The 139,484-nt window shown below is 37.4% G+C and overlaps 2 protein-coding genes across 3 annotated transcripts; one reads left to right on the forward strand and one right to left on the reverse strand.

Annotated features, from left to right (window-relative positions):
- Positions 1 to 428: 428 nt before the first annotated feature.
- LOC149806208 (cleavage and polyadenylation specificity factor subunit 4-like) lies at positions 429 to 37,434 on the reverse strand. The gene is made up of 7 exons (XM_089951148.1): positions 37,270 to 37,434; positions 30,637 to 30,840; positions 25,134 to 25,229; positions 13,798 to 13,891; positions 12,121 to 12,280; positions 4,095 to 4,181; positions 429 to 1,269 (listed from the first exon to the last, which is right to left on the reverse strand). The coding sequence occupies exons 1-7, from the start codon at positions 37,370 to 37,372 to the stop codon at positions 1,192 to 1,194; spliced, it is 822 nt and encodes a 273-aa protein (XP_089807274.1). The 5' UTR covers positions 37,373 to 37,434; the 3' UTR covers positions 429 to 1,191.
- Positions 37,435 to 43,627: 6,193 nt separating this feature from the next.
- Positions 43,628 to 97,662, forward strand: LOC149806209 (tRNA-dihydrouridine(16/17) synthase [NAD(P)(+)]-like). Of its 2 annotated transcripts, none has more exons than XM_089951149.1 (12): positions 43,628 to 43,686; positions 47,197 to 47,427; positions 49,379 to 49,538; positions 55,594 to 55,706; positions 59,176 to 59,258; positions 67,138 to 67,241; positions 70,227 to 70,371; positions 72,731 to 72,827; positions 74,693 to 74,787; positions 78,946 to 79,144; positions 87,159 to 87,234; positions 93,421 to 97,662. In XM_089951149.1, the coding sequence occupies exons 1-12, from the start codon at positions 43,672 to 43,674 to the stop codon at positions 93,639 to 93,641; spliced, it is 1,539 nt and encodes a 512-aa protein (XP_089807275.1). In that variant the 5' UTR covers positions 43,628 to 43,671; the 3' UTR covers positions 93,642 to 97,662. The 2 variants fall into 2 exon arrangements, with proteins under 2 accessions (XP_089807275.1, XP_089807276.1); XM_089951150.1 differs by lacking the exon at positions 43,628 to 43,686 and adding an exon at positions 44,939 to 45,010.
- The last annotated feature ends 41,822 nt before the right edge of the window (positions 97,663 to 139,484 follow it).

Genomic DNA, 139,484 nt, shown 5'->3' on the forward strand with positions numbered 1-139,484 from the left:
CTAGGCCACCTGAACCGTCAGCATTATAGGTAATAGTCTGACCAATCTGTCAATGCAAATATTACTGCTAATGATCGGACCAATCTGTCAATACAAGCCTATAGCTCTATTAGTCTGAAAATCTGTCAATGTAAGCATTATACCTAATGGTCTGATCATGCCTGGATGTTATACAACAAACCTGTGATAAAAGTCACTTGTTGCTGAAAGGATTATGAAAAACAAACAAACAAACAAAAAAACACACACACACACACACGTTTCATATACTGTTTGCTGACCTTCTCAGCAGAGCACTGGATTTGCAATCAAAAGGCAGCAGCTAAGGCAACATGGGTTGGCTCTCTCAGTATGTTATTCAAATGATATGTTGAAAGTACCATCAAAGACCAAACAAAAGAAAGGAAGAAAAACAATAAAAAGGAATATAATTTTAAGGGAGTTTTATTTTGTATAACATTATATCCACATGATGTTATCTGTAATCCTTTCAAAGTACAATATTTGCTTCTACTTCACTGTAACAATACATAACAATGTACTAGCATTTTATAATGAGAACTTCTTTAATCTTTTAACTGTAAAAAAGAAGTTCCACATTTTTTAAATAAATATTACATTTTTATCTGGTTACTGTCAGAAAATCACAATTCAGTTAAACTGCCAGTACATTTTTGTATTTATCAATAATTTGTTTTCATAGTAAATGAGGTAAAAAATAATGGATGACCCTGACAAAAATATATCATATCTCTTTAGTGATCAATTTCAAGTATTTTATTTAAAAACAGTTCTAAGTCAAATCATACATAAAACAATTCCTATAACATGTTATTACTGCCCTGCTATAATGTTGGGAGTTGTAAACTACTAACATCATGCCCAATCTTTTTCAACTTACTTAACTCCCTTTTATATTCCAACAAATAATGTTCCAACTCTTTCCCTGATGTTAGCATGTACAGCATACATTAAAATAAAACTATTTCTCATGAAAATCAATCTCTCTTCTTCAGATTTTGCGCAAGATCTGTTCCAATATCAACCAGTACAGTATACATTTGAATTCAACTACACACCATCAGAATCAGCCTCTCTCTTTTTCTCTCTCCCAACTGTACAGCATTTTATTTACACTAATTTCACATTTGATTCAAATACAGGACACACAATGTAAAAGTATAAGACATATCAGGTTGGATAGGGCACCTGAAGAAAGGCTAAATGACCTTTAGTGCACTTGTTGGCATAGTGACCCTTTTCCCCGCACTGGAAAAGAAAGAAAAGAATTTCGTAGAACCTAAATCAAGTGAGCACAAAATTAATGGCAAAAGTAATCACAGCTACTTCATTGGCTTGCCACAGCAAATCCCACACTTTTTATTACATACCTCAACCCTCTTTCTTGACCCAGGGATCAGAACCTTCTAATCCATAACATGTAATATGTCATCATGCTATAAATAATGTTTAAAATTTGACCAACAAATATTAAATAATGTCACTGTAACAGTACTTTGTATGTTTCACCTATGACTCCATCAGATGGACCCCAGCGGAGGGTTCCAAAAACCTTACTGCTTTCACAATTTGTTATGACATGGCAATCTATTTACCCAGTGTTGTGGATTTCCACCCAACAATTTAGGAGGAAAGCAGTGTGTGCGTGTGTGTGTGATTTGGATTTTTTTTTTAGCTTTAACAATTTTTCAGTTATATCACTACAATGTCTGCAGTGCGGCAGTTTATAGCGATGTTTAGCACTGGGGCATCATGCCACAGACATGTAGCATGATGTCCCACCCAGTCACATTATACTGACACCAGGCCAACCAGTCCTAACACTAAAATCTTAATGCTGAGCACCAAGTGAGGCAGCTGTTGGTACCATTTTATTAGTCTTTGGAATGACTCGGCCGGGGATTGAAACTACGACCTCCTGCATCCAAGGCGCATGCTAAAACAGAGCTACAGACAGACAGATGGAGGGTATCACATTAATTCCCCCTGTTAAAAAGTGAAGACAACATAATTCATAGTCTCTGATACCATAATGATGATGTAGTGACCACAAAATTTACTGTATCTTCAAAACAAATCTAGTGATGGTTAAGGGCAGGATTGGTGGTGTAAGAGGAGAATTAAACAACCTGTAACATTTCTCTCTAACTGTGGAGATCAACAGGCCTTTAAATCGGCACCTGATTGGTACCGTCATGATAGACAAGCTAACATTATACCTGTATGTCTAACAAGGTAGTCTGAAAATCATGTCTTGAAGCATTAAGATTTAATCTTATTCTACAAACAAAAAGGCTTTTTACTGATACATACATCTGGAAAGCATCCAATGACTACACTTCTAAAGACTTAAAATGATGTGAATATATGATGAAAATGGACTCAGACTTGGAACTAGTTTTTAAAAGGAACCTAAATTGTTTCCAAACAGAAACCTTAATACTGAAACCAAGCATGTACTGATGTCCTTCAAATATTGCAAATATGTGCAGAAACATGTAACCATATGCATTTTTAAAAACATCTGATATTATTTAAGGACTATTTATTTAAACAGAAGTCATACAAGTAAATCCTGAATAAAGTAAGAAAAAACTATGGTGTAATCTGTTGCAATTTTGATACATTACACGTTTTTGTTTCCCAAACAAACAAAAGCAAACATGTGCTCATTTATGTTCCTAGTCAAATCCAAAAGATCTCTAGTCTCTTTGTGCAAATGAAAAGGGACATCTAATCTGTGTATCTTCAACAATTATAAAAGGATCTGACCTACAAAAGTTGTGTTAATCAGTACACCAATAAAAAAGTGTTTCATCATGTAAATTTAGGATTTAGCCATACTTTGATGAACAGTGATAATGAAATAGATAAACACATGTGGGGAAATATCCAGTTGATTGAATTTACTACGGGACATCCTGCAATTTTTATATAAGGGAGGTCACTGTGTTTTCAAATTTGCTGCAACAATAACAATTCCACAAGTGTTCAAACATAATCAGTATTGAGCCCAGTCCACTAGGCATGCAGGTGCTTGATGCCTGTCATTGTAATTTCAATACATTAAAGTCACTTCTGTATGTACCCTCTCCATGAATGAGATAACTGTTATGCATTCTACTCCTGCATTTGTGACATTGTTTGCACTTTAAGTGAAAAAATAGGGGTCAGATATGCAAAGTTAATGCCCCAAAATACACACAAGAAATGTCATTTTATGTCATGTGGATCTAAGACAGGATTTTTCTCTAAAAAGGGCAGGGTGTACCCAGGTGAGAGCTACTTTAGGAGGGCAGGATGTAGTTGCCTCTTCAAACAAGCTACTGACAAACGATTTAGTATGCAATTAACTATGGCTAAGTTTGGTATGCAATTAACTATTGCCAAGTTTATAAATTTGAACATATTGTTTTTCAATGTGAAGATTCATCAATACTGATTTATAAGAAAATGAATTTTTTTGTTGAAAATCCCTATTTTTCCAATGTAGGATCAGACATAGAATCTACAAGACTATATACTGATTATAGCATCTGAGTTCATAAGTGTGATGTGCTTCAAGTGTGATTAATAAAGTTTAACACTAAATATTGTGAGAAAATTGTACTTCCAACCTCTAATCAACTGATTGTTTGCAGATCAACTGGAATAAATATACCCTTATTCAAATCTATATTGAAGCCTTTTCCTTTTTTCTCGGGCAGTTGAATGGAATTTTTTTATAGAAATGTTATCTATACAATTCTGTCCAAAAGATAGATCTAGTTTACCAAAACATCTTTCACTATTGTTAATAGTTCTGTATTTATTTAATATTTGATCAAAAGGCAGAGAGTTAATACATTCAACATTAAGTTTTTGTTATGGCCAATCACAAAGAGCAAAGAAAAAACTTTGCATTCTTGTACCACAATTTAACTTGACTGGCAAGAGAGTGTAAACTTCTTGGTTCAAGAATTTAATTATTGACTGGCCACATATATTAGAATTCAATGACAACTTCATTTTACATAGTAAATTTCTAAACTTCTCATTAACAGTGTCTTTGTGACCTTATAGTGCACACTCACCTTAAAACATGTGACAGATTCTAGTGGTCTTCTTCCATCTGGTCCTACATGCATTTCAACTGGAACTGATTGCAATTGTGTCTGAAACTAATGAAATATGAATATAATTATTGGATTTAGACTTGATATTTACTTTCATTGTAATAAAATATAAATAAAAATTTTAGACAGGAAAAGGAACAGGGCAGACAGACAGACAGGCCTTATAAACACCAAAAGAAAGATAGTGAGATAAACCGATCAGTCAAATCAAATATGGTTTCAAGATGTCAGGGGATAGGCTTCATGTTCTCATAACTTCAATTACACCCTTACCATACAATGCCATTGATATAATGGAATTACTACTACATAATAATAATACAATCCAACACAGTATATTCAAATATACCAGATGCAGGCAAGGAAAAATGTAAATAAACAAGAAGAACATGTAGGTATGAGATCAATCATCTATAACATTTTACCAATAACCAAATGCAGGAGATTTAACCAAACAATTGGTGTTAGTTCAATGCTTTCTGTAAACTCCAACTGAATTCTGTAGAATTTGAAAATAATCATTGCTAATATACTTTCTCTCTTTCTTTTTCTCTTAAGAATACGTTGTTACTTAAAGGCCTTGATGCCAGGATGCCTACCATGGAAAGGAGTCAAATTCTGTTCCATGGTTCTTGAGAAATCTTTTAAAGGATTTTCTACAAATCTGCAGTAACAGAAGCCAACCTCAATGCCCTATCAAGTACCTCCAAAAGCCCTGTTACCAGGATCCTAAATGTCATACTGGGACAAATTCTGTTGAGGGATTTACCACAATAAGTCATTTTGAGGACAAGTCAGCTTATTGTGTGGCCCTGAAGAATCTGGGGTGCATCATCCATCATTCATTACCTGTCAACAGTGCTATCTTAAACTTATTCTCAAAAGACCAATTTGGAATAAACTTTATAGAATGTTTCTAAGGAGATGATCAACCAAAATTATTTTGCTTCAATTGCAACAAGGGGCATCGAGTGGCTAAGTGGTCTAAAGCGCTCTCCGTTACGGATCACTGCCATATCGCCTCTGTCTGCATGGGTTCGAGTCTCGGATTCAGCCAATGTAGGTATGTGAGAAAGCTTGCCAGAAGCTTCTTGTGGGTCGGTGGTTCTTTCTGGAGTTTTCCTGGGTTTTTCCTCCACCATTAATACTGGCTGCCATGTATAGCCTATCGTGTGCTGAAAAATGGCGTTAAACCCTACAACAACATCAATTGCAACAAAGTAAAAAACATATTTTGACTTCTCCTGATTCACTCAGCCAAATCTTTGATCAAATTGTTTGGAATGTTTCTTAGGATATGCTCTATTGAAATGGGTCAGCATATCTCACCTAGCAACAATGTGTCTTCCTTGGCAACCAAGTGGCAACCTATTTCTCACTTGTTCTCCACAATGGCAGAGCCAATTTTTTTCAAACTACGAAAGAGTGTTCATATGAAATGCTTTTTCAAAAATTGTGGCCATATGGAAAACCTATTTTTAACTTCTCCAGAATGCTGGAGCCAATCCTGATCAAATTTTGTAGAAATGACTCTAATTCATGCTCTATCAAAGATTTATTCTGCGTGGCTCCCCTAGCAATGTTAAGACATCCTTAGCAACTGGGTGGAAAACCTATTTTTATCTTCTGCTCCAGATTGACAAAGCCAATTTCAATCAAACTTGGTAGGAATGTTTGTCAGTACATGTTCTATCAAGATTGTGTTTGAGGCTCCTCCCCTAGCAATGGTGTAGCTTACATTGCAACCATATGGAAAACCTGTTTCCAACTACTACTCCAGGAAATTTGCATCAATCATGATCAAACTGGGGTGGTCTTTAAATATGCACAACTTTGTTAGAATTTTGATCTAGACCCTGGGGTTGGGACTTAGGGGTAGTAATAGTCTGGCATACAATTTTTAATAACTCCTAAGCTTCAGTTTTGTGTGTGTGAGAATTAGAATGCTTGATGGCTGGCCCAAGTGATAACTCATGTCAGATCATTTTTGGAATGAGATTCCCCTAATTCAAGGTCCATGTTGTATGTCAGGACTCCATGTTACACAGGTGTGGCCACTGGGTAATAACTTCAAAGCTATTTATATCTCCACCTTATAACTATAAACTATACTCTTACTGGGCATAAAAAGACAAGATCAGATATGAAACCAGCTTTGGCCTTGGGATCTATCCTTAACCCTCTTTCTCTACACAACTGGGGACTTGGTCCTAGGTTGTAACTTGTAAACTATTATTATACCCACTTAATGGACATGAAAAGGCAAATGCAACAGAGCATACAGTAAAACCTGTCATGAGCGACCTCTGCTATGAGCGACCACCTGTCATTTCCGACCACAATCGTAATGCACAGATCGATTTTACTATATAAACGCTCTGTTATGAACGACCACCTGCTGAACGCGACCAGCGACCGCGATTTCTTGGCAAAATATGCATTTTGACACTGCTATGAACAACCGCATCACCAAAAAAACAAAACGGATTCACACCACTGACCTTAACTTAATCCTTTGTAAACACTAGAGCTCGGGATAAATGTAGTATGCAAACAAAGTGCACATTAAACAACACTATAGTTGAACAACCATATATCGAGACAAACACCTCTAACCATCATTTAATCCTTTGTAACAAAGACTGCATAAATAGTAAAGATTGCTCTAATAAAGTATATAAAAAGAATTTGTCTTGCTACAGTACCAGTTTTGTGAAATTTACAACTCCAGCGTACGGTGTCATTTGTAAACTGCAGTAAACCAGACTAAAGTACATATCACTAACTGCCATTGTAGTGCCGAAGTCATGTGAATAGCCAGTAAGAGTAACATCAAAGGGAGTAATGATGGATATACGCAGTCAATTTAGAGGTTTGTATTTTTTCTTTATCTTTATGAAAACTCACAAAACGCCGGTAGTCCTTATGTCCCAGTGAGAAATCGTTTGAAAGGGTTTCAGTGTAGGTTTGAGTACATCGTTTGTCTTTCCAGTTAATCCATAATGCCTGGAGGGTGAATGAGCTCATTGTCTTTAATACTAGTAAGTGAGAATCATTTCCGGATTTTTTAAAAATTATTTTTTATTTCTTTTGTTAGTGTTTCACCAAGCCACCATCTGTTTACCTGGGTGCAGATGGTTGCAACCTTTGTTTATCGAGCTATAACACTGTTGATTTAAACTTCGTCTCAGAATAAATGTATTGTTTCTTGATGAGTTAATTATGCCTTTTGGTTTCATTCATTGGTACATAATATATATTTATTCCACATTTCCCCAAAACCTGATCAAAACTGATAATCTTTATAACATCAACACTAATAACAAATGGCAGAACCTCCGCTGAAAAAAAGAAAAATTTTAACACTGGAAGAAAGGATTAATGTCACTGAAAGAAATGAAAAAGGGGAGACCGCTCGCAAAATAGCAGTCAGCTTAAGCGTCGGTAAAACGCAAGTTCAAAATGTAATCAAAGGCAAGGAGTCCATTAGAAATGAATGGCAGAAAGGTGCACAAGCACAGAGGAAATGTGCCACGGCACGACGGACAGTTTACGGATATTAGAACAAGCGAGTATGGGAGTGGTTTTGTGTTGCAAGGAGTAAAAACATACCAGTAAGTGGAAAGTTGATTCAGGAAAAGGCAATAATTGAGATACATGTTCAGACCAAACAGCTGAGTAAAACATGTCAACAAAGAAGTATAATGGATTTCTTAAAAAACAAGTGAATAAGTGTATAGAATAAGATATATACATATCTAACTGTTCATTTTTTGTTCATATTAATGTGATGTTGAAATATAAATTTTATTCTCATTGTTTGATAGATGTATATCTTTATTATATAAGGATATATTGAGAGGAATGCATGCAATATTTAACAAGATTTATGAATAAAGGATATGATACATGTACAGTGAGTATGGGTATTATTTATTTTTCAACAATGCTAACTACTGAACCTGAAAACCAGTCCATTTTCACACACCTCTTATAAGAGACCACCTGTCTTGAGAGACCGCTTTTGGTTGGCAGAAGGGGCGGTCTCTCATAACAGGTTTTACTGTATAAGGTAACACTGTCTAAATAGAGATTTTGTGCTTTCTGATCATCTTCTGTACCAGTTTAATGAATTTATATGCCTGTAATAATTGCTTCAATATACGATTCCTGTAGAAACTTGACACATGAAGTTTAAAGGAGTGTATGCAATGCATGTATTGCCCTATTACGAGAAAACTGTTACTCTGCTACTCAGATATAAGGCTGATTGTTAGTGATGGGAAACAAGTTTATTTCATCTTTCATCCTGTAAAAATACAGATATCTGTTTCTTGCAAAACAAAGTCTAATAAGCTTCGTGATGTTAATTGTGTCACACACATCTGTTTTCAGCATTGTAAATCCTGGCATCACTTCACTCTCTTTTCCCTATTTTCCCACCACCAGAACTGAAGTGAATGCCCAAGCATCTAAATCAGAGTACTTTTTACACAATTATTTTAAAAAAGAAAATTGGTGTCTGAATATTTGTTTGTTTACCTGGTGAATAGCAACATTAAACCTGACTCAGCAGTTAAACTTGCTGACCATAGGCAATCCTTGCGGTCAGTAAAAGAAAAGGAAAATTAGTAATAACACCCACTCTACTTTAATGTCAACACAAAGTGACTAACTGGCATGGTTAAAAGCCTGACCCCATGCCAATTCCATGCAAATTTTCTTATATCACTGACACGCTCAGCCACATATAACTTATATCAATATAAAGCAGATATTTCCAAACTTTTTCCCCATGAAGATATAAGTGCTTTATGAACCATTTAACAGCCAACTTTGTGTGAAGTTTCTCAATAGCTTTATATCTTGTCTACTCGGATTCAGGTTTGAGAGTACAGTGGTCCCCCTCTTATATGGCCACCCTTCTGCACTGTGAAAGTGACCGTACAAGACATGTGGTCTTTCCAGAGGGGACTATATTTGTGACAAATAAATGTATGCAGTAAGAAAACTACCAATAACTTCAAAAGCATTTAAAAGTAGCACTAATTATTAAAAACTTTTTCTTGCTTAAAGAAATGACTTATTTCAAGTTGATACACATTAATAGCTTTTATTCTTAAGCATGAAATGCAAATATGGTAATGTTCACATGTGCAAGGCAAAACCATTCAAAAACGGCATTCAAATCTTGGTACAAACATTGATTGCCATTTAAAATAATTCTCTTTCCACCGACTCCATTTTCCCACTGCTGCAGAATATTCTCCTTATCTGTCATGATGTTGTATATTTCAGTATTCCCAACATAAAACTTTTCAGCACTCTCCCCAGTGTCGTCAAGTTGAATAACTTTTACTTTTTCTTCTAAAGCATTAATTCTCCATTTATGTGATGATATGCTAAAGTTTTGTAATGATTTATTACTATGTTGCTAATTGTTCAGTTCTGCAAGTTAATTATGCGGATGAAATGTTTGTACAGTTGATGAAATGCCTCGTTTATAAAGGAATCGATACATGTACTCTCACATGATTTTCCGGTATGTGTCTAGTACCCTGTTTTGTTCAAGGTTAATTTCTCTGTCTTAATCCACAAAATCTATATCTAGCCTATGCTGACTATGTTATGATCCAGACAATTATGTCTGATTGTAATCAACAAAGAAAAAATTCAACTTCTGTGTGAAGCCCAAAACTCTATCACAACATTTTTTACCCCATTTCCTGTAAATGTCAGCATTAATGATATAGTATTAACCTTAGAGGAACATGTACTTTAGTCAAAATTTCTTTCAGTAATGAAAACTTGACATCAGGAAACAGACATCAGTACAGATAATTGGATTACTCACCATAGTATATGATTCAAATACTGGTTCTGAACAAATATTAAAATGTGGTTGCTTATGAGGGATACTTTTTACATTTTTTAACTAATATGCTGCCCACTGGTTGCATTAGAGGGATGGACTTTCTTGAGGGGTTCTACTGAACACAAATTCGTCAGTACCAAGGGATTCTGGCTTTAAAAAGTGGGTAGCCACTGGTCAGGGGGGTCAATAATGAGGGGGACCAGTGTCTACACTTTGGTATGTCATTCAGTAAACTATACTTTTAATTCTGATTCATGATTATTGTTTACCTGGGACAGGAATAGACTTTTATCACACCTTACAAGTAATCAGAATTGTAAGTGGCCTATTCACAAGAAAATAACCCTTTCAGTCAAGTAACTTAATTGGGAAATTTTGCACTACTGGTTTGGGCTTTGTTTTGTTTTATGACACAACAATTCAAGTAGTTTATTAGTGCTTAGAGCGACACATCCCAGTAGACATCCCAGGCTTATCTAACTGGCATGCTAACAGCTTAGCCACTGTGGCTCTAATCCCTATTTGATTACAAACTTACATTCATGTAATATCTGTATAAACTGAACTTATCACACGTTAAACTTAAGAAATAGCTGTGTTGTCAACTGAGGGCATAAAATGTCTTCAATGTTTAAGTTACACTGAAAGTCTATTTATTTGATTTTCATAGTAAAAACTTAATTCCTATACAATTTATTTTTACATAATCCCACATTTTGCTCAACAAGTAATTACAAGTTAATGCCATTTCTTTCACCAATTTTCCATTGTTTGTGCTTTAGGAACATTTTGGTCAAACTATGTTTGAAGAACAACAGACAAAAATAGCACCTACATTCATTTGATAATAGGTCTGAATAAAAAAAACTTATCCAAGACCCCTAAAATGTTATTTACTTATTGCTACGATTTTAGGTCTTACAATATGTGACAGAAGGAAAGTAAATCCAAGAATTTAAGTAAAGTCAACAAGCAATTTATTTCCCATACAATACAAAAAGAAAATTCAAAAGACACAATATTGTGAGTTAATTTCCAAATAAACCTAAATGTCCAATCACAAGTCCAAAAGTACAGAATGTTCAAGATGAATTCTAACAGTATTGAATGTCCTGATGTAACACAATGATGCAATCCAGAATGTCTTTGAATTCACAAAAATCCAAAGTAATCAACTAATTAAGAGTCAATGATCACTTTAGTAATTCAAAAAAAAAATGTTTTAAATAATTTTTCTGTATCTGATCTTAACAACACAACTGTAAACTCTGATCACTAATGGATTCCCACAGAATGATCAAAAACAAGAAAGAGTAATTTTTTAACATCAAATCCCTATTCATATGCATTTTCACTCAACCTGTATCTTAGCAGGATGTTAAGCAATCCACCAGAAAACCCAGTCTAATTGTAAATAAGACTGGCCTTGAACTCAAATGCTACTTAAACATTCTGTTAACAACTTACAATCATGGACAAAAGTTACATACACAATTAAATATACATAACATTATATTTAGATCTTGAGATGACAGATTTACAACATGTTCTGTATGCAGCTCGGGGGCTGCAGATGGGTGGGATGGGGGTCTAATTGTCAGTGAATACCTCGGTAGACCAGATCAAAAGAACAAAAAAAGATAATTTGATTGCGTTAATAACACTGAAGAATATTTAAATTCTATCTGAACATAAGCCACGAATATAGGAAAATCTGATACTCATTTCAGTTCTACCCTCTAATTTGTATTATTCTGGTGTGGAAAGAAGTCACTTCATCCATAATTTAAGTCCAACATGGATCATGAACATGTGCAACCAATATCTGTTCCAGGGCCCAGCTTTACCCTCCGGCTCAACAGATGTTGTGGTGGTGGGAGTGGGTGAAGTGACTGTTTAAACTTGGAAGCACAGACATGCTTTACAAACACAGAACTCTAGTTTCTACAATTACTTGGCAGTCTCATAAAGGAGATATCCCGTCATATGGACAACAAGTATCACACAGTACTACTCTATTGTAGGCAAAATGGGCTCTAACTGGGGGTGAGGTGGGTAGCCTCCCTTTGGAGAAGGGGGGTCACAGACGAGGACCAGAATCTTTCCTACCTGGTGGTGATTGTTAATCTCAGGCCTATTGGTTTTGTTTTCTGAGAGGAGTTTATGGCAGGATGCAGCCTTGTGTCCCGACTCTCCACAATGATGACATACTATGGAGGCCTTCTTGGCCTGTAATGCTGGGTCCATGACTGGGAGATCAAAGGAAGGACTGAAAAGTATAATGCAGATACTTGTTTTAATACAGAGAGATAACAAAAATTATAGCCTGAAAATGTACAAAGGATGTCACATACCAACAGCTGTTTTGCATGTCAGTCTTGGAGATTTACTAATAATAGCAGATCTGATGGCAGTGATACAAAACTAATGCTGGTGTTCAACTTTTCATTCACAAATCAATTTACAAATTTCTTATCAATGAAAGTCAAAAATGACATTTGAAGCATATCATTACAAACAATAATTAACCCAAAAATGCAATGCCTTATCTGACGGGTTAGTGAAAATAAGCAGTCAGGAAATTCCTAGTCACCGGAACATGAACAATTTATTGGTGCATGTCCAACCTCACCCAATCTCACCTAAGTCAGAGATTAAATCTATAATTTGATTATACAGCAATTGTGGCCAAAATTAGCAAAATTTTACCCAAATCAGTGAAATGTAGGTTAACCAAATTTTTCTTTACCCTAATTTCAATCATGTAGGTTACAAGGTGTTTCCTAGATCACATTTTTTAAACTTTATGTATCAGAGGAATATGTCCAGATACAGATTTACATTAAACAACACAATTATGACTAGTTTTCAATACTGGATAATTGAAAAAGGCTTTTTTGTTTAATTATCATGTTAATATATATATAGTACTTGTTCTGTTTATGATAGGTATGAGACTGGGAATATACATAGGGAAAGAATATTAGGACATTTTTCATGTTAAAAATTTTTTGCAATCCGGAAATAATAAAACAATTGCACTTACAAAAAAACAAATGAAATTACATGACAATTCCACTAATATGAGCAAAATTTGAGGCAAATTGGAAATAAACAGACATACCATGGTCATAGTCCAGGGGAAATAACTCAAATTAAAAACAACCAGTTATATTGTTTTTTGATCAAGAAGTTAAACAAAATTTAGTCCTACAATGTAATATGTCCACCTGATACTGACGTTGTTTGTTGACCCAAACAATATAAATATCATGGTGGATATCATAAAATTAAAAATTAAAAATTAAATTAAATTAAATTTGTTTTATTTAAATATCAAATTATGGACAAGACTACGACTCTTTAAATTACCCTCTGAACTAAAATCCTTTAAAAAAAATTGACAACCAACAGTTAAAAAGATCATGATTTCGTTTCTCCCACAGAAGAATGCTGGAAAGGAACCATCATGGCACATAACTGTGGGTCTTCAAGAAAATTAGGAATCTTTAAAGACTTGAAAGTCTCTTCTACTTTTATATGTTAAAACTAAATTTGTACATGTGAAAATGATTTCAGATTTAAATGTGATTTTTATCTTTGACATTTGGTAGTATAAAGGGTACTTTGTCAGTTCAACTGTTATAATATGTATAGAGGCATTAGTAAATACACAACCAACGGTAATATCTACTGGTTGAAATCAGCATCACAAGTCTAACAGTCATTTTTCTTGGTAGAGATAAATGCAGTTCATTTAGACCAATTGGAAACATTAATACTTACTGCATATATTGGCAGTTTGGTCCATCTAAACAAAAGCCATTTAGATAATTGATGCAGAGAGTCCTTCTCACGTGTCTATTCTTGCAATTTGGACCTATGTGGAAAATAATGAAAAAAACAGAAAAACTGAAAAAAATGTAAATGAGAGAGGAAACGTTACACAAATTTATAAGGAAGCCTCACTTGAAATATGTCATCTTTTGACAAAAGTCAATATACCAAGTTATCACACTTTCTGTTACCTTTGTTTCATCACACATCCATTTATTCTTACATGGCTGATCTAGCGTTCAATGCAGATGTTCAGTCTGTGCTTCCATATAACAAACCTAAAACTTCTGTATTGCACACCCAGCCTTGGAACCACTTTTACAACTTGAATTATTCAATAATAAAATATTAGGAATGAATTATTTTAACATTTTAAGTTATACATGTTTGAAATTCTAAGATGTGCAGTCATACTGGGCTTCTTTGTAGCTGAGAATAATGGGAAAGTACTGTAATAGTGACAATCAGTTTATGGGCATTTCATAGTATCTACTGCATAGAAATTTGAGTTAGTTGAGGTTGACAACAATATTTTAGACAGAATGTTTTACAGTGAATTCTCAGACGAAGCTGGTGTGCAAAGTGACAACAAAATGAGACAGACAGACAGACGGTACTTTACTGCTGAAACCTTGCATTGGAAGTTTAAAAAATCAAAAGTAAGAAAGACTCTGGGAGTCATATCAAGATTCAAGACATGGTTTAGAGAAAACTATACCCCATGTCTAATGAGACACTTAAACAGGTGCCTACCTGGTTACTTTAATGATGGTTTGTACTATGAACCAGATAATGTTAATAGTTACAACACAGCTACAAACAGCTGTTCATTTATAGCAGATTAAAGCATTACTATTATGCTCCAAATTAGTTACTTAATTGTGTTCTTGTTTTGAGAAGTTGCCTTTTTTAAATTGGAGAGCAGCAGATGTTGTTGCTCTGCTCATGGTATAAAATGGCCAGCTTCTTAGAACAAGTTTTCAATATGCAACAAATGTATCTAGCCTAATATAACTTAAGGCTGCATTAAACATATTATGTTTCTTACTTACAGGTGCTAATGGAATCAAATTGCAGAATGATTATATGGCACCATCAGTTTCCTATTGGATTTTGTTGAAAAGGATAGGAATGTTTGCAGCACATTTACCAGACGGACACAAGTCATTAAACTAGAATACTAAACATTATTTAAAACTACATTCTATTTTCACATAAAAAAAACATGAATATGTTGCAAAAGGACATCATTATGTTCAGCAGAACAAAGTAGTCAAAAAAGTGATTAGCATTCCACACTAGACCATGTGATTCCAAGGATACTTAGCAGATGTATCCCAGACCATGTGATTCCAAGGATACTTAGCAGATGTATCCCAGATCATGTGATTCCAAGGATACTTAGCAGATGTATCCCAGACCATGTGATTCCAAGGATACTTAGCAGATGTATCCCAGACCATGTGATTCCAAGGATACTTAGCAGATGTATCCCAGACCATGTGATTCCAAGGATACTTAGCAGATGTATCCCAGACCATGTGATTCCAAGGATACTTAGCAGATGTATCCCAGACCATGTGATTCCAAGGATACTTAGCAGATGTATACCCAGACCATGTGATTCCAAGGATACTTAGCAGATGTATCCCAGACCATGTGCTGCATCACAGCATTAGATTTTTGCATTAACCATTACCAGTGTCAACTACTCAAAACACAAAATGTGTGTGTCAACGAATCACAGCACAAAATGTGTGTATCAACCATTACAGTGTCAAACAACGAAAGAACCAATCGTGTGTATCAACCATTACCAGTGCTAACAATCCAAACAGTTCAAAGTAAAAAAGTTTTCCAACTGTGGAAGAAGTATTTGTTGCAATGAAAATGGGGAGCTGTCTGGTCTCTTTTCAGATTTTAAATAATGCACATAAACTGAAGAATCTGAATACTTATAGGGTCCATGGTAGGGGGCGATTCAGGTGAAATAGTCATTTTAGATTCTGTAATTTACCTAAACAGGCCCCAAAAGTAAAGTTCACTTTGCACAGATTTCATGGAATTACCATGGGCTGACCAAATCCCATAGCCTGGCATCCTGGACTAATCATTTTCAAGATCAGACAAGTAAAACTGTCCAAAGCACTAGTCTGGAACAAGTGTTTAATTCCTACTTTAAAACAAGTCAGGCCAGCACTAATTTGCATACTTTAATCACTTCTGTGCCTTTATTCAGTCATTCTAGGCCTCCAGGCATTCTGAATGATTGAATCTTACATATATTTATTTATTCATTAAAATCCTATGCATAAAACCTTACACTGTCCATTGACAGTCTTGCTGATGCAAGTATGAATGTTACTATGGATGCTTCCATATTAGAGAAAAAAAAAGTGTGTTTAAGATATCTGACAATAAAAACCCTTTGAAGAAATATGTACTATATTTCTTTTGGTTTTCTTTTTCTATAGACTAAAATGCATACATCTCATCAAATCTAGGCAAGAGAGTGAAATTTTAGGTCAAGTGAAAATGTAGGTGGGACAAGTGAATTTTCTGAAACCACTTGTCTGGACAAGTGGGAGCAAAAGTATTTGATGGCCCTGTTAAAAAAAAATTCTCCTATCCCTTTTGTTTCAATACAGTACATTAATAACCAAAGTGAAAATTCAACTTTGCATCGGTTTTCCTTCTAAAATGAATATGGAAAGATGGAAAATGAAGCATTATGGTCAGTAGTCAAACAAAGATATTACATTGCAATCTATGAAATTCCATCAAAAGATTCACTCATGGTCCTTTGAAAAAGAAGGGAAACATGAAACTTTTGTAGCCAATTCTGAAGGAAGGCAAATTTGTAAGTAAGTTATGTTTCTCTGAGAATACTTGCCCAATAACATTACTTTGGAGTATTATCCTGCCACCTTGTAAATCCAGCCCTACTAAAAGACAACAAACTTTCTATATTAATACACAAAGGGCAATAACTCTTGCCCATTATCTCCCTTTGGTAATGCCAGGTGTCACTAGTTTTTAGCTGAGCAAGATAATAACATGCATGATTGCATGACTGGGTGGTTGGGAGGGGTTTAAGAAATGTCATTGGGTAAGTATTCTCAAAGAAACACAATTTAGTTAAAAATTTGCTTTTTCCTTTAAATACGTTCCCCAAATCACATTACATTAGAAAAAAAAGTAATAGGATGGGATGATGAGCTTTCAACCTCAATCTTGTTTTCCTTTGAGGGAAGAATAGCTGAATTCCCCATGCAAACAATAATGATGGTCTCCTGATTACACAAACAACACAGCCTGGGCTCACTTGACCTGTGACCCTAAGATATAGTTAAGAAGGTGATTATCTTCTTGCCTAATAAATTTCACCAGTGAATCCAGCATAGCTAACAGCAGGCTGTGTTGATTGAGCCAGTTGGGTCTGGTGGCCATCTGTGCTGCCACCATTGACCTACCAGATTCAATGTTGCCTTTGCTATGCCAAATCTCTGGTATGGAGCCTCAACAAGGTTGACGGTGCTTGCCATCCAACAGCTTCGATTATTTCTCGAGTCAGAACATTGCATTCAAATGACAGGCTTGCTGAGATTGCTTGAAACTTCTGAGCAGTAATCTACATGAAGTGACTCTGATATGGTACACAAAGTGTATAACCCACATCAGCCATGAAAGGGCTTGAAGCATAATATCCTGTGTTCCAGCTCACACCAGAAGGAAGAGGCATTGGCATATGCCACGACTTGTCTCGGTGTGTTTCAAATAAGTGCTTGACAGCACGAACAGGATCTCGCATAGCTGCTATTCTCAGCCTGACTATGGAAGAGAGTGAGTGACAACTCTTTGATTACCAACAGACTATTTTGGCTATGAAGCCCTGTTGTGTCAAGAGAGCCACCGAACCCTCTGATCTGAACTAAAGATAGTTTGGGTCAGCATAAATAGCTCTCTTACCCTGCATGCAGAAGCTAAAGCTATCAGGATACATGAACTGTATGATAGTGACTTTAGTGAAGTGTAGGCTTGAGATTCAAATAGATTCAAATTGAGCCATGTTAAATCCCAAGATTGGTTCCAATAGGAGACAAAATGAGGAATATTGGTTGTTTCAGACCAATAATGTCTAAAAGATCTGATATGTCTATATCCTGCCCAAAAACATGTCTGCCATGATGCCAGAATGAGTCCAATATCACGGAAATGTAGCCTTTGGTAGAGATTGGATCCAACTGTTTCTCCTCAAAGTGCCAGAGAAAAAGTCAACCAGTTGCGGGACTGAGGCATGCAGAGGGACAATGTTGTTAGTATGGAACCAGTCCCAGTCACTTTCCCTCATATGCATTCAGAGTGGGAGGTCTTCTTGCTCTCGAGATTCTCTCCACAAGTGAAGGTTTGAATTGTCTTGCATGGCTGAACTGGTAAGAGCCAAGCATGTAGAAGAAGAGGACAGTCAGGGCAGGTAAGGAGTAGTGGATAATGGAGAACATTCGGGTTGGCTGGAATCTTCCTGGGCATATCAATTGCTGGAATAAGTAGATCAGTGATCCAGGATTTGTCCCACGTGAGAGGGGCTATCAGAATCATCTTGCCATTCTTACCGTTAACTTCTGGAATTTTTTTCGGACTCAGCACAGTGGGAGAGGAAGCAAAAATACACCCACAACCCCTCCCACATGACTGACAGTGCATCCATGGCAAACGTTTTTTGGATCTGCAGAGATGAAGGTGGGTAGCTTGTGATTCCAACTTGTTGCCAAGATGTTGATCATCAGTAGCCCCCAAAGTGCACAGATCCAAGTGAAGACTGATTGATAAAGAGACCATTCCATATAAAGGACTTGACCACTTCTGGATTGAGTCTCGGCCAAGACACTGAAACTACCAGGAAAGTGTCCAATTTGTATGTTGATATGGAGATTGTTGCACCAATGTAGAAACTGTAAAATCAGAACATGCAGGTTGGGTGATTTGGTGCATCCCTGTTTGAGGAGATAGTTCACCACCACTGAGTTGTCGGACCCCTAATGAGGACCATTTTTGCCTCAGAGTCAGTCTTTTCAGAAGGCATTGATGACAGCCTTCATTTCAAGGATGTTGATATGAAGAGGCCATTCCCCTCTCCGCCACATGTTGCTGATGGTAATAAGGTCACTGGCATTGGTACCTACTGTTATTTCCGCTTGGGGCTTCTCCAGTGGTATTACCATGGTCAGGCAACCTGTGTTACCCCACTGATACTGGAATGATCCAATCTCTGGCATGATTATGACTGCTTTATCAATGGGACTTGACAACGGGTACCACTTTGTAAGAACTCTCTTGCTGAAATCCAGGTCCTGTTGGAAAAAGACAAAATGATTCTGATAATGCAAAAACAAGTAAGCCCCACCAGATTCCAGTTGGTTAAGAACTCCATACTCAGACGGACAAAGTTCTGGGATGTACTGAAGTCTGACTTTCCCAGTTCAAATAAGTCCTAGATGATCAAGAAGAGAAAGAAGATCGTTCCTGCCTTGGAGTAAGATAGAGCTTACAATGTGTTGCTGTAGGTTGTCCAGGTATGCTGCCATAGTTGTAGATGACATTGACTGGAACAGGGCACCGGTGCAATCCATAATTTGAGTAAAAACACAGGGGCTGATGTCAAGGCCAAAGGGAAGAACAATGAACTGATAAACTGTGTCATAGTAAGCAAATAATTGGAGAAAATGTTCTTGACATGGAGTGGATAAGGATGTGAAAAATATGTATCGGTCAGATCAAGGCTGATGGCATACTTGTCCCATCCAATCGAGAGGTGCATTCTGTATGGTTGTTTTCTAGTGATCGATGTTGGTGCATATGTGACTGAGTAGATCCCCTGCCATGAGGCTGCTTAACATCACTTTATGCTGATAAGGACTGAGTGGCTCCAAATGCCTGTGTGGGTTAATTGGTGAGGTAGAGGGACATTTTCTGAGCTGCCTGCCTCCAAACGTCCTCTATTCTTCCTCCAAGGCAGAGATAACCCAAACAGGGTCGTCTGGAAAAGGAGGGTGTGACAAGGTTGACATGACACACATGCAACACGTTATGTCAAGAGTAGACTGGCCAAACCCATCAAAGTATTGGCCATGGTATGGTGCGCAGCCCTGGTCACTGACCCTAGCAACCCTAGCAGTCGCCTCCCAAACATGGCTATTGCCTGGTGTCTGCAATAACATCCAGAACCAGCTCTGATGGGCATGGAACAGACTTGTCCGCCCTATTAAACAAACAAGCATACATATGAACAGCTACTATATTCTTGTCAAGTGTCAGGAGATCAGATCTGAAGGCATCTGTCACCATAAGGCTGTTTATTCCTCCTCCTCAAGATCTTCCAATTCTTTGGGGCGACAGAAAGCGTGGAGGAGATTCTGAAATAGCCAGCATCCTAAAAATGTCCTTAAAAGTTAAACTTCAATCTGTTCCATGGCTGGATCTGAGTAACATGTGAAGGATGGTAGATTTGAATAACTAGGTGTACTTGCAGTGCTAGACAAGACATATCAGGTGGTATAACAGCTCAATTCCATCTCTATGAAAACATCAGTAGCTGTCCCTGTGGACAAGCAGTATACATAAGTAAGTTTGGCACTGCCAGCTGGTTTGCCCAGTGAATGGTTGGCCTGGTAGCTGGAAGTACAGAAGATGGACTAACTATCACTGGTACCGGCCGCTACAAAGGCCTGGCTGGACTGATATATTCCTCACTGAAATCTCCATTATAGAATGGGCATGTTGCCAACGGTACAGTCGGATGGATGGATCTGTCACTAAGATACCCTTAAGTCATAACTGGCTGGACCGATTCAATGAAAAGGTCCCCATGTTGGAACAGTTGGTGGTGGTGCAGTCTTCATATGCATTAGATCCAAAGGATCCAGTGTGAACAGAGCGTGGTCGGCCTGGATGCTGGCAGTATATAAGACGGTCTGGCAATCACCAGTACCGGCTGCATCAAAGGCCCTGCTGTACAGAGAGAAGGATGATTGCTCTGAATGTGCATTTCATGCGCAAACATTCTCCTGAAATGACACAAGAAAAAACAAAGCACAGATTAGCAAATTAGTATCTGACTAACTAGCTACTAGCATAAACTGGCAAGTCAGTATATGACTAATTAGCTAAAACAGAAGCCCAGACTTCCATTGATTATGTATTATAGACAATGCATATCATAAATGGTGTATACATAATATAAACAAAACAAGAGTCATGGTAGACTTCCATGCTCTGAAGTTGCATATTATTCATTTAAACCGACATTCTGCTCAAACAACACAAAAACACAAATTAAAGCAGAAACTAGTAATATACTGAAATTACTAAGCCGACAAAACATGTAACTGATAGAGCAGTGAAAGTGTCATATCAGAAACCTAAGGCCCTCTTATGAACTTATGCAAAATGCTTAGTTAATAATTAAACCATAATTTTATCACTCAGCATGAAATACAAATAAACTAAACATAGATGTCAAACAGCACTTCAGAATTTTGCTAATGGATGGAGTAAGTGAACAAAGTTGAAGGTTAGCTAAAACATAATGACCTTGTATAAGGTCAACAAAATCACTCAAAAATTGGCAGAAATTGTAAAATAATACATACAACATGCAGCAGATTGAACAATTCACACAATAAATCAAAAAAAGAATGTTGGATGGGTCCATAGGAACACAAAAACAGCTAGATTGTCCGAGGATGAATTGTATGATGTGTGGCATGTACAACAGTGAAGCTAACAATTGGAGACACATGGCGGTGACAAGAGGAGGTATTGGCCAAGAGTTATTGCCCTTTGTGAATGGACTTGGACAAGGGGAAGACAATTTTTCATCTTTTAGTAGGGCTCGATTCGTGAGGTAGCATGCTAATATTCCTAATATAATGTGATTGGGGAATGTATTCAAAGGAGAAATTAGGATTCACTGGGCATATCCAGGTCCATTAATAATAAAACGAATTATCTTATCCACTGTTTGACCATACAGACATATGCAAATTGGACTTTTGCTATAATAGCTCTTGCAGATTTTCAACTGTAACCTATTTTTGCTGATGAGGTCAAGTGAAATAAGTATATACAGGTTTTGTAAACGAAGTCTATATTCAGGTTTCATATCTGTCTTTGGGAATCTATGATCAGAGTTTGTAACTGTGTTCAAATATAATCTGAAAGGACTCATTTATTCATTTATTTAAATTATTACTGAAATTACAAAGTGCTCATAGCCTTTTTGGACTAAAACACTACTTTGGGATTATCATGAATTCATTCAAAGATATTCTGGATTATATCACTGTAATATATTAAGACTATTGGTACATCAGCAAATTTATGGTTGCTGTAATTCATCTTGAACATTCTATACTTTAGGACCTTTTTTAATATAACATTTAGGATTATTTGAGATTTAATTTACAATATTTTATGTTCCTCTTAAATTTCTGCTTTGTATTCTAGGGAAACAAATATTAGTTGTTGATTTTACAAAACTTGTTGGTTTTGCTTCTTTCTGTTACTTAGTGAAAGACCATTTAGTGGTAACAGATGAATGCAAATTAAGTCAGACTCACATAGTTTTTATATGGTTGACTTTAATGAAGCATCTATATGCAAGTTTTCATGAGTGTAGGTGAAATAGGATTCAAGATTTTGCTGGTGTAATGAACAACTTAAAAAAGAGAAGTCATCAAGGCCTCCAACATACATCACAGTGACCTGGTTTTTGTATAGCCAAGTTACTCTGAGTTGTATCCACATAACCATTTTCCTAAGTGTATGTGAAATTGTAACTGGGATACACCTCTCCCTTGATAACTCACACACAATGGGGTCCAAAAACAATGACTGCAGTTCTAGCGAGGAACCTCTTAAAATTTACAATGAGGATGCTTTCCCACCTGGACAATGACAATGAGAAGTGAGGACTGGGAAGGGGGACGTTAAATGGTGTATTACTTGTTTTACATATAATGGACTGAAATATCAACTGAAATATCATCAAATATTGTAATTTACTGTTTACTATGAATTTCTAAGTATGGAAAACTTTACAACGTATATGAAAGTTGCTAATTTCATGATGCTGAATCAGATTTCCAGGCACTAATCACCATTTTCAACAATAAAAAGGGCAATATATCAAATTTCATTTACTGATTTTTATTGCGATTTTCTTCACATTTAACAAATAGGAACCAATTTTGGAGGCATTTTTAATGTTAAAATAAAGAGGGATCCATGCCTGATCAAGCATTATAAGCAGGTTTGCAAGTTATCTGGGCATGACTTACTGAGGGAGAGGTGTATTGTGAGTATAATGAATTAACAAATGTACAAATGAAGAAACGCACTAACAAATGAGCACACTGCTATATCCCCTCCCAACACTGCTACTGAGGGAATAAATTATACAAAAACTTATTCAGAAAGTCCAACCCCAACTCATTTGCATCTCTGAATAATAATTTCTGTGGGTGGGGGTGGGTAGGTACAGAGCTGCCAACCCTCCAGACTTGCAATTAGTAAAAAGAGGGATAAATATTAGTGAATTTTTAACACAATTAGTGAAAATTTATACCATGACACTAGCTTCATCCATTTTGATGGTCAGTACTGCTTATATGAATACCCCAAAATAAACTAAAACACATTATTTGTACTGATTACATGTACAAGTTTATTTGCAGCAAAATATACTGATATACAAAATCTTGACACTATTTGTCAAGATACGATACTGTAGCAGACTTGAACTACCTCAATCAGGCTATGGTAGATTTGTTTTCAAAACTGTTTAGGCTTCTTGCCTGCTGGTTAATGTTGGTGACTAAAATTGTAGCAAATGTTCAGCACCTAAGGAGGCACTAATGCTTGTCTTATTTTTCCTCATAACAGTAAATAGTCTTTCATTGTCAGTCTTGCTGATCTCCAACTGAGAAAGGCAGGTTATATATATTCAACAAGACAACTCAAAAATATGCATTCGTAGCCTGAAGGTCTTGAGTAGTTACCTTATACTCCAGAGCTGGGGGTGCTCTTAATTTTCCCAATATCTATTTGATTTTTTCTGGCAGTGCGCTTTTCACATTGTTCTGCCATATGCCCACAAAGGCTCGTATCAATGCTTACAATTTATCTGTCACACATGTACTATACAATAATATTATTATATAGTACATGTATGACATGTAAACTGTAAGCAATTCTAAAATATGTGGCACACTACTGTGCAAAAAACATAATCTATACTTCATTTTTGTGGAATACAGATCTTTTTCCTTGGAGGTGAAAACATTTGAACTGTAAAGTAGCTTAATTATGAAATGGAATTAATCCAAAGAAATGTTGAACGGTTAACAGTTAATACTGTGAACACATGGACAGAGCAAAAACATGTGACATTTAAAACAAAAAATCAATGGGCCCCAGTTTTCTTCACATGCATTTGTAAAACTTCTGTTCTGAATATAGATTTTATACTTTACAATGCTTGCTACAGGGCAAACTGTAACAAATGGATTAAGTTCTGCTAACATCATGACTAGCAATACAGGGCCATTATTGACATCAGTGACCACTGCTGCTATTTTGACTAGCACTTAACAGGATAAAAGTTATTTTATTCCTGATTTAAGTGATTGAGAATTGGGGAATTTGTGATTTTTTTCCATGTGGCATGACTTCATGAATCACTATCTCAAGCTGTGAAATTCATGCCAAAATCGTGAGGGTTGGCAGGTCTGTAGGTACTAAGCTTCAATGTTACAAAAAATGACATTTTGTCCATCCTTTATTTCCTGACTATGCCTCTGATGGAGAAGGTTGTATTGTTTTGTTGTTGGTGTTGTTGTTGTTGTGGGGTTTAATGCCATTTTTCAGCACACAATAGGCTATACATGGCGGCCAGTATTAATGGTGGAGGAAGAACCTGGGAAAACCCTGGAAAGAACCACTGACCCATGAGAAGCTACTGGCAAGCTTTCTCACATACCAACATTGACCAAATCCAAGACTCGAACCCACACAGACAGAGGTGAGATGGCAGTGATCCGTAACAGACAGCGCTTTAGACCACTCGGCCACTTGGGGCCCCCTGTATTGTTTTCACTAGTGGAAACTTATCTTAAAAGTTTTATTTTATAACAATAATAAAATCATAAAAATGTTACCCAACAAATAAAGTGATTTTGCAATAAGATATTCTTTATAATGCATCAAATGCTATGACTGCTCCTCACCATGTCTGCAGAAGCCCCTGTCATACCATGGACAATCCTTGATTTTCTTGTCTGGGTCTATGTGCAGAAAGGGACATTCTTTGTTGCTACACTGACCTGGATAAAGTAAACTGAAATTATATGACTGAAATAACAGAGATAACAAATTTTTTTTTTAATTTGTTGACTCTAATCAGATCATTTATATGTCTTTTGAATCAAATTATTTTCATGGGTATAAATTTGTGTAATGTGGGGAAAAAACTACACTTTCAATGGCACCTAAATTCATGGACAAATCTCTGAACAGGTGTCCTATTAATTGTCTTTATACTTGTTATTTTTTTCTTCTTTAAAGGAAAATATTAAACATAAAATGTGTCCTGAACAAACTGTGGATATCTGCAATATCTGGTGGATATCCACTCAATCTAATGGTACTTTCTCATAGCTTTCATTGCATTCATGCAGTGACTTGACAGACACAAGAAACAGATGGGACTAAACCCTGACCATAGCAGGTGTCAATTTCATACGTTCACCTGTACAAACAAAAGTAGTAATATTTCTTTTGGTATTTAGCAGTGGCATATGTATAGATTAAAATGCATTATATAGAAAAAATTCCATATTTTAAATTTCATGGATATCCACTGAATCCCTGTCCCATGACAGAACATGATACAACAAACTGCCTGGCTAAAGTGTACATCTCTGTCGATCAACTACATGTACATGCATTTGACAGCATATGTACACACAGAAATTACACAAGTACATGCATTTGACAGCATATGTACACACAGAAATTACACAAGTACATGCATTTGACAGCATATGTACACACAGAAATTACACAAGTACATGCATTTGACAGCATATGTACACACAGAAATTACACAAGTACATGCATTTGACAGCATATGTACACACAGAAATTACACATGTTCTGTAGGAAGCTTTGTATGTTCTTTCTCAATAAATGATATTTCAAAAAGTGCTTTTTATACTGGTTATAAACTGTCACAGTTTTCCTTACATTTCCATACTAGTTCAAAGACTATTTCAAATTAATGAAATATTATAAAAAAAATTAAAAAAAGAAAATCCCAGCTTAACACACCCACATATATAAACATTCATAAAAAACAGTTACTGTTGACTGCATTCAGCTTTAGATAAGGTTTGAAACAAATGCTTTTCAAACAAACAGCATAATTAAATTGAACCAAATTGAATAAATGTCATCCCTTTCAAAGATATGTGTGGCAGTAATATTTTTTGAAAAGTAAGATACAAGTAATGACTAATAATTAAGACTAATGTAGATTATAAAGCAGCCCCATTACTATTTATAGTATATATGTAGACTATAAAGCAGCCCCATTACTATTTATAGTGTATATGTAGACTATAAAGCAGCCCCATTGATATTTATAGTGTATATGTAGGCTATAAAGCATCCCCATTGACATTTAGTGTATATGTAGACTATAAAGCAGCCCCATTGATATTTATAGTGTATATGTAGACTATAAAGCAGCCCCATTACTATTTATAGTGTATATGTAGACTATAAAGCAGCCCCATTACTATTTATAGTGTAAATGTAGACTATAAAGCAGCCCCATTACTATTTATAGTGTATATGTAGACTATAAAGCAGCCCCATTACTATTTATAGTGTATATGTAGACTATAAAGCAGCCCCATTACTATTTATAGTGTAAATGTAGACTATAACGCAGCCCCATTACTATTTATAGTGTATATGTATCATGAAGTACACAGGATATAATGACACGCATTTCATAATTCTTTCTAAAGTTTAAGTAAAAATAACACGACGTCATAAGCACATATAAAAACAATAAAATTGTGATATACAAGCTATGCTAAAAAAAATTATTCTGTGGCCTTATTTGTTATACCTGGAAAACGACACTGACTAATTGAGAGCATGGCAATTTTTTAATGTGCAGAATTCATGTAAGCTGTATTGACAAGTGTCCTCTATCACTATATGAAGTGATTTTCATGAAAAGGTTAAGTTTGTTGTGCCTTGAATTTATCATCAGACACAAGCTGAGTGATATACTTACTATTATATCAGCTGCTGCACATATTACCTTCATGCCTTGAATCAACAATGGTCAATCATGTATTCAAAATTCTTAACAGACTCTAGTGGACACCTTTGACTCTGAGCATCCAAGTTATTCTTTGCAATGACATTTCAAATAAACATTATATGCTAATGAAAATGTTTCCTGAAGTCACAAAAGCAAACACTATAACATGAATAAGATATTAGTCAAGAAAATTGAATCTGAACTTGTAATGTGGGCTGTGTTATTCTCATTAAAAACATTTTTATTTTCCCAATTAATCTTTGGATGTAGCCCAGTTCATCACAGCCATACAGAGCTATGACATATTTAACAAAGCTTTGAACTACTGGCCTACTTTTTCTTTTCTATAAATGCATCTTCTACATCTTTGTAATCAGTTTATTATATGTAAAAGTAGAGTTTGCACAGTAACCTGTAACTGAAGTAACCTATAACTCAGATACCTGTAGCTGAAGTAACCTGTAACTGATGTAACCTGTAGCTCCATCCATACCCAGATAATGGCACAGATTACAGAGTAGGACATTGTTTAAATATGCTACAATAATTTTCATTTCTGAATTCATTTACTGACAATATTTAGAAATAAAAATGTTGACATTGCTCTTTATACACAATGAATAAATAAACAGTTGTTCAGCAATGCGTTTTGTATTGATTATGTGAGAATTTATGTAATTAATTGGGTTATTAAGTTACTGTGCTTTGTTTCCATAGTATGTGTAGTTTAGTTCTATGTTACTTGAATAAGAAAACATATTGAATACTTCAAAGTTATATTGAGCATCGAATCAAAGTTTAAGATAACTGTTTTGTGCAATTTCTGTTGTCATACATATGCATGTTTTTTTATTCACTTATTTGAATTATGCCCTCTATTTCCTAGTATGCATATTTGCATTTAAAATTGGTTTTAAGCAATAATTTATTTTCAACCAGAAAATCTTCTGAGTTCTATCTATATTATAAACACAATTGGTGCATGTTTAAAAACTATCATATTCATATGCAATGCATTTTGCCAATATCACTTAAAAAGAGGACAGAAGCTATACATTGTGATGAATTTTAACTGAGTAACTAGATCACAGTATTGTAATTGCAAGCCAGTACAAATGCTTGATCAACCACCTTTAATCAAGAGTTTTTCACTTTACTTTCTAAAAGTTCACTATAAAATGGCAGTTGAAAAGATTTTTAAACTTTTTTTAAAATAACCCCTGTACCACGCAAATGACAGCAAATGCACTCATCTGTCAGCTCATACTGCTCGTCCTAATTTCGTTGTTGCCGATAAAACTTCACCGTAACTGTTTATAGACAACACAATGAAGAATTAAAGTCAGTATATGAATGAACTAATCCCTTTTTTCAACTGAATCAACACAGCAAACATGCAACTGCACCTATTTTCAGAAAGAGGGGTTTTCTTAATGTAACCACTCACTTAATAGCATCAAGCATCATTACAAGAGTCTATTGATAGGATTGCAAATACAAGGTTTTATTATTTGTCTACGTACTTGGTGTAACATTAGGCATTGGCTAAATAGTATTTGCTTTGCTGGGTTTTTTTTTCCTTCGTATTTTCACAAAAGTGAGTGATCTCAGAATACAACCTTGACCTTACAGCATCTCTTGAATTCCGCAACATAGCATTGCCCAGTATGTTTCTGACCTACATAACAGCATTTAAAAGATAAAACTTCAATAATGTAACATTTAGACTCTGCTTTCTATCAATTGTATATTTTCCTGAATATATCTGCCCAATGGTTTACGAAATGAGACAATCTAATAAAGTAACATGTCCCAGAAACAGCGATATCCACCCATTATTTCTCCATGACAGGTTTACTTACAGTTCCAGATTGATTTTTATGGAGAAGATAATGTACACACGTAATTAAAATATTCATGATACTGATTCTATTCTTGAAACATGAATTTACATAAGCTTAAGTTTCGAAACACAAGTTTGTATATTTTTATCACCAAAGGATAACTTGGGGAAATCAGGCAGTAACAGTTGCTAACTTACTGGGGAAAGGGTTAATGGTCGATCAGCTATCAAAACACATGCCTGCAAGTGTTTGTTTGTCATCACAACTGATATAAACACTAACTATTTGATGGCTTGAAGCCTACATTTTGCCTTGAGTTATAAAATAACACTAGAACTAACCTGGCTAAGGCGAGGGAACAACTCAAAAGGCCGTTCATTCAATGTTTCACTAAAAAAAAATCACAGAGTGAAGTCATTTTCACTTTCCTAACAGAAGAAGGTGAAGTTTACATTTTTTGGGCAACTCAGTCGCCCACTTCACCTGGCAGCATGACCCCTGCAAACATGATGTGACCAGGTGATGCCACAACTATCATAACAACTTCATTGCCCTGACTATCAATATGCTAATGTCCGAAACTCTTCAGCCAGATATTTAAATTTGATTAGTGGATTTTTTTTTTTTAAATTGGGTATCTATTTCAATTCACTTAATATATTTATTCCAGATACATCTGAAATTCTGAGTCTGACTTGGTTATAAAAAGGGCTTGTAGCAGCCATGAAAACTGGTACCAAATTCTCAGCATCTGTTGGATGAAATTCTAATTCAAATATTTTCTTTACTCATTTATAATCTTTAAAAAAAAAATCACCAACATAAATATGGTGTGTTTGCCATTCAAATAGACAAAATGCAATAGTGAAGTTATAAACTGTTTAACAATGATTTGTTGCAATAATGGTTACCATATTCAGTGAACATACTTTAAACATCGCCTAACTGTAAATACTGAGTTGAATGTCTACATGCAAATTCTAATCTTGGCAATAATATCTTCATATTTCTGTCCCAAGTGCAATGACATTATTACTACACACCCAAGCAATCTTACATGTTACATACAGATGTTCAATCCATATTTCTACATCAAACACCCAAATATTAACCACTTGTGTGCCTACACTGGTGTTTCTATGTAGATATTACTATATGCAGTGAATCAAATTTTATAAATCCCAGTTTGTTCATACAAAAAACAAAATATTTCAAAAGCATAAAAAAGGATATAATACAAAACCTTATTCATGTTCTTCTGTACAGAGTTGAGGAACGAACATTTTTGATAAGGCATATGAATACATCACAGCCTGAGGGCCTTAACTTATTCCTATGCCATATCAAATTTGTTTTTTCTGCCAAATCAGAACAATAATCAAAATCATAAAACAATACTGTTGCTAACCTATCAATCATACTATGTTTTACCCCACTTTAGATGTAAAACTTGAACTGGGAATCTTAAAGTTGACGATACCTGTCTTCACTATCTTCACATGCTTAATGGAGACTGAACAAAATATTCCTTATGCAATCACAACATACCAAACTTTGAGAAGAAGTAGCATTCAGGCATCTTGGTCATATCATACTCATGAAGAAATTCACAGTCATCTCCCTTTTTACATAATCCTCGTAGCCAATGTTTGCAGACAATGGTTCTGTCTCCTTTGACATGCCGAAAGGGACAAGCACTTCCTTTGCTACAGACATTTATCAAGTAAAATGTGCACACTGCTGCTCCCGACTCTGAAAAATACGCAACCAGATGAACTACTGACTCATAAATTTATTACACTTACATACAAAAGTAAAGGCATTTAAGAACTAATAAAAAAAAGTCCATATTAAAAGTCTATTTCTCTGGTAGAATTTATTCATCTAGAGTTGAAAGTTTTTACTGCAAAGATAATGAAGCTCTGGAGTGTTCAAAATTACCAAGTACATTAATGCCCTTGATTTTCGCTTGGTTTTCTGTTATGTGTCATTACAGAACAAGTTGATCATCCATTACCGATAGTGTAATAAATGAACAGTCATTTAAAATAAAGTGGGGGTGGTGGGGGTGATTTCAGTATGGAAGATTCAATAATAATTTTTAACAGAAATCTCCATAGTAATGAGGTCCATGTGGGCTTGAGACTGATCATCAAGCTTACATAATTTGACCATTTCAATAAGCATGCTTATGTAATATTGTAAGAAAAAAAAACATGTAAACCAAGGTTCATACCGAATTCTGAATGATAAATTCAAAGATTTTTTCCAAACTTTCAAAGACCACAAACTAACATTTCCAAGATCTATTTTCGCTAACATTTTGTATACAAGTTATATTATATGAGAAAACAATGAATGCAAAATACTACAATATTGTTTAATGATGAAATCAAACTGAAAGGGTCATCAAAAGAAAGAAACCAGGAAAACTCGACTACATCGAAATCTAACAACCTTGGACAATTTTATTTGTGATTATGGAAAGAAATTAAAATGTCTGGGTTTATTTCAATTTTCAAAGACTTTTAAAATCCTCAGGGTAGTCTGCTTGATTTTCCCAAACTTTCAAGGCCTTGTAGGCTTATCCAATTAGATATAAGATCACTTATTATAGAACTGTATTACACCATGATGGTATCGGTCCCTTTACAAAGTTTGACATAACAAATAGTCCCAAAAGTAATAAATTCTCAGCTACAAAGTTTGACATAACAAATAGTCCCAGTAGTAATATATTCTCAGCTACAAAGTTTGACATAACAAATAGTCCCAATAGTAATAAATTCTCAGCTACAAAGGCTGACATAACAAATTGTCCCAATAGTAATAAATTCTCAGCTACAAAGGCTGACATAACAAATTGTCCCAATGGTAATAAATTCTCAGCTACAAAGTTTGACATAACAAATAGTCCCAATAGTAATAAATTCTCAGCTACAAAGGCTGACATAACAAATAGTCCCAATAGTAATAAATTCTCAGCTAATCAGATCTAATATCAGCTCAATAATATAAACAGGCCTTGCTCAAAACAAAACTAATTGAACATATGACATCTTGATGACGTCTGCATATATTCCAAGTTAAACCAAAATCAGACTGGAAATTTGGTTTCCTGAGAAGTTAAAAGTTCAGCCAATCTGATGCAAGACCACCTTCTTTAATATGTGTGGATCTCACTCATTATCAAATACATCTATTTTTATGATATCAATTTCTTTTATTGGTTTTATCAAAACTGTATCGTAAATATGGCCTGCAGAATGGCAGCAAGCTCAGCCATCAGAAATAAAGCATCCAGAGTGGCAACATGCTCAAGCATCAGAAATAAGGCGTCCAGAGTGGCATCATGTTCAGCCATCAAAAATAAGGTGTCCAGAATGGCAACAAGCTCAGCCATCAAAAATAAGGCATTCATAGTGGCAATAAGTTCAGCCATCAGAAATAAGGCATCCATAGTCGCAATAAGTTCAGCCATCAAAAATAAGGTGTCCAGAATGGCAACAAGCTCAGCCATCAGAAATAAGGCATCCATAGTGGCAATAAGTTCAGCCATCAAAAATAAGGCATCCATAGTGGTAATAAGTTCAGCCATCAGAAATAAGGCATCCATAGTGGCAATAAGTTCAGCCATCAGAAATAAGGCATCCATAGTGGCAACAAGCTCAGCCTATCAGATGCTGACTGGATCTTGCTCATTATCAAACTCATCTGAGATCTTGTTGATATAATACTTTTTATCACTCATTTGAGATGTTGATATAATCCTTCTTATCACTTATTTGAGATCTTGTTGATATAATACTTTTTATCAAACTCAGTTGAGATCTTGTTGATATAATACTTTTTATCAAACTCATTTGAGAATTTTTTGATATAATTCTTTCCATCAAAATCATATTATAAGTATGGCCTACTTATTTAGATGGAATAGTGCATCCAACATGTTTGTAAATTATAATGTACTCAGTTTTGATGAAGTAATGAGAAAGTATGTATTCTCAATGACGACAAGAATATCTAATAGTAAGAACTGTATATTGAAATCTCTTTGGAACTATGGCATTCATTTAAATTCTCAAATTATTAGCAGATGGAACAAATTACTCTTTAAATGTGCTACTTAATTTAGTTCTTAACAATGCAGGGTGCAGTTAATTGTGTAGATGTATCTGTATAATTGTATGTATGATATGTATGTTCTTTTATGTTTACAATGTTTTTACTTTATATCTATATTTTAATTTGATGTATGGACTATGTAGTCTAAAATAAAGAATTCTTATCTTATCTTATCTCATTTAGTAACATGCCAAGTCAACATCACCTCATTAATATTTAGATATTTAATTAATATGCATGGATTATTGTACTCATCTACTCTCTTGATGATACGAACATATATTCCAACTGGATCCAGATCAGCCAATCAAATGCAAATTCATGTGCAGGGATACTTCTCATTATGAAACTTGTTTAGGATCTAAACGGAACAATCCCATGTTCCAAGTGTCACAAAACTGGATCAGAAATATGGCTTCTGAAGTGGTAACATGCATGCCTTAGCAGAAATTTTGTACTGGAGTCCAACAGCTGCTGGACAGATAGGTTCAAATAAACAATGAATACTTGGAAATATCAATTGAAGAGGGATTCAACTTGCTGTATGGCAACTAAGTTCAGTCCACATAATTAATTTTATTATTTGCAACCCACCAGTAATCCTGAATATTTGCAGTGTGGGCTGTCAACCCACCTGTAATCCTGAATATTTGCAGTGTGGGCTGTCAACCCACCTGAAATCCTGAATATTTGCAGTGTGGGCTGTCAACCACTGAATATGCTTCTGCACAATTGTTATTCACCATGGCCAGTAATGTCAGAAAACAATATCGTGGTATGTAACTACCCATAGAATTACCTCAATTTATATTTATTGTAAAATATTTATTTTATATAAAGCAATTTTTTTAAAGACGTAAACATGTAAATATCATTAACTAATACCATATGCTTTAATCTGTTTATAGGTCCCAAAATGTATAGAAGTATAAAGTCCAAGTTTTCACCTCAGGCAACTCTCCAAATGGCTCATGTGACCAGGAGGCACTGGAACTTTAACAGAATGTCTTTTTCTGAAAGGACTATCCAGTACATGCAGGTGGAAGGATGATTTGCTGCATTTCTAAAAAAAATGCCATTAGAATGTTTATGGAGCACTTACGGTTCTATTAAATAGCAGCTCTTTTGCCTTGCTATTTTATGGGTGAATGAGATTTTTGCAAAAAGCATAATATATTCTCACCCCATGTTTAATCAACACAGTATAGTAGTATCAGTAGTAGTAGGGTTTAATGCCATTTTTCAGCACAAGATAGGCTATACATGGTGGACAGAATAACTGGTCGAGGAAGAACCCAGGGAAAAAACACTGACCCACGAGAAGCTACTGGCAGGCTTTCTCACATACCCATGTCAGCCGAGCCTGAGACTCGAAGCCACACAGACAGAGGTGAGATGGCAGTGATCCGGAATGGTAAGTGCTTTAGACTACTCGGCCACTCGGGACCCGGACACAGTATAGGTAAGCATGGCAAACTCAACAGATTAAGATCATCAATCAATGTCTCATTGACCTTTGAACAAAGTATGCATTCTTGAATTAAACTTTTCTTTAAAAACAATTACTGTAACCTCTGAACCTTAGAATCCATAGGTTTTTATACTACCCAAAGTGCAAGACATCGGCAAAGTTTGGTCAAAGAATTTACTCTAGAAAAAAAAAGATTTTGTGAAATCCATTCTTATTTGAGTCAAAACAACCTTGACCTTTTGGACCTCTTCCATACCTTAGTGCCAGCATTCTACAAGCCTTGCTGAAGGTATGTGATCCAGAACTAAAGTCATTCTTAAGAAAAAAAGGCTTTTTCGTAAGTCATTTTGACCCTGACCTTTCCCCTCAAAATCAACAGGTTTCTTTCTTACCCAACATCTAAGTCATCAACAAACTTTCATAAAGATACATTGCTGAGAACAGAAATTTATGTTTAGAAACCTTTTTTTGTTTTTCAGTCAGTAACCTGACCATATGGACCCACAAATCAGCTTCTTCCTTACTTGAAATGCAAGCCATCCACAATGTTTGGTCCAGGTCTCTAATAAAACTAATCTTTTTGTGCAGAAAAACATTTCTTCTTTTTGCCAGTAACCATGACCTTTGTCCTTTTGACCCCCAAATCAATAGATTTCTTCTTAAATTCACATGTGAGCCATCCACAAAATTAAGGTAAGTATTTCAGAGCTAATGTTATTGTGCAGAAGTAATTTTCTTCTTTCAGTCATATTGACCTTGACCTTTTGACTCCATATTTGATAATGTTCTTCCTCTTTCTCCAACAGCAAGCCATCCGCAAAGTTTGCTAAATATAGATAGTGCAAAACTTTAGTATTTGTGCACAAACAACAATATAATATAAAATGCTCTGTGTTATGGTGGGCATATAAAAATTGCTTTATCACTGCATGTCATGTTCAACCTGAACATACTCACCCATGTTTAATTGGCAAATATAAAGTTACCAGTACCAACCTGGACCATAATTATGACACAGTATTCCATTTAAAAAATCAAGCTCAATTTCTTTAAAGAATGCTAAGTTTAATTTTAGTTTCTTGGAAAACACGAGAATATTCTATTCTATATTTTGTCACCGTAAATGTTCATGCCAACTATCAGCAGAAATAGGGTTGAAAGAATCGTGTCTTGTATCAATTCTGACATTTTGAAAGCCATTTTTCACTCACAAAATGAAATGATGTCATACATCTATTATGTAATGTAGTTGTACATTTATGTGCACCAAAAAATATTCTAAGGACATATGGCATGTATCTAATAAAATTCCATGCATATAACTTGCATGCATATGTTATCCCTCCATATATATATATATATATATATATATATATATATATATATTTTAAAATAATTAAATGATGTATTTAATAGTGTATAGTTTTCCACTGAATATTTTTCTAACATGATAAAAAGAAGTAAATGTAACTGTTGATCATCTTAACTTTATTTCGATCCTTGATTCATGCATGTTTCACAAAATCACGTTTTTTTAGATCATGTATCAACTTGGTCATATATGTTCATAGTTCATACAAGTGTTCAGAAAATATCTTAACATTTTAATATGTACTACCATTCAAACTGAAGGAGACAAAATGAAATTTTGTTTTAAAAAATGCCATATCTGTCTCAAACTTTGTGGCTCTGGAGTTAGTGCAAGCGTTTAAACCTGGGCCAATGTTCATAAATTGGATTTATTTACCTTTCCATTTATAGGAAACCCACATCAAGAATTTTGGGGAAAATCAAACAACATAAAAATTCAGCTGTTACATCTTGCAAGTCTTATGTTTTGAAAAAAATAAATCCAATGGAAAACTATATTGTATGGAATTTTTCTTTTGAAAATTTTCAAATAGGAAATAAATACTTTTGTTATAAAAGAGTATGAAAAAGGTTTATAAAAAATTTGTAATGACTGAATATAATTTTACTGAAATTAGTTTTTAAAATGTTTATTTTTAAAACTGATAAAATTATAAATATTTTTGAATGTTTATTGCAGAAACATGGACTTTATGTCTAAGGCATGAACCATGAAATGTGCAAACTCTGACACATGTTACTTTCTGAATAATTTATATAATTTAGATTTATGCAGATCAAGTCCAATAACGTTGCTCAATTTCATGATGCAAATGTTGAAGTTCACGTCAAAGGAGTGAACCATGGCAAGTTGTTTCCATTTTTTTTAAAATTTTTTCTCTCCACATTGTCTTTGCGGCCTTAGAATCCCCGACGTGGGTTTGCGATTACTAAAAAAGGTAACGAAAGCCAACGTGCGAACAGCACCCCTCGCGCACCAGTAACAAACGTTTGACTATATACAACACTTTTATGTTTTGGGGTTATTACAAATTATTCTCACACTTCCCCTACATTTCCCACATTTTCTGCCAACCATATTGTTAGATCTGTGACGTCAGCAGAAGCATTAATCACATATATATTTGTTTACAAAAGCACACTCATACAAGCTGAAATTTAAATGGAGTGCTACACCCCACCCCGTTTTGTGTCCCTTCGTTCATTGAACTTACTGTCCATTCCAGGGAATGGCAGAGATTGTATCCCTAGTTGCTGTTCTAAGGCAATTTCTATATCAAACGACAGATTATTCACGGGTGCCATTATCTCCTGCATTTTGATAAAAGTGGGAAAAACTTTAATGCGAGAGACGTGACTTCTAAAAACCGGAAGTTAAATTTAACAACCTAAGTCGAATAACAAATGGTGATACCGTACTGAATAAGTAAAGAGACAAAAAAAAAAATTAGAGTTGGAATTGCATTTATACAGTAATCATTTATTTTATATATATTACCAACTATATACAATAACATAACAATTTACTTAAACAATGAGATACACATACACACATATCATTTTCAGTGTTATTTGCTGGTTATTAAAATGGTGATAATGACAGTGGTGATAAACAGAAGGTTAAAAACGATAAAGAGCTAACATTAATTTGTATTATTAATAACATCCTATTTTTTTAAATTTAGCAAGATTCCTTTTCTATCCTGGTTTCGGAACTCCAGTTGGAGTTGTGAGCAATTGCAATAAGTGTAATGTGACTGAAAGTGTGGCCAGGAGAGAAGTGTTCTGCGACCGGGCTTTTGTGCATCTTCTTTGCCATCCAATCAGATCTATCAAGGTTTATCTTTTTTTGTCGCTTTTCAGTTTCTCTGACATACTGAAGACTACAGACCTTACATGCGATGAGATAAATTACATTCTCTGTTTTGCACGTTTTGTTTGGACCATGTATGTTTGATTTTTCTCTAGTCACTGTGCAGGAAAATGTCCTGGTCTCTATCATATGTTGACAGGTTTTGCACCTTTTATCGACACAGGGGCCAGATTGACTAGGATGGTTTTAATTAGTGATTGACATTATCTTCGCTCTGTCTATGATGTCCTTGAGGTTTTTTGGTCTCCGTTAGGCTACTACAGGCTTGTTTGAGTTGGAGACTTCTGCCTTGAATTTTATTGAAGGATTCGAGTTGTTTGTCTTTGATATAAAATCATCCAGACTTTCTCTTCCATGTTGCCACTTCATTTCTATATCATATGTAAAGCGTACCCACTGGTAAAGTGTAAGTTCAACCGATGTTAAAAGTTGACCCTCCAGTTTTCCCATAAATATATATAAAGTAATCGTTCCGTGTGGTAGATATTGTGCTTTTCAGAATATCACAGTGCCAAATTTGCATACCACAGACGGTAGATTCTCGTCGCCAGAGTCGCTGTGTGCATCTACATATTCTGACCTCTTGATTTAAAAGTTGATACGAGTCTTAATATAATTGTTTGAATTTATTTATCTTACATAATATATGAATCATCTATGCCAAAAATTGATTATATTGGTTTTGTGTGATGCTTTATGCCAATGAATTGTTTTTTAACTACAGTTCATCTAAATGTTATGTATATTTAATTTATATTGTTTGTTAGTTTTTGTCTTAGTGATTACATGTTAAGCAAAATTGTATTTTGGGCTTGACCTTGTGGCAAATCAAGAGTTTATGTTGTACCTGACCAGTAACATCAGTTTTGTGGACAACAGAACACATAGCTAATATTTTTCCTATGATTTTGGGCTAAGTATTCAGATTATTATTAACGTAAACATGTTTATCTTAGTCTGAGTCAGGGACGTTGGGATTCACCAAGAGAATATCCTGTTGTACCTGATGTTTACCACATTCTTTATTATAATTTTAAAAACAGATTTTATCTTGTTGCAGCCCAATAATGTTCTAGAATGGAGAATTCAATTAAGTGAGAGATTATATCCAGAGCAACGTAATTGTGACCTAGGTGAAGTATAGGGATTTATTATTTGGTTTACTTGAGAAATCACTAATTCTTGCGATAAAATTAGAACAGAATCATTTGTTTCGTTGTGTTCAGATTTTTGGGGTTGAACTATTTATTCAAATTATTATTCTCTGGAATTACAAAGTGCACAATGATATTCTTGGACAGAAACATTAATTTGGAATAATTGTGAATTCAGACAAGGTGATCTGGGATTATATTATCATGATTACATCCTGAAATTAATACCATTATCAGTTCATCTGAAGAATAGAACGGTGGATCAGTTGATATATTTCGGCTTATATAGGTTTAACTGGTGTTTAGACACTGTCTCTGTATTTTAGGTTGTATTGTTTTTCGTATTTATGATCAGAGATGCTGCCTGTTCTACTGTACAGGTACTCCGCAAGTTTTTCGGCTCCTTTTTCGAACATAAATATAATCATATTATTTTAAAGAAAAATATTCACATTTTGCACAATTCAGCTTTGCAGATTCTATATATAATAATTATTGCAAACCTGGCAAAGGAAGGGGGACTTGTGAGATAGTGGAGAGATGAAAATAAAGAATCATGCAAGAGTATAGCAAAACATGGGGGAAGAAAATATAGTGCATTTTCAGAAATGAAGAGAAGAATACCATGATGAATACAGCAGAGAATGAGTTTTGGAAAGGGAGCACAGATGCAAATTTGAAAACTAATTATCTGACAAAGGTAAGGCTTCTATATTCGTTAAAGACGCGACATTAAATTCAATACGACTTTTCAAAACTTGGACGCCTTTCACATTTATCATTTCGTTCCATGTGATTCGTCTAACCATTCTCATCAACGACAACACTGAAAATGTTTCCACTTGTCAAACCTGAGCTATGTAATAGGCAGTGAAAACATTTTTTTAAAATGTATTTGAAAACTAAAATGACAAATCGTATTTATAAAAATTTAAACATTCTAAATGGTTATCATCAAAATTAAGATTGTGACACTGTGCTCGTGCTTGCTTATTAATGTTTTTTAGACCCACCCACCCCCAACATGTGCTATAATTAGCAATGTGTGTCAGAGGTACAAATACATTCAAACAACCACTACACATTTATTTATTAACCATTCTATTAAAAATATTGTATTGACACATTATTTTCTGCTTCCTATTGAAATTAGCATGTCAGTACGTAACAAATCTTTCATACAGGGCAAATATCCGAGACTGGCTAACAAATTCAGTAAGTTGTTTAATACCATATGACGTTATGTAACCATATTTCAGTTTGTCCTGTAAACTGTCTAAGTTGTCTATTGGAATAAATTTTCTAATCAATGATGGCAAAGTATAAATTACTAAATTATTCTGGAGTCGCCGTAGAAGTTATTGGCAAATAACCGGAGGAAATAGCAAAAACGGGGATGAGTAAATTACATAAAAATGGAAAAGAAAGGAAAACAACAACAAACAAGGCAACCTCGAATACAAATATGATGCATTGTTATCTAAAGGAGATGGTAAAACAGTCCCAATTGCGAGAAAAAAAGACACCCAAATAGTATTAGCACCAAGCGCTATAACGAAAAAGGACTGTTTCAGTTAGGTCGAGTTAAACAAATCACGAATGCATGTGGGTACATCTTACTGAGTCGACAGTGTCTAAATATCTGATGAACCAATTCTGTCGGTGGCGACGCGAGTGTTCGTGGTGCCTCGGGACAATGTTCATTAGTAGAACACTACTTTCTACAGACAATATATTTTATTCACTTAACAACCTCACACCTACCAATCCTCCTAAATATACGTTTTGCGAAAAACTGCCACGTTGCACTAAAGTGAAGCTGAAATATTATGAAAATGTCAGTTGCAAAATAATTTTAACAAATCTCAACGTCCCAACCCGTTCGCCTGGCGCCGGTCGTAATTGTCCTCTCCCAAACCCACCCTTCGCAACTCCAGTGTCTTTTGTACAAAAACAACTAAAGCAAGTACTGTCCTGATTTTGCAAACGTGCAAAGAATAGACGCAAAGTAATCATTTGACCTAAGGACAGGAGAAGATGATGCTACAACTGAAGATTACCACCGACTAATTCAAGCAGTGAACTTGCCACTGCAGTGAAAATAGTATTCATCTCACCAAAGGAAAGAAAACTAAGGGGTTATAAACATTCCATGGAAGTTGTAACATGGAAAATCGAAATTTGAAGTTGAAATTTGTGAAAAACAGATGGAATAATTAAGAATTACTTCAACAAAGACAGAAAGCCGAAGAAGAAAAAAAATGCATTTAGTTAAAAATTAGCATTAAGTCAAAGGTTAAAAAGAACGGTTGAAAGGCAAAGCGTGTAACAAAATTTGTTACCACCACTGCAATATGAATGACAATATTGCTTTGTATACACCGAGAAAGTGTAGTGGTAGTCTTTCAAGATGATTCAAGATGGATTTGCTAAAATAACAGCTGGAACTATGTGCTGTTATTAGTGGTTCTTGAAAACAAATGGATACATTGTTCTTTCCTTGCTCTCTATGTTATATTACTTGTTCTGGCATTACTTGGTGTTTTGTGCTTAAAAAAAGTTTATTATCAAAAGGTGTAGACTGAAAGAGGACAGAGCATAAAAGTGAAACAAAATTTGTACATCTTTTGTTAAGCTGTTGTTCTTAACCAATGGGTCGCGAGGACATCACTACAAACCTTGACTGTGTCTATGTCAAAAATGGTTAAGAACCCCTACGTTAAGCAAAGTATGTAATCTATTGTAACCATTGGTATCAGGGTCTTTATTTCTTATATATGTCTTTATCAAATTTTATTCAAGAGTTTAGGTTTATCGGGTGGTTGTGGAAAAGTAGCGGTGGTGCTACATCAAGAAGCACTGATTATTGCTCACTGAAATAATAAGAAAGACCTAATAAATATTAGCAATCATTTGTTTGAGTGCGTCTAAAAGTGCATCTGGAATTTTACGCGGCGTTAGCAGTGGTGTAGTAAGATGTCTCTTTGAAACCAAGCAGGCGCGTAGCTATACGCAGATACGCAGATGCGCGCGAAAAAAAATCACAAGAAAAAAGGCACGTTAAACCAGTTATTTTTACGATTTTTTTTAGTATTGCAAACAACCTCGATATGAGAAAAACCACTCAATGATTTCATGACCACTGTTTAGATTGAATATACTCAGCCCTTTGTTGTTGTTAGCTACACGACAAGAAGATTGCCCTCGTTGTTCTATACTTGCATATGACGAGAATTGTTCTAGCTACGCACCTGCCAACTGGATATGTTGTTTCTTTCCTTACTGAAGGGGTTAATTTATTATATTATTTAAGTTAAAAAATGACGTGAAATTCTCTTTCCGTGTGCAAATACATTGAACCTCTGTTTAGCGTTTCCCATAATCACATATAATTCTTTGTTGATTTCTCTCTCCAATCTTTTCATTGCTTCCACTGCAATGCCATTTTAATGTCCTAGAATTTAACACGTTAAAAAATTAAATGTCTAAACTCTTGTATTTCGTTTGTCCATTTTATTGTATCAAATTATCTTTTCTGGATTTGCATATTTGCAACTGATTTCACCATTTATTTATGTAATTTAATTTTAATTTCTGCTGAATGTAAAATGAAGGTTAAGAGAAACTTGTATCGTCACAATCTGCATATCTCATATAGAAGAAAAACCAGCAAGTTTAGTAAAATCAACAAATAACTGAAATCTCTAAGTTACAAAGTGGAACTTTAAGAAGAACTTTCAAGATTGTAAATTAAATCCCAAATAATCCTAAATGTTCTATCACAAGTCCAAAATTATAGAATCAGTTACAAGAATCTTGAATGTATTGATGCAGCAACAGTCTTCATGTATCACAATGATATAATTCAGAATGCCTTTAAAGGGTCATCAACAGTCCAAAAAGAATCGTTTCAGTCCAAAAGTTAATTACCGGTAGCACTTTGTAATTCATATGAATTATTTAAATAAATACTTCCTTAAATTATAACTGAACACAGCTTAACGTGATTCGACTAGAGACATATTAAAATATGAATGAATAATTTTGTTTATCAGAACATTATACAAAAACCAAGGACAAAATAAGATGACAAAGATGCTGGCCATATGTTCGTTCCCAGAACTTTATTAGGGCAAATAACCGTGTCAAATTGTTTACAATATTATTTTAAAGTACAACCACAGCCCAAGTTTGTTTACAGCTTAAACTACAACTTACAGTGATGGATAAAGGTAAGTGTGGTGGTACACAATATATATATATATATATATATATATATATATATATATATATATATATATATATATATATATATATATATATATATATTCATCACTGTACAAAATCCGAATTCAAGCATCTGATAAATTTCCTGTCAGGACGCAGCAGAATAGAGTATTTCAATGTTCAGAAATAATCGAATTTACTAACTTAGTAACTTTATGATATTAATTTCATTATACACCACACCTCTTCGGAGGCGATGCATCATAACCGGAGCTCGTGCTCATTTCTGTATTTATTTACTAATTACACAAGCCCGAAATTGAAATTCGGAGTGCTTCTTTTCTTATATCTGCGGCTGATCAATGACACACACGAAGGTACTGTTATGGATTGAACTCTTTTCTTTATATCCGAACTCTTGATTGATCTGTTAAAATGCGTAAATATATCTATATTTATTTGAATTCTCCCTCCCCTCTCTATTGTAGTGTGAAATTGTTCTCGGCGGGCATGACAATTTTCGATGAATATCCAACAGTTCCCAATATTTTCCAGCAAAGAATGAAAATCAAATATTTTAGTATTTCAAACCTGCCTGTTTATTTGGACCCCCACCGATTTAGAAAGAAAAGCACCAAGGATGTAAAAGATAGTCAAAAGTTATTTCATTCATCGGTTTATAATTTATAACCAGATTGTTGCTGGGGGTGTTGATGTATTACGTAGCAACAGGGGATGTAGTCCTATAATGTAAGACATAGCACATGTTGGTTTTGTTTTAGTACTATGTCTTACTTTCCAAATAACGGCCGTATATAGCGTGTTCCGATGTCAATGACATCGGAACGAGTAGTCAAAGTTTCGGGAATATCTCGCACATTTGGCACCATATATCGACACTCTTCCACTAAGTTATGTGTAATTAATATACTTACTGTGCTGTCTTTATCCTGGCAAAATGAAAATATGACACTAGCAAATGGATGCACTTTTATGTTCTGTTGACATACATTTTAATTTGTTACAATGCAACTGTAGTCGAGGTATGCCAAAGTATGTTTAAGTAGGTTCATGTGGCGGATTTGTTTCTTGAACGAAACGAAATGTTGCTTTCCAGTTCCAATAGGCATAATATATTTTTATTAATTTCATTAAAGAATAATATTTTAACATAACCTGATTTCGGCATTCCCGGCTTTCATCGCTTTCCAGTAAACTGAAATGTAGGCCAACGAAACTTGAAAACAGGTCCATTTCTTTTGTGAGAATTTGAATTTATTAGAGAAAAGACATTAGAGTAAGTAAAGTCTGATTAAAACATTATGACTTTACTTTGTAGAAAAGCGCCATTATTTTAGTTGCCAGTTGTGTGAAATATTCCTGAAAATTTGACTTTCGTTACAATGTTAGTTGACATCAAAACACACTACACAGTGCTGTTAGTTAGGCAGTAAGACCCTGATGCCCAAAACATAAATATCAGCATCAAGGTCTTACATGTAGGACTACAGGGGATGTTGTCCTACAACATAAGACGTGTCATGTGATACTTTGTTTTGGTGCTACGTCTTACTGTATAAATAATGTTTTGTGTCTCATCCTCGTCCCTTTGTTCATCAGTGACCTACCTGCGAGTGTCAAATCCAACAAAGACTCATTGCAGATGACTCTCTGTTCTACTGGGAAATAAATACTCCTTTGGTAAGATCCTACATGAAGAGGTGAACTGACAGCCCACTGGGAAATAACTTGGGGGATGTCATTCCACCCACAGGGGCTCGTATTGTTGCTTTCAATTTACCTTTCATACATGTACTATATAATTGCTACAAGGGAGGATACTTCTCTCCTTTCTTGCACGAGCTAATTAAGAATAAACGCTGATATTTCAAGCTACGCTTTTTACTTGCTTAGTAAATTTGGTACCCATATTTAGGTCAGGCATTTGACTGTATCCCTATCCAAAGTTTGACTTAATTCGGTACTTTTAAGGAATGCCAGGCCATTTTCCCATGCTATTGCTCCACATGGCCCTGATCATGCTTGCTAAATATGCAAGTACAACCTGCTGGAATGCAATGCTGTCCTCTCATTGGTTAAAAGAAAATGACTTGCTGCATTTATTTATAACTTATTTTCAGTTGGCCAATGAGAAGCCAGTAAGACCTAGTGATTCTCAGGGCTATGCCAGTTGAAATTCATTATCTTATCAGTGCTATAGTCCATAAATCAGGCTAATGTACATGATGTGAATTCCCATTGTAGTGCCAACATTAAGGTAGTGACTTGATGAGAAACAGACTTTATCTAGCTTTCCTCTGAGAGGCATAAAGTTATCCTGATGTTATAAAAGAAAAGTAATCCAGTGAGTTATAAGCAATTGAACTGAACTTCTTTTTATTGCTGGATTTTGTTTTGTGAGGGGAGAAAATATCAACTTGCAAAATTTTATTTCTACTGGCATTGTTAAAAACCTTTTACTTTTATTAATCTATACTGTAAATATGTGAATCTTAGCATGAAAAGGGACCTAAATAATTTGCTGTCAGTTTTAGTTGTAGGTATTACGGGATGAACTTGCACAAATCCCAAAGTGAGCAGCCAGGTTTGCTACAGCCAGTTATGACAATACACCAGGAAGTATGATTTCAGTATTGAATGATTTGTCTTCGAAGCCCTGGAACTAAATCTAGCACATATATACAGAAATGCAAACTGCTTGTTTAGTCCCTGAGCAGTCACATTATACATGCTGTAAACAATAGTTCATGGACTGCTCTGGTGGCCTAGTGGTTAGAGCATACGTCCCAGATGCGAGAGGTCATGGGTTTGATCCTTGGCTTAGTTGTACCAAAAACTTCTAAAAATGGTACTAACAGCTGCCTTGCTAGGCACTTAGCATTAAGAGGTTAGTGTTAGGACTGGTTGGCCTTGTGTCAGGATAATGTGACTGGGTGGGACATCATCCTACATGTCTGCGCCATGATGTCCCAGTGCTAGACATCACTATAAACTGCCACATGGCAGACATCATAGTGATATGACTGGAAAATTGTTAAATCTATGTTAAAAATCTAAATCACACACACATGGTTGTATAATAGACATCTTTGCGCCTGGTTTGATTCTGGCACAACAGGACCTATTGTATACTGTAACAAGGACCTGGCTTCGGTGGATATTATGTAGAAATCAGCAGTTTGAAATCCATAGTCAAAACATTCAGATATAATACTGACATAATTAACATCTAATAAGGATGTTGATTTAAAATCCAGGCTGGAGAAAGGTCATTCAGAGGGGTTTCTTTATTGGCTGGGTGCTGGGTGATTTATCCGGCTACTTTTACTTTATCCTCTTTTTTTTAAAAAAAATTAATTAACCCTGTATGGGGAGGTTCCTCAAATCCCATACATTCTTTGGCAAGTCAGCCTCCAATGTTATATCTAATGGAAGGCCCTGTTTCATATTACAGAAAGTGATGTGACGTGAAGCATGTTATCACCTAAGTCATCAGGAACTTCACATTTTTTTTAGCTTCCTTCCAATTCAGAATTGTATTGATAGTTAAAAACTCAATCTTATTCTTAGAATTCAATTAACTGCATATAAGCTTAGTATCATTTTGATTTATACAACAATATCGCTAAAAATGCTGCGGACTGCACTGTTTGTAGCTGATAACATTCATCTGGTTTAGTGATTGGGATTGAACAAGAGTAGCTGATTACCAATAGTTGTGGTGGACCTTCACTGTCACTCATGCCACTGCTAGAACAGTTAACCTATAAAGAAAGAGCTTTTGAGTACATCATTATCATAGGTCTTAACTGGTTCATTTTTTTATATTTTTCCTGAGAGTAATTTTGCATTACACTATTCTTCAGATGGAGAAGCATTCAGGTTATACATTTTGGAGGACCAAACTGAAGTCATGCAGGTATATTGTTGCTCCAATGGTGGATCAGAGTGAGCTAGCATGGCGAATGTTGAGTCGTCGTTATGGAGCTGAGCTTGGGTATACACCAATGTTACACTCCTCAGTGTTTATCAGGGATGAGCGTTATCGACAAGAGGGTCTTCAGTCTTGTCCAGAAGATCGCCCACTGATTGTTCAGGTAATTGTTGTCCTTTTGTAAAGTAAAAGTTTACACTGTTTGATCCCTGCTTGTCTTGTGATGGAATTTGGTTGGAAGGTTTTTAAAAGCACGTTTAGCACATTGTTGGCTTTGTTTTGACAAGGAAATGGGAGTTAATGACCTGTCCCAAGGACACACAAAAGTAGATGACCTTGGTGGATGTTGAACCCACAACACTTGGATAACAAGTCAGACACTCTACCTACTGAGCTGTATGTATTCAATAGTTTATAGTTAATTAAGATAAGTATTCTACACATTTTAGGATAAAAAGATATGAGAAAATAATCTTTGCATGTATGTAAAAATCATGTTTTGCACTGGATTCTGATTATACATGGAGGTACATGTACCTGTCATAGAGAACTCTAGACATTGACATTTTATTCACGACGACTCTAATTTTTAGTATGTCTTTAGTATAAAAAAAAAGTTGTGGATTATGTTATTCATGACTCTGTTTTTCCTTGAGTTGTTCTCACTTTCACACATGAATTTGTTGACATCTCTGTGGAACTCCTAAGTATTTTTAAAAAAAGGAAAAACTTCTGAATCTACTGAAAAAAATGGATTAGCTGCATAATCTTTGGTTGCTTTGCCAGAGCATTAGTTTCCTGAAGAACATTTTGTATGTTGCCCTGCATTGAGATGTGGGAACTTTATAGTAATCACCTTTTACATCCATCCACCTGCATGTTAGTCCATCTGACAATCAATTCACACTTCTTGTCACCAGGTCAGCAACCATTGCATATAAAGGCATGCCATTCGGTTGGTGAATTGCCAGTTATCGATTTGAATAATCATTGCCAGCATTCAGTTCCTGTTTGAATGTTTGCTGTGGTGGCATCATGAAGTGTTTACTATCATTGCTGCTGACACGGGTTGATTAAGAAGCCATGAAATCAGAATTTCAACCAAATTCAGTAAGTAATTGTGACCACTCAGACTTGTATATAGATTTAAATTCTAGTTTGCTGAATTGTTAAGCCTCATAATCCATATAAAGAGTATGGCATATTTTTATTTGCTGAAGTATGGACTGATAGAAGAGGTATTCTCAAACTAATTTTCTACATTGATTAAGCATTAATAACCATTCTGAAGATGGTGCAAACTTCATAAAACATCTTGACTTGAGTAAGGTTCTTAGAAATACTTGCAGGTATCACCATGATGGTTAATCACATTTATAATGACTACATTGAAATCAAATGAAAAGATAAAACTGAAACATAAATTTTACATTATAAGACTAATTTAATTGATATTTATTCACTAAGGTGTTATCACCAGTAGGCATCACTGATATTTTAATTGATCAGTATTTTGTAGTATATTGTTATTTGCAGTGTACGGTGAATTTTTATGGGAAATTGAACAAAATATAATACTTATTAAAAGTTGCATTATTTCATATCTATTTTAAGACTCTAACATCAATGTTCAGGAATATAGCAGGTTTCAACTTACCAGTTTTAGTAGTGACCTTATGTTCCACAAACAGGTCATATCTTTTGGATATTTTTAATATGCAGGTTTGCGAGATATCCTGAAATGCTGAAATGAGGGAGCATGGTACTTTGATTTCAAATTATGCCAACCTGCCATCAAATATGCTACTGCTTTTAAACACAAAAATATTCATTAAAACAACATTAGGTCAAAAAAGTGTTCTTCAGAATTTGACCAGACTTGGGCAGAAAGCATCCTGGCATTGCCTATCAACATCAGATAATTGAGGCTGATGTGCCATAAAATATTGGCCAAGATACACTAAATAGAAAAATCTTTTCATAATATATGGAGTAAATTTATTCAGATAACATCGTTCTGACACAGACTTCGTGGACAACTACTCTTGTGGCAGATGTCAAAGGAAGTGAGCAATCCCAGGCCAAATTGGGCATTTTGCATTTTTTTTCTTCAGTTCTGTGGAAATGATCCAGAAACCTTTCTGAAGGCAGCCAAGTTAGCCGAAGATCACTGTGATGCAATTGATATAAACCTTGGATGTCCTCAGTCTATTGCCAAAAAGGGACATTATGGGGCATTTTTGGAAGATGAATGGGACCTTATTACAAGGATAAGTAAGTTTCATTCCAATGAGTCTATATATATATATATATATATATATATATATATATATATATATATATATATATATATATAATTTACACAAGATTTTTTGTATACCTTCATCCATTTTGTATGCCTCTATTAGTTTTTTGATACCATTCTTCATTATATATACAATACCAAAATGAGAGACACACTTTTGATCAGACAGATTGGTTACACATTTGTTGCCTGTGAGACATAGGTGTCACTTCACCCATAGCATCGTTGTTAGTATAACCAAATTATTTTGGCATTGAGCTCATTTTCTCTGAAACTGCTGTAGGAAACTTGATGTGTGCATTCACTGTGATGGATACTGCTTGTCACAGCTAAAAGGAGTTCAGCATGTTAAACTGTGTTTGTGTGTACTCATTTCATTTCACTTCCATACATTGATAAACATTTTTCTGACCATTTTCTTCAGTGTAACATACAACATTTGAGTGTATAGTTATGTGGCTTTGTCTATGAATTCATTATGCTGAGTACTGCATCATTGCATCAGTAGTAGCACCTTTATTTGTGCTTTGAACATATTGTCTGATCACATTAACATTAGAAAATAGACTCAAATACTACTTGAATCTGGTCTTCCTGGAAAGATGAAAATTGTTGTCGTTCCTATCTGAATCATATATAGACAAAGGGAAGAAACTTCTTGAGCTTACCTCCCCATGCCTCTGCTAGCTGGTCTCCAATATACTACATTATTCTGTTCATGTTTTCACTTTGATATCATCAACATCACATTACATTACATCTCATAACCCTTCAGTTTTCATCATTAAATCTCTCCATCTCCCTGGAAAGTCAGGATATTGATAATTAAGGTTGCTTCAAGGCCTTGGTATCTTTAAATTTTTCGTTTTGATGGGTACTTTGTAGTTTTCAAAGTATGTCTTTAATCTTGTAGTTGCAGACAGCATTGTTGATACTCACTGTTTTGTATATTTTTCGTGTGGGCACAGCTTTCATGTATACTTTAATTTAAAACATTATAAATGAAAGCTGTGTCCACAAGAAAAATGAGTGCAGTTATTGAAATAGTTTGTAATTTCAGGTTCTGATTTACTGTCTTTTCCATTTATTTTGTCATTTTTCATTGTTGTTTTAGTTGTACAGTGCTTACTCAATGTTTGAAGTACACAGAATCTAATGTCTTTGAGGACACATCAGATGAACCTCATCTGTGTCATCTTCCTTGCAGTGTTTGTAGAACATGGTCAGAGGGGAGACATATTTTGGAAGGGTCATTGAGCCATGCTACTTCCTGCCCCAGTTGCAGCTCTAGTTACAGATAGGATAACTTGTTTGGAGATGACAGTGCAGTCACTGCTTTGGAGGTGTTTGTAACCCACATTTCATAACATCTTGATTACATGAGATTTTCCTCTCGCATTTTGGCTGCTATGTCCAAGGATGGGCGAATACCATTTTAGTCCAGGTGCATGGGGTTTGATGTCAACCTGACATATTAGTATTTCCAACTATCTCGCCGTCCACTTTAGTTTTAGTTGCCAACCAGCCACCCATCTGTTTAAAACCAGAGCTCATTCAGAAAAACAAGCTATGCCACAAACCAGCAAACCACAATATTGTATACAGTATTTTATGGGAACGCATAAAACATGCCTGTCTGCAATGCCATTTTGCTGGCAGTCCAGCCCCCTCCCATTATGCCAAGACAAGACACAAATCAGCTGTCCCAATCTTATAGGGCATATTAAGGAGACCCATAGAACTGGTCCATCCAAATGGTCACCCACCTAGCTGCTCCAGCATTGCAAACCATGCCAACAATCCAGGCTTACATTTTATCAACCCATACCACTGGTCTGTCATGTGGAATTTAACCATATCACTGCCCACCCAACCATCCAGCTGCCCACATGTCCAACCATTCCAGAGACACAACCCATCTGCATGTTCAGTTGTTAGATCTGATATTGATGACCAAATAAGCCAGTTGATAATATCACTTCTTCAGGTGAGTGCATTGAAAACCTTGGCTTCCTCCATTCCCATAATGGAAAGGACATCGCCCATTTGTATAGACACTTTTTAATGATTAGGAGGACAAATCCTTCCATTGTCTGCAGCAGTTAGTGAAGATTAATGAGATTGATCATCTATCAGACAAAATCCAAGACTCAGAAAACCGCAAGATCTTCTTGGAAAACCATTTGCCAGTGTCCTTCTCTTCCCACTGGTTCTGTACCCACTGGGATACTTATCACACAGAGGTCCTTAGTGTGGATAAGAGGAGATCTTGTGGTTGCTGAATATGACCATCAGCATTCTGTAAGTTTCTTTGTTTCGCATTCCTATTTGGACTCCAACTGAGCCAATGTTTTTCATGAAATTCATCAGGAGTAACCAGCTTTCTGGAAATGAAACCATCAGTTGTGTTAACTGCATAGATGGGTCATCCTTATGCACGGATTAGCTTTGTAATGTTCAACAACTTTGTCATGGTGACTGACACCCATAAAAGCGACTCATTTGCCTAACCTCTGTGCCTTGTTCTGGGACATTCTGCACAGGTACTCTTTAGCACAAGATTACCATTCAGCTCAGACACATTCCTGGCAGGCTCAGCATCCTGGCCAACTTTTAACTTAAGATCTTTTATTGGATTTGTGATGAGGTGGAACTACATACAGCACACCTGATCTCCAGACTTGCCAACACTTGATTTTGCCGTAAGTCTTACGAAAGTTACCCTTAAAATACAGACTTGTGGCATACTAGCAAAAACTACGGAAAAATGATCGTTGCTGAAAAACTCTGATAATTGATTCATCTGTGTTTTATTTGGATCTGGGTTTCATCTTTGAATTAGTGAAATTAGTCCGGTAATCAGACTAACTTTACAGCAGCACCCCAGACGCTTTAAACTGCACCTATTTGTTCATGCAAAGCGTCTGCATGATCAGTCTGTTGATTATAGAATTTTTAAAAATGGCATCCAGAAAGCAATGCATGTTTAAGACAAAAGGGAAAATAAGCTTCTAGAAAAGTGTTAATAATCAACACAGAAGAATAAAAAGGAGTATTCAGATTCTTGTGAATAAAAGCCAGAAAGGACACAGTTAATGCTTATTGGACATCACATGCCAGTTTTGAGTATGTCTCGTGGCGGGAGATATGATTGCCATCGTCATGTGTTATGGAAAAGAAATTCCAAGAATTATGTCAGGTTGAGAGATAGCTACAAGCCATTGAGCTGCATAGAGTTTGGAACTAGAGTTTGTGCAACTGTACTAGTGGTAAATAAAGTCTATGCATACTTTACAAACTTTTCAGTTGAAATAATGTTTATTGTCAATGCGTCAAACTTTTAATTATGTTTTCCAGCTTTACAATCACAGTTATTGATATTTTGTTACACCTTACTGAAAACTGGTCAATCTTATGGAAAAAAATCAACTGCCTTACTGAGATGGACTCGTCAGGGTTGGCAGGTCTGGATCTCCAGTCACAGGCCTAGATAATCCTTGTTACATTCCTTACCAGTCTGGGGTTCCTGTTAAACGAGGGCAAATCTTACATAGTACTATCTCAGTAGATATCTCTTCATCTAGGTATGGAGTTCAGTACACAGGCAAAGTATATCTCCCTAAGGAACCTGCATTGAAAATCCTAGCAATGGTGGCTTCTTTACTTTTGAGGAATACTCTTTTATCATGGGTATTTCTAGGCTTGCATATCAATTTTCTAGAGATTAAGGACATTTTTAAAGCCTTTCACTGGCAACAGGAATATTTAAATGAAAGGGAGTCCTGATTCTGTCTGACAACTCGAGGCAGAACCAGGTCCCTAGACCTTTGCTTCCTGGCATGGGACTAAAGTGATGTCATAATAAACAAATCCATGTACAAGTCGACATATTCTGGGACGACTAAAGATACTTGTTAATTCTTTGTCCTGGAACAGTCAACTAATGCAGATAAAATGGTCTCTCCATTCCTTGGTTTTCACTCAGATATGTGCCTGATGGGACTGTTGGTGGACCAGTTTGTGACCAGGTGGCACAACAAACTCCCAATCTTTATCTCCAGTCCTGGATCCAAAAGCCTGGGCAATCAGTACTCTATTGATAGATTAGAGCAGCCTTGATGATTACTCCTGCCCTTCAACACCTGAGATTCCTAAGGTGATACAGAAAGCAAGAGAATCAGTGTGAAGTTGTAGATCAATGACCTCATCAATCTCATAATGGAAACTCTCTGCAAATTTGGGATTTTCCATCGTCTACTCAAACAACCATGGTGGCAGTTGTTTCTTCCCTACCCGGAGCTACTGAACCTGCACGTCTGGATCATATTAAACAGGCACTCAGAAATAAACAGCTCTCACAACCAGTTGTGAGGAGAATGGCTCATGCATGAAGGTCCTCCACTCTGAAAGCTTACAAAGGCAAATGGCAAATTTTCATTTGGTGGTGTACAAAAGAACACATCATACCTCTTCTGGCATCTATACCGCAAATAGCTAATTTCCTTCTGGTTCTTCGAAGATAGAAAGTTAGCACCAAGTATGATAAAAGGTTACTGTTTCATGATTGCTGACACCTTTTGTCATCATGGAAGAGAGGATATCAGAAAAAACATTACTTGTCCAACTTTGAGTATACACGTGCAAAAATAACTTTTACTAGATTTGTGGGTGGAAAGTTTTTTCCCCTGTTCGAAGCCACTCTTTGACAGATGGAGTCCTCTCCAGTTGGGTTATCCAGAAGCTGGCCCACATACCCTATATTTCCCTCCACCTCCTAGCAATTCTCCAAAGGTATTATGATTGAGTAATATATTTAAAGAAGAAGCCACTTTTTCCTAGTAATATATGTTTCTTCAAATATACTTACCCAATCATAATATACATACACCCTCCCCATAGTTACATCCATAGAAAGCATGCCTTAGTCTCCATTAGTAACTGAGATATTCACAGGTTTTGCCACCAAACCTTATACCAATGGGAGATCACTCTGCCTGACCACCAACTAGGTGGGCAGATAACTTTTAGCTTCTTTTAGCTGGATTTGCGAGATAGCAGTAGATATCCTAAGGTAAATATTCTTGAAGGAACGTATTTTATTAGGAACAATTTGTTTTTATTTTTTCACAAATACCATGCATCATGTCAAAATACACTCTGCTTGTCCAACTACAAAATAAATTTTTCCCAGCAAAAGTACTTTTTAGTATATAATTAAAAAAAATTCATTCAATATAAACACATTTATGCTCATGCTGCTTTTATATTTACAAATATTTCAAGGTTTTATCTAGTAGGCATGATTACTATCTGGTATATTTAATAAAGGGAAATTGTTTAGCTGGAATAAATGAGGATTACATGCATGACTTTGTCCTTAATAGTATGTTAAATAAATGTATAAATGGTCTAGCTGCTGGGTAACTGACTGGGGAGAGTAGAGCTGGGTTGCTGAAGAAGGGATTTGGGGTTAGTGATGGGAAGAGTAGGTGTGGGAATTGGTATTGGTGAGCCATTGAAGTTGAGTAGTTAAAATTTCTTTGACATGTCCTAGACTTTTCTTTGTTTCATATATAATTAGCAGAGATTACTTCAGCTGTACAAGTAGAGCTCTCCAAAGATTTTCTTACTGTTTTATCAGAGACTTATTTCTTTCAAAGCACTTGATTCCAGTTTATAGAAACCCAAGACTAAGAGTCTAGAAGCAGAAACTGAAAGTACCCATTTTAGAAAGATGTAACAAGACCCAGAGAAATTTATTGCAGGTGGGACTTTCAGCAGAAGAGCTTGCAGAACTAGAGTAACCTCCTCTACATTTGCTTCGTGCACCTGCATTAACATTGCATGTTTATTTTTGTTGCAGGGCATCATGTCCCAAGCTGTTATATTGCTGATTGATACTTTTCAGCAAAACAGTTGCATAGGAGAGCTTGCTACGTTTACTTCTCCTTACTTTCATATTGTCTCTTTGTCATTGCTTCATAGAATTGTCTCAGAATTATTGCCATGTTTCTTGTTTTGTAGTAAGTCTCTGCCATAAGGAGTTGAAGGTTCCTATAACAGCAAAAATTCGGGTGTTCGAGAGCATAGAGAAGACAGTTCAGTATGCTAAAATGCTAGAAAAGGCAGGTTGTCAGGTAAATATAAACTAGTTATTTAACTATTTGTCCATCTAACACATAAGCAGAACATTAGAAAATAAAGCCTCTGATTCCATCCTTCCTGAAATGATGAAAAAATGTATCTTTCCATCGTGTATGTTAAGGGAAGTAACTCTTAAAAAAATACCTCCCCTTACCCCATCTAGGTCACCTCCTGTATACTGGATGTCTACCAGTTCAAACTATTGCTTGGCAACAGCACTTTGATGTTCCTTCTGACAGAATTGGAAATTATCAAATTTTTCAAGCCATTGTTGCACAGATGTTTGGGATTTAGACTAATTGTCATTTTGAGTTTTTTAATATAATTTTGGGGTAAATTTATTCACATTTAGCAAGTGATAATGAACTAGCTTTTTGACTTATAACTCATGCATTTTGTTGTTGATATCATGTGACTATTGGACTTCCAATGCCATTGTGTGAGAGTTGTGAAGTCATGTGACTGTTATAACAAATGGCGAGTACTGGGTCAGGTTTCATCTACACCAAGTTTTGTCTAGTCTGTCAGCGGATTAAAGACATAACGATTATAAAACTTGCCATTTTTGAGAAAATAAATAATTTTCCTATCGATTTCATGTAGCTATAAGTCGATATAACATAATTTAAAATTGCTAGGCCCATTGGTAAGCTATCTTACGGTGGCAGCAGATTCCAAATTTTTTATATGTAATTGCTCTGAACCCACACTCCATCCTAAATGTCCAAATGTGAAAAATGGTGTTGGAATTTTCGGAGGAAATCCGAATTAGAAAATTCTGAATCTCTGAGCTGAACTTTGGTGCGAAACTACTACACAGTGACATGTAGCTTGAAGCATTGGTTTCATATCTTAAATAGAATGCAGGAGAAATGGGAAATTGTCTTCCATTTTCTTATATATCAAGAAACGATAAGAGCCCATGTATCAGTAGAGGTTTTGGGACTGGTTTATTGAACTACAAGAAGACAAGTTGATTTTACAGAAAATTCAGTCCTTGTTTATACAACAGTATATAATTTTGAAGGTCTTTTGTCAAAATTTATATCAATCCTTTTGTAAATGTCTTTAAATAATGGAATTTTAAACCAAATTGTCTTAAAGAGTTTATGTTGGTTGAAAAATCTTGTTTGAGATTTTATTGGCACATATAAATTCAGGGTTAAACTTTTTTCGTTACAAGATAAGATTCTAATACTTTGTATTTATTTTTATTATTTTTTCTTCATACTGTGATAGTAAATGTTTACTTTGTATAACATGCACATATATTACTCTAAAATTCTTTAGAATTAATGGTTTGGAAAGTCTTGAAAGAGTAACATCTTCAGATTTGGAAAATGCATGTTTTATATTCCAAAATGTTCTTTAATTCCATTCAGTAATGGTCATATGTTAACCTTGAAAAAATTAATTTCATCTTGGATAAAACCTGGAAAAGACCTGGAAATTTATATTTAGAAAAGCATGGGAACCATGTTTTAAACACCTTGTTTCCCAAGTGGAACCTTTTCTGGGTCTTGATATAGCTCAAATTAACCAAAGTCTGAGGACTGTCTTTAGCTTCACTGAAGCTACTATGTTATAGTTGTTTCCTGATAGCTCTAGCTACAGCATACAGGGTGAATGAACAGCATGCCTAGCCCTGTGGACCTGAATTACCTCTAGTTCTGTTTTTACAGTTGTTCTGTGTGGTGACTTTGTCACCAAGAATCGGTTGCAGTCCAAAAATAATCAATTCATACAAAACTGCATAATCTGGTTTGGGATTTTAACTGAGGCACATGGAGGGGTGCAACACAAAACAATGAATGCATAATGAAGATACCATCTTACGAACTTCTAGCAATTTTAATAAGTCTTCATTTGTAGTGTTGTTGAGTCTTTTGGCTGGAATGCACAATTGATTTTCTGGAGTTTCTGTTAGTGTTGTTGAGTCTTTTGGCTGGAATGCACAGTTGACTTTCTGGAGTATCTATTTACGTGATATGACAAAAGATGAGAGTTGATACTAGTGGCTGCCAAGATAATCAACAAGCCCAGTTCAGGCATGAGATATATAGTTTATCTAGATCTACACAGGAAACAAATTTTGGTAAAGCAGCACACGTCTCCCAACCTATTGAAGCTGGCTTTCACAATAATTGAATTCATATTTTTCCATTTGTGCTGCCTTCATTTTAGGAGAAAAGTTTATCCATTATTGAGGACAAGGACATGTTGCCCCTTAAAGTGTGACTGGTAGATGTTGGATGCTCATGCATTTCCTCCCATATTTACCTTTTCTCTTAAAGATAAATGTGATCGGATTATACATGACGGAAAATGGACATTTGTTGATAAATTGTATCACCAAGAATCCTTACCTGATAATAAGCACTCCTCCCACCCATCTCCACAAGTGCTAGCCTCCTTGTTGGTGGTTTTGCTCAAGCATAAACTGGTAAACATCTTGTTATATGTGTGGCCAGCTAGTGGAGCCAAGGGGAGTTAATAATACAAGTTACTTCCACACACACATACATATAATAATAATAATAATAATGAGGACTTTGTATAGCACCTAATCTTTAGAAGCTCTTAGCACTTTACAACATTAGACAACACCTATAAGATAAAAAAAAAAAACATATAATGATATGATTACAAAAACAAACACCACGAAATTAGAAAACATAAAAAACATGCTGAGAATATTTAAGATAGGAAACATTGTTAGGTCTTTAAGTTTGTTCTTGCAGTCGAAATAAGTGAGTTTTGAGAGCACTCTTGAATGGGGATCACTGTGTCTTTGTGTCTCAGTTCAGTGGGCAATTCATTCCACGTTGCTGGGCCTGGTATGCAAAATAACACTGTCCATATGACTCTGTTTTCAAATAGGGAATAATGAGTATACGATTGTCAGAAGAGGAGCATATGTATCTTGCGGGTGTGTACACATGGGTGAGGTTGGATAGGTATGTTGGACAGTGAAACGTAGCACAGAGAACACATTTTGTGCTTGATTCTTGTTAGAATGGATAGCCATTGTAGGGTACAGAGCAGCAGGGAGGTGTGCTCTGATCATAGTACTCTAAGTATGATCCGAGCAGCTGTGTTTTGAAGTTTCTGGAGCAGGTATTGAGATGAACCAGAGAGAATTGAGTTACAATAGTCCAGTCTTGAAAGTACTTATGAACACACAAGTGTTTTAGTGGCATCAACTGAAAGATATTTGCAAATTGAGCTGATGCGCCTCAGCTCAAGATATGCAGCCTATATGGGGGGGGGGTGGAGTTAGGATTCAGGTGGTAAATCTTATTTCCTGGAGAATCATAAATTAGTTTTTCAGTGTGTCCAAGGCAGCAGACTGCAGTTCTCGCAAATGGTATTAAAATTATATTGCCTGATTGTAGTTTACTTGCTAACATAAATGTATGAGAGCATGTTTAGAATAATTTAAGGCCACTTGGTTTATTTCAGTTACTGGCAGTTCATGGAAGGCGAAAGGAACAGAAAGGCAAGCTGACCTGTTTAGCTAGCTGGGAACATATCAAGGCTGTTAAGTAAGCATAAATCAAATTTCTGTCAAAAATGAGATGTATCTCGTTCTTACAAACACTTTGTGTATTTGTCTTCATTGTTTACTGTTATGTTACAAACTTCAGATACTTTCAGAGGTCTTGAAAATACTTAATCACATGTATTTGAATTCAGTTTTTTTATACCTGGGACGCAGAAAATCACACAGGAGTCATTTGTATGTAAACAATGGCCCGGTGGCAAATTCAAAGGCTTGTCGGTCCTGCTGCAACCACCTGCTGAGTGGGAAATTATGTTGATCTATTAATCATTTAGCTGTGCTGATATTTACAATGACTGTAAGGCCCCCAGATGTACATGTCATTATAAAAGTTGTTATGAGTCTATGCTTTTAAAATAAGTAACAGAAAAGAGTGAAAGACAACAAGCTTTGTAAAATTTACCAAATAATTTATTTCTCTAGAATACAAAGTGAGAATGAGAAAGAGAACTTGTGGTATTGTGAATTAAATCCCAAACTATTTCAAGAATTACAGACACAAGTCCAAATAACTTAAAGTCCTGAATTAAACTCAGTACAAGTCCAGAATAAATCCAGAAACTGACGGTGATGATATTTCTGTTATAGCTCCTAGTTGAATCAAAGAAATGTAATTTCCAGGGAATGCCTCTATCGAAGAATTTTATCAGAGCACTTTTGAATTTCCAGAGAAAATAATCACTTGAATTCAGTAATTTAAAGAAATAAAATTCATCCCAACAGGACACAACATAATACATCTTGAAAGTACTAGTTGTTAAAGCATGAATGATAAAATCCTCTCAGGTACAGTGTATATCATTCTCTAATTGACCTCAATTCACAATTAACATTATATAAAAAAAAAACATTACCTCATTGAAAATTACCTTCTAGAATGATCCTGGTGTTTACAAAATAAAAACAATAACCTGTCAATTTCACTTAGGAAATTCCAAAACCTTGACCCAAATAAACATATATACTTATCTTTTTAATAATAATACTGATTTTAAACCCATACACATACATAATAATTTAGCTATATATTAGTTGTTTACAAGGAATAAAATAAAAAAAGTCAATTTGGGTCAAGCAGAAATGAAGTCAATTTTGGACAAGGTCAAGTCCAACATATAATGTTAAATTACAGTAGCATGTAATGAAATTTAAAAAAAACTAAAACAAACCCTTACAAACAAAGCAAATTAAATATACATAACAGAGTACATCAAAGAACATGATGCAATAGCTGGAGAGCAAGTTTAAAGACTATGGGTGGGACATGATCCCACATGTCTGCAGCATGATGCCTCATTGTGCGACATCACTAAAAACTGCCATGCTGCAGACATTGTAGCGACATGACTGAAGAATTGTTGTAGCTACATGAAAAACCCAAATCACATACACAGTATTTTTATGTTTTCAGCTTTGTCCCGAGTTCCAACATCAGTTGACTTGCTAATCAAGAAAAATGAAGCAGCAATCAAACTCCTATCACAGTTTGGTGGAATAGCTGACTTATTGGGTGGTGTCTCAGATAATTGCTGGCTCCAAATGTCAGTAGACTTTTCATATGTCTGCCATCAAATTTTAGTTGAAGATTCTATGAAATACACACTCCAATGTTCCACATAGACACCCAGCAAAAGACAGAAGCATTGGAGCCCTTTGAAAGTCAAAACCTTTACGTATGGATGGACTGTCAGTCCTTGAATGACACACAACAGTTGGTCTGGAACATTGTGGCAGTAGGCTTTGTGTTGGACTTAGTCTCAATGACAGTACTCCAACAAGCAAAAAAAACCAGTTCATCCTCTCTTATTTCAACTTTCCACAGTACATGCTCCCCAATGCCTTAGCGACAAATCTTCAGCTGGCAGAATAGATCAGATATCACTGATCACGGGGTGGGGGTGGAGAGAAGAATTCTATTTTTTGCTTTCAAATGGGAAAATTTGCCACCACGATCAGTGGAATTGACAGGTTGTTTCAGAGGGCCTCAGTATCACATTCAGCACCCTTCCATTATCTAGGACCCCTTCATCTTCAGGCATTCACAAAGACTAATTCAAAGCAGACCAATGCAGCAAGAAATCAAGTCTTCCCTTGAAAAGGGCAGTAGTGATCATTCACAATCACAAGGTTTTTTTGCAAGACTTCCTGGTCCAAGAGGCCATTGGCACTTATTGACCAGTAACAGATCTAATTACTCTCAATCTTTTCTTCTGCGCACCATGGTCAAAATGCAAATGCCAAAGTGGGTTTTAGATGCCATTATTGAGGGAGAATTAACTATCATTGTAGAGGTGCAAGATATGTATCAACATGTCATAATTCATAAATCATCCTCGAAATAATTGTGGCTCACCTTAAGATGTTTTACAAGTTCTGGCCACTTTCAGACTTGATATCTGTTCATAGTTCTTCATGTGTATTATCGTCCAAATGATGGCTTATTTCTGGAATATCTCCATGCTTGTGATATCCAGTTACCTGAACAGCATTCGTCAAAAACACCAGGTGAGTTATATTTTAAGGTATGACATTAAATCCCTTGTTATGCACCTCCTCAGCAATGGATTACTTGTCAACAATGAGACATATGATGTCATACCATCTCAACATTTACCCAGTATGTCTCCTTCAGAAACACCCGTTGAAAATCAGTTCAGTGGTAGAATCATCCTGGCACAGAACACAGTCTCTGAGCAAGAGAACTCTTTTGCCTATGGTGGTTACCCAGTGTGGCAGTGCACCTCATTGTCCTAGGTCACCTATTCATGAGGCCATTACAAATAATACTGTTGTCCCAATGGAGGCCAAAACTTTGCTTCTTGGAGCACACAATGCCAGTTCCCATGCATGTGAAGTCCCATCTCAGGAAAAAGGAGCACCTCATTTGGCATGTGTTTGGTGTTCCCTTGCAGGTACAATCTCTGAAGTTGACAGTTTGTACAGATGTGAGCACAATGGGCTGGGGTGTCATTCCAGGGGGCTACTGGACAGTGGCTCACTCTGGACTGTCTCTTGCATATCAATATCTTGGAGATGAAGGTCATAAGGAAAGCATTTCATCAGAGAAGCTGCATGGATTAGGCATTTGCATTGTATCCAACAACTCCACTGGTGATTTATATTAGAAAGCAAGGGGGGAAACCAGATCTCTAGACCTCTGCATCTTTGTTTCAGATTTTATAAGATGGTGTAATCATCAACAAATCCACATACAAGTTCATCATACTCTGAGCAGACTAGATGTACTGGCAAACTTGCTGTCCTTAAAGAATCAACTAATATAAATGAAATGGTCACTTCATCTCTCGGTGTTCAGTCGCACATGTACTCACTGGGATTGATCACAGGTGGATCTGTATGCATCAAAGTAGAATGCCAAGCTTCCAACTTTTGTCTCACCAGCCCCAGATGTGAAGACCTGGGCAGTCATTGCTCTTTCTATAGATTGGAACAAACTGCATGCATATGCTTACCTTCCAACTCCACTGATTCCAAAATTGCTACAAAAAGTTAGCGAATCACAGTGTGGAATCATCCTGATTTCTCTCTGCAAATGGGAAAAATCATTGATCAACAGCTTGTTAAATCTTGCAGCAAAAATCCCAATGAAAATAGAGATATTTCCTCATCTGTTCAAGCAAACAGGATGTATGAGATTTCAGATGAATTCAAAGCTGCTGAACATGCACATTTTAGTCATATTAAACAAGTGATGAAGGGAATCATTTGAGTGAGAAGGTGCCTCCACATTGATAGCCTATGAGGGCATGTGTAAAATTTCTATAAATGATGTAAGTATGAACATGTTTCTCTGATTTTGGTATTGGTACCTCAGATAGCTAACTTTCTTACTTTAGTTTTTTGAAGAGAAACAGTTAGCTCCAGTTGTGATAAAAAGCTACCATTTGACAATATGTGATATATTGCATCAGTACAGAAGAGAGGATATAGGACGGAGCAAAACCCTCTCTGATCTTCTTTTAAATTTTAATTTTACATGTACAGAGGTTTTAGCTGTGCCCAAAGTGAAATCTACCTCTTGCATAAGACCTGCTTCCTACTTGTTCGCAGGCAGAATCAGCATGCTTTGTCAGTTGACCTGAACCTCTTAACAATTCTGACAGGATGGGTCAGTGTCAGTCATGGTGGCTTCTGCTTTCATTGCCAAGAACAGGCACCTGCTCCTTTGCAGTCAGCCTTTTAGGGTGAAACCTCTTTCTAACTTAAACCTATCAACCAGTGGTCATCTACAGGACCCAGTGAAGTGATGCCTGAAAAGAACCCAAGTCGGTGCAGAGAGGGAGGTCACATCTGTTCTTACTCCTGAAAGGTGGAAAAGACAATATCACAATGCATATTGTCATCTTGAATAAGATGGGTGGATTTTGTTTGAGCTGATATATTTTATTTTCTGTATCTCAAGATATTTTTTTTATAAAAAATATAATGGATATAAATGGTTTTATTTTCTTATAAATAAGAGTGAGATATTTTTCCAGCTGTTGACAAGGCATACATTTTAAAAAACAGAAGCACTGGGACCCCCTATGACAGAACATTATATCATTGGTCCCTAACATATTTGCAGTATATTATGGTATTATTGCAGTTATGTTCATAAATAATGGAGTATACTGCAGTACAAAATTTTTGAAGGTACTCAGCTGTATTGGGTATGCTCTCCCAGGAGTAAGGGAATGTAACTCCATCCACATTGTACCTACTCTCCTAAGATATTATGATTGAGTAACATATTGGAAGAAGAAACCAATTTTTATAGTAATATATGTTTCTTAGATAATACTTACCAGATCATAATACACTGCTCCGGTGGCCTAGTGGTTAGAGTGTCTGCCTCAGATGCAGGAGGTTGTGGGTTCGATCCCTGGCCAAGTCGTACTAAAGACTTTCAAAAATGGTACTATGATTGAGTAACATATTGGAAGAAGAAACCAGTTTTTATAGTAATATATGTTTCTTAGATAATACTTACCAGATCATAATAAAATGCTCTGGTGGCCTAGTGGTTAGAGTATCCACCTGAGATGCAGGAGGTCGTGGGATCGATCCCCGACCAAGTCATACTGAAGACTTACAAAAATGGTACTAACAGCTGCCTTGCTTGGCGCTCAGCATTAAGAGGTTAGTGTTAGGACTGGTTGGCCTGGTGTCAGGATAATGTGTCTGGGTGGGACATCATGCTACATGTCTACGGCATGATGCCCCGGTGCTAGACATCACTATAAACTGTCATCACACTGCAGACATCTTAGCGATATGACTGAAAAATTGCTAAAGCTATGTTAAAAATCCAAATCACACACACACACATCCCCCAGATCATAATACTGACACATCCTCCCAGCTTCCCCACAGTTACATCCTCCCAGGTGAGCATGCATTCTGACCCAGTAATAAATGAAGTACACAAAAGAATTGGTACCAATTTCTATATCACAGGGAGATCACTCTCTCTGGCTAACACATATATAGCCAGACACCCTTTAGCTCCGTTAGCTAAAACTTGAGCTGAGAGGGCAGGATTTGCAAGGAAGTGGTAGTACTCCTAAGGTATTATGATTGGAAGATTATTATTTATGAAACAAATTTTATTTGAAAAATTGGTTCTTATGGAAGAGTTACAGTTTTTCTAACTATAGATTCATCTCCATTGAATGGTATGGGTGGAATGTAGGAGGAGCAGGGGTTTATGTACATGGGCAAATTGCTCATTATTCCTTTAGTTTCTTTAATTTGAACAGAATATATTTATAACTTTTTTACATGCAAGACTACTCCTTTTAAAGCAGTGCAGTAAAAAAAAATAGTTTTGTCAACCTAGTTTGTTCGCTAGGTGTTCCAAAAACTATTTACAAAATAATTAGATGTTTTGCATGTATGTATAAATGGCTGAATTACTTTCTACTATAATAGTTAGGGGCCCCGAGTGGCTGAGTGGTCTAAAGCGCTCACTGTTCCGGATCACTGCCATCTCACCTCTGTCTGCATGGGTTCGAGTCCAAGGCTCGGCTAGCGTGGGTACGTGGGAAAGCCTGCCAGTAGCTTCTCGTGGGTCGGTGGTTCTTCCCTGAGTTTTCCAGGGTTCTTCCTCCACCAGTTATACTGGCTGCCATGTATAGCCTATCTTGTGCTGAAAAAAGGCGTTAAACCCTAGAACAACTATAATAGTTATTGATCTAACTATGATTAGAATGTGACATTTAAGATTTTATTATTTTTGTTTAGTTTGGAAATTAAACATTTGCATGCTCAAGTACCGTTATTTACAACATGGATTGAAATTAATATATACAGTAAAACCTTTCTACAATGGCCACTCACAGGAAAATGCAAAACTGACCTTTGTGCACAGGTGACTTCTGTACAAAGGTTCACCTATTAAAATTTGAACAAATACCAAATATAATTATCATTGTTATCAGTAATAGTAGTAATAATGTTATTAATATTAGTACTATTACTATTACAATCACTGGTCCGGTGGCCTAAGTGTTTAGAGCGTCTGCCCCAGATATGGGAGGTCATGGGTTCAAACCACTGCCATGTCATACCAAAGACTTACAAAAATGGTACTAACAGCTGCATCACTTGGTGCTCAGCATTAAGAGGTTATTATTAGGACTGGTCAGCCTGGTGTCAGGATAATGTGACTGGGTGGGACATCATCCTACATGTCTGTGTCATGATGCCCCAGTGTTAGACATCTCTATAAACTGCCACACTGCAGACATTGTAGCGATATGATTGAACATTTTTTAAATTACATGAAAAATCCAAATCACACACATTATTAAAATATGAAGATTTTTTTAATGTGAACTGTTCAACAGCATCATAATATACACATATATTTGGTTTACTCCTAAATTTATGTTCCACACATTATTACTGTATCCCAGTCACATTAACCTAGGCTATAAATTAACTGATCACTGACATTTAATAATCACTGATCTTAGTATGTTTTCTGCACCATGACAAAACAAAAATTTCACTACTGATTAACAACTTAGATATGACTTTTAAACATAGGACTGACTCATTGGTTTGCAAAATTGCACAAGTTTAACTTGGAAATAGCTTTTTGAATTGAATAAAAATCGTTTTAAGCCAGTTGTTCAAATTGATGAGATAAAAAGACAGTTGGCCTATGTGAAATGTCTGTAATGAACAGGAAATCAAAAGAAGTCATATGTAGCTATTCTTTATGATGTATTTACTAAAACTGTGCCTGTCTTTACAGGTAATTGAATGACCCCAGTCCCAAATTAAAAGGGATGTAATTCATATCTCTTGTTTAAGACAAACTTTTTCTTAAGAGATAGCTTTTATTTTCTTGGCCAAATAAATGAAGATTATGAACTATACATGTCACACTGGCAGAGAAGGTGACTTTGATTTCTAAAACAATTGCTTTGATCCTGATGATAAAAACTGCATTGCATTCAAACTTGATAAATTTACACCTTTGAGTGACATTGTCCACATGGCTGAAGTAAAAATACAAGCAAGATGAGAAAGTTTTAAACATTATTCACATGGTATTCATTTCTCTAAATAAGTCTTCTTCATGTAGCAATAGAAAATTAGTCTGTGTAGATGGGGCAGTCACTGTAGAATTGTGCCATTGATCACTTGAGGCCAAGTAAAACCATTGTTTGGTTTGGAAACACCTGGCTGCTTACCACAGAAAACAAGTGAGCATTACATATGACACATTTAGATGAGAACTTTTGCTTTAGATGAAATTAGAATAGTCATTTCAAACAGGTGACTTCTGAGTAATGGTGACAGTTAGGACAGGTTTGACTGTATTTAAATCAGTTTTAATGCATTTCCAGGGAGAATGTTAGTATACCTGTCTTTGCTAATGGTAATATCCAGTATCTGCCTGATGTCGAGAGATGTATGAAGGAGACTGGTGTTGATGGAGTCATGATTGCAGGTGGGTGTTCATTGTGTCTCTAATATATACAGATTTGAAAAAGGTGCAGTTTTTATAACTAACTGGTGTGCAATTTTTATTACCAACCAAGGTGTAATTTGTAACTAAGCAAGGCATGCAGTTTTTATAACTAACCAAGGTATGTTGTTTGACACGTACAGATTAGCTTATTGTCCACCATTCACTGTATCACTTTTCCAGTTGTGATGTTGTCAAGGTGTCATCATCATGAGTAGTGACAAGATTTTATGTTAAAATGTTTAAAGGGGCCCTGGGTATAAGGCATTCATTTCTACAGAGCACTCACATCTCACCTATCCACATGGGATCAAGTCTCAGGCTTGGCCAATGTGGGAATGTGAACAAACTTTCCTGTAGCTTCCTGTGGGTTGGTTATCTTCCCAGGTTGTCCTGGGTTCATCCTCCATCAGATATACTGGCCACCATATATCGTGCTGAAAAATGGCATTAAACCCACAATAACAACAAGACCATAAAATGTTTGAAAGTTGTATACCTTTAAAATGAGATGTTGTAATCTGCCAGAACATTGGTATCAGCTTATAAATGGGTATATATGGTATATCAGTTTGCATTTAATATCAATTCTTGAAACTAAAATGTGCCAGACATTTGAATTTTTATGGCAACAGGGACCAGTTTTATACTGAATGTCTAAGTTTTGTGGATGTTTACATAATAGACACTGTTCTTTTAAGAGCATTAGAGCTATTGTAAATTGTTACATTAATATCACAACAGTGTAGCATTAGAGCCATTGTTGTTGTTGTTGTAGGGTTTAACACCATTTTTCAGTATATGATATGCTATACATGGTAGCCAGTATTAATGGTGGAGGAAGAACCCGGAAAGAACCACCGACCCACAAGAAGCTACTGGCAAGCTTTCTCACATACCCACATTGTCCGAATCCGAGACTCGAACCTGAGCCATTGTAAATTATTACATTAACATCACTACAGTGTAGCATTAGAGCAATTTTAAATTGTTACATTAATATCCCTACAATGTATCATTATAGCTGTTGTAAATTGTTACATAATATCACTACAGTGTAGCATTATAGCAATTTTAAATTGTTACATTAATATCACTACATTGTATCATTAGAGCCATTGTAAATTGTTACATAATATCACTACAGTGTAGCATTAGAGCCATTGTAAATTGTTACATAATATCACTACAGTGTAGCATTAGAGCAATTTTAAATTGTTACATAATATCACTACATTGTATCATTAGAGCCGTTGTAAATTGTTACATAATATCACTACAGTGTAGCATTATAGCAATTTTAAATTGTTACATTAATATCACTACATTGTATCATTATAGCTGTTGTAAATTGTTACATAATATCACTACAGTGTAGCATTATAGCAATTTTAAATTGTTACATTAATATCACTACATTGTATCATTAGAGCCGTTGTAAATTGTTACATAATATCACTACAGTGTAGCATTATAGCAATTTTAAATTGTTACATTAATATCACTACATTGTATCATTAGAGCCATTGTAAATTATTACATTAACATCACTACAGTGTAGCATTAGAGCAATTTTAAATTGTTACATTAATATCCCTACAATGTATCATTATAGCTGTTGTAAATTGTTACATAATATCACTACAGTGTAGCATTATAGCAATTTTAAATTGTTACATTAATATCACTACATTGTATCATTAGAGCCGTTGTAAATTGTTACATAATATCACTACAGTGTAGCATTATAGCAATTTTAAATTGTTACATTAATATCACTACATTGTATCATTAGAGCCGTTGTAAATTGTTACATAATATCACTACAGTGTAGCATTAGAGCAATTTTAAATTGTTACATTAATATCACTACATTGTATCATTAGAGCTGTTGTAAATTGTTACATAATATCACTACAGTGTAGCATTAGGGCCATTGTAAATTGTTACATAATATCACTACAGTATAGCATTAGAGCAGTTTTAAATTGTTACATTAATATCACTACATTGTATCATTAGAGCCATTGTAAATTGTTACATTAGAACCACAACAGTGGCATTATAGCCATTTTAAATTGTTACATTAATATTACTACAGTGTAGCATTAGAGTCATTTTAAATTGTTAATTAATATCACTAGAATGTATCATTAGAGCCATTGTAAATTGTTACATTAGAATCACAATAGAGTAGCATTAGAGCCATTGTAAATTGTTACATTGATATCGCTACATTGTAGCATTAGAGCCATTGTAAATTGTTACATTAGAATCACAATAGAGTAGCATTAGAGCCATTGTAAATTGTTACATTAATATCACTACAGTGTAGCATTAGAGCCATTGTAGTTGTTGTTGTTGTTGTGGGGTTTAACGCCATTTTTCAGCACGATAGGCTATACATGGCGGCCAGTATTAATGGTGGAGGAAGAACCCGGAAAACCCCGGAAAGAACCACCGACCCACGAGAAGCTACTGGCAGGCTTTCTCACATGCCCACATTGGCTGAATCTTAGACTCGAACCGCCGCAGACAGAGGTGAGATGGCAGTGATCCGTAACGAAGAGCGCTTTAGACCACTCGGCCACTCGGGGCCCCTAGGGCCATTGTAAATTGTTACATAATATCACTACAGTGTAGCATTAGAGCAATTTTAAATTGTTACATTAATATCACTACAGAGTACTATAAATTATATTGCTTCATTGATTTTGACCAAGCCAGAATATAAACATTTAAGGAAGGATTTTCGATTACTTGTAAAATATAATACTTCATGAATTGGTGAACCATATTCTGAAATTTGCTAGAATGAAAGAATATCACCATGACCAGCTGGGTATTTCCCAGTTACTTTTGTTCTTTAAAATGACCCACCATATCTCAGACATTATTTAGGATGTGTTATGATTTATTTTTCCAAGTACTTTTATTATATGCATCTTTTGATATTGCATTTTTCAGAGGGCAACTTGCACAACCCTTCCTTGTTTACTGGTTTAAACCCTCCCATTTGGCAGATGTCGGAAGAATATCTGGACCTGGTGAAGAAGTATCCCTGTCCAATACCATATATTAGAGGCCATATTTTCAAGCTCTTTCATCATGCGTAAGAATTACCTTCTTGGGTTATTCCATTTAGAACACAAGACTTGAATCACAATTAAACAAATCAGGTCTGGACATGGTCATCAACACTCTGCTGACCCTTGGTCAAACTTATTTGAAAGGCCTCTGTCGAACTTTGTAACTGTTTGCTGACCAGGTGACCTATATTTTGCTGACCAGGCCGTGTGAGGTTGTGGTAGTGCCTTGGTAATGTATCTTGCATCTGTCAACAGTTACTATTTTAAACTTCTTTAAAACCACCTGATCAATTTTTATGAAGCTTGCAACAGAACATAATGGCCTACAGAGTTGTAGAGAGAATCTGCCATCAGATGTATCCACCAATGATAATTATAGTTAAAGCCATTTAAATGATTTCACAAGAACCAAATGTGATGAAATTGTACAGAAAATAATTTGTCAGGAAGAAATTGAACAAAGGTGCAGATCTGCCTTCAGTGATGGCTGCCTTTATTGGGCAAAAGCTTCTACTGACTTCTTTTCCCAGACCACAAGATTTGATCAGACTTGATAGAAAGCATCATGGTATGAAGACCTTTTAATTTTATATAAATGATGCCAACCTTTCATCAAGTATGTACACAGTTATTAAAAATGTGAAAAGATATTTAAATTACATCCTCTTAAGAATTTTGCCAAATTTTGTAATAAAGCATCCTGGTATAGAAGGTTTCCAAGTTTGTACAAATTAAGCTTATCTGCTATTATTGCTAACAATATATAACCCTGGAAACAGTTTCTCTAAAACCACAACAAAAAAATTTCATTATATAGAAAGAATCTTTGCCTGATGACCTTTTAAATTTATATAAATGATGCCAGTCTTTCATCAGAATATGACTGATGTTAAATTTATATAAATGATGCCAGTCTTTCATCAAAATATGACTGATGTTAAAAAAAATAGAGTAATGTTTAAATCACATCTTTTTCTAGACTGTTGACTAAAATTTTACCTAACATGGCAGAAAGTGTCATGTGCATGATAATATGACAGTTACAGAAAGCGAAGTAATCTTTGATTAGAACAATTGAGACTCGGGTTTGGGATTATGCAGAATGCTACCTTTTGCACAAAAATGTTGAAACAGATTTTTAAAAATCTGTGCCTGAAATATTGGTTATTTTATATTCTCACATAAATGGTTGTTATTTTGTAGCATTTCATATATTTTCATTAGTCACGTATTTCAGATTTATATTTTGCATTTTTTGCTTTTATTTTAAAAAACTATTATGCAATTTGCTTTTCTTCTGAAATATCTTCAAATTCATTTACCTGGAGCAAAGAAACGCATCATCTTAAAGGCATCCCTGAGAAATTTGATAGCTGGTCTGGGTTGATCCAATGGAGGGAATGACTGCTTCGGTGACCTAGTCGCTAGTGTTTGCCTCAAATGCGGGAGGTCATGGGTTAGTCATACCAAAGACTTAAAACAATGGTTCTAACAGCTGCCTTTCCAGGTGCTCAGCGTTAAGAGGTTAGTTTTAGGACTGGTTGGCCTGGTGTCAGAATAATGTGACTTTGTGAAACATCATGCTACATGTCTGCAGCATGATGCCTCAGTGCTAGACATTACTATAAACTGCCTGACTGCAGACATTGTAGCGATGTGACTGAAAAGTTTTTAAAACTATGTTAAAAATCCAAGTCACGCACATACCCTTCTTCTGGTCACAAGTTCAGTGCATTAACCACTGAGCTACCGTGACTTCTCTTTAATGGATAATTAAATGCTCAGCAAGTAATAACCTAATGGGGTAAGGACAGATCCATCAATGCATGCAGGCTGCATAAATGAACACCATTTATAGTGCCAGGTAAATGTATATATATATATACTTTAAGAGTTGATTTATGAACAGTTTATAAGATATAATCCAGGGGATTTGTAGGGGAGGGGGCAGAAAGAGAGGGAGGGAGAAATCCTCCGTAGTCCAATGCTGGTTCTATAAATGATGATTGCTCCAAGGTTTTATTTCCACTCCACAGTTTCCATGTATGCATTTGCATCACTGGCTAACATATGTCAGGTGAATAGCATCAGGCCAGCTTGGGTCCCATATTTGACTGGTTGCCATTAACAGCGGTAGGACAGCAACAAATATAACAGCTGTACAGATACGGCAAGACTTTCAAATGAAGTCATCCTTTGTGTCTGGCATTTCAGAGTCTCTTCTGTGGTTTAGAGCACTTGTGCAAAACATCCATGAGATGTAGTGTACTTTGACATTCCACCATAATCTGTATATATAGCTGTGGGGATTTATTTAAGCATGCACATTTCTGCATATGCTGTTTTTGGTACTTCTGTTCAGAAGTATTCCATTCTTTTCAGCCTACACTTGCACCATGACATTCGGGACATTGTTGCAGTAGGCCAGTCACTGGAGGAGTTTAGGAAGGCAACACAGTTAATGAAAGAAAGATGTCAGGTAAAAGAATGGAAATATAACATTTACTATGCTTGTAATTTTTTTCTTCCAATTTTTAGTTGTTTTTTTTTTTGTCTTAACTAGAATATGTTTAAGTACATAATATGAGTATTTAGGAATAAAATTGTTTTTCCATTTATGTAGACATGGTTTACACAATCTTGAAAAGTCCTTGTACATGTGGGGTTGCTTGGAAGCAGTTTGAATTTTGAAAACATTTGGTTCTTGGAAAGTCCTTGAATATGTTCAAAACTCTTTTGGATTTTTCACAGGAGTCTTAGAGTTTATCCGAGGGAATACAAAAAGGATATAATTATTTATATTTGTGTGTGTGTGTATATGTATATATATATATATATGTGTATATATGTATATATATATATATATATATATATATATATATATATATATATATATATATATATATATAGAGAGAGAGAGAGAGAGAGAGAGAGAGAGAGAGATGGCCGATTGAGTAGGGCCTCCTTACTTTGTGGCATATTATTAGTTACTTCATTCTTCTTTTGTGCATCTGTATGCAGTGATACACAAACAGCATATGGAAAAATTCAGTTTCAGTAAGAAAAAGTAGTTCTTGAAAAATGTTGGAATACACTGAAATCATCTTGAAAAACAATTGTTTAGGACAGTATGAATCATAGTAAAGCTGTGCTATTTTACGCCATTGTATGTAATAATCTGTTATACACTAAAGCCATTTTAACTTAAGCATATGGAATGCAAAATTGGATGATGTCATTGTCATAAAAGCATTAAGAGCACTGACCTGGTCACAACGACCAATGTAATTTTCCCTCAGCAAATTTTCTTTGCAAATGTCATGTAATCATGGATCACCTCTCTTTGGTGGTCAGTGGCCTTGTGTTTTTTAACCAAGCAGTGGTTTCACCCTGCCTTCTGTTGTCAGCAGCCATGTATTTCTTAATCAAGCAGTAGTTTCACCATGCCTTCTGCAGTCACTGGAGCATATCAGGATTGACCACTCCAAGTATGCAAATGAAACTTCTTTTGTTTGATGAGTAAGGCATGATATATATAAAGGTATATTAGATGACTTGATGTTTAAATGTTTCATATTCAGTTGTAATCCAGTGTCTTGTCATGTTAATAAGATGAATCTTTTAATTGTTATTGTAAGATCATGAATCAAAGCTATTTCCAGTGAAAAAGAAATGCATGTAGAGGTACACTACACTAGTGATATCCCGTATGATTTAGGTCGTATCAGTAGCCCCAGAAAGCTCTTTCATTCCTCAATTGCGAAAGATTGCAAACTAAAGCTGACTATCTTTTAATCTTGGTGAGTTTGAGCAACAACTTAATACATCAGTTGTTTAAATTGTGAAACCTGTTTTCATGCCAAATTGTACCAACTGCCTAAAAAAAGTCAGCTGTGTGTTACACAATTACAGGTAAGCTGTCAGTAATTTTATTTAAAAGCCATTTCTACTTCTAATGAGATAAAAGTGTTTCCATGTGTAAGAAAGAGAGAAATGTATAAATGAGTGCGTATACACAGTTCTAATTTCTTTGATTTGATTGGTGTGTGTGTGTGTGTGTGTGTGTGTGAAATAATAATGATAATTCTATTTATATTAATGCTAATTTTATTCAATTCATAGTACTTAAATTTGTCATTAATTAAGTTTGAGAGATAAGCCTACCATCTGAGATCGCCTGTCTACAAAGGGCATTTTTGGATTTTAACATAAGTGGTTGCTATAGACAGGTTTGACTGTACTTCATTATCCAAGTGCATGAGATATAATGTAGTAATGGTCAAACAAATTGCCTAATTTTGGAATTATTGGGCACTAAATGTTCTTTTTTTATTGTTCAAACAGTTGGAAATGGCAAACCCAGAGATAGATGGCAAAAAGGGTCTATATGGAGAATTGCCTCTACCATACTGGATCTGTCAGCCTTACATTAGACCCAGGTAATAATAATGTTAGTCAGGAAACAGTGAAATAAAAGTAGTTGAAAAATTCTTTTTTAATTTAGTTTGAGTTTAAATCCTGCTCAGTTTAAGCCTCTGATTGGTTTACATATTCAAATTAACATTTTAAAAAGGTATAAAAAAAATTGAATTAAATAAGGGTCAAACTTGACTTCATTTCAAAAGGGATACATATGCCCTTTTTTTGTCTGTCTCTGTCTGTCTGTCTGTCTGTCTGTCTCTCTCTCTCTCTCTCTCTCTCTCTCTATATATATATATATATATATATATATATATAAAGTCAACCTTTACCTTACAATTAAATTAGTCCTTGTTTGTCCATAAACTGAAGCTGGAGAAAACCTTGAGAGGTTTCTTTATATATATCTGTGGCAGTTATTAAGTAATGGTAGTGTTAACTATATTTTACAGAACTAGCTTACTTGTAATGCAGTTGACATTATGACCATTCTTTTGTTCTTGATTCAAGTTATTGTCTTAAAGAATTTGTTTGCTTTAAAGTATTGTATGAATTTCTCCTTCGAATACGTTCCCCAATCACATTGCGTTAGGAATATTAGCCGACAACCTTGAGAATCCAGCCTACTAAAAAATGAAAATTATATTTTTCTGTCTCTTTCAATCAACAAAGGGCAATAACGTTTGCCCATTACCTCCCATTTGCACCACCAGATGTAGCTAGCTTTTAGCTGAGCGAGATACTAACAAAACATAGGCCAGATCTGGTTTGCAGGCCATAGGTTGTTCATGCCTGGTGCAAGTGAAACAAGAGTTCTCTATCTTGGATAGAGAGATTGTCACCTAAATTCAGTAAATTATCAATTACTACTTTTGATCTTGATATTAAGGATGCTCGTTCTCAAGACCTTGCAAATACTGAATTGTCTATTGCCTGTTGATCAGTTGAGTGATTCCTTTGAGTTTTCTTACGTCAGGGAAGCATGCTTATATTTTGCACTTCATTTTTCTAACTTTCACATGATGGTGCCATCATATTAGCTTGCCCTGTGGTTTTAGTATTTTCATTTCAACTCGGCACTTGAAGTTATATAGGAATTGTGTCAAGTAATTATTCTGTCGTTACATCTTGTGAAATTATGAATGTAATTAAGTGGGCATCGTTCTTTATTCATTGTGCCCTGTTAGAGTAAGTTCAATCTAACAATTGACCAATTCACCTGTGTATGCCATTGTTCTGGTCTGTCATTTACAAATGTCAAAACAGTGGATAGGAGTGAGTGTATGGGCTGCAAACAGTTCAAGCTTTCTGCAGAATATCACCCTGCCTGTATAAATTGTATGGGGTTCATTTCAGGCCATACATGAGATGTGTCCTCACACATATCTGAGAATGTATGGTAACCCATCATATTGCAACAACTAGGGTGAAAGACAGCTAAGTACATTCAGGCTCCATCAAAATTGTGGCCAATGCTGCCTTTGTTGACATTTTTCTTTTGTCTGAATCCCAGAAGATGGAAAGCATACCCATGTAGAAGAATATTCAGCAATCCATACTGTCACAAGCTTCTCAAACAATGCCAGCCACACCATCACCCTCATCAGTACAAACAGAACAGCTCTCAGCACTAACTACAGCTCTCCCTTGATAACTCATGTACCATGAGGTCCAAAACGTAGACTGTACTTTTACTGAAGGTGTTTGTCACAGAGGGACCTCTGAAAATGGGGAAGGGGGTACTATCCTGACATGACATTGAGAAGACCATAAAAAGGTGAGGTAGTGGTGCTGTTTAATGGCTGAATACTTCACCATAAAAAGGTGAGGTAACATGCTGTTTAATGGCTGAATACTTCTTTATCGTGTGGAGAATAATTGTCAATAAACAGCCTTTTTCTGATGAAATTTGTCACATTTCAGTATAAATTACCTTTATTTTCAAAGTAATCAGTCTCTGAAAGATCGTGGAAAACAAATCCAAGAGGTTTCAACACTTCACGTACATGTGTGTCTCTTTGTGTACCTGCAAAACATTGTGTACTACATCAATGCTTTTTTCACCACAAAACAATATTCCTTTTGTTCAAAAGTTGAGACATTTGTTTCATGAAAAAACTGTAAATGTTAAAACTTGATTTTTAAAATTTGTTTTATCAGTGAGTTATTGACGCCATGATTTCATTACAAGTAATAGTGGAACTGCTGCCCCTCCTCTAGCAAATTTCTGAATGCCAATTTGCCCCTCCTTGAGCAGATTTATGACTGCCAGTTTTAAGTTCACTGCAAATATTAGAAGTTACTGCCCCATAATTAACCATGTCGGACAAAACTTTGAATTTATCAGGTACTCGTTTTGTTTGGTTGCCTTGATCACATTTGTGAATAACTGGGACAGTTTAAGTGTTATAGCAGCAGAGATCCATGAAAATTCTGCTTTCTTGCCTTCAAAAACAACTGCACATGCCGGTTTTCCCTCCCATCCCAGAAGTGCTGTAGCCTGCATGACTGGCTGATCTCAAATAACTCCTGACAAAGAACCAATTCTGCAAACAAGTTGTGGATATAATTTCTTGATAAGAAGGACTACCACACTGGAAACCTGAGTGGAAATGAACCTTCTTCCAGTGATACGAAGAAAGAAAGATCTCTCTGTTTAAAGTCTTTGTGGATTTTCAGAGAGAGGTTATCTCCAGTCATAATAAGGGACTACTCATCCATGATTTCAGACATTCTGTCATCTTGGAAGGGTTGATATCAACCAGAACAAAGACTTTCATAACCTGACCAATTTCATCTTGCCATGAACAAACAGATGGACCTTTTGCGTCCAAAATGGAACAACACATGGGTGTTTGTTCAGCAAGGCACCTTTTTGTACTCACTGTAAAGAGATGTGCTGACATCTTTCATACAAAGCCTGTCTTCAAGTCACCCAAGCTGAGCAGACAGAACTAGTCAAATTCATGCCTTATTGGTCAACCTGAACTGTCTGCAGTTCTACCATGATGGTTCATATTCTCTCATAGACAGGCCTGGTTTCATAGTTAAGAACAGGCTTGTACTCATTGGAAATTAGCCTTTTGTTTTTAAATCACTGTCTTCTTCCCAAAGGCATCATCAGGACCCACTGAAGTATTACTCAAAGTGGTTCATGAGCTTAGATCAGTTGCCACTAGCATTTTATTGAAACTGCTTCTTGACTGACAGCACTCAGGCTCAGGGATGTAGGTCAGATATGACACTGTCAGGTTGTTATCTTAAAGACCTTTAATCCAAAAGAATATGGGTGTTTCCTGATGGGACCTATCTTAACAGGACAACAGACTAAATTTCTAGGTTACTACGGTACTTTTCTTACACTTGATTTACTTAAGTGACAAAAAATTTCTCAACCACATCTCTGCTATGCAAGAAGCAATACAATCTCCATTCAAAGCAATTGATCTCCACTAATCCTAGTCAGCATCTCACACAAGCAAATGGAGCCAGGGCCAACAATTCGGTCACATGATGTAACTCCATTTTTACTGCTTCTAATGTATTTTATTAAAGTAAAAATATATATGAAGAATAAGCCAATCTTTTTAGTAAAGTATGTTTCTTGAACAATACTTACCTGATCATAATATGGGCACATCTTCCCAGACATTCCCTGCTGGTGCATCCTTAGGAAAGCATACACTTCCAACTCAGTAGTAACTGGCAGATGTTGAAGTTTGGCACCAATCCTTTATGCAAGGAGAGATAACTTGTCTGACCTTCCAGCTTAGCTAGCATGATCTATTAGCACATTGCTAAAACAAAGCAAAGAAATGGTTTGCATTTTTTGGCTTCTGAGGGCTGAATTTTCTAGATAGTGTTCTTGCAATGTATTATCAGTGGGCAAGTAGTTTTAATGAAATACAGTTGACTCCAAAAATTGGTTTCAGAGGAGTTTGACCTTTTTATTTTGTGCATATGGTATGTTATGTAATATAAATTTGGTTGATAATGCTTGTTTCAGTTTTGGAAAATTTTCAACATCATCTTTGCTGTATATAATATAGAGTGTAATACGATTATACATGTTTGCTTAAATATTATTTTTCTATATCTCCTCAATGTCCAAGACCAAGGAACTAACTAGGAAGTGCAGTACATACAAAAGGCATTATATTCCTGTATTTTCCTTCAAGCCCAGAGGAAGAGGAAAAGAACAGAGAGAAGAGAGAGCAGATGAATTTAAAGAGGACACTTTTGTCCCAAGACCTGCAGGAAGGTGCTGACAAACTCTCCAAAAAGAAGATGAAGAAACAGATGAGGAATGTCAAAAAGAACTTTGATCCTTCAAAGAAGATCCAGTATGAGCTTTGTACTCAGTGCTGCAATCCAAAGGTAGAATCATACATCTACAAAACACACTTATTAAAAAGGAAATGTATGCATAAAATTCTTCCCACCTATAAAAGATAGGCTCTGATTTCATGTGAAATAGTTTAAATTCATGCAAAATTAAGATTTTTAGAAATTTATTCGGAAAATGTGTATTTTTAATCTAAATTTTTAAAATTCAAAATGTTACTCAGATTCCTGATCACTCAATCTCTTTTTGAAATTCTCCTTAAGAGAGGATTCTAATTATTGCTTTCCTTCAGAGGCACAGAGTTTGAGTTTCTATTTTCATGTGTATTAGTTGCACATGTATATAAGCATTGTGTTGTATTACATGAAACACTCCAAAAATTTGTGTTTAAAATAACTAATTTCAGCAGAAAACCTGTCTTTTTGTAAAATTTATATGTAAATGTCCTCATTTTGTATGTACCATGTCATGGCTGTGTATGAAAATATTCCTTTTTTATATGAACTTTACCAAGTTTGCATTTTTGAAAATGTCCTCATTTTGTATGTTTTATAAATGTAGGGTATGTAACATTTGTATTAAGTGTTTATAGCTTTGTTAGATTTTAGTGATTAGTTGTTTGATTGTGGGGAGTCAGTGTTGGGAAGATATTTCTCAGCCTGAATAATTAGCCATTCTCTGGGGCAAACATCATAGTGTACAGTATTGATGAGATTTTATGATGGCATGAATTAGTTTTGTAGTTAAGGTCAGGTCAGAGCCGCATAAATGGGCATAGAGCCAAGTAGTCCCTATCTTAATCTAAAATTTTGATTGATTGTGCCTTCCAAATTGAAATATTTGTGACAGGGACTAATATTTTGGGCCATGGAATAATTTAGAAGGGATTGTGCTGTTATTGTGATAAGCTTTTTATTGTTGCTGTGAAGACAGTTTGGTGGAAGGACACAGGTGAACTGTGGCTCAGAATTGTGTTTTTGACTAACCTGGGGATGGAGTCAGAAAGTAGTTCCCTGCATTGGGTGTTGACCACTCTGGTGGCCTAGTGGTTAGAGCATCTGCCTCGGCTGCTGGAGGTCATGGGTTCAATCCCCAGCCAAGTCATACCAAAGACTTTAAAAAAAATGGTACTGACAGCTGCCTCGCTTGGCACTCAGCATTAAGAGGTTAATGTTAGGACAGGTTGGTCTGGTGTCAGGATAATGTTACTGGGTGAGACATCATGCTACATGTCTGTGGTATGATGCCCCAGTGCTAGACATCACTATAAACTGTCACACTGCAGACATCGTAGCAATATGACTGAAAAATTGTTAAAGCAACGTTAAAAATCCAAATCACACACACACACGTGCATTGGGTGTTTGAGTTGTGGTTTGTGTTTTCATGGTTAAAAGTACTGACGTTATGCTATGGAATTCTAACAAGGAAAAGCCATGTAATTGTGAAGTTATGATATGTTCAGTCATTGATTCTTTAGAGGAAAATTATTTGTAGCTGTGGTTTATTAGAACTTCCAGAAGACTCTAGAAGTCCTTGGAAATAGTGGAAAACAAGTAACTTCCATTAGAACTCATGGAATGTTTGATTTGCTCAATAAAGAGACCCGTTGCATGTTACAGTATTAATGTTGGGCCTTTTGCTTAGTGAAGCCATGCAAATAGAAAACAAGAGAAAGCCATGCAGTTGTGAAGTTATAGTTGTGTATTTATTGTCATTGATTAGAGAAAAATTGATGACTGTTGTCATCAAGTCCTAGGAAAAAGGGGAAAACAGGGGACTTATAGCCAGAAAGGAAAGAAGCTAGCAAGAAGGAAGAAAGATGAGAAATATTGGATAATTTACCCTGGAATAAAAACAATTTTATATTATACATTATTTTTACTTCAGCAACTTTGCACATTTAAGTTATGTCAGAAAACATTAATATGAGTATGAAAACTTGTATTTTCAGCATTGTAAGCATTGTAACTGGTGCCATGACAGGTTCTTAAAAAAACTTCTTTTAATTTCCTATTGGCTCAATTTTAAATTGTCAGTTTTAACTCTAATGTGGTTAATTGGATAATAGAAATGGTATTATTCCTTCATTACCATGTAGACTGCTTCTAACTGCATTTTAATGAACTAAAATCTATGTTGATATTTTCTAGTGCATTTCTTATCCAAATATGAATGGCTCAGAGTTAAATGAAAGATAAAATATACAAGCACAGATAAATCTGTTGCCCGTCATAAAATCGTGCATAATATCTGCATGAAACCTTTTATTCAGTTTTCTTGTGTTCCCAATCTAATTTGGCAAAAATATGTTATAAACATTATACTACCGATTAATAAACACATATATCGATATTGCTGTCTGTGTTATAAAAGAAAATATATCATAAATATTTGTCTGTGTTTATATACCTGATTTCAAATCCTGTTAGATCTTTATGCCATCTTTGGTGAGTAATTTGGAAGCAATGTGTACGAACTGACAGCGAAACAGTTTGAATTTATACCATGTAAATGGGGATGTAATTTTCTGCTTCATTTATGTTACCCAATCATAATTCCTTAAGAGAACTACTACTACCTCACAAGTTGATCCCTCCTTGAGACTACCTTTAGCTAAAGGGAGCTAAACGTTGTCTGCTGACATATGTGGCAGCTGGGCAGAATTATTTCCCCTTAGGTATAAGACTTGGCAGCAAAGCCTAAGAATACATAAGTTACTACTTCCCCTCTTGCCAAGAAGCATGCCCTCATCACGAGAGACCTCACAAAAGCCAGAATCCACATGTAAGGTTATCCATTACAAGTTGGATGAGTTTTCCACTTCTAAGGAAAGTATACTCCATCAATATTCCAACTTTTCCTTTCCTGACAAAACACTTAACTAACACTTTGTCATCGTCACACATTTAAGTGCTTGCATGGGGAGCCCAAGCAACTTCACATTAAATATGGGCCATAATTATTTTATTTATGTGCAACTCTCTAGTACTTATAAAAACTCCTGATATATGTGTAATACCATTACTAATGGTTACATACTGGTGAGTTTCTTTTCCAAGGCATTTGCAGTGTCTGGATGCCAACTTCAGTGTTCTTACTTGTATTGGCGGTCTGTGGACTTTTTCCTTACAAGTAATTGCCTCATATTGGATATTGTTGCACCTACTTTGTAAGAATCTAAACCGGTGCCTCAGTTCCTCTTATGTGAAGTTTTTTGTGTGTAATATAGACACTTGTATACATTTCTGTATTGTTTTCACTCTGGTTGGACAAGTACAGGTTAGATTTCTCTACAATGTTTTTTCCATCACATCTCGTCATGCATGTTTCTGTAGGCGACACTTGAATTATGTTTATCTGCATAAGCATTCCATCAAATTTAAAGACCACTTAGTCACTTGCACTTGTAGCCTACATGATTTCTAAAGATATTTTTGGACTGCAATATTTGTATGTGCGCAGGTCTTTATGCCCTTAAGAAACTCCTTATGTTTGTGTAATTCTATCATTTCTGGTACATACAGGTGAGTTTGCTTTACCACGGCTTCCTTAGCCTTGAATGACATACTTCAATGATTCTACCTGTACACACTGTCCTTCCCTTCAGGTAGCATTGTAATTGAGATTGTCTGCTATCACTTTTTTCCAGGTCACCATCATTTAGCTCTGCACCAACATTGTATTCCATCATCACATGTGCAGGCCTCAGATTTATGCTTCTCTTCCTTACAGGTGGGATTGTCATTATATTTTACCTGTATTCATTACTTTATTGGAATGTCATCGATTTCTGGGTCAACTTTTTCAGATTTAGCTCTGCATGGACATTGTGTTATAAAAGACAAGTGCAGGGCTACAGTTTTATTTATTTTACTCTGTTTGTCTTACGGATAAGAGCTATAGGCTAAGCACAAAACACAGCTCAGGATGAAGATGTCATCAGTCTGCATGCTGACCTTTCCTCAGTATGAAATTTCTGGCAGACAAGGGAGATAAATCAACTTACCATTCAGCCACAAAGTGCCAGACATTGACATGCTCTGAAACAGCTCCGGAACCCAGGTCACCACAACAGGACTCCGCATTTCTGGCAACTCCCTCTACTATGCCTCATAAGGGTTTGACTTGTTTTCTTTTGCGGATCAGTGAGGGACAGAGCTAACAAACAGCCAAGTTCCCTCTCACTAAACAGACATATGGACAGGTTACATGGATCAAACATCCCATACCTGTCCCAAACTGATGATCCTAATGATATCCTCCCCACATGGATGGCCTAATTCCATTGTGACCGGCCTAGGCCATATGCTAGGGATCGCGATGGGTCAAAACATAAATATTATGGGCTTAGTCAATAACAGCCTGTCTTCCAGTTCATCGAATATGACTTTTGCAGACATGCAGGGACCAATGTAACCACCTTGAGACACTCATTCAGCATGATGTCATGAATCGTTCCTCACACTTCAACAGATGTCACTTTGCAATTTCTCTGTGTTGTCACAAGAAGAGACTCTTTACTCATTGACGGTCTTGAAGTCACAGTTTCTAATTCGGTGTGTTCTACAAGTTTAGTGAGCAACAGACCTCATTACTCGTTGCCAGCTAAGTCTCAAGTATTACAGGAGACCTTAGCCTTATCTTATGTAACCAAGATGATGTTGTTTGTTCTTCATTGCTGTCATGTATTCTACATTATCTGATGGCATGGAAAGATTCAGCCTTTTGAGCCTCCTTTGAGTTTGTTTTATACTTCTGACCCCTGGAGGTTTGGCCCACTCCTTCCACTCCATCAACAACCTGGACCAGAGCTCAAACATATGTTGATCTGATGATGAACAGAAGAGTCAGATTTCGATTACTTCTACAGTCAGGGAGAGTTACAGATGTTCTGACCTGCTCGATCATCAGTTTGTTGGTGGTTCTACTTTTGCCACACACCAGCCTTTCATTTGGAAACCCCAGCAGTTGACAGTGATATTGCCACTTTTGGGATGAAAAAGCCACACTCCATATGTATTTATTGGATGGCCTTTGATGGCACTTGGCAGTTAGTATGAAAAATAGTTGCCATGGCTTAGATTTTGGATTTTCGTCTCTATGGCTATCTTCGAAGACATGGAACATGGCTTATCTTTTCCCACTTAGAACACCACAGGACATGCATGGGAGTCTGTCTCAAGAATGGCCCGAGTTCTGTGTAGAGCCACTCAACACACTTTGGCCAATACTGTAGCGGCTGCTACAAATTTACATTTGGTGGAATGCAGCTTAGTGATCTCTGCCTGCACTTTACTGAAGGACCACCATAAGGCCAAGCTAAGCCTTTATCCTCTAACCATCTGTTTCACGGCCAAATTGAAGAAGTCCGCAGACAAGCCACCAAAGAGACCAATTTCCCTCCCTCCTACAACCACAGCATCGATACAGGGATAGTATGGGAACTCAACAAAAGGACTCAAGAGCTACTCATGGGACATGAACCTCTGAAACCGTTCTATCAAAGCTTCACCCAGCTAAACCACAGTTCTCACATACAAAGCGGATATAGCACAGAGAGAGTCCTGTCATTCATCCCATACTCTGCTTGGTTCCAAGGCAAACGACACTCTATTTCAGGTCTTTCAGTTCTCATTCTGTCCACAACTCTACAACTCTGGTGAGTTATCTGAAACGACAAGGAGGAACCATGTCCTACAGTGGTGAGTTATCTGAAACAACAAGGAGGAACCAACAGCCAAGACCTTTGCATCCTGATGTGGGACTTTCTAAGGTGGTGTTGTCAAAAAAAAATCCATGTACAGGTTTGTCATATTCCAGGAATCCTAACATACTTGCCAAAGTTTTGCCCTGGAACAATCATCTAATACAGACAGAATGGTATTTTCATCCCTCAGTTTTCATTCAGATATGTACCCAATGGGACCAACCGTTGGTGGATCTGTTTGCAACAAAGTGGAATACCAACTCCCAACCTTCCTATCTCCATTCCCAGACTCAAAGACTGGGCAGTCGATGTTCTTTCAACAGTTTTGAAACAGCCTGGATGCATACACCTACCCTCCAACACACTCTGATTCCAAAAGTGATACAGAAATCACAAGAATCAGAGTGTTGTCTTATCTTCATTGCACCACTTGGATGGGAGAAATTGTGAATCTGTGACCTCAGTTATCTCACAACAAGAACTCTTCTGAGAATTTGGGTTTTCCCCTCATCTACTCAAACAACCATGATGGCAGTTGTTTCATTCATACTCAGTACTACAAAATCTGCACCTCTAGATGATATGAAACAGGCCCTCGGAAATAAACAGTTCTCACAAGCATTCATAGAGAGAATCACTCTAGCAAGAAGGTCCACCACTTGGAAAGCATACGAAGGCAAATGGAATGTTTTCACCCAGTGGTGCACAAACGAACACAGCTTACCTCTGCTTGCATTTGTACTGCAAATAGCTAACTTTCTCTTCATAGAAAGTAGGCACAGTGTTCAATAAAAGGTTGCCACTTGCGATCACAGACACCTTTTGTCATCATGGAAAAGAAAGTATATCGGACAGAACAAGGACTTTTCCAACCTACTCTCATTTAATATACATAACCATATATTTTAGTCTTACACCCAATGTGGAACCTGTCTTGGGTATTAACTGGCTGAACAAGACATATTTGAACCATTTTCAAGGGCATCTCTGGTACACCTTTCATACAAGACCTGCTTCATCACGGTGTTTGGGACAGTAGGCAGAATTTGCAAAATACACATCCTATCAGCAGACTCGAATTAACATGCAATTCCAACAAGACAGGTCAGTCTTACTCATGACAGTTTTCTCTTTCATCACCAAGAACCAGCTTCTTTATGAAGAATCTGTCTAGTTTGGACACATCAGCTGATGGCCACCTACAGGACCCAGTTCGGGCTTTAACTGAGGTTACAGCAGTTGCCACTAGCCTAGCATTCGATCAGAATTGTTTGCTAACTGACATCATTCAGGCTGTGGGATGGAGATCAGAATCCACATCTCTAACTTGTGTCTCTAAGATCTGTCATCCCAGAGGGCCTAGTTCAATCTGGTAGGATGTAACTGAACAGGTCACCCTTCCAGGTCAATTGACAGCTTCTTAAGATGCAGCATCACAACTTTTGCTGGATTTGTGAGGTAGATGCATGAATTGTTTCATTATTTGATGCCATGCCCAGCACATGGCGTCCCCTTCAGTCAGGTTACTTAGAAGCTGTCTCACATACCTCAGGGGACTGGAGATGGTATCTCCATGGTATGAGGATGTACCTCCCTCTACCTCTTACTATTCTTCTAAGGTATTATGATTGGGTAATGTATTTAAAGAAAAACCAATTTTTTCTAGTAAAATATGTTTTGTTTGTGAATACTTACCCAACCATAATACACACTCCCTCCCAGCCTTCCCACAGTTACATCCATAGGGAGTGTGCCTTCTGCTCCACTAGTAACTGATGTATTCTTAGTCTTTGCTGCAAAGTCTTATACCTAAGTGGAGATAACTCTGCCAGACCGTCACATAGGTCAGCAGACAACTTAGCTCCCTTCAGCTAAAAGTCATATCAGGGAAGGCAGGATTTGTGAAGTAGTAGTTCTAAGGTATTATGAATGGGTAAGTATGATCAAAGAAACATATTTTACTAGGCAAATTGGTTTCCAACTGATACATACAAGGTTTTGAGCTGAGATGGGATGTGTGTATTGTTGTATATAATATGATTGAAAGAATTCCAGTTAAACAGGGACATGCTCAGATACACTTATTTCAAGGTATGTATAACTAAGTAAGGTCTTGGCAGTCTATTGTAGCTGACATGAGAAAACAGAGATGTCCCCATTTTGAGGTGTCTCCTGTTTGTTGGAGTGTATTCACACTGATGTCCCTGTTTTGCACACACACACACCCACACACCCTACACTCCCCACACACACACATGCAGTTTGTTGCGGATTGATACCTTAAAGATCTTTTCATTGAAATAACTTTCAGATTATCTGTTTTGTTATCATTTCAGGGACAACGTTGTTCCTATGAACTTTGCAAGAAATGTTGTAAGCGGAAGGCCTATACAGAAAAATTGGATTGCCCTGGTAATTAAACAGAATGTTACTGTACTGCTTGAAGTGGGGTCATATTGATTTGGTTTCATCCATTTGTTTGTCCAACCACCCGCCCATTAAGTGGAGCATGTTAGCATGCTCACAAAGAAAATATTTGACAAATGAAGCTTGATAGGCAAATTTCTGTGTTTATGTAGATGATCTCATTATATTTCCTTCACTATTGAATGTTTAACTCTTCTAGAAGAGTTTAAGAGATGGCCTGTTGTCTGTGGTCCATTAGCACAACCAACAGCTGCCTCGCTTGGCGCTCAGCATTAAGAGATGGCCTGTTGTCTGTGGTCCATTAGCACAACCAACAGTTGCTGCACTTGGCGCTCAGCATTAAGAGATGGCCTGTTGTTTGTGGTCCATTAGCACAACCAACAGCTGCCTTGCTTGGCACTCAGCATTAAGAGATGGCCTGTTGTCTGTGGTCCATTAGCACAACCAACAGTTGCCTCGCTTGGCACTCAGCATTAAGAGAAGGCCTGTTGTCTGTGGTCCATTAGCACAACCAGCAGTTGCCGCGCTTGGCACTCAGCATTAAGAGATGGCCTGTTGTCTGTGGTCCATTAGCACAACCAACAGTTGCCACGCTTGGCACTCAGCATTAAGAGATGGCCTGTTGTCTGTGGTCCATTAGCACAACCAACAGTTGCCACGCTTGGCGCTCAGCATTAAGAGATGGCCTGTTGTCTGTGGTCCATTAGCACAACCAACAGTTGCCACGCTTGGCGCTCAGCATTAAGAGATGGCCTGTTGTCTGTGGTCCATTAGCACAACCAACAGTTGCTGCACTTGGCGCTCAGCATTAAGAGATGGCCTGTTGTTTGTGGTCCATTAGCACAACCAACAGCTGCCTTGCTTGGCACTCAGCATTAAGAGATGGCCTGTTGTCTGTGGTCCATTAGAACAACCAACAGTTGCCTCGCTTGGCACTCAGCATTAAGAGAAGGCCTGTTGTCTGTGGTCCATTAACACAACCAGCAGTTGCCGCGCTTGGCACTCAGCATTAAGAGATGGCCTGTTGTCTGTGGTCCATTAGCACAACCAACAGTTGCCACACTTGGCACTCAGCATTAAGAGATGGCCTGTTGTCTGTGGTCCATTAGCACAACCAACAGTTGCCTCACTTGGTGCTCAGCATTAAGAGATGGCCTGTTGTCTGTGGTCCATTAGCACAACCAACAGTTGCCGTGCTTGGCGCTCAGCATTAAGAGATGGCCTGTTGTCTGTGGTCCATTAGCACAACCAACAGTTGCTGCGCTTGGCACTCAGCATTAAGAGATGGCCTGTTGTCTGTGGTCCATTAGCACAACCAACAGTTGCCACGCTTGTTGCTCAGCATTAAGAGATGGCCTGTTGTCTGTGGTCCATTAGCACAACCAACAGTTGCCTCACTTGGTGCTCAGCATTAAGAGATGGCCTGTTGTCTGTGGTCCATTAGCACAACCAACAGTTGCCGCGCTTGGCGCTCAGCATTAAGAGATGGCCTGTTGTCTGTGGTCCATTAGCACAACCAACAGTTGCCGCGCTTGGCACTCAGCATTAAGAGATGGCCTGTTGTCTGTGGTCCATTAGCACAACCAACAGTTGCCGCGCTTGGTGCTCAGCATTAAGAGATGGCCTGTTGTCTGTGGTCCATTAGCACAACCAACAGTTGCCTCACTTGGTGCTCAGCATTAAGAGATGGCCTGTTGTCTGTGGTCCATTAGCACAACCAACAGTTGCCTCACTTGGTGCTCAGCATTAAGAGATGGCCTGTTGTCTGTGGTCCATTAGCACAACCAACAGTTGCCTCGCTTGGCGCTCAGCATTAAGAGATGGCCTGTTGTCTGTGGTCCATTAGCACAACCAACAGTTGCCGCGCTTGGCACTCAGCATTAAGAGATGGCCTGTTGTCTGTGGTCCATTAGCACAACCAACAGTTGCCGTGCTTGGTGCTCAGCATTAAGAGATGGCCTGTTGTCTGTGGTCCATTAGCACAACCAACAGTTTTCTCACTTGGTGCTCAGCATTAAGAGATGGTCTGTTGCCTGTGGTCCATTAGCACAACCAACAGTTGCCTCGCTTGGTGCTCTGCATTAAGAGATGGCCTGTTAAGAGATGACCTGTTGTTTGTGGTCCATTAGCACAACCAACAGCTGCCTTGCTTGGCGCTCAGCATTAAGAGGTTAGCGTTAGGACTGGTCGGCCTGGTGTCAGGATAATGTGACTGGGTGGGACATCATGCTATGTATCTGCAGCATGATGCCCCAGTGTTGAACATCATTATAAGCTGCCACACTGCAGACATCGTAGCGATATGACAGAAAAACTGTTAAAAGTTATGTTAAAAGTCCTAATCACACACACATTAACACAACCATTAGTACAAGTCTGTTATTGCCCCAGTGCTGGACATTATTATAAGCTGCCACACTGCAGACATCGTAGCGATATGACAGAAAAACTGTTAAAAGTTACGTTAAAAGTCCTAATCACACACACACACACACACATTAACACAACCATTAGTACAAGTCTGTTATTGCTATTCCTTGTTCTTGTCTTTCAGAAGATTGACCAAGATGTAGACGAAATACACTAAATGAAAGAAAGTGAAAGTTTAATGAAGACATGTCATTTGCATGTACAGAATATACATCTACATGTGTGCAAGGAATGGTCAGAAAATGTATCTGCTGTGGTATTAAGACGAGGTCCTAAGGCTAAAGAGAGATGGAGTAAGTCCAGGGAAATGGAATCAGACATTTTAAGTTTACATCCCAAGATGTGATCATTAGCCAGTGTTGTATGGGAAATGTTGATGATACCTTAACATCCTAAAGGGATATGTACAATATCACCAGCTACCTTAACCCCCTAAAGGGATATGTACCATATCACCAGCTACCATAACCTTGGAAGAACAACTGGTTGTGGACTTTCAGTCTCAGCAGACTTTGTTGAGTCACATATAGGGTGACTAATACAAGAGACTATGATGCACTTGCCTTACTCAGGTGAATTTGTTCAGTTCCACCCCTCTTATATTTACAATACTGAGATGGAATTTATGGACTGTCCTCATTTTTTGGGCTGCCCAGTCAGTTTAAATTCCTGAACATGTTAGAGAAAGGTCCTAGGGCCTGTAAATCTTGGTACATGGGTTATTTTCCAGATATGCATAAGCTGTATCGCCACCAGTCCAATCTGTAAAATGCTGTGTTTGCTGTTCACCTAGTCCAGCCAGCATGATGGCTGTACTTGACTATCAGTAACTGGGGATCAATTATTTTAGTGAGCCATACCATATACGTGGTAACGTGGAACTATGCAAGGATCTGGTTAGCCAATCCCTCTGTTTTGCCACATACCAACCAGGCATTCACTCAGCCATCCATCCAGCAGCCTTGAGCCAGCTGAGCCAAACCCAAGCCATCCATCCAGCTGATTGCTGATCTGACACAGCATTTTTTCTTAACAGCAATACAATCTATGGCACTTGACTGGTTGCTGATGCAGCTGCCAAAACACATCTTAATAGCGTATGCCTTGGGCAGAGGTCTAATAGTACACAGGGACAATGACACAGCTTCTCACCTGCCTCCTCCCCCTTTCACGATATTTTAGTATGATACTGACAGATTACCTGATGTGGACAACCTCTACAGTGAGTGCAGGGTTAACTATGAAGATTCATGTTATGCTGATCCTATTTTGGACCATACAGAATACAGCTTTAAAGCAGCCATGTAGGAAATGTACAGAAGGCTGCCAACTTCCAAAAGCCCAGTCATGTTAACTGTCAGCAAGATTATAAGGTCAGTGCTTCATTGGATTTAGAAGATGAAGAACAGCCTTTTTTCAATCATCTACATTTAGGGAAGGTCAAGGAAATTTCAAACCACCTGACTTTAATATAGGACCCAGGCAGTTCCAATGCTTTCTTTGTGGAAAGCCAACTACCATCGCCATTTATCCACAGACCTAGGCAATTCCAATGTTTTTGTTGTGGAAAGCTAACTACCATCACCATTTAGCCACAGACCCAGGCAATTCCAATGCTTTCCTTGTGGAAAGGCAACTATCCTCACCTTTTAGCCCCACTGGTATTGCTTGCATTCAGCACTGAGATGTCCTTGGTTAAAATTTTGTGATGTGGATCTTGGTGAGAGGGTTCATTCAACTCATCAGACAACTCAGCATGTCAGCAGATTTGATTCTCCTTGGCCACCTTTTCATGTCCCAGCTAACCCAATGGCATTCGTTTTCCAGACATCTAAGAATAATGATCTTGAAGAGTGGCACTTCAATCAAGAGCTCACAAGAGGAATTCGTTGAAATTACCATCTGTAATAATGCCAGCTTGTATGCCCATATATTGCCCACCTTTGGCATTGTCAGTGTCTTAGAGGGCTAGTAGAGTTGCCCCTCCACATCAACACCATAAAATGAAAGTCATAATAAAATGTGTTGGGAGAGGTAGTCCTCATTAAGTCAGACAATTCTATGAAGGTGGCCTACCTCAAACAAGTAGTTGTGCCAGTGTGGTATTGCCAAAAAGTTGTTTAACTGAAGACACCAAATACATTAACCTTCTTTACCTGTGTATGAATGTTACTATGATACTTTCTTTAATGACAAAAATTATCATTCAAATACTTATAACCAAAACTACTTTATGTGACCCCTGTTGGTTGCCTTGATTGTTGAGAAAATAATTTAAATCTCACAATATCCTGGCCTAGAAATAAACCTTGATACAGCAGTAGGGATATGCCATTCAGCAGTTTGCAGAAATGATAGAATGTTCTTTATAAACAACATTTTTATACACAGTTTTTTTCTATCAGTCCAACTATCTGTCCTTGACACCTTGGTTAAGGTTTTGCAATTAGGAATTTTAAGCACTGTAATGGGGATGTCTTTGTTGCATGAACACATTTCTAGTAATATTTCTAAGCTTATCTATCTTTTACAGAATTTTAACATCTTTAACCTTTATCATTTAGTACTTAGTACTTTTTGGGGAAGGCTTTATCTTCCTATAGCCTTTTTTGAGTAATTCTTTGTATTTATATTTTCTTAACTTTGTTTTTATTTGGCACTGTATGCAGTAAAACCTGTCCTAATGGTCACCTTTTCTCAGTTGTCACCTGTTCACAATGACCATTCTAATTTCTCCCCCGCAAACTTTCTATATAAATGTGCTGTATGTAATGATCTCTTGCCTTCCCACCCAGCAGTGGCCAGGTGTTTCCTAACCAAACAAAAGTTATTAGAGTGCATATACATTTACTGTTCAGTCTTTGCATACTTTACCTTCCCCCCGGCAGTGGCCATTTACTGTTCAGTCTTTGCATACTTTCCAAGGCAAATTTTATAATTAGGAGAGAGGTTCATTTGCTGGATGGTGGGAAAAGAAGTTGTGTTATCTCAACAGAAATGGAAGTCACTTTTTGTGCCAGTGTGACGAGCATCTATTTACTTAGGAATTAAAACTGTCTCAGGTGAAAAATGTTCCTTGTTTTGAAGAGCTGACAGTTGCATCTCTTTTCATTAGCGTTAGGGGTCATTCAGATTTCAAAACATGTCTGTAATGGCAGGCAGTTTCATTTCATGGGCCACAGTAAATAGCCATTTATGGCTTCTTTTGATTTTCTGTTCATCACAGGCTTCTCATATAACCAGATCTCTTTTGATCATGGCTAGTTGAGCAATGGACTAATCAGATGTAGTTTTTACAGTGTGAAGAAATTAAGATTGGTGTTTATATGTTGAGCTATTGATGAATTCTTTATAGGATGGATTAAATAGAATAGGATACAGTAATCTTGTGTTGAACATATACCTGGAAGAGAACAGCAGGTAGATGTAATTATGATTTTGTTGTAAAATGTACATTAAACATTCTTGATGATGTAATAATAACAATTATGATAATAATAATTATAACACTATCTGGTGCATGGTATCTATTCTAAAACCAATTTTTAAATGGTGACCCCGAGTCACCTTTTTACAATGGCTAGTGTTACCTTTTCCCATGAAGGTTTTTGGTAGTCAGTATTGTGTTTACATGCCATTGAACCCTGCAACTAATACTACTACTTAAATTGATATTTACAGATAGTATATGACATTTTCTTTATAGTCACTAATGTTATTTTTTTATTCTGTATATTCAAGGCCACAATATTTTGTGCAGAACAAAGGCTGAGCAAAGAAAGGCAGCCACAGAAGATTTATCCTCAGATATCCCAACGGAGATAATCACTGACTTTCAAATGGTTGCTAAGAAGGAGCTAAGAAATGGGACTGAAAATGGACATTTAAAAGAACAGGTCTTCAATTCTAAACTAGCATTAAATAACACAAAGGCAGAGGCAAAACAAGATCATAAGAGTTGAGTCAACAATGAAAATAGGTCAGTGCATTATGATTCAAGGAGTTGTCATGGTGTGCAGTCGTTTGATCGGCTTGAATAATGTGATCTGTGAGAGAAGTAAAAATGAGAAACTGTGACTCAAGGAAATGGGCTACTAAACTCAAGGAAATGGGCTACTAAATTCAGAAGCTGGGTAGTATTGGATTGAATGAAACTGCATGCCAGACAGATTTAGAAACGTCCTGTAAGAGTTGTGATTAAACCATGAATAACAGTCTGCAATGAAGAACTAACTTAATCATACAATTTACCCCAAACAAATCTTATTTGATATTGTTATAAAATCACTGTCAACCTAATTCTCAAACTTTGGTGATTGTTATTTGAAAAGGTTTTTTGTTGCATAAGTTGAGAAACCACCTATGTATACACTCGCTTATAGGATGAGTCCAACTGCACAGATTCAGATCTGCTGACACACATACAATGAGTCTAAGTGCACACTGCACAGACTTAGATCTGCCAATGCATATAAGATGAGTCCAACTGCACACTCAGATCTGCCAACACATAATGCACTGCAGATCTAGATTTGAGCAGCTTATTTGGAGTAATTTGTAGAACAAGCAACAGACTCCAATCAGCAGGTGCTTTATGATATGGCAGATCAGGGTCTTTGTTGTTTGCAGTTTGACTCAACTGGTAAGTGAGTATATACAGAGGTCTTGTTTTTAACTGGAAGAAGGGTAGTCTGTCAAACGGGTTTTTACTGTAATTTTTAAAAGGCACAATTCAGCCAGCAACACACCAATTTATCGGGTCAAAATTTGTATATATTGATTAGCAAATGTGAAGAAAATTTGAGAATTTTTTAAAAACTTAAATACCGTTGACATATTTATAGGGTAAAAGCATTGTAATTTTTAGCTGATAAGGATGAGTTGCTAATGATAATTTCCCTGTGTACAACCTTTGTCAACTTTTGTGTTATGCAGTACGTGATCATCTGTTTGCTATTTGGAACTTTTTCTAAACAATTTCTTTACCAATTTCAGCTAAATTTGACCTAGCTTTCTGGTATGAAGATCTTTCAAGTATATACAGAACATCATCCAAAATTTGGCCACCATTAATCAAAATAGATACACATTTAAACAGCTTCTTAAAAAGTTATAAATAGAATTTAACCAAAATTGGCAGAAAGCATTCTGGCATCAGGTTCTTTCAGGTTTACAAATGATGTTGTTCCACATCAAATATGGCTGCCTTTGCAAAGAATATCAAAATCCTTGTTGCTTCTATTTTTTTTTAAAACTAAACACTGCTCTGACATCAGAATTTAAGTAAATCTATATGATGAGCTTGAAGGCCTTTCAGTATGCTGTTTTTTTGTATAAATGATGGTGATCTTTTGTCAAATATGGATGAATGTGCAATCCCACTCCTGCACACAGTACGCCCCCACCCCACACTTCAAACACCTCTTTGGGGCCCTGAGCGGCCAAGTGGTCTAAAGTGCTCTCCGTTACGGATCACTGCCATCTCACCTCTCTCTGCGTGGGTTTGAGTCTCAGATTAAGCCAATGTGTGCATGTGAGAAAGCTTGCCAGTAGCTTCTCATGGGTTGGTGGTTCTTTCCGGGAGCTTTCCTGGGTTCTTCCTCCACCATTAATACTGGCTGCCATGTATAGCCTATCGTGTGCTGAAAAATGGTGTTAAACCCTACAACAACAACAACAAAAAAGTTTGACAGAAGCATTGTGCTAACCCATAATCTCTTGAATTGAATATTACCCTATTTACTGTATCTGTTGGGACACCATAAATTAATTTTAAAAGTAATTTTTTTGTGCATTGTATGTTCTGGGACACATCGTTTTTTTCAAGTCATAAGTTGTGGGACACCTTTTAAATCATTTGAAAATTACATGTCGGAAATTGCACTCCAACTGAAATTTTATTTTAAAAAAATATAAAACTGTACTTGAGATAAAACTCTTTAATCCACTGCAGCAGAATCTCATCAACACATCCCTTCTCCTACACACGTATGATCTATTATTTTGGTACATGAATACTTCTTTAGCTTTCTCATACCGTGAAAAATTGTTAGAGGCAACACACCACCTGAAGCGGAAACTGCAAGAACAAAAGTAAGATTTTTTCAAATCTGCACTAGGAATGCGATCAAAGTACACTAGAGTTTCATCCATGTTAATGATCATATTGTCGGCGAAATGATCTGTTTCTGTCTGGCCTTCACGAATTCATCACGTGATTTTATTTTCTCCAAATCTTCTAGATGATCCTGGGTCATCGATGTTTGCGGACGAAGCACTATTTTGTGTAACTTTAAAAACTCTTCCATTGTTTCACTTTATTTTCAAAATTTTCGTGAATACTGGTGAAAAGGAACCAAAGTTTGCTTCCATATCTCGGCAGTCTTTGTATATTCAAAGATAATTTTAAAAAATCTTAAAAGATTCCATAGTCGGCTTCCGAGGTCAGCTTGCTTTGCAATAAAATAACCTTTGTATTGATATCCTTTAAAAAAAATTGGCTTCTGAGTCCAAAGTTGGCTTATGACATCGGCTTGCTTTGTAATAAAAATAACCTTTGTCTTTGATGTCTTTTCGGTAAGTTCAAAGAAGAAGTTTACTGCTGGCTGCCAGTTGTGTTTATTTACCACCAGGGCATATATGTGCTTGGTATCTGTAGTAATAATTAATACAAAGGTGCACTGATTTCTGCAGGTAAATAGTAATGATACTTTTGTAACCTGCACTGGTGAAAAGATTGTCACTTGCACTCAGGTGAATGTGTTTTCAAATGATAATTTTTATTTGCAAGATACTGTTATACAGTAGACCTGGATATAATTCAATCTTGATTATTTTTCACCCAACACCGTGTCATGCGTGAATGGCGTCTTCAAGATATCGGTTGACTATTTCCATTTGTTTGCGATTTTGTTGGCTCCAGTTTTCAGTCGGATAACATGTTCAAACCTTTGAGCATAACCACACACAATTGTTTCTCAATGTTCATGTCAATGAACAACATGGTGTGTGGTATCTGACATAATTCATACACGCTAAGTAAGGAAGCCTACTACGCTACTTATATGGATTTCATGGAAATATTTTATTCTTTAATGTTCTTGTTGAAAAAGGAATAAATGATAACAACACAAGGTTAGTTTCTTTCTTTTTATTATCAATTAAGCATTTTATTTATCTCTTTTATTGCAACGTGCAGTGGGGGGGGGGCAAGAACAAATGCAATGCAAATTTATTTCATTTCTTAAGTCTTGGGACATATGACCAAAGTGAAAAAATGTTTCACCATAAGTTCTGGAACAGGATTTTTTTTTATTTTATCGTGTCCCAACATATGCAGTAAATACGGTATACAGATGTCAGCCAGTTGAGCAATCTCAGACCCAATTTGGCCTCTTGTTTTCATCTTTGCACAGAAATTCTTCACATATTGGGCATTATAGTCACTGATAGTATTTTTAAGTGTTGCTACTTTACGTTGTTTTCTTTTTGTTTTTATATGGCAATTTTTTATATTTTCATTATGTGTAAGATTCATTATTACAGTTTTAGATGTCTCAGAGGTTTTATATATATCTTGAAGAAAGTAGGTCATGAATGTTTTAAAGTGATGTTATCCAATATTAAGTTATAATAACATGGTAATTTTATTCTAAAGGTTCTGTAAGCTATAATAGAATATCATGACCCCAGTATCTGTGATATGTAAGAGAAGTAAAACGCAAGCTGAGAAAGTTGACTGATTGAAATCGGCTTCTAAATTCAGAATGTTGGATCAGGAATTCTTGGATTGAATGAACCTACATATCAGACAGATTTAGAAGCTCCCACTTTGCATTTTTGAATCATGAGAAATAGGTTTTGTGAGAAATTAACATAATTGTACAATTTACCTTATTTTACATTGTTGTAAAATCACAATCAACATGATTCTCCAGATTTGGAGATCTAGGTTTGCTAATAAAGTAAAAGTTGACACCTTGATTTTTGTTATATATTATTTTGACATCTACTAAGAAACAACCTAGAGAGGTCTGTATTCAGAAATTCTTTCAAATTTTGCCTGGTACTCTCTTTAACTATTCGAGGTGAAAGTTTTGTAAATTGTTTAAAAAGCTCATGTGATTACTCTAGCCCATTCTAACTACAGGACAGTATTTACTCATGGTTGTTGTTGTTGTTGTGGGGTTTAATGCCATTTTTCAGCACACGATAGGCTATGCATGGCGGCCAGTATTAATGGTGGAGGAAGAACCCGGGAAAACCCCGGGAAGAACCACCGACCCACGAGAAGCTACTGGCAAGCTTTCTCACATACCCACATTGGCAGAATCCATTTACTCATGGATATTGCAGCTAAAACTGCAAACAGCCTAACTACAGTACAGTATTTACTCATGGATATTGCAGCTAAAACTGCAACAGCCTAACTACAGTACAGTATTTACTCATGGATATTGCAGCTAAAACTGTAAACAGCCTAACTACAGTAGAGTATTTACTCATGGATATTGCAGCTAAAATTGCAAACAGCCTAACTACAGTACAGTATTTACTCATGGATATTGCAGCTAAAACTGCAAACAGCATTTGCTGTATATACTCGCTTATATATTGAGTTAAACTGCAAACAACAAAGATTATAATCTGCTGTAACATAATGCACCTGCAGATCAGGATAGATGTTGTTTGTTCAACTGATTACTCCTGACAACCTGCACAGAGCCAGATCTGCCAGTGCATTATATGATTTCATTTCTGGGTGTGCGCAGTTTGCAGCTGAACTCATCTTATAAGCAAGTATATATGGTACTCAGATCTGCTTTGGCATAATGTGCTGGCAAATCAGGTTTTACATACAAAAAACTACACACATTTTTTGCCCAAAATCAGCACCAAGAACAAGTTTGATGTGGCTGTATTAGAATTTGGAATGAAACATTAATACAGCTATGTTTTTATTACATACCCCCTTTATAATGCTTTACACATATTCCTTAGTGACAAACTGTGAATTCAGATTGATTTGAAATTTATGAAGGCTTAACTGCCTTTAAGAAACTGACATGTAGGCATCATTGAAAACACTTCTAGTTCTAGTCTGGTTGTATGATACAGAAATTCATTGTAAACATTGAATGCCAGATAAAACATATAAGATAAAATGGGTTTGTGATTAACTGTTCTATTGCTTACCCATTTAATCTTCCATGTTTGATGTGGCATTCAATAAAGATGTTTGGTCCATATTTACATTGAGCACAACAGAATAAAATTATTTAAATGTATCATTGATGACCATTAATCAGTAATCTTAGATGCATCAAATCCGGTTTCTAAACATCCTAATTACTCTAAATTCCATTCATGTTGCGAAAATTATAACCTGAAGTCATATCTAACCTGTTCTTTCTGCATACATTTACCTTATGTGTTCACTTATAAGTCCATCTGCAAACTGCACAGACCCATAGCTGCTAGTGCATAATGCAGATTCTTAGAAGTAATCAGTAAAACGAACAACATAGACCCTGATCTGCAGGTGCATTATGTTTTGGAAGATCAGGATCTTTGTTGTTTGCAGTTTGACTCTACTTATAAGTGATTGCATAATGTTTTGTCTAAACTCTTTTACTAGGGATGGTGATTTAAGTTTAGATTTCTTTAAGAATGTAATTTATATTACTGTGAATCCCCCCTTTTATATACGGGGTACCAATTTAACTACCATCAAAATATTGTAAGGCTAGACTTGAAAAGAACAAAAGCAGACTCCTTAATCATAGCCAACATTTAGAAAACTTTTCCTCTTTCATTCCTTGAACAACATATATAATGTGTGTGCCAGATTGCTGATGAAAATTTTCCTTCATTGTCATCTTTATACACCACTCCCTCGATAACTCGCGAACCCGCTTATAATGCGGTGTCAGGCGTGGATCCCATTTTTTAAACCTAAAAATACCCAAAAAATTTATCCCTATTTGTTGAAATTGAAATTGGTAAAAGAAATTTTGATGTATCGCTCGTTTTATCATTGAAAATGGTAGATAGTACCTGGAAATTTTAATCAACACTGCGAAATATCAAATTTAAAAATAGCTCATATAATTTTTTACATTTTCTTTCCAAACAACATTCCTAGTACACCGCAATTAACGATATGTAGGGAAATTTCGATCAATGAAAATGTCACACCGAGTGGAGGCAGTACTTTAATAAATAAATACAAATTAAATAATTTTTTTATCAATTGAAATTTTTGTTCTAGTTCCATCTTTTAGTTCCTTTTAAGTGTAATCATCATAAATACAATGTGTCCTCTTGTAATTATACGTAAAATGTGTAAATCTACCGTAAATCTACTGTAACAGATATGTCCGTGAGCGTTTCTCTGAGAACCTAATTAAGTGCCGCCCCTGTTTTGATAAGTGACTTGCGGAAGTATTTGTTGTATTGTTGCACTCAATTAAAGCTGGCCTTCTTTGTATTATCATGTTAATTATGTCATTTGAATTAAAAAAAGGGAGGTGGAATAAAAGGAAAGTTCAAAGGCAAAAGAATTCGACTAAAAATCTAGCGGCCTCGGTCGTATGTCAGGTGAACTCACTTCATTTGATCAATCGAACACTGTAATAAACTTGATTGTGTATGTAACAGTAACTACCTTAAGTTAACCGACTCTTTCATAACTGTGATCAAAGATAACAAGGCAGCCAAGCGAAATGAATACTTCATAAAATGTAGAGCTTGATTTCACAGATACGGACCATTGTGGGCAAGCGAGGTTCAGAGAATTCTTGAACTGGCATTTAGAGATATCCTCAGGGATGATAAGAAATTTCATTATTACTTCCAATGAAATCATGACATTAACATTGTACTGATTGAACAATAAAAAATTGTTTTGATGTAGACGTGTCACGAAATAAATGTTGCGTGTTTTTGAAAAAAAGGAATCTTGTTTGGTGGTGTATCAACAGTTAGTCTAGTTCCCAAATTAATTAATACCGATTTGGCAAGATACTATTAAACACCACTACGGGAACCAGACTTGTCAAGACAACAAAAAGCAGTGACGTAATACACAGATTTTTCACGTACACATGATGGTTGTTCAAACCAGTTGGAACAATCTTTCATATGTTGGATATTTTGAAGGAAAAAAATGTTATTTAAACAGAATAATGAACAACTTCATTAGAAAAAGTGCATTATTAAAAATTATTATCAATGTGTTTGTAAACTGAGGATTCAGTCATTAAACAGCCCAGTTCCCTAATGCCGCTCCCCCCCGACTACGGTTTTCTCGATATCAAAGCGATTTTTTTTCTCAATTTTTGGAGGACTCTCGGTAACTCATGCCTCGCTTATAGTGTGGTCTTTGTTTGTGGACCCCGTTGTGCGCGAGTTATCGAGGGAGAGGTGTATGTCTTTTAGGCCAATCACATATCTTTTTGTGTTAACTCAGTATTTATCTCATTGGTCCTTACTTTATTTGAGTGGATTCTGTGTTTTACTAATTTTGTAAGGTTTTTGCATCATGCTTAGCATGCAGTACTTTAGTAAATTGTTATGAATCTAGGTCTTACATTATGTAACAGAAAGAAATGAAACCATAAGTTTAAGTACACTCTATGATACAAAAGTGAAAATGCAAGAGACACTTATAGTATTGTGAATTCAATCCCAAATAATCCTAAATGTCCAACAGAATGTTTCAAATAAATTCCAATAGTCTTGAATGTCCTGATGTACCACAGTGATGCAATCCAGAATGTCTCTGAGCTCATGTTATTTCCAGAATGATGTGTTAATCCAAAGTCAATGAGCACGTAGTAATTACAATGAATAATTTAAATCAATATTTCCACAGACTGATATTAAAATAGGAATGAATTATTTGTCTATCAAATCCTTATTTATATACAGTTTTACTTCACCTATAACGTAGTATAAATTTTCAATGGAAAAGCCTGGTCTGGCATGAAACAAGACTGTCCTTGAACTGAGATGCTAGTAAACATGTTGTTACAACTTAAAATCATTGGCTAAAGTTAGTCATGTAAACATCCTGTTTACAAATGACCATTATCTAAAAGTGTAATCTACAATCATGGACAAAAGTTAAACAGTACAAATATGCATAACATAATTGTAATCCCATTTATAGTTCCTGTTCTAGGATAGTATTTCCTATGCTGTTTTTTAGTACCAGGATGTTTTGTTTCATTATTTCCCTTTCAGTGATCAGTATATTGCAGAATGTGGGTAAGTGCAGGCACAGAAAGTCCCTTGGAACATGCACCCCACCCACCTAACATACATTGGTTGTCCATTTTGTTGTCTCTGGGCAGATCAAGGATGGGACTTAACAGGAATTCACTGCACTTTCTCCTCCTCATCACTGGACACACACACCCATCTCCCATTTCTCTGGAGGGGTCTGGATCTCTTCCTTTGATGGGGAAATAAACTCTCCTTTTGGGAAAGGAATGTACCATGATCACTCCAGTTCAGAAATCATGCAAAGGTCTGTGTTCCCTAATGCTTATTATGAAACCATCATTGCTGGTGAGGAATCAATCCTTGACCTCTCCCAAGGGAGGGACAATACAAGAAAGCATGTCTCACCTTCTGGTTAGTGATGAACAGCATCTTCTCAGTCAGTGTCCAAGTGACAGAGGTAAGCAAAATGTACGATCTTGACAGGGAAGAGCAGTTTTATCACTTGGATAGATCTGTAGAGGACATGTCAGGCAGATCTTCATCACTTTGTCTCTGAACTGTCTCTGACCAAGCATTGGATGCCAGTCAATGGGCACTAGGCGTTGGACTTAAGTACTGTTTACCATATTTTTTATTTGGTCAGGGGATATAGATCAGGTCAATACCCCAACTGTTCTTATGTTACCACTTAATCTCAATGGAGATAGGGAGTCAGCTTGTTTTTGCCAGGATAGGTATGGGGATAGGATTGGCATATCCTGTGTTCCTGTTTATTCCCAACAGAATCTGTGGAAACCCTACCCCCCATACCATTGAGTGAATCTTCCCCCTCAAGAACAGATAAGTCATACTATTCATCTAGGAACTAGTGGAGTTCTTCACCACAAGTGAGTGATTGTGGGATGATGGAAACCCCTATTTTGATGTCTCTTTCTCTGGAGAGAAACACTGGAAAGGACAGTCCTGTCTTGCACTGCAAGTGACTCAGGACGACAATGTCCTTTCCATCATTGTGGATGCAAATGTGTTCTTGGAAGAAGCAGTGTGATGGTTCTTTGTCAGGTGTTGGACAAGGGGACATTCAATAAGTCAGGGAACAAAATTTACCATCTCCTTCATCCAGACCTGTGTCCCAGACCTTCTGGTACTGAAGACAAAATATTAATTGCAGTTTGGAGAGGCTTTCTAAGACCTCTCATCCAGATTTAGTGCTGCTTCTGCACACTGATGGTAGGGAGGCCTATCACCGTCAGTGAAAACAGCATGCAAAGCACATTTCAATTTTTAAAAATTAGTTTCAGATAGATAAAGTACTCTAAACTATGCAACATTCTAAAACTCATTTTAAAAAATCACAGCATTATCTCTTGTACATTTTTAGATAATGCTTCCTAAAAATGACATATTTCATTATAACATATCAATAACATGCAAACTTGAGCTCTTTTGCCATGTTTAATGCTTTGCTAGAGCTTTGCACTTTATCCAAAGTCTATAAATTTCTCTTAGTTTAATATTGTTTTACAGTACTATATATCTGAGAAAACAACAACTTTGGTAACTTTACTTTTATTTACAAACTCTGTTAAAAATCTGAAAAATCACAAATTCTTTCAAAATATACAGCATTTTCTCATGTTCATCAACCAAAATATTTTGCCAATTGTCACACCTTTGTAGGTTATCTTTAAACAGTTTAATCATTGCATACATTGCTAAAAGAAATACTACTTTTATAATGGAAAGCATTGCAAACAAATAGACAATATGGTCTTAAAAATGACACATTATGCATTTTTCTTTATATCAAAAATTTAAAGTCAAAGTGTCCATCCCCAGAAAATAGAAAGACTCAGTTAATCAAAGTAAACACTGTTTCAAAGTGATCTTTAGGTAGCCTAAATAATAAAATTCCAAAAACATGTTTCAAAAATATCTACATTTCCTATATAATTAACTGAAAAATGATTTCAGTTTTCTCAGACTTTCAAGGGGAGATAATCAAAAAATATGGACCCAACTTTTCCTGCAATTAAATATTTTTTCTTTGAATAATAAAAAACTATTATACTTATTTTTCTTAATACAGGCATAAAATGCATGTGCCAGTTCACTCAATTCAATTTATACTAAATAATATACAATGCAGCATTTTGTGAAATTTACAATCTTGTATTTTCCAAAAGGTTGCAGTCTCATACATATGCATATCATACATATGCATATATATGTATAAAAGCAAACATTATTATTTTTGTCGTCCTCTACAAAAAAAGACAATCTGCTAGAATAATAATGTCCAACAAGTTGATTCTTTCTTGACAGTGAGGCTTTAGGTTTGAAAGAGTCTTAAAATAATCCAAAGTTCCAGACGACACAGGTGGATCAAGTGTGAGCAAATTTGCCAAAGAATAAAATGGCCAGTTTGGAATCAGATGACTTGAGTCTTCAAACCAAATATCACCTTCTAGAAACACTAGTTGTGCATACACGTCTGAAAGACAGTTTAGCTCAAAACTTAATTCAACTGTATGGAATTAGTAAATTTAAATTTTTATCAAACATGTTTAAAGTGTCTTTTGAGTTTTGTCGATGAATGAATTTATGAATGACTGAAATTTATGTCGATATTCACATGTTTCTTAAATTTCTTAAGGGCTTTAAAATTATTTAACTATTTAAGGAAAATTTAGGGACTAGGTTGGGGACAAATGCCAAGCCCTTATTATTATTATAATTGTAAATGTTCTAAATACAAGGACATTTTCAATTTCTTTATATCATTCTCACTGGAAATTCATTAATAAACCAGAAATGCTTACTAACACTTACTATTGCCATGAATTTAGATAAAAGCAGAGGGGTGGTGGGCTGCAAAATGCCATCAAACCTTCAAATACTGAAATTGGTATATATATATATATATATATATATATATATATATATATATATATATTCCGGGTTTTAAAACTATAAACTAACGAATAACTGATTATCTTAATTAAATTGACAGTAAATATCATAATAAAAGAGCACAAAAATAAGAACCTTCATTCAAATTGATTATTCATGGTTATGTCAATTTATTGTGAAACGTGTATTGCATTTTCCCGATTAAGTCACATGCCCAATTAAAGTTTAGAAACAACGTTATTATTAACATACTTTTTAAGAGTTGTACGAATTGTTTCCATTGAATGAATGCTGAATTACATACTCAGTGAAAATGTGTAACGTAACAACCCATTATCACTGACCTACCTTAAACATATGATGAGCCATAGTGGCCATTTTACTCCGAGCGCCCGATTATCTTGGAATCGAAGTGCTGCTCATTAATGCTTGCAAAATACATGATTTGGGGCTCATTCGATGGTTCTGGTAGGAGGGCAACGTGGGACATTTTTTTGACGGCTCCAGTTGAACGTTAGCGCTTGCAGCACTGGGTCAGCGATTGGTGTCATCCATATCCAGTAAGGTCATGTTGTCCAAGTGCCATATTTCTTTATTTCCTCTTTTGCTGAAATTTTTCCATTGAGATTTTATGTTTCATGTATTTAGTCTGGTTGGAGATCGTGTGGTGATGCCATTCCTCGGTTTACGAATGTTTGTGTACTATTCTAGTATAGGCTTACCTAAAAAAATTCTAATATTTCTATGGTACACCTAGTTTTCTAGTGTTCCTATATATTTATACCTGCTCTTTTTTATCAAAAATATTTTCTTCCTTGGAACAAATATTGCATATATATATATATATATATATATATATATATATATATATATATATATATATATATATATATATATATATATATATATATACTATCAATCCAGCTGTTCCAGATGATATGAATGGGCATTTGTGCGAAGCCTCTATCACTTATTTAACTGGAGCCTACTAGTAGTAACTAACTTGCCTCCCCGCATTTCAGTGACAGCCTGGAAGTGGACTCTAGTAATTGCAAAATCTTCTGTCACAACTTTCCGCGTATGTAAACAAACATCCATCAAGCTACGAATACAGATTCATTTGGAACCAAAGCTTGCGGCAGCACGGCTTTACTTGGAAGAGGGACTTGGCCTAGTAAACTTTGTGTTTCTTGCCATCATCTCAACGCGAAGAGTAATCAGCATGAAAGGATCACTGTTTTATGCATAGACAATGGATTCACCTTGCCAAATTTTTTCTACTATCCTTCTGCAGAATGTGTGTACGTGGACCTAGGTAGGTCATGTTTAAAAAAATATGAGCGCACTCTGTTGCATCTTTTTTATACCATTCCCACCATTATACACTTGTCTCTGCTTTTGTTTCTTGCTTATTTGTGTCTGGATGATGAGCATTCAATGTCGGTGTTGCTAACATGTTCTTTTTCTTGGCTGGCATTGTGTGGATGTCTCTCAGACGACATTGCTGGCTTTTTTGGAAGTTTCTTAATATCTCCAAGTATTTTACCTCGCATTGTACCCATAAATGAGAACATCGTCGTCTGCAACTGGCTCGCCCTTCTTGTCACATGATAAAAGCAGAAATATTTTGTGTACTGCTCCCTGGAAAGTGGTTTCTGCAAAGCTTGTGCAGATATGTTCTACAGCTCTGACCATGACCTTCTTGCATTCCTTGCTCACACTTAGGGCTGGGGCTGATCTTTTTCGCAGTTTTGGTTCTTCAATATCTTCCGTCTTTCCCAAAAATTTCTCAAATGCATCTGTCAAATCATGAAATATGATATGAAACATTGGGACATATATCTTGCGAAGTCGAACACAAATCTAAAAGGTCTCCTCAGCCCCAATGCTCTGTCGAATGGTTGAGAAGCCACCACGAACGATCTGCCCCTCCTGGTCTGCCTAAAGATCCATAGAATCTCTTGTTATCTGCAGACCCATTGGTCCAGAAGCTTGGTTCTTCATCATGTGATGACCTTTATATTCTTCCGGGCCAACGTTACCCCCAACAACAGCACACTGGGTATAACACAACCCAAATTAGCACCAGGGCTAAACAATACCTACAATATGGTGCATATACAGAGATGCAGCATAACTATCGCTCCTTACCTCCTTCACTCCTTCAGTACTACACTCAGCATTCACCAGTCACCATTCACCAGACACCGGCCACCAATCAATCACCAATCATTCAGCTGAAAATATAATATCTGAATCCGTCTACTACAAATGACACAGTCATGTATACCGGGTAACAGCACATAATGTGTGTGTGTGTGTGTGTGTGTGTGTGTGTGTGTGTGTGTGTGTGTGATTTGGATTGTTAACGTAGCTTTAACCATGTTTCAGTCATATAGCTACAATGTCTGCAGTGTGGCAGTTTATAGTGATGTCTAGCACTGGGGCATCATGCCGCAGACATGTAGCATGATGTCCCACCCAGTCACGTTATCCATGACACAAAGGCCAGCCAGTCCTAAAACTAACCTCTTAATGCTGAGCGCCAAGCGAGGCAGGTGTTAGTACCATTTTTGTAAGTCTTTGGTAAGACTCGGCCGGGGATCAAACCCACGACCTCCCGCCAGCACGTAATGAATACGGTGATTAGTGACACAAGCACCAAAGATGGCTCGAGTTACAATGCCAGTGACTGTATCAATACCAACTGCACTGAGTAAAATCATTAAGGCAGCCGCTCAACAGTGATTGTCAGATTCAAGGATTGCAAATCAGGCCAAGGGAAGTATATTTTTGCATGGTATTAATGAAAATCAATACTCTATAAACCATGGCTTGGTTTAAAAAAGTATTTGATTCAGCATTTAACATTGGAGCACCTATATTAGTAGATCGTAGGTAACGAGATTTTCATTATTACTAATACCCAGCCAGATACCCCAATCAGTTAAAGAAAGAATTGCAAGTACAAGACACCTCTAAGTTTTTCCTTCCATGAGAGGCATTTTTGAAAGTGGAGAGAAAACAGGGGCATGAGAAAAATGCCAATTATGATGCCAATAGAACAGTGGGATTTGTTAATAATAGCATCATGGCGTTGTTCAACTGTGTCCATTATTCAATTGATGGAAAGGGTTATATTTTGGACAACGTTGATGTGGTCACAATGATTCTTGGATTCGTCTAATGCAATGATGATTACACGAGAACAGCTGGGTCAACCATAATGGTTGTTAAGGATGTTACTGATAACGCAAATCATAAGCCACTTAAATTTCAACAAATTGTGCAGGATTCTTTTGTGGATCCATAATCTGCTCTGATCACAGACCTGGAGCCTCAGCTCATCTGTTGAGTGGTTCTAACCCTAATATCAATCTTAGCTTTGCACAGCGCCGATCACAACACATTGGTGATTCGTTGAGGTTTTAATGCGCAATTCCTCTCAGTCACATCTTTTAGTTTTGCAGATATGTTCACAAGGTGATATTCAGCGCTAAAGACACAGTCACATTGTTTCATAAAAACAACTCCAATGATGCCATTTGGCATGCTGCAGGTGCTGCTGCTGGCAGGGTTGTATTAGATACATTAATATCGTGGATACCTATGTTATCCCCTTCATTCAGTAAAGAATGATGCTTGTTGATGTTTATGCAGTCTGGAACCATGTCATCATTATCCTTTCTTACACATACTACAGATGTACACCCACCCACTGCTATTGTGGGACAGTTTACCTGGCAAATAATACCCAGTATGTCCTTACTGTACCAAAAGACGTGTTGATGGTGTTTCAACTTACAGTGCGAGACAATAACTAGACACAGAGTAAAATGATATTTGACAGCTTAGAAGTGACTGTGGTCTCCTTGCAGTTAAATAGCCATCAAAAATCCCTCTGAAAAAGTCTGCGTAGCTGCGCAGATGCCACTCCTTGTGTCGCATGGGCATATCACAATATGTGGTTGTACAATAACCAGCATCAAAACGTTGACACTGGTCTGCAGATTTTCCATCAATACTTTCATACGTTGTACCCGAGTTATTACTTCTCACTGGAATACTGTTGTTGACTTGTATTTTCATTTAAGTGTCGGTAAAGCCGGTGGTAGTTATCAATGCTATGTTGTGATACTTTCCGAAAAGACGCTGTTTTTGGAAGGTGCTTGTGGACGAATGAGGGTAATCGATGCGCCAGTGGAAATTCATAACTTGTTAAGTATTTCAATAGTAACGTCCTTTCACGATGTGAAGGTTGGTCTTACTCAAAGTCAACTAGGAAAAATCAAAAACAAATGTGGTGATCTCACTGAAACTGTTTGCAGCAAAATTACCTGGAAATGTATGGCTTACCCAAACACAGCTCATTCAGCTTAATCGGGCCAAACACAAAAACACTTCAGTAACATTAAAATTATCCAAGCCAGAGGTTACACAAATGCAAAAGACTAGTGGAATATTTCCATTGCTTGCAGCCATTCTAGCATTGTTGACAGCAGTGGCTCCATCAGTTGCAAAAGCTGCATCGTTAGGTGCTGTGGGAACTGCCCTAGGAATAGCTATGAAAAGGCAGTCGGTGGCCGCATCAAAGAAGGAAGAGGTCTTCGATTTCCTGGCATGAGTTGTTGAATACCCCTTGGGCACATATCTTTGATTATCTGGCCACAGAAGATCACGCCATTGATCAATCTTGATTTACTTGCAATAACAAAATCGATCAAACATTTTTGTGGTGTTTTATGCAAGATGAACTTGCATTGATGGTGCCACACACACGCCAAATCGGCATTGTCAATCTGGATTCATCAACATGCGCTGGCACTCACTGGGTCACATACATGGTAACATCTTGGCATAATTTGTATTTTGACTCGTATGGACAAGCACCACCAAATGAAGTGGTTGATTATTTTTCCAAGTATGGTAAAGAACTACAGTTTCATTTGACTATGCCAGTACAAATACGGTTCAATGGTACCATCTTGTTGAAGCATTGCATGCACTGGAGCACACAACGACACCGCAAGCACTTATCGATTTCAAATTAAAGTAGGTGTGATATCATTTTACAACCATGTTTATCAGTATTTATGGTAGTTACTTTGTTTGATGACATGGTGCTGATGTGGATCTAAGCCAAATTGCTACTAAAGCAGATTTGTCCCCGAGTTTACTAGTTGTGTTGTTGTTGGTGTTGATCCAGGTGAGCTTGTGGTTTTTGATGATCAAACTGAAACTTAAAATGTGGATATTCAAGATATTATTGTCAAGCTGAAAGGCAACTTTGTGGTAAAAAAAATCTGGTTGAGCTCACTGAAAAAAGAATTAGAGACAGCAGCGTATCTACTGCATTTATCAAAACTATGTTGATATACATCTAATATTGCAATAAGACAATATGTGGAACAAGAAATCGAACATATGTTTGTACTACCGCGTGTAATAACTTCGTGGGGAAGATTTAGTGGAATCCAACAACCAATCTGAGGCCAGCTTTGAATCATCACCAATGCACGTGAAAACGCCGAAGCAGTGACCTCAGCACCAGGTTCAGAAATACTCTGGGATTGTTTCACAATGGTGAAGTTGCATTCACCAATGTATCCACCCCGGTTATGTTGCATTCACCAATGTATCCACCCCGGTTATGTTGCATTCACCAATGTGTCCACCCCGGTTATGTTGCATTCACCAATGTGTCCACCCCGGTTATGTTGCATTCACCAATGTGTCCACCCCGGTTATGTTGCATTCACCAATGTATCCACCCCGGTTATGTTGCATTCACCAATGTATCCACCCCGGTTATGTTGCATTCACCAATGTGTCCACCCCGGTTATGTTGCATTCACCAATGTGTCCACCCCGGTTATGTTGCATTCACCAATGTGTCCACCCCGGTTATGTTGCATTCACCAATGTATCCACCCCGGTTATGTTGCATTCACCAATGTATCCACCCCGGTTATGTTGCATTCACCAATGTATCCACCCCGGTTATGTTCACAAATGAATATTTTAAACCTCCATTGTAGGTGCACCAATTGGTGTTTTTCTGGGAGCTGTATCGATAGTAACCGTGTCTCTAGTGGCACGAGCAAGTTAGGTTCGATGTGACTACATTCATGAATACACCTGTGGCCACACAGAGTAGTCTCAATGCGATCAGTAAGCTGTGCTTGGTTGCAGTTGAGATAAGATAATAAGTATGGCCGATCTGAGAATATCCGGTCAGAAATGGAAAATCACATACAACTCCAAGCACAAATAAGAAACGTGTGGTTGCAGATTTACAGACAGTAAAAAAAAAGAAACAATCTTCATGCATTCTTTATATTTATTGATACCATACACTAATCTCTCTCTCCAGAATTTTCATTCACTGCCTACTAGAGTGTAGCACGAAAGTTGGTTTTTGCTTGTTACCCTATGGGGACACAGATAGCCGTGCAAGACTCTAAACCCCATCACTGGCTCACTTGCGTCACGTGTTTGTTTACACCTCTAGCAGCCCCTCAAGAAAATAGATCAAACATCTATTGTCCACATTGGGGATAACTTGTCATGGGGGTTAGAGGTGAGGACGAGTGTCCAGGGACCCATAAGGTAGTCAATAAGGTAAAAACGGCAGTTTCGTACTACTGGCTGCTCTTTTTAGCCGCAAGTGGCCTCAGTTTAGACCCATCTTTTCCGAGTCAATGTCTCTCTTCAGATGAATCTCCTAACAATGTTCAGAACAATGTTTAAAATGTTTGTTGCCAAGTTACATTTTCTTATTTATGAAACAAAGTCTCCGTTTTAGTTTCCCCAAATGTGGGCTTAAACCATGGATAGTCTAATAACACAAGAAGAAGAAGTGGAAGGGAAACCCATCCAACATATAAAAGCTAACAATCAAAATTCCTTCTCTTTGAAAAATGGTGATAGTAAGACTTAATATATATCATACTAAGAAAAGTTTGTACGTACAGAAACACTTATGCTTAACAAATGGAGCCGCTAGAAACGTGATTAGAGTTGTTACGTGCACATCTTTACTATGACTAAAGTGCAAAAAGTTGAGAATAGTTACAAAAACTTACAAAAAGTTACAAAAAGTTGGGAAAAATACAAAAAATTAATGTAAGCTAAGACAAGAAAAGTTGCATTGAATTGAGTATTTAAGCTTATTTGTTCCCAAATTTCGGTCGCTCAAAGTTACAACAAAGTCATTTTCTCTACATCTTTTTTTATTAAAACAAGTAATAGCAAAGGTTTTTGTTATCTTCATTTGCATTATTGTAAATACATATTTCAAAACAGCTATAAAAGCTTGATTTTGGCATCGAAAAATAAAGTTAAAACGGGTGGAAAAAGTGCTTCTAAAATCTTTATTTTGTAGATTTCTTTCAAAATGGCATACATATTTTAAATTTAAACGTGAGTATTTATGTAAAATATTGTCTCTCGTTTTTATTTTTTATTCTAATTTTGATTTTAAATTTTCTTTTTCCTTTGGATGTTGTTATTAATGGTAGTGATGTTTTTAATTTTACTGTTTTTCATGAGAGTCCATGCACCATGCGAATGAATGCAGTTTCCTTCCATAAAGACTTCAAAGTCAATATCCATTCAAACTTTATAATTCTTCTTACATTTCTTAAAATCGAAGTAGTGATTGAAACCGTGGTAAGAGCATGTTGGGTCCTTTTTGCAGACGGTAAGCCATGTTTGCGAAAAGGACCCCATTTACTACAAGAACCTATAAACACTCCTTACTAAAATTATATGTTAAATAATTTTGAAAATCAGTTATTACACATTATAATTTAATTTCTGAAACAGAAATACTGATTGCAACTGATAATAAAATATAGTCTATCGATTTCGCAGATAAGTAAGTCCTTTACATGACAAGGACACCATTCGCAATAAAGATCTTTTTGGAAATACTTTATATACAAAAATATATATTAAATCCTATGCAGAATGAGTTATTGCACAATATAATTTAATTTGTGGTACAAAAGTAATAATTAAAACTGAAAATCAAAATAGTCGGGTCGGTCAATATAAAATTTTTAATTTTAGAATTGCGATATATAAAAAAACACAAACGCTAATAATTATGTGCATTTAGTTTCGAATTTACTGTTTGCTTCTTAATTCTTTAGTGTTTTACTACCTTTAACGAAATCACTTCCTTCATACATTAAAGGTAATACTCATTTCATTAAAAAGTTGAAGTCTATTCACAGCTATCTGATAAATCAATCCTGGTATCATTAGATGTAACATCACTATGTACCAACATTCTGCATACAGATGGCATTTAAGCATGTAAATATTTTCTTGATAACAATCCTAATAACATCACACTATCTAGTGAAGATATTTGTAAAATAATTAAACTTATCTTGGAAAATTATTATTTTCAATTTGATAATATGAATTACATCCAAGTAATGGGTACTTCAATGGGTAGTCCTATGGCTCCTTCATATGCTTCCCTTTTCATGGGTAAATTAGAATAAGATTTTCTTAAAACAAAAAGTTTAATCCATTTGTTTGGTTTAGATTTTTGGATGACATCTCGTTGATTTGGAACCATTCATTAGAAGAACTTAACAAAATTCATTGATCACCTAAATCATTTTCACCCGATGATTAAAGGTGGCGCTCACCAGATAATATGTACTTTTGAGAGAGTGACGTATGTAAGGTGAAGTAGTTCGCATTTAAAACATGCACAGTGGAGAGAATGTTTGCATACATCTATGCTACATTAATGCAATGTGGATGATATTTCTTTTGGATATTGTACTTTTGGAAATTTTACATGATTTAAGCACACTGCTAACTAAAATGACTGCTCCCTTGTGTTAAAAAATCAGTCTGAATTAGTCTAAAGTACACTATACATAGCAGCTATTAAAATAGGAAAAATGATTTTTGCCAGACTAGACAATACCAGCTTCTGAAAGTGCACTGAATGAATTACCAAATATATAAAATGTAAAAAAAGTTATCGGCTCCTTTTTAATACAATTTACCTCTGAAGTTCAGGAAGTGAAAATGACCAAGTAGAGCTAGCACTTTTTTGAAAGGTGCACATTTGAAGTAAGGCCAAGCTGTATACTCTATAACCCATAGTACACCCACCAATCATACACCAAAATAAAGGGAATTAATGGTTCTTTGCATTATACCTAAGGTATACAAAGTCTTTTTTAAATAGCCAGTATAACCAGTGAGGAAAGCCGGGGAAATTCTTTTTCTTTAAAATCCTAACCCCTATGCAAAATGCGAAACTGTATAGCGCCACCAAATTTATTTATACTGCATCTAGTACACAAGTTTCAGTTTTAGATGTAAATGTAATAATACATATTGATAACACTTTCTCCACAAATATTGATGTCAAGGAAACTAATATCCACCAAACATATTTCAAAAATATAAATTATCCTACACATAATTGATTCTGCGCTAGTAGTAAATGGGGATACCGTAGGGACTAGGGGACTTATCATTAAAAACATGGGTTTTGTACCGTAGGGACTATAGGAAAAAATCCGTTGTACTATAGGGACAACATAATGTTATTTTCCCATAGTCCCTAGAGTACAAATAACTTTACAAAAAATCATAGGTATTATAGGGACAAGGAAATTGAACATGGGGGGAAAATAACATTAGTTTCCCATTGTGGCTCTACAGTCCCAAGGGAATGGAACATGGATGGGTTTGCATAGGGACAATGGGAATTTAACATAGGAATACAGGACCGGTACTTGGGGGACAATGGGACTGTAACATGGTGGGTTTGTCTAGGGACAATGGGACTTTAACATGGGTGGGACTTTAGAGAGACAAAAAGTATTAGGACTGTCTAGGGACAATGGTAAAAATCACGCTAGAAACAAAACAAACTCTTGCTTTACTATTCACAAGCCCCTAACCAGGGTGTATTGCCTATGTTAAATTTCCCCTTGTCGCCAGGGACTGTCTAGCGACAGTGGGAATTTAACATGGGAATTTGAACAGGGATGGGTCTGTATAGCGACAAGGGAGAATAAACATGGGAATATATCTTGGGTTGTATAGCGTCAAGGGAAATTGAACATGGGAGATGGAGATAACACAGACAAGAGACAAACACTGAGTTGACAAGCCAAGTCTAACCCCTAAGCTCTATTATCCACACAGAAGGGAAGGTTAAATAACCACACACTCTACTATCCACACAAACGTACGTGAGGGCATACAAAACCCAATCATATACTATCCACACAAACCTACGTGAAGGCATACAAAACCCAATCATATACTTTCCACACATGCTAATCAGCCAAATCAAACCTTAATCTACGATCCACACACGCTAAGCAGCCAAATCAAACCCCAATATACTATCCACACGCTCACAAGCTAAAAACATAACCACAATCCATGGGCAGGGTTATACAGTGCAATGTCACTCGCGTCATTCTTCAACATTGTTACAATTTTTTTTCCGAACGTGTGTTTTGGTTTTAGATTTCAGAGGTAACCATAGGCAGGGTTATACAGCGCAATGTCACTCGCGTCATTCTTGAAAAAGCCTTGTGTTTGTTTCCTTTCTTGAAAAAAACGGCAGAACTAAGTTTATAATTTTTTCGTGACGCATTGCAGTGCCAAAATAAAGAGAAAGCTACGATACCTGAATTGTACAAGCTCGTCCACTCCATATTTTATTTCATCCAGCGATTTACTGATTTACAATTTGTAAGGATGTAAGTGTTTCAAAAAAAAAAATTACATGACAAACGGAACATTTCACAGAAATAGGGTGACTACTGGTCACAATTTTGGAGAGGTATCTTCACACGGGAACAGAAACCATTAAGATTTCAAACAACACTACTATGACGGAGAGGAGAGAGAGAGAGAGAGAGAGAGAGAGTTATTCCTACTGTAGAACATATCAAGACACTTACGTTTATTTTTACAGTCTATTTTCGTGAAGAAAGATTCAAAGAAACACTCATTCCACTCAGATAATCACAGCCATAGAAAAATTTCACCATTATTAAATATCACCAGAGTGAACTGCAGATTTAGGCAACTAAAATTCCCTCCTTTTTTGATAACGTGGATGTAAAGTTCTCGCAGAATAGTTCATCCAAAATATGCTGTGATGTATTTGACTATAAAACTGATACAATTTCTGCGGGATCGCCCAGGGTACGATTGTTCTTGCGTTAGTTTTACTGTTTTTAATTATTTTATTAATCGACTAGCAGTGAGACACGACTTACTCGACACTGTGTGAAGAGATACTGAAGTCAGTTCGTAGTGAACGCGGTCAGAAAATAAGTCTAGCCAATGAAATCGTTTATGATGAGCGATGCATTGTTTTGTTCGAAGTTAGTGAGGCAAAATAATGCCTACGCTCTTGCATTGTTACCATTGCAGTGCTGACAGACTGAATATGAACTTGAATCGCTCTGTTGTGTATTGTACCATTTCTTCTAACCGTATCAACTACTGAAAGGTCACAGTACTGGTTCACTTTTCTGAAATTGTCAATTTCTTTTTTACCTCACTTAAACATTTTGACATACACACTCACATAGGTAGAGTCAGAAGTGTTACAGTACTGAGTGGCATGGATTTTTTTTTTTGTTTTTTTTTTTTAAATTGTGAATCTGGGGTTTTTATGAAGTAAATAAACTAAAGTATAGTGAACCTCCAGGATGGTGACCCAAGCTGTCTGTCTATTGATGCGTGTATTTACTTCAGAAGAAATAGGACTTCTAAAATAACAAAGATATACGGCAAGCATGATTAGAATGAACACATCGGCAGCTAACTGTAGGAACAAAGGGCGTGTTTTCCTTCACGTCCGTGTAACTTAGAGTTTCAATCCTCTTTCAAGACAAACTTTATCCTTTTGTAGGGCTTGAAATAAAAAACTGAACAAACGTAAGCACTTTGCTCTAGATATTTCCTTTTGCAGCAACAGACTATACAGCATAAATACTGTTACAACAATAGAAAGCCTTAAATCTTCTAGCAAAAAAGTAATCTCCACTTTCACACATTGGTAAATGGAATACTGTTTCTTTTCTAGAGTTTTAGTTAGCCCCTATGTTCTTATTCTACAACAAAGAGACACTTACGTTTTATGCCAGGTCTATTCTGATCCAGTGAGAGTGAAATGAATAGTGGACCGTAAGACACACACCCTTTATATAGGCGCTTGGTCTGCCATGAGTAGTATATGGGGCCACCCTAGCGACAATGGGAATTAGCATTACAGAACCCCTTGGGCCACTCTAGCGACAAGGGAAAAAATGTAACAATGTTCGTCCTATCCTCCTAAGACGAACATTGTTAAAATTTTTTCCTGAACCCATGTTTTGACTTTAGAATTCAGAGTTAACCATAGGCAGGGTTATACAGTGCAATGTCGCTTGCTTCATTCTTGAAAAAGCCCTTGTGATTGTCTTTTTTTCTGAAAAACTGTAAATCTAATGTTAGAAGAAAAAAAATTCCGTGACATGTTGCAGTTCCAAAATAGGATAAAGTTAAGATACCAGAATTGTGCAAACTCAAGCTTTTATTTTATCCAAAGATTTACTGATGGAAGAAAAAAAATCGTTCTACAATTTTTTAGAGTGTAAACTTTTGAAAAAAATAAGATGACAAACGGAACATTTCGCGTAATTATGGTGACCACTGATCACAATTTTGGAGAGGTATCTTCAAACGGGAACATATTTCATTAGAGTATAAATCAAAACCAGTGAGTGAGAGAGAGAGAGAGAGAGAGAGAGAGAAAGCATGTATTCCTACTTTAAAAATATCACGACACGTACGTTTGTTTTTTTACGGTATATTTTCCTTATGAAAGTTTCAAAGAAACATTCATTCCACTTACATAAGATAAGATAAGAATTCTTTATTTCAGACTACATAGTCTATACATCTAAATTAAAATACAGATATAAAGTAAAATCACTGAAAACATAAAAGAACATATAGAACATAATCACATCCATAGAAAAAATACACCCTTTAAAAAATATCACAAGAGTGAACTGAAGACGCATGTGATTAAAGAGTGACCACAGAAAAGTACATCCAAACAAGTCGTGATATATTTCATAACATGACTAACATAATTTCCATGAGTCGCCCATGGCGTGATCATTTGTGTGTTAGTTTTATTGTTTGTGAAGTGACTAATGGTCAGGTACAGAAAAACGCGTCTGATCATCTCGCGGTGCGAATAACAAGTGAAACCAATTTGAAGCTAAGGCGGTGGAAAATATCGACTGACCAATGAAGTCACTCACAATGTGCAACACATTGTTTGGTTGTAAATTCAGGGCAAGTAGAGTAGCGACCAGCCGCAGAATAAAAAAAAACAAAAACACGTCCGATCTTGTCACTGTGCGAAACGGTACTGAAGTCAATTCGAAGCGAAAGCGGTAAGAAAATAAGTATAGCCAATGAAATCGTTTATGATGAGTGATGCATTGTTTTTTTCTTAGGTAGTGTGGCAAAATAATGTCAACGCAAGAGCGTTGTTACCATTGCAGTGCAGACAGATTGGAGAGTGTAAACGTACAAACCCTTTGTTACGTATTGTACCATTTCTTCTTGCCAGATCAAATATTAAACGGCCACAGTTCTGGTTCGCGTTTTGAAACTGACAAACATTTTTAATCTTACTCAAACATTTTGATAGGCACACTCACATGAATAGAGACAGAAGTGTAAAATATCGGTTGGCCCAATGAAGTCACTTACAATGCGTAACACAATGTTTGGTTGTAAATTCAGAGCAAGTAGTGTAGCGACCAGCCGCAGAATAAAAAAAAAGCAGCAAAAAACACGTCCGATCTTGTCACTGTGCGAAAAGGTACTGAAGTCAATTCGAAGCGAAAGCGGTAAGAAAATATGTATAGCCAATGAAATCGTTTATGATGAGTGATGAATTGTTTTTTCTTAGGTAATGTGGCAAAATAATGTCAACGCAAGAGCGTTGTTACCATTGCAGTGCAGACAGATTGGAGTGTAAATGTACAATCCCTTTGTTGCGTATTGTACCATTTCTTCTTGCCACATGAAAATATTAAACGGCCACAGTACTGGTTCGAGTTTTGAAACTGACAAACATTTTTAATCTTACTCAAACATTTTGTCAAGCACATTCACATCAACAGAGACAGATGTGTTACAGTACCAGGTGTCAGTTTTTTGTTATTTTTTTCCCTTCAAGCTAGTGATTTTGGGGTTTGTAAGAAGTAAAGAAACTAAAAGTACAGTGAACCTCAAGGATGATAACCCAAGCTGTCTATCCATGATGTATGTATTTACATCAGAAGAAATATGATCCTAAAACAAAAAGATATAAGGCAAGCATGATTAGAACGAACACAAAGACAGCAAATTGTAGTAACAAAGGTATGTTTTCCTTCACGTCCGCGTAACTTAAAGTTTCAATCCCCTTGCAAGACAAACTTGGTACCTTTTGTAGAGTTTGAAATAAAAAACTGAACAAACTTAAACACTTTGCTATAGATACATGCATTTTCTTTTTTTCAGCAACAGACTAAACAACATAAATAAATTAAATCTTCTAGCAAAAAAGAAATACATCATAAAAATAGAATTAAAGATTAACGATGACTAACCAACAAAACCGAATTTAACAAAGGCAATGACATGTGTAGAAATGCCTCTCAGTTTGAGAAAGTATTTGGATGTCATATGCCATGTACCAACAACTTGAAAAAAAATGTATAAACAGAGAGAAACCTTAATTCAAAATTTAATTTTGTTCCAAATTGTTTGTGTTTTTAGGGAATATACCTAAGCACTAATAAAGGGTGGAACAGGGAAGATACACATAAAAGCTTTGATATTTCTGAAAAAAATGAGGTGATATTCCTACAGTTCTTAACCAGCTATATATGCTGGGACGGGTCTGTTGGATATCCACAAATAAAGAAGTACAGATTCTGGTCACGTTGCAAGTGTGTGGGTGTTTTGGAAAATGGTAAAACTTGGATACACTATTTTCTCGTGACACTTATAAAGTGAAGAGTCTGTACAACTGTCAGAAGCCAAAGTCATATAACTTTTGTACGGTTTGTAAAGATTTCCACTTTAGAAAATGTGAAGTATCACAAGTTATTATCACAAACAGAAATGGAACATAGGGGCTTGACAGTTGTTGTTTAGACACCTCCGCTCAACTTCACAACTTACTTGCTCTGACTCATATTTTGATCTTAAGGAAAGATCATCTTTGTGCACCAACAGTGGTAACAGCAGGAGGAGACGCCGTCACTGCTGTCGAAAAAGGGTAGTTCTTTTAAAAATGCGTTTAGTATATTTTTTAAAAATATCAGATGAAGAAACGTGTGTTAAAACAGGGTTGGTAGAATGTATTCAGCGACAAAGTAGAAGTGATTGAGAGAAGGAGACAACGTTGTCGAGTGGCGTAATTTTCTGGAGTACGCACGTGTCTCAGCGACACAGTGCCGGCGTCTCTAGCTCTCTTGAAGACACCAACTGTCTGTTTTTTTTTCTTGCAACTTTTTTCTTTCGTGGTAGGGTTTGAATCGAAGGGTCATCAAGATGCATGAGGTGTTTAAGACGCACCGCTGTCGTTGGGCTCCTGTATGCTTGGCTTTCACTTGCCCTTGTGAAATATACCAAGTCATTGTGACAACAAGAGGTAGAGAGGGTATATATGGAGAGAATGAACTTGGTTAAATCATTTCTGAATCAGCAATCGAGATGAAACGATCGCACGATTTCAGTGAGAGAGAAGAAGAACGTAAGAGGCAGCGACGTGACGTATCGCCTCACACACGAAAAGAAGTGTTCGCTCAAAACGAAGACATGAGCAAACCTGAACCAACACCTTCCACGTCTGCGACCAAACATAGAGAGCCCACTCCAAACCAAAGTCCACTAGTTAACCCTGAAAAGCACTATCACATTCGAGAGACGGAAAAGCGACCCTCTAGAAAATTTAGAACCACGACTTACACCTACACGGTGAAGTTTAAAGATTTCAAGTCCGACGTACCATTGGAGAAAGCAGAAGGGTTTATCACCGAGATGTGGGATTCTTTGCTCACCACACTAAAGCGACAATGTCAACCCAAAGAAGACGATTTCTTGACGCTATCCATAGATCACGACAGCTTGAAATCCCCTGTTTGGATCGAGTTTAGCAGACCCGCAGAACTAACCCCTTCCAAAGTCATGGACAAGATTCAACACGTACAACAATCTAATGATCAGTTTGACATCACCAATGGTAAAGCCACACTGAAAATGGCCCACGTCTCTCCTCCTCAAGGGACTGGACGCAAAAAGGTCTTATTGGTGGACGACCTTCGCAACACCAAAACAAGTCTTGTCCGAATTAACAACCCTCAAGACCAGATGTGTTTAGTCCGTGCCATCGTGGTGGGACGAACCTATGCCAACAAGAACGACACGGTAGAATGGAAAAGAACCTGGAAAACTATTCAACGATCCGATCGAGCCAAACAAAGAAATGAAGCAGAACTCCTGTTACAACAAGCCGGACTGTCCAAAGACACACCCTGTGGCATTCCTGAGATGCAAAAATTGCAAGATGCCCTAGCTCCACGATACACCTTGAAAGTGCACCCTCAAGAAGTGCGCGGACCTCTGTTGTTTCGAGGCCAAGACTTTAAGGACGGAAAATACATTCATGTCTATTATCACGATGAACATTTCGATACCATTACCGCCATCCCCGGATTCCTGGGATACAGATATTACTGTGAGAAATGTGACCGTGGTTATAATAATCGAGAGCAACACAAACATTGTGGATCGAAATGCCCAGGATGTTTGGCCTCTCCACCCTGTCTGAGCGAAGGGCAAAAACCATTGCATTGTCCTGCTTGTCTGCGCACGTTTGTCAGCCCTGCCTGTTACCAACAACATCTGAAGACGCAAGGTTCACAGCAGAAATGTGCTTGTCAACTCCTGAGATTGTGCCCTACGTGTGGACAAGGCATACGTACCAATAGTACCAAGGCACACGTATGTTCAGGAAAAAAAAATGTCACATTTGTCATCACATCGTGGACTTGAAACACCAATGCTACGTTCAAAAATACCAACCCCAACCAGAGAAAGAGGGTGGTCACAAGAAGAAAAGCAATTTCATCTTTTTCGATTTCGAATGCATGCAAGAGACTGGCATTCACATTCCTAATTTCTGCGTGGCTCATCGAGCGTGCGAGAAGTGCATTCAAGAACCTATCTTCAGTCATTGACCTCACTGCAGCAAGATTCCTGGAGGACGTGGAAAAACTTTCGGGGACCGAACACGCTAGCCGATTTCGCTCGATGGCTCTTAGACCCCATCGACAAGACGTGGAGCCAAGAGGACATCGAACGTTACGGAGATTGTCATCGTCATGCCACGGTGATGGCTCACAATTTCTCCGGATAAGATGGACAGTTTCTTCTCAGATACTATACGGAACATGGTACCGAACGTCCTAAAGTGACTTTGAACGGAGCCAAAATCATTTTCATGCAAGTGGGACAAGAACAGTTTAAAGATTCGATGAGCTATTTGGCCATGCCTTTGAGTCGAATGCCTAAAACGTTTGGAATGACAGAAATGGCTAAAGGGTACTTTCCACACTTTTTCAATACGGAAGCCAATCAACACGCCGTTCTACCCCATTTACCTGAGGCTCACTATTACGACCCCGACAACATGCGTACCGAACAACGAGAAGCTTTCTACGCTTGGTACCAGGTTCACGCCTCGGACCCTTTCGACTTTCAGGAAGAAATGCTAAAGTATTGTCGTTCCGACGTGGACATTTTACGACGTTGCTGTGGAAAATTTCGAGAACTGTTCATGGAACACGGAGGGGTCGATCCTTTGAAAGAAGCTTGCACCATTGCCAAAGCGTGTTCCTTAGTGTACCGGCAACGATTCATGCCTGAAAACACCGTGGCTGTCATCAGCCCTCAAACGACCAACTTTGTCAAACGTCAATACTCGGTCAAAGCCCTACGTTGGTTACATTACTTGTGCGACAAGGAAAACAAATGGATTCAGCATGCCCGCAACGGAGGGGGTGAAAAGACTATCGGAACGTATTCGGTAGATGGCTGGGACTTAGAAAACCCAAAGATCGTGTACGAGTTTAACGGTTGCTTATTTCACGGATATCCCGTCTGTTACCCTGACCGTGGCACTAAAAATCAGTTTTTACAACGAACCATGGAAGACTTGTACCAAGACACTTGTCAGCGGCGCCTAAAGTTGGAACAGCAAGGATATCAAGTGGTGGAAATGTGGGAACACGAGTACGATCACCGTATGAAAACCGATCCCGAGTTTAAACGCCTCGTGGAAAGTTGCCAGTTCATGGACCCGCTGAACCCGAGGGATAGTTTGTACGGAGGAAGGACCAATGCCACCTGTTTGCTGTACCAAGCCGACGAAGAGAAAGGAGAAGAAATCAAATACTTGGACGTGTGTTCGCTGTATCCCTACGTGTGCAAATATTCTCGCTTTCCAGTTGGGCACCCGCAATTGCTGACGGAATACATCGACCTGAAAAACATTCGACAATACGAAGGCTTGATCAAGTGTAAAGTTTTGCCTCCCACGAACCTATACCATCCCGTCTTACCTCACCAATGTCAAGGCAAACTGATGTTTCCATTGTGCCGTACTTGTGCCGAAACGTGCAATCAAGACCAACCTTGTCAGCACACCCAGGAAGAACGTGCCTTGACGGGAACCTGGGTCAGCGTAGAATTGTTCAAAGCTCTGGACATGGGATACCAACTGTTAGAAGTGTACGAAATTTGCCACTTTCCCAAGACACAACAATACTACAAGGGTGATCCCAGTCAGAAAGGCATTTTCGCTGACTACGTGGATGCCTTTTTGAAACTGAAACAAGAAGCCAGCGGCTATCCTTCCTGGTGTCACACTCCCGAAGACCAAATACAATTCAAAGAGAAATACTATGAACAAGAAGGCATCTCTTTAGACCACATCGAGAAAAACGAAGGCAGGCGATCGTTTGCCAAAGTGATGTTAAATTGCTTGTGGGGTAAAATGGCACAACGACCGTGTTTACCCAAGACGGAATATTTGACAGAACCTTCCCACTACTTCCAGATGATTCACGACAAAACCAAATACATGAAACACGTGGACGTCGTTCGAGAGAATTTGATCTTGGTCAATTACGAAGAAGATCTGGACTTTGTACAAGACGACCCTTTTGGAAATGTCATCATTGCGGCTTACGTGACAGCTCATGCTCGCTTAAAATTGTACGAAGCTTTAGAACTGTTAGGGGAACGCGTCCTGTACTTTGACACGGACAGTTGCATCTACATCGATCGACCAGGTCAGCAACACCCTAACATCGAAGAAAACCGTTTAGGAGCCTGGACAGACGAACACCCCGACGACAAGATTCTAAGTTTCGCTAGTGGCGGTCCTAAAAATTACGGCTACGAATACCGGGACAAGCAAGGAGAAGTGTACACGAAATGTAAAGTGAAAGGATTGACTCTGAATTATCGTACCAGTCGAGTGGTGAACTTTGGCGTATTGAAAGAAGCCTTGCTGTCTGGAGAGGATGAAAACTTTAAAGTGACCACCCACCAACCGAACAAGATTGTACGTTTACCCCCTCACTGCATCCTCAGTCGACCCTTGGAAAAAGTCTATCAAATCGTGTACCAGAAGCGAGTGCGTCTTCCCAACCACTTTACTTTGCCGTATGGTCACATCGATATTGGACAGTATATCAAAAGGAATCATATGCAAGGCCAATAGTAAATGGTCAAGTGTCAGAAGAACCCGTTACCGAGGACAACCATTCCCTTCAGGACAGGACTGTCGTTTACATTCCCAAAAGACCCTTTCGGGAGGGCACTTGTGTGACAATACCTCATGTAAAGACTGTCAGAACATTACACTCTGTCCCTAAGACATCTTAGTGACCAAACACATGTTTTACAGAGACTTGTTTCTATTTCACGTTGATCGTTTTCATGTGCCTTGTATCGTTGTACATAACTATTTGACTTTGATCTATTTTGGTCTTTCGTGTTTATTTTTGAAACCTCAATAAACGTGTCCTGAAAAAGTATATAAACTCTTGTCTTGTCTGTTTTCGTGACACAAGTGTCATTCCTGACACTATGGCTACCTCTGCTGTCTCTGCTCCCTCTTCCTCCACTTTCAAAGTCATCGACGAACACTTAGATCGTGCCAGTTGGGAGGCTTTATATATTTGCCATCCCTTTAACATGCTCATTGCTGAACCTAGCGGTTCAGGCAAAACCGAATTCGTCAAACGTTTGATCGAACATAAACATCATTTGATCGATCGTTCACCTCAACGCATCTTGTGATGTTACAAAGAGTGGCAATCGGCGTACAGTCTCTTGCGAGAAAGTCAAGGCGATTCCATCGTGTTTGTGGAAGGCATTCCTAAAGAAGACGACGGAATCGTCTCTGACTCCCGTCAAACCCATTTGGTCATTTTCGACGACATGTTAGGAGAAGACGAAGAAGAAATTAAACTGTGGTTTACGCGCAAAGGGCATCACCGTAATGCCAGTGCCGTTTAAATTACTCAAAATTTGCTTCAACAAAGTAAAGCCCATCGTACCATTAGTCTCAATGCTCATTACGTGGTCTTGTTTAAAAGTCCTCGAGATAAATCGCAAGTGCAAGTCTTAGCCAAACAGTTAGGAACGCCTTGGCTTACTCAGGCGTACGACGATGACACTCAAACTCCACATGTCTATTTACTCGTCGATTTGAAACCCACTACCCCCGATGATTTGCGATTTCGTACCCATTTGTTTCACCACTGGTGTCAAGACGGAGGGCCTGTTCTCTACACGTCCCCGTCCTCGACTTAACTTCACTAAAAGAAAATCTATAAAAACCTGAGACACTTTTTGTCAGTCTCACACAGCGTCAACATGACGTCCCTTCAGTCTCATCTTCCCGTCAAATTGATTCGTGTCTTGTATGGCATCAGTCGAGAAAAAAATCCACAAATACGTGCTCGTGTCTTAGAAGCCAGTCTCAAAGAAGTCTTACGATGGTTCACGGTGACAGCACCTCAATTACTACAAGGGGTCATTCAGATTCCTCATCAAACCAAACGCTTTTTTGATCGAAACAAAGTCGCTTTGACCCAACTGGCCGATCCCCGCATCGACACTCAAACCAAAAAACAAATCATTTTGAAACCTGGAGGGAGCGGTACTCTAGGAGGGGTCATCATTCGCTCCCTCTTAAGATGGGATCCTACTGCTCCCAAAGTTCTCCCCCAAAAAAAGCCAAACGAAGCCCTAAGAAGAAAAAGAGCCACAGTGTCAAGACCAGGTCACTACCCCAGAAAAAGAAAAGCCCACAGAAAACACGCAAGAGAGGCACTTCAGCTAGGACGCAACCATACATTCGCAAACCACTACCTGCAAGGGCGGTGACCGCGTCTCCATTAGCCCCAGGTTCATCCACTTCTCCGTTGATGACACCACGGAAGCCCGTGTCTCCAAGAACTTCTCCTCCAGGGGTGACACCCTCCTCCTCTTCCTTAGTGCCAGTACCTGCTCCCAAAATCAAAGTCCAAGAGAGATCGGGCATGTTACACAGTTTACTGGATTTATCCAAGCTAGAAATGACTCTATTTAGTCCGTTGCGAACCCCTCCACGACGTGTGATGCCTGTCCTCAAGTTGATACGAAGTAAAACCAATCAGTGGCGACGCGTTCCAGTATAAAAATGAACTGAGACAAAGCCTGGGTATCAGTGTTTTTGTGCTCCTGAAGAACCAAAGATGTCACCCCCCAGAAAACATCCCTCTTCTAAACCCCAAGGAAAGAGAAGGAAAGGATTACCTCCTCGTTTAGTCAAACACGGGGACATGTTGTCTGTCGTGTCCACAGCTTCTCCACCCCTACGAAAAAAACTCATTCAATCAGTCTCCAAAGAGATCATCGATACCGTGTGCGAATGTTGTCTGAACGTCTTGAAAGGCACGATCCTTTTGTCTAAACACCAGAAACAATGCTTAGGCAAACATCGTCACGTTCTTCGCCAAATGGTTCAAAAGAAAATTCCCATTGGACAAAAGAAGAAGATGTTGGTGCAACGTGGAGGAATTTTACCCCTCTTGCTTGTTAGGCCCGTTGCTGAAAGGAATCTTGGGAACCATGTTGGGAGGACTGGTGGGAGCAGGATAAAAAGGACCTCTGAAGTCCCAAGATCTCAGAATTGATCCTTGACATCGAATGGAAGGACGAAAACTAGCTTTAGTGCCTTACAAACGATGGATGGAATACCATCGTTGGCAAGAACAACGCACCCCGCATTTACCTCCCAATCGCCATTTGAGCGAGATGTCCCAGTTACAACAAGAATTGCAGCCGTTGATGGATCGCCACGATTTGTCCGAAACAGAAAAATCGCAAAAGTACGGTCAACTCTTGCAACGACTGCAACTCTTTCACCAAAAAGCTTTAGATGAAACATCTCTACCCACTCTGAAAGATTTTAAGACCTTGATGAAAAGTCCATCCCAAATGCCACTACCACCACCAGTACCACCACCATCCCCAGGGATCGTGAGAGACGCTACCCCACAAAAGCCTGAGGAAGAAGAGATACGAGAAGTCTTTCAAACACCGTCAACAGCTCCCATTTCTAGTAAGATTGCAGCGTCCTTGTTGACCCCATCCTCTACACCCCAACGAGAAGAAATGAAAGCCTGGGTTAAAAAGATGATGTCCACCCCTCCTTCGACAGAAGTGAAAAAGAAAGAAGGGAAACCAGAAGTGAAACAAGAAAAGAAGGCCAAAGCCATTCCATTACCACCTCCACCACTACCTTCGACTTCTACTCCCGTAGCCCATCGGACACGTAAATCCGTTTCCAAACCACCCTTTCGGCCCGCCCACAGTAGCATCACCGAAGAGTGGGTGACTTATTAACACACAAAAAAAATAATGGAGAAGGTGTTAGCCAGCATTTACTACAATCCATCCCATCCTGCAGGTTACGGAGGAGTTCAGAAATTGTATCGTGCTGCCAAAACTCGACTGAAAAGTCTCCGTTTACCTCAAGTGCAACGATGGTTACAAGAACAAGCTACTTACACTTTACACAAACCCATTCGACGCAAGTTTTCTAGAAGTCGCACCCTAGTGGAAGGCATCGATCATCAATGGCAAGCCGATTTAGCCGATGTCTCTCATTTGGCCACCTACAATCGTGGCTACAAATATTTATTTTGTGTCATCGACGTCTTTTCCAAGTTCGCTTGGGTCGTACCATTGACTTCCAAATCGAGCAGCGAGTTAGTGCGAGCCCTGCAACAAGTGTTGAAACAAAGCGGTCGTCACCCTCTTCGATGGCAAACGGACAAAGGCACCAAATTTCTGAACCAAGCTTTCCAAAAAAAATTAAGGAAACGTGACATTCACTTTTTCACCACCGAGAATCCCGAAACCAAAGCCAGCATCGTGGAACATTTTCAACGCACTTTGAAAGAACGCATGTGGAAATATTTTACGCATCATCACACTCTGAAGTACATCGACATCTTACCGCACCTGGTGCAAGCGTACAACCAATCTTACCATCGAAGCATTGGACGTGGCCCGCAAGAGGTGACTCCCGACAACGAAGTGCTGGTTTCTGATCGCCTGTTTGGTAGGTCCCCGACGGTGGCTGTCCCCAAGAAAGGTGAAGTGTTAGCCGTAGGAGATTGGGTGCGCATTGGCAAAACCAAACGCACTTTTGACAAAGGTTACTTACCTAACTGGACGACCGAATTGTTTCGTGTCACTGGACGAGTGCATGGCCGTCATCCTGTCGTCTATAAATTGGAAGACATGAACGGAGAAGTGCTCAAAGGAACGTTTTATTTGCCCGAGTTACATCGTGTCACCAAAAAAGAAGACGACGTGTACGACATCGAAAGCATTCTCGAACGCAGAACTCGTAAAGTGGGCAAACGACGTGTCAAAGAAGTCAAAGTACGTTGGAAAGGATATCCACCCAGTTTTGATTCTTGGATCGACGCTTCGCAAGTCATCGACTATAAAAGAAGTGACCATCATGCCCTTTCACACAGACGCAGCTACTGCGACCACTCCTTCACCCAGTTCTTCTTTGCAAGATTTACAAAAACAACCCTTGTGGGTGTGGTGTGGAGAACGTGTGCCTAAAACGCAAATCGCCTTTTTCTGCCAAATCTTCGTGGTGTATTGTGTCATCGGTGCAGCCATTGCCAATTTGAGTTTGCAACAAGGAGACAAACAATTGTGGACCATTTTATTGAGCAGTTGCATCGGTTACCTGCTTCCCAATCCCTCCCTGAAATTCTCCTCGAACGGGAACAACGGGAACCTTGTGTCCAGTGCTAGTGCCAGTCACCACTTTAACAACAACAATAACCCCATTTTGGGCGGAGACACTCCTCTAACTTCCAGTAACCCCTCGGACAGTCACAGAACTCTGGAATTATGAGTCACCCTAACAAATTTTACTTAACCTTACCCAGTGACAGTTCTATGGAGGTGTTTCCCAACAACACTTTGTGCTGTTACACGGCCAAATTACCTCAGGCCATCCAATTAGATCACGAAGCCCACTGGGAAGTGGCTTTAGTGGAAATCATTCACCCGACCCAAGTCCTCAATGTCCTTCCCAATCAAAATTTTTTTTTACGGTGGAAGTTCATGACGAGCAAATGCAAAAGTACTTGAATACCCATGTCAAATATGACAATAAAACCTATGATGACAAAACTCAAAAGTGGACCTACCACTTGTTCGTTCCCCTCGGCTATTATTTTAGTGGTCATCATTTGGTCAGCACCATAGCCTCCAGGTTTAATGGCGTGTTTCTTAAAGCTTTGGAGAGTGTCAGAAAAAGTGTCACCTTGGAGTACCACAAAGTAGCTCGTCGCTTCCTGGTGAAATTTGAGGGAGGTTAAACGATGTCTATTTTATTTTGTCCTGAATTGTTTGGCATGTTGGGCGGGGACATGGAGATGAGAAAGAAATTTGATCAAAAAGGTGAGCTAGCAGTCATTTCCGACAACGATTCTTTTAGCAAGTCATTTCGTTCCCCAGTAGAAATGAACCAAGGACTGAATTTGATATTTGTGTACTCCGATGTGGTGGAGTACAATGTGGTAGGACACACCTCCGCACCGTTACTGCGTGTCATTCCTTTCAAAGTGGATTCTGCCACGATCGCTGACAAGGAAGGTGGAAAGACTTATCACGTTTGTACATCATCATTATTTGCCCTTCAGTAAGTCGTATTTGGACACTGTCAACATTGCTATAAAAGGAGATCTGGGACAAAATATTCCATTCACCAAAGGAAAAGTCACGGTGAAGCTTCATTTTCGAAAACGGTTCTCTCCCGACTCGTAAGTCATGTATCCAGTGTACCGAGGGGTTGCTCGACAGCCAGGACACGGTTTAGGGGATATGTTAAAATCGGCCTTTCGTTCGGTGTTCCCGTCTTGAAACCGATGGTGATACGAGGATTGCACGCCTTGAAAGATGCCGCACTGACGCAAGGCAAAGAATTTCTCCAAAATGTCATCATCGACAAACAAAACCCTAAAGAAGCCTTCTTGAGGGCAGGCAAAAATGTCTTGCTGCAAACGGGCAAAGACAGTTTGGGTCGACGAGAAACACCTATAAATGCCCTAAACGCTACCGATTCAGGCATTCCCGCTTCCCTGACTCCACAGCAAGGACACGGCAGAAAAAGGCGACGAAGAAAACACCCCTTCACCAGTCTTCACACTTCTAAAGCTAGAAAGACAAAGAAAAGAAGAACCGTTCGAGACTTAGACGTTTTTGATTACTAAAATTTATTGAGACAAAGAAAAATGATGCACCGAGAGTCTTGTGCCTGTTCCAAGTCGGAACTAGATCTCTTTGCCATGCCCCCCACCATGATGACGATGCAAGAATCCCAGTGGGTCGAATTTCATCCCGTCTCCTCTTTGACGGAATCAGCTCCAATCGAGTTTGATATCAAAGGTCAACACGAAGATTACATCGATCTGAATAGCAGTTACCTGTACTTGAAAGTCAAAGTGATCAAAACGAACAACACCAATCCAGGAGCCAATGCTAGAGTAGCTCCCGTCAACAATTTCATGCATTCCTTGTTCAGCGAAGTGGACTTGTACTTGAATAACAAACTGGTCAGCAGCAGCATGGATACTTACCCTTATCGAGCCTATCTGGGAAATCGCTTGACGTACGGAAAAGAAGTCAAGAATACTCATCTGGATGCTTGCGTGGTATGGAAACCTGACACAGCAGGTGAGAACACGTTTAACGACACAGTCCTGATAGCAGATGACGATCCTCACAATGTGGGAGTAGTGAAGGGGGGCACTATACGTACAATGGGAATTAGCATTAAAAACACCCTTGGGGCACTATACGTACAATGGAAATTTAACATGGAGAAAAATCGTGGGGCACTTTACGTACAATGGGAATTTAACATGGCGATAAATCGTGGGGCACTTTACGTACAAGGGGAATTTAACATGGGAATAGAGTTTGGGCTTGTTTAGGGACAAGGGGAATTTAACATGGAATTTTTTTTTAAAAAAAAATTTTTAAAAAAGGGGTAGGCAATTCAAAAGACTATCTCTTTTCGAGAAATATGGCTGGCCCTGAAAAGGGCCTTTGGCTTTCTTCTTCTATTTCCTCCATCTTCTCATCCAGCCCCTAATCTTTCCCCAAATTCCTTTTTTCTTCTTCTTTTCATTTTCCGGTATCCAGTCTGGGTGACCCATGGCTCGGAACTTCTGTTGGATTTTTATCCAGTTATTGTTCAGTCTCTCATATTCTTCTTTTTTCTTTCTATTCTCTTGTTCTTTTCTATCTTTTGCCCACCTGTCCTTAATTTTCTGCACTTCTTCCTCTATTATCTTTTTCATCTTTTCTTCCGCTTTCTTTAGTTGTTCAATGCCCCTTTTCACGAACTTCCACTCTGACCATTTCTCTAGTTCTTCTAAATAGCATCTCACTGCTTTTACTTTGTCCATAGACTCTTTTATAGTCCCCACTCTTACATACTCTGGTTTAATCAATCCTCTCAATCTCTTAACTTCTTCCTCTATCATCTCCTCTATCATCTTCCTCGCTAATTGTAGTTCATTGACATAGTCAAGACTTTTTCTCAACCTCCATTCTCTTTCTATCCTTTCAATAGTGTACTCTCCATCCATCATCCAAAAATAAACATTTCTTAAGTCATTGAACAACGCCGACACTTCCATCTTGTATCTGTTATTCCGTAGAATGGTTTGAACGAAGAATACTGTGGGTTCTTATACGAAAAGCGCAGACGTGAAGGAAAACATCCCCCTAAGAACATAAAATGGATCTTACCTAGATCATGACCCAACAACGCGCGAACGTGAAGGAAAACATCCCCCTACTTTTTTCATTTCATATAATATAACCCAAACTATACTCTCCACATACGCTAAGAAACAATAAAGAAACCCATAATCTACTATTCACACTAACTTACTTTATTAGTTACAAACACAAACACAAACACACAAACACATACACTTCCACTATTAATAAAGAGTTAGTGTTTATATTCACACTACTCTACCTACACACATTGGCAAATTGATCGTTATTTCTTTTCTAGAGTATTGGGTAGCCCTGAAAAGGGCTGTTTTGTTTGGAACTTCATGGGCACCTGGTTAATGGTGGCACCTTCCAGGCCTGGCGCCACATACACATCTTATCCCCCAGTTACTTTTTACCTTTTGGGGGGAGAGAGCAGAGGCAGGATATGTCGCTTCAGAATCCCAATTTTCACTCTCTGGGATTCTGAAATTTTTTCTTCTCTCCTTTTCCTCCTCCTCTTCTTTATATCTTCTCTCCTCCTCTTCTTTTTTTCTTCTTTCCTCCTCTCTTATCCTTCCCTCCTCGACAATGGCTTCAGCGGCCAGTTCATTTAATATGCGCCTGGCATATTCCAGATGCACATGAAGTTCCAACAGTTTCTCCAGTCTCGTGTTCATTTTTGGTGTTGATCAATCAACAAGGGTAGCTGGACTGCCGAACGACTTTCAATTTATACTGAGAGCGCGGACGTGAAGGAAAACATCCCCTAATAACATAAAATTCATCTTACCTATATCATCAACCAAAAAAAAAAAAAAAAAAAAAAAAAAAAAAAAAAAAAAAAAACAACAACGCGCGGACCTAAAAGAAACACTCACTCACTTTTTATGCTACCCATCACTATTTTAAAAATTTTTTATAAATCACTTCAATAGACTATCCACATACTCAAAGCAATCCAATCTAATCCCAAATATACACCTCAAACACTAAGATAAGATATCATTTTAATCTACTATCCACACCAACTTACTTTTAGCTCTTACTAACACTAACACACAAACACATACCCTCACATTTTTTAAGAGAGAGTTAGTTTTTATATACACACTACTCTACCTACTCACATTGGCAAATTAATCGTTATTTCTTTTCTAGAGTATTGGGTAGCCCTGAAAAGGGCTGTTTTTTTGTTTGCTATGGCATTCTTTTTTAGTTTCTAAGAATGCGATGTCCTCTGAGGATAGACTTTCTGGCAATAGGTCTGCTTCTTCGGAAAGAGAAGAAGAACTCTTTGGTGTCGATACGGCAATCGACAAAGCCTCTGTCAGGTTCAGGTTGCTGTTGTTGCTGCTGTTGCTGCTGTTGTCTCTGAAGTCTGTACTTCTCTGTCCATTCTTCTTTTTCCCTGTTCACTTCTTCTCTGAAGAGCTCTTCTATTAGGTCTTCAGTGATTTTTAACATTCTCACATTCTCTATTTCTTCTGGCTTCGGTATCAGACTGTGTCTGACCCTATGCAAATTCACGTAGGCTTCGTTGAGCTTAGCTAGTTTGGAGCACATCTTCTTAGGAGGATGAGTCGACAATGGATGGTTAGACTGGGAACAACCCCGGTTCTTAAAGTTAAAGCGCGGACGTGAAGGAAAACATCCCCCACACGGTTTTCGAGCCGCAACGTTCATGAGAGGGATAGTAAGAAATGAAAGAGCATCAATCCAACATTCTTATAGCTAAACAAAAGACAAAGGCATTTTTTTCAAAACACAACATTTTTTATTTAAAAATCACTTAACACTAAACAACAACATTTTTAACAATAATCCAACATTATAACATCAAACAATTTTCTTCAAATCACAAACATTTGTTCTTCAAATACTAACTATTTTGAACAAGGCTGACAACGTTGTGAATGAAATTGTGATTTCCACTGTTGGAAATCATTAGGCCATTGATGGACACTACGTTTCCTAGCTTGAGACAAAAGATAAGCATAATGGTCACAAAACCATCGGTCTACTTTCACATCGTTTCTAGCAGAAGAACGAGGATCGAAATGAGTCACTAAATGTTCTAAGGAATAGCCCAGGCTGCGATGATGCAGAAAATACACACAATATTGTCCACACACCAAGGAATCTGTGCCTTGTAATTTCACATTATTGAATCGGGTGGTTTGAGCATTTCTTCTCATAAAGTCAATGATATCGTCTTCCAAAGGGGGCAATCCGTACGAATCGAAATATTCCACACATCCTTCTTGAGGAAAGTAGATGGCTACCCAGTGGGTTCCTGGGAGATGACTGTCGTCCGTGTTGATCACGTAAGCTTGATGGTCTTTAGGTTTGCGATGAGGGAGTTCATCTTTAGCACAGACGACAGGATTCCAAGAAGCCGTATACGAACTGTGGTTCAAAAGGTAATAAAGTTCCCAGGTATCCATTGATTTGTGTGTGCTTTTTTCTTCTTCACAGGTAATAATAAGTTGTCAATTCGATCCTGACTTTTTGCTTGAAAATGTCTGACGAATAAACGGTTATTCGTTCTGTTTCCTCACTCTGATTCAGGAGAGCTTCGATACGATGGATCTCTTGAGTGGTTAATGGTGGACAAGAATGTTCACGCAAGTCTTTATACCACTGGTGCAACACGTCTTTGTTCGAGATGAGACTCCAAGCTTCGTCCAGATACTCGTCCAATTTTTCTTCTTGACTTAACATCAGGCATTTATCGTGTTGAATTTGACTGGGATGATCGTTTTGACATCCATAGCAATTTTTCTTGATCAATTCCGTCATTTTGTCGACCAAGTGTTTGGCAAAACAGGAGACTAAATGGGCTTCTTGTTCTGGCCATCTCGACTTCATCATGACAATTTCTTCGTCTTGGGATTCTCCTTCCACGGTCTCCTCACATTCCATGTCCAAAGTTTCTTCACTTTGTAAAGAGGGATAACAGTCTTCCATGGCTTCTAATAATCTAGAATGACTTCTCTTAAACTGTTGATTTCTATCGTATTGTCAAATTCTGCATACAGGATGACGTTCACTGTGTTCCCTGCTTCCAGTGGACTCGCAAACTGAATTTCCACACGAATCTGGCCAGATTTTATAGGGTGGAAATGTCCCTCGTCGCTGCCTTGGTCTGGAGTGAAATCGAAAGCCCACAAAGCATAGCCTCCGTCATAATCGTCGTACTCAATGCCGTGACTGGTGTTGGTTCCTAACTGGCCGGTGGCTTCGTACAGGGACAAGTACGATCTCAAGTAATTCTTCTGGGCAAAGTTAGGCTCGAAAGGTCGGGTACACAAGGTCTTGCCATCGCGACTGACTTCGATCTTGGACACATTGTAATGCTTAAACTCAAAAGGATTTTCGTTGTGGACTCCGTTGAAGGCTGTATTCTTGACGATACCAACAATCAAACGCTTCGGTAACTGTCCTTGGAACAGATGATCTTCGATCATGGATCGCTGTCCAGCAGGAATGGTGAAGGTTTTTACTTCTACGCGTCGTATGGGATACTTGGCGGTTGTTCTGCTTAACGTTTGACTGATATCGTTTCCCACTTTAGGTAACACTTCTACGCGACGCACGTAGAGCTTGGCTTCTTGGATAACAGTTTTGTATTCATTGTTATGGGCCATCAAATGGAAAGCGGCACTGCTACGATTCAGTCTCAGACGGATATCCACTCCGTTCAGCAAATACTTTTCTTGTAACCACATGTCCAAATGCAAACGATCCATCAGTTCTAAACTTCGCCCTTGCAGAATTTTAGTTCTACGTGTGTTAAACCCCACATTGTGAAGATTGCCATCTTCTGTCAGGGCTGTGTCGGTAAACGTGTTTGCACCGGCCGTGTCAGGTTTCCATAGCACGCAAGCATCCAGATGAGTGTTCTTGGCTTCTTTTCCGTACGTCAAGAGATTTTCCAGGTAGGCGCGATACGGGTATGTATCCATGCTGCTACTGACTAGTTTGTTATTCAAGTACAAGTCCACTTCACTGAACAAGGAATGCATGAAATTGTTGACGGGCGCTACCCTATCATTGGCTCCAGGATTGGTGTTGTCAGTTTTGATCACTTTGACTTTCAAATACAGGTAACTGCTATTCAGATCGATGTAATCTTCGGGTTGTCCTTTGATTTCGAACTCGATGGGAGCTGATTCCGTCAATGAGGAGACGGGATGAAATTCCACCCACTGGGATTCTTGCATCGTCATCATGGTGGGGGGCATGGCAAACATATCCAGTTCCGTCTTGGAACAAGCACATGACTCTCGGTGCATCATTTTTTCTGTGTCTCAATAATCGAAAACGTCTAAGTCTCGAACGGTTTTTCTTTTCTTGGCCTTTCTCGCTTGAAGTCTGGTGAAAGGGTGTTTTCTTCTTCGTCGTCTCTTTCTGCCTTGTCCTTGCTGAATGCCTGACTCGGTAGCGTGCAGGGCATTTATAGGTGTGTCTCGTCGACCCAAAATGTCTTTGCCCGTTTGCAGCAAGACATTTTTGCCTGCCCTCATGAAGGCTTCTTTAGGGTTTTGTTTGTCGATGATGACATTTTGGAGAAATTCTTTGCCTTGTGTCAGTGCCGCATCTTTCAAGGCGTGCAATCCGCGTGTCACCATCGGTTTCAACACTGGGGCCACCGAACGAAAGGCCGATTTTAACATGTCTCCTAAACCGTGTCCTCGCTGTCGAGCCATCCCTTGGTACACTGGATACATGACTTACGAGTCGTGAGAGAACCGTTTTCGAAAATGGAGTTTCACCGTGACTTTTCCTTTGGTGAATGGAATATTTTGTCCCAAATCTCCTTTTATAGTAATGTTGACCGTGTCCAAATACGACTTGCTGACCGGCAAATAGTGAGGATGGACAAATTCGCGGTGAACGTGATAAGTGTTTCCACCTTCCTCGTCAGCGTTTGTGGCAGAATCCACTTTGAAAGGAATGACACGCAGTAACGGCACGGAGGTGTGTCCCACCACGTTGTATTCCACCACATCGGAATACACAAAGATCAAATTCAGTCCTTGGTTCAGTTCTACCGGGAAACGAAAATACCTCGCAAAAATATCGTTGTCGGAAATGACTGGCAATTCGTTTTTCTTCATCATGACCATTCTCATCTCCGTGTCACCGCCCAATATGTCAAACAATTCAGGACAAAATAAGAAAGACATGAATTTTTTGGACCCCTCAGAAAATTTCATCAGAAAGCGACGAGCTATTTTGTGGTATTCCAGGGTGACACTTTTTTGGACATTACTCAAAGCTTTATGGAACACGCCATTAAACCTGGAGGCTATGGCGCTGACCAAATGATGACCACTGAAATAATAGCCTGGGAGAATGAACAAGTTGTAGGTGGTCGTTTTAGTTTTGTCATCATAGGTTTTATTGGTAGATGTGCCAATCTTATCCAACTCCTCTTGCAATTGTTTGTCATGAACTTCCACCTTAAACCAATTTTGCCGGGCAGTGATATTGTGGACTTGGGTCGGGTGAATCATTTCTACTAAAGCCACTTCCCAATGGGCTTCGTGATCTAACTGGATGGCTTGAGGTAATTTGGCCGTGTAACAGCACAACGTGTTGTGGGGAAACACCTCCATGGAACTGTCACTGGGTAAGGTTAAGTAAAATTGGTTTTGGTGACTCATAATTCCAGAGTTCTGTGGCTGTCCGAGGGAATATTAGTGGATGTCAGAGGCGTGTCTCCGCCCAAAATGGGGTTCTGGTTGTGGTTGTTGGAGTGGTGACTGGCACTGACACTGGCACTGGACACAACGTTCCCGTTTGAGGAGAATTTCAGGGAGGGATTGGGAAGCAGGTAACCGATGCAACTGCTCAATAAAATGGTCCACAATTGTTTGTCTCCTTGTTGCAAACTCAAATTGGCGATGGCTGCCCCGATGACACAATACACCACGAAGATTTGGCAGAAAAAGGCGATTTGCGTTTTAGGCACACGTTCTCCACACCACACCCACAAAGGTTGTTTTTGTAAATCTTGCACAGAAGAACTAGGGGAAGAAGGACTGGTCGACGTAGCTGCGTCTGATGTGTGAAAGGGCATGATGGTCACTTCTTCTTTTTATAGTCGATGACTTGCGAAGCGTCGATCCAAGAATCGAAACTGGGTGGATATCCTTTCCAACGTACTTTGACTTCTTTGACACGTCGTTTGCCCACTTTACGGGTTCTGCGTTCGAGAATGCTTTCGATGTCGTACACGTCGTCTTCTTTTTTGGTGACACGTTGTAACTCGGGCAAATAAAACGTTCCTTTGAGTACTTCTCCGTTCATGTCTTCCAATTTATAGACGGCAGGATGACGGCCATGCACTCGTCCAGTGACGCGAAACAATTCGGTCGTCCAGTTAGGTAAGTAACCTTTGTCGAAAGTGCGTTTGGTTTTGCCAATGCGCACCCAATCTCCTACGGTCAACTCTCCACTTTTCTTGGGGACAGCCCTCGTCGGGGACCTACCAAACAGGCGCTCAAACACCAGCACTTCGTTGTCGGGAGTCACGTCTTGCGGGGCACGTCCGATGCTTCGATGGTAAGATTGGTTGTACGCTTGCACCAGGTGCGGTAAGATGTCGATGTACTTCAGAGTGTGGTGATGCGTAAAATATTTCCACATGCGTTCTTTCAAAGTGCGTTGAAAACGTTCCACGATGCTGGCTTTGGTTTCGGGATTCTCGGTGGTAAAAAAATGAATGTCACGTTTCTTTAATTCTTTTTGGAAAGCTTGGTTCAGAAATTCGGTGCCTTTGTCCGTTTGCCATCGAAGAGGGCGACGACCGCTTTGTTTCAACACCCGTTGCAGGGCTCGCACTAACTCGCTGCTGGATTTGGAAGTCAAGGGCACGACCCAGGCAAATTTGGAAAAGACGTCGATGACACAAAACAAATATTTGTAGCCGCGATTGTAGCTGGCCAAATGAGAGACATCGGCTAAATCGGCTTGCCATTGATGATCGATGCCTTCCACTCGGGTGCGACTTCTGGCAAACTTGCGTCGAATGGGTTTGTGTAAAGTGTAGGTAGCTTGTTCTTGTAACCATCGTTGTACTTGAGGTAAACGGAGACTTTTCAGTCGCGTTTTGGCAGCACGATACAATTTTTGAACTCCTGCGTAACCTGCAGGATGGTAGGGATCGTAGTAAATGCTGGCTAAGACTTTTTCCATTTTTT

The sequence above is a fragment of the Sinohyriopsis cumingii genome, chromosome 2, assembly GCF_028554795.1.
Source record: "Sinohyriopsis cumingii isolate HCF-2022 chromosome 2, ASM2855479v2, whole genome shotgun sequence".
In the NCBI taxonomy this organism is placed as follows: domain Eukaryota; kingdom Metazoa; phylum Mollusca; class Bivalvia; order Unionida; family Unionidae; genus Sinohyriopsis; species Sinohyriopsis cumingii.

Excerpts from the sequence above, each read along its gene's own strand:
- LOC149806208 (XM_089951148.1), bottom strand. The coding sequence starts at position 37,372 with ATGCAGGAGATAATGGCACCCGTGAATAATCTGTCGTTTGATATAGAA. Across the intron at positions 25,230-30,636 it reads CTACTTCTTCTCAAAGTTTG|GTCAGTGTAGCAACAAAGAA; the intron begins GTATGTTGTGAT and ends TACTTTATCCAG. Across the intron at positions 4,182-12,120 it reads AGATTAACAATCACCACCAG|TTTCAGACACAATTGCAATC; the intron begins GTAGGAAAGATT and ends ATATTTCATTAG.
- LOC149806209 (XM_089951149.1), top strand. Across the intron at positions 47,428-49,378 it reads ATCGCCCACTGATTGTTCAG|TTCTGTGGAAATGATCCAGA; the intron begins GTAATTGTTGTC and ends TTTTTTCTTCAG. Across the intron at positions 67,242-70,226 it reads TGATGGAGTCATGATTGCAG|AGGGCAACTTGCACAACCCT; the intron begins GTGGGTGTTCAT and ends TGCATTTTTCAG.